At 42.6% G+C, this 144,179-nt stretch overlaps 5 protein-coding genes and 1 long non-coding RNA gene across 13 annotated transcripts; 5 read left to right on the plus strand and 1 right to left on the minus strand.

Moving 5' to 3' along the window:
- The first annotated feature begins 12,502 nt into the window (after positions 1-12,502).
- Positions 12,503-20,624, plus strand: LOC146719241 (ras association domain-containing protein 8-like). 4 transcript variants are annotated; one of them, XM_085462149.1, is made up of 5 exons: positions 12,503-12,971; positions 17,233-17,361; positions 17,612-18,253; positions 18,346-18,608; positions 19,729-20,624. In XM_085462149.1, the coding sequence occupies exons 2-5, from the start codon at positions 17,259-17,261 to the stop codon at positions 19,879-19,881; spliced, it is 1,161 nt and encodes a 386-aa protein (XP_085318275.1). In that variant the 5' UTR covers positions 12,503-12,971; positions 17,233-17,258; the 3' UTR covers positions 19,882-20,624. The 4 variants fall into 4 exon arrangements, with proteins under 4 accessions (XP_085318275.1, XP_085318281.1, XP_085318289.1 ...); XM_085462155.1 differs by having other exon boundaries at positions 18,346-18,602; XM_085462163.1 differs by having other exon boundaries at positions 19,734-19,824.
- A 1,692-nt stretch (positions 20,625-22,316) lies between these two features.
- LOC146719242 (retinol dehydrogenase 14-like) lies at positions 22,317-25,544 on the plus strand. The gene is made up of 2 exons (XM_085462183.1): positions 22,317-22,657; positions 23,566-25,544. Exons 1-2 carry the CDS (start codon positions 22,415-22,417, stop codon positions 24,181-24,183), a joined length of 861 nt encoding a protein of 286 aa, XP_085318309.1. The 5' UTR covers positions 22,317-22,414; the 3' UTR covers positions 24,184-25,544.
- A 1,041-nt stretch (positions 25,545-26,585) lies between these two features.
- On the plus strand, positions 26,586-28,393 carry LOC146719243 (retinal cone rhodopsin-sensitive cGMP 3',5'-cyclic phosphodiesterase subunit gamma-like). Of its 2 annotated transcripts, XM_085462205.1 has the most exons (4): positions 26,586-27,215; positions 27,992-28,104; positions 28,184-28,221; positions 28,303-28,393. In XM_085462205.1, exons 2-4 carry the CDS (start codon positions 27,992-27,994, stop codon positions 28,377-28,379), a joined length of 228 nt encoding a protein of 75 aa, XP_085318331.1. In that variant the 5' UTR covers positions 26,586-27,215; the 3' UTR covers positions 28,380-28,393. The 2 variants fall into 2 exon arrangements, with proteins under 2 accessions (XP_085318331.1, XP_085318322.1); XM_085462196.1 differs by having other exon boundaries at positions 26,586-28,104.
- A 1,833-nt stretch (positions 28,394-30,226) lies between these two features.
- On the plus strand, positions 30,227-35,254 carry guca1g (guanylate cyclase activator 1g). Its single transcript, XM_085462093.1, is given in 4 exon segments — positions 30,227-32,122; positions 32,205-32,354; positions 33,111-33,207; positions 34,455-35,254. Coding segments are annotated over 4 exon segments (573 nt in total). The 5' UTR covers positions 30,227-31,927; the 3' UTR covers positions 34,586-35,254.
- Positions 35,255-40,700: 5,446 nt separating this feature from the next.
- On the plus strand, positions 40,701-79,287 carry LOC146719245 (uncharacterized). 4 transcript variants are annotated; one of them, XM_085462116.1, is made up of 30 exons: positions 40,701-40,823; positions 42,895-42,953; positions 43,647-43,802; positions 46,783-46,917; positions 47,109-47,222; positions 48,430-48,585; positions 48,770-48,946; positions 49,031-49,153; positions 49,237-49,350; positions 49,693-49,996; positions 50,166-50,281; positions 51,619-51,736; positions 51,823-51,914; positions 52,012-52,162; positions 56,584-56,690; positions 57,578-57,701; positions 59,648-59,781; positions 60,315-60,424; positions 62,670-62,838; positions 62,919-63,023; positions 63,126-74,507; positions 74,765-74,847; positions 75,079-75,112; positions 75,762-75,890; positions 76,185-76,301; positions 76,422-76,519; positions 76,647-76,739; positions 76,827-76,941; positions 77,877-78,074; positions 78,295-79,287. In XM_085462116.1, exons 2-29 carry the CDS (start codon positions 42,909-42,911, stop codon positions 78,033-78,035), a joined length of 14,760 nt encoding a protein of 4,919 aa, XP_085318242.1. In that variant the 5' UTR covers positions 40,701-40,823; positions 42,895-42,908; the 3' UTR covers positions 78,036-78,074; positions 78,295-79,287. The 4 variants fall into 4 exon arrangements, with proteins under 4 accessions (XP_085318242.1, XP_085318232.1, XP_085318252.1 ...); XM_085462106.1 differs by having other exon boundaries at positions 77,877-79,287; XM_085462126.1 differs by having other exon boundaries at positions 63,126-67,487; positions 77,877-79,287.
- A 44,804-nt stretch (positions 79,288-124,091) lies between these two features.
- Positions 124,092-127,403, minus strand: LOC146719246 (uncharacterized). The gene is made up of 5 exons (XR_014921221.1): positions 127,256-127,403; positions 126,649-126,714; positions 126,143-126,298; positions 125,598-125,690; positions 124,092-125,300 (listed from the first exon to the last, which is right to left on the minus strand). It is a non-coding gene; the product is annotated as an uncharacterized LOC146719246 (long non-coding RNA).
- Positions 127,404-144,179: the final 16,776 nt, after the last annotated feature.

Raw genomic sequence — 144,179 nt, forward strand, 5'->3', positions numbered from 1 at the left:
TTAGAAAACAGAGCAGACATTTTCATTGCTATGCAGATGATACCCGGCTTTATTTATCTATTTATGAAGCCAGATCATACAAACCAAAATCCATGCATGTCTTAAAGGCATAAAAGCCTGGATGGTCTCGAATTTCCAACTTCTAAATTCAGGCAAAATTGAGGTTACTGTACTTGGCCCTTAAAATCTTAGCAATATGGTATCTAACCAGATACTTACTTGAGATGGCATTGCCTTGTCCTCCAGTAACACTGTGAAGAGTCTCAGAGTCGCCGTTGATCAGGACATGTCCTTCAAATATGCAGAGTGGCTTCATTCATTTGCATAATATTGTTAAAATGAGAAACAGTCTATTTTTAGATCGATGCTGAAAAGCTAATTCAAGCAATTATTGCCTCTAGACGGTACTGTTGTATTCATTATTGTCAGGTCACTCTAAAAGCTGTGTGACAAGCATCCAGAATGCTTTCTCCCATATCGGCTTCTTAATTGGCTCCTCGTTTAATTCTGAATTTAAAATCATTCTCCTCACATACAAAATCCTGAATCAGGCCTCATCGTAGATGTGATAGTGCCTCATTATTATCCTAACAGCTATCAGGCTCCTCTGATGTGGAACCAACTCCTGGTTGATAATCATGAGAGCGACACAGTCTCAGCTTTTAGGTTTCAAACTTTCCTTTTTTGGTGAAGCTCAGTGTTAGGCCTGATCAGGTGACCTGAACCCTCCTGTAATTACGCTGTAATAGGCCCAGACTCTCGTGAGTGCTTCTGCTCTTTTCACACTCGGTGTTTATTCACCACTACTGCATTTCATTCTTCTTATTGTTATTACTAGTAATAGTAATGAAGTTGATACATATTACAAAAAGGGAAACAACTATTAGTGTAATGGGTCAGTGCAATATCAGGACAATGAGGGCATGTGTAATATTTGTTCAATATAATTGAATATTGTCCTCTGTTGTCTACTCTTCTTGTCATTGTTTGTTCTAATATGATGTGATCACTGTTTTTGTCTCTATCTACATGGGCTGTAAATAGTGTCTCTGTATGTTTTTACTAACATACGCTGCATGTTAGTAAAAACATACAGCAACCTGCCAGAGGGTGTACAGATGGAAATTAGCCTAATGGCATATTTACATTTGTTACAAATATTCATTAATATGAATTGTCCCTCTTTCTAAATAAAAAAAATAAAAAAATTAAATTGAATTCATAGTTTTATTACTCGGTGTTATCACTCCAATTCTCTTGTTTTCCAGTTATTCCTGTGTTGAATGCTCCCTGCAGGACCCACGTCTGGCACAATACTCACCTCTCTGACTTACCTGCTTGTCCGTGGTGCTGACTTGCCAAAGAAACCTTAACCAGAGGTTCTCGCTGTTGTGTTCCTCTTGCGACCTCCTTACCAGTTTCCCAGTGGCTGCCCAGTTGACAGGTTTCCCTTGCCATTATCGAATCTGTGTCAATAAAACCTTTGAACTATAACCAGTTAAGTCTTGGCTCGTGCTTTTGCAGTCCTAAAACTGGTATTGTCTTTGCCAGTCCATGCATACAAACACTGTTAATCGCGATTTTGCACATTTGCATATTTGGAAGATAGACAAGCCGTTCCTGTCAGTTTAAACTGACTCGTTTGTAGTTCAATGCAAATCAGCTTGTTTTTCTGAAGCATTTTTGATACCACCAAATTGGAAAACACACATTTCCCCAGAAATCATAAAACAAAACTTCACAGAGAAAATTAGCAGGGAGTTACAGTTTATTGCTGTTGTCAGCACATTAAATATTCAGGCAGAAATCTCAGCCATTGTGTTGATTACAAGTGTAGACTGTGCTCCCCTCTATACATTTAAATGAGCTGTTTTATGTATTTAGTGTTCAGCTCTATAATAAACGAGTAATAAAAGTGCAGGAAGTGAAGGAAAACATGGCAATAATCAAAGAAAAAGTTCTGCTTCGTGCCTTCACCATGACTTCCTACTTCATGGGTCCTCTGTAAGTGTGTGTGCTCTTCTGCATTTGCAGCATGTTGCATAGATTTGGGCACTCTTCCTTTTGTTAATGTCCTAATCTTAATTTCATTAGCAATGCCCCGTGATCCACCCCACACGCCAACACACTGCTTCCTCTACTCTTCCACTCTTTAACGGTGGTGCCTATGCACAGTTTGCAGCACTGTTGTGTTTCATAGAGAAAGAAACAGGACGTCTCAGTGAGGATGAAAGCCAACTGAGAGCAGGCCAAACCAGTTCCTGGGTCTTCTGAGTCAGTGTATGGTCAACTGGGTCAAACACTGCAGTCAGTCAGGAAAATGAAAACAGCGTTAAATTGAAATTGGATTAAAAAGGAGCAGTTGAACAGATTCCTATTTAAAATACTTAAAATAGTCTGAACAAGGCCAGATTTAAGAAACTCAAAAGGACTCTGAAAACACCAAACTGAATGCAGGACATCTACAGAACATTTTATAACTTTGGATGGACCATAAAGTCTAGAACACATCCAGATCCCTGGGGATGATATGGGTAATGGATCTAACAATGTGATGGAGAGTCATTTATAACATATTTTCCATCTTTTCAACAAAATATTTCAGGAACTTCAAACATTCTTCAGGACAGGACGCAAAAACAGGTGCTGGCACATGGTTTGCTGTTGATGTTTTGAGCTCAGAAAGTGAGAGTCTCTCAGTTAAATAAAGACTCTTTAATATGGAGGCGACGAACTGTTCAGACTTTTTCAGCTCCTTTACATCCTGTTTTAAGCTGTTCGTGAACATCAGTGGTTTTAAGTTGCTAATTGCCAGCCTCAGCTTAGTTGCTTTGTTAGTTTTGCATGTTGCAGTTCATCGAGGACAGCTCCCACCCTGGGTTTGACCTGTTCAACCTGCTTCCCTCAGGGCAGCACTACAGGTGCATCAGCACAAAGACCAAGAGGCTCAAGAACAGTTTCTTCCCCAAAGCCAAGACCACCCTGAACTCACACATGCACTAATAACACAGTCCCCCCCCCCCCTCTATAAACCACCACTGTGCAATACTTAATTCCATATGCAATGACCCAAACTGTAAATACATAACACTATTTATTTAAGTATTTATTTCCTTTTTTTGACATTTGTACATTTTATATAAATATATTTTTTCTTGTTTTTCTAAATAGTGTTCATGCATATATATTGTTGCAGAAACTGTGCAGTCCCCCCTTTCTTCTCCCACATGTTTGCACTGAGTTGGCAATGCTCTGTATCTCATTGTGCATCTGTATAGTGACAATGAAGGTATTCTATTCTATTCTATTCTATTCTATTCTATTCTATTTAGTTTCTCGTGTCTGTGTTTGGCTTGTCTTTGAATGGCACTTGATTCATGTAAAGTCATTTAATTAAGTTCCTCATTGAGGTAAAAACTTAGTGAACTCTGTTCATGCATCGATGATGATAATCCTCTTTCAGTTCACATTTAGCCTGATCAGCACAAGTGTTAATAATATCACCAATCAATAAAATTATATAAATTTAAAAATGCAATGAAAACAGTGAAGTTTGAGATTAAATAAAAAAAATGTCTTTCTTTTTTTTTAAACCCCAATATTTCTAATTCATGTTTAAAAGTCCCATCTGTTGATTCAGAAACTTTAAAACCATTCAGGAGTGCACAAAGACTCAGAGGTGATAACAACATGTTGCAGGTTAGCAGCAAAAATGCAACCAGCTAGAAGATTCAAGTATGTTAAAAAAGAAACGAGGGAGATCTTAAGACCTTTTAATCATCCGGTGCTGACTCCACAGGTGACATGAACGGTAGCTTCCTGACAAACAGAACAGCTGGCAGTCTTTTCTTGGTGTCTCGTCACAGCTGAAAAATGAACCGGCTTTAATTTTGTTGTTTTGTTTCCAAAACTATTTTTATGACCACACAGAAAACACTTCCACTGCCACTTCCCTCACAGTCTGCAGAGTGCCTTACAACCTCAGTGCCTGCTGTGATCACCAGTGACAGTGTTTGGTGGAACGATAAGAAAGGCCATCTGAAACGCATGGAAAACAAAGGCTGTTGTTCTAATTACTTCTTGCTTAAAAATAGCTTTTCCAGAGACAAATTGTTAGTAATTAAGTGGGGGATAGAGAGACATGCACGCAGCTCAGTAGTAATTATAAAACTGCTAATTTAGACCATTGCTCTGTAAACCCATTTAGATTACAGTGCTGCAATTAAATTGGCAAAAGACTATAATTACCAACAGCACTTACAATGTGCAGGCTTACATATTATTTAGTTTTTCTGTTTATTTGTCACGGCCAGTTTGTTCTACTCACAGATCTTTCTGTGGCTGTATATGTGCCATTGATTGACAGCTAACAGACTGACACAGGGCCAAATCTTCACTCACTACCACCTCTGAGCCTGTATAAGTCTATGTGTCTGTGTGTTCCTTCATCCGTGAGGCGGAACAAGTGCAATGCAGTATAAATACACTCTCAATAAACCTCGAACGCAGAAACCAGTTTGGCTCGTTGCATGCTTGATCACAGCTTTAAGACTGGTTTTTATGTTACAGCTGCTAAGCTGAGATATGAGCACAGATAAATCTTCCCCCCGTAGAGGTATTGTTTTAGTGTCAAACAATACATAGTAATATAAAAAAAAGGTACACCTCATGAAAATTATGAGATGTAGTAGACTGAACGAGCAAACATCTGATCCTTTTCTGTTCATGTTTCCTTTCACCGGCTTCTTATCCAAAACTCACTCGGGCGCTCATACACGTCTCAACATCAGCTCCACTGTTCAAAAAACAAATAGACAGAAAACCAAAACCATACAAGAGTTATTAAAAGTTCCTTTTCAGACTGAAATGAAATAGTATCACTAAGTGGGATGAGAATTTTATGATTTATTTTCTGCAGTCTACAATGTTTTTTGCAGTAAATAATTTTTACTGACAGCTGTTTTTGGCACAACTTAAGATGACATTTCAAAAATGAATAAAATATAATAGCCAAGATAAATGTTTCCTCTGTGTGAATCAGCTTGTTAGAGAGAAACACTGATGCACACTCTGTGTGCAGACACTGCCATCCAGTGGTGACTGGCTGACAGAGACCTCTTGTGGACATTTTGGAATTCCACTTTGTGGCGGTGCGTGGTTTGCGATGCCTGCAGGGGAGATGGACACACCTGCACGGCATCAGCAATTACACCTCGCCGACATAAGGCGCGGTGCTGTCTGGTTGTTGTTGGTGGAGTGAGTAGCTGTGGGCTGAAAAAAAGCTGCAGCCAGTGTGTAAACAAGCAACTGTGAGAGAGTTGGAAAGCATGAACGTGGACGGGTCTGCCGTGCCCCATCCTGGGTTTCGGCGCCACTGTAATAACTCCACGGCAGACCCGTCCACGTTCATGCTTTCCAGCACTTTATTCAGCCCACAGCTACACACTCCAACAACAACAATAACCAGAGAGCACAGAGGTGTGTCCATCTCCCCTGCAGCTGCATCGCAAACCACTTAGACCTAAATAACTTCTAAGAGCCTGCGACATTCCTATGTCACGCCATGAAGCAGACGCAGGACTCACTGCAGAGATTATATCTCTTGGCTGGTTTGGTAACACGTTGGTGTGCCTGTGGATAAGGTGACCATAGAGAGCGAGGCCTGGGCGGAGGCTTCACTGCTTAGACTGCCGGCACCACAGTGAGATCTGGGAGTGAAAATGGATGGATGGGTATAACTAAAGCTTTACATTTTATGACAGGAGGCAGTATATGTTCCTTTATTCCTGTGTGAATTGTGGTGAATTAAACTGTTACATCACTGCAGTTATTTCAATTCAATTCAGTTCAATATTATTTATATAGCACCAAATCACAACAAAAGTCGTCTCAAGGCGCTTCATAGATACAGAGAAAAACCCAACAATCATATGACTCCCTATGAGCAGCACTTTGGCGACAGTGGGAAGGAAAAACTCCCTTTTAACAGGAAGAAACCTCCGGCAGAACCAGGCTAAGGGAGGGGCGGGGCCATCTGCTGCGATTGGTTGGGGTGAGAGAAGGAAGACAGGATAAAGACATGCTGTGGAAGAGAGACAGAGATTAATAACAGATATGATTCAGTGCAGAGAGGTCTGTTAACACATAGTGAGCGAGAAAGGTGACTGGAAAGGAAAAACTCAGTGCATCATGGGAATCCCCGGCAACCTATGTCTATTGCAGCATAACTAAGGGAGGATTCAGGGTCACCTGGTCCAGCCCTAACTATATGCTTTAGCAAAAAGGAAAGTTTGAAGCCTAATCTTAAAAGTAGAGATAGTGTCTGTCTCCTGAATCCAAACTGGAAGCTGGTTCCACAGAAGAGGGGCCTGAAAACTGAAGGCTCTGCCTCCCATTCTACTTTTAAATACTCTAGGAACAACAACTGTCATGTCAACATCAGCATCACACCATAAAAAGTCAGTTAAATTTGATGATTTTGATCCATCACAGGAAAATACTGTGCTTCATTTTTAATGTTGAAGGCCAGCATTGCATTGCTTACAATCACCCTGTTGGTATTAAGTGATTTAATGACCATTTTTTCTTTGTTTTTTTGGTCTTTCCCGATACAATAAACATTAAAAGAGTGACAGTTTAAGTTTAGCAGTTCTGTATTTATTTTCAGTTGTTACACAAAGCTCTTGTTCATGATCCACATTACTCAGTGTGTTTGCTTTAATCTTGTCACTTTGCCAACGTCAGCTACTGTGTTAAACACAGTGACTGTACATGTATGACCTGTAGTCCCTTCAACCCACGTGAACCATAATTTCCTGTTTGTGGGAGATGCTATCCTGCATTTTAGGCAGAGTCTGCACAATAGTGGTTCGGGGTAAAGTTGCTGGATCAAACTCCTGACCACACACCCACTCAGAGTATCCTGCCTCCACCATGGCACGCACAAGCGCTGGACGCAGTACTAAATGTTTCAGGTTTCAGAGTGCAGATGGGATCTGATCAATTATAATCACGAATGCCATCATAAGACAGTTTTTATTCTTTCAGCTGCAGGTCCAATGATGTTTGATGGTCTGAGAACAAGTAAAGAATGAAAACAAAACCAGTTTAAATGACTTAGTCTGTGGGTAACTGAAATAAAGCCACAAATACTGATTTTGATGTATTTATTATTTAATGCTTATAGAAAAGGTTGTACAATAGTTTGAAGATTAAAAAAAAAACATCTAATCATTCAACACAAAGACTTCCGACCCTCCTGCTATCAGGACACGGAGATCTGAGGAGTCTTCCAGGAATGGTGATATTCTGGAGACTTGTTTGGTCAGTGACTTCACGCTTGCTGATCTCTAAAATTGAACATAATCTCCTTCAGAACAGCTTAAATTCACAGCACAATTTATTGTGGCAATCTAACCAAGTAAGAAGTGACCCACCTTCACCTTCTTAATGACTAGTACTGTTTGTGTTGTTACTGGAAGTCAGTAACCTGCTGGCCTGGCCGTGCTGAACACCTGTTGGGACTACTTTAACTGGTTTCTGTCTAAAAAGCCCAGTGCCCTCAATGGGACATAAGCAAGGGCAAACATAGATGCATAAAAATGTTTTTTTAAAGAAAAAATAAAACACAAAGCAGGCGCTGCAGCGCTGCAGAAGGTGTTAATATGATTTACTGCTGTAAAGCTTTATTTCATATCAGTAACAACAGTAGTAAATATAATGTAATTGTTAACATCACTGAGTTACAAAGAAATTCTGATTCTTACTGTTTTAGAATTTGTGTTTTAATAATATTTTAATAATATTCTAATATTAAGTAATGATAGTAATGATCTAACAATATACCCAGTGTTTCTAAATCCAAATCCAAATCCAAATTTTATTTGTCACACACACACAACCATACACAGTATGACATGAGGTGAAATGCTTGTAGCTGTACAATGCCCGACCATTAAATGACAGAAAAAAGTTTTACAGTATTTACAATTTACAGGTTACTACAAATTTTACAAATTAACTTAGAAATTTACAGTAAAAAATGTACAAATAGCAGAAAGAGATTATAAAGATTATAAATTATAGGAAATGTGTGGTGGTGCATGTGGTGATGTGTGTGAGTCCAGTCTTATAGTGACGTGTGTGAGAGTCCAGTCTTATAGTGACGTGTTTGGTAGAGTCCAGTCCTACACCTGGTTCAGGGCCCGAATAGCCTGGGGGAAGAAGCTCCTCCTCATTCTCTCTGTTTTGGCCTTAAGGGAGCGGAAGCACTTCCCAGACCTCAACAGTGAGAAGAGTCCATTGTTGGGATGGGAGAGGTCCATCATAATCTTCCTAGCTTTGGACTTGCACCGCTTGGTGTAGATGGACAGCAGGTCAGGGAGCTCTGATTGAATGATGCGTTCGGCTGAGCGCACCACCCTTTGCAGATCTCATCTGTCCTGCTTGGTGCTGTTCCCAAACCAGGTGCAGATGTTTGCCGTCAGGACGCTCTCGATGGTGCAGGAGTAGAAGTTCTTGAGCACCTTCAGTGGCAGATGGAAGTCTCTAAGTCTTCTGAGGAAGAAGAGACGCTGACGGGCTTTCTTAACCAGGGTGTTCTATGGTCACGTATGCAATTATTAAATATTTGTTTGTCCATATTAACACACATTATTATAAATCTGAACAAATACAGACAGACACATTCATGTCGTATTAGTCTCATAGAATAAACGTGTAAATTTCTCTCTTGTCATTAGATAATCAAATTTAATGTTTTAAGTTTGTTTGAGCCAGTCTGACTTGTGGCCTTCTGCTGTGCCCTCGCTCTCAGCCCACTTTCCTGTCTGTCCTCCAATAAAACAAAAAGAAATACTCTTTTAAAAAAACTGCTGAAAGTTCATGAAAGTATTATCTTAATAGATGAAGTCGACAGTAATTCCTTTGTCTTTCCATTTTGTCAAACTGAATGTGCTCTTATTGATTATAAGGTTTGGCTTGTTCCAGAATGGAACAATGGGATGGTGAAACCGGAGCTGGTGGTTGGAAGTGTCTTTATTCAAGCTGTCAGAATCCCAGCTATTGATATGATTTTGAAATATTGAGAATATCTGATAAACTAGCAGGTAAAATTAGATTGAGAGCAGCTGAGCAAGAAACAGAATGAATAGTTTGGAGCTTTTAATCGTGTCATGTAGAACGCTGTGGCAGGCAGGATGAGCACCCAAACGCACGACTCGAAACAAAAGGGTAAACCGAAGGAGGCAGCTTTATCATGCTGTGACGCAACTCAAACACCAGAAATAAGAAAGCAGGGGCTGGGTCTGTGACCGTTTTAAGTTTATTACGTTACGTTTGTGATAGTAAGTTCTTGTGTTTTTGTTTCATCTCTCCTTGTTATGTGTCATGTTTCCTGTCCAGCCCGTCATGTGCGTCATGTCTGCGTCTCTCCACGTTTCCTGTTTTACTTTGAAGACTCTGGTGTTTCCATGTTGCGTGTGTTTAGTTTTACTTCTCCTTATGGTGTCATGTTCATTGGTGTCAGCTGTGTCTCCCCGGGTGCTTACCCTCAATGCCCTCCTGTGGAATTAAGTCCTCTGTCAGGTCGTCTTTTGTCGTCATGTCGAGTCTCGTCAGGTTCATGCTCATGTTTCCCCTCATTGTTTTGCATGCTCCAGTCCAGGTTCTTGTTCATGTTTTTGTCACACTTTTCATATTTGATCTTAGTTTTTTATGATATTCAGCCACAATAAAAGCTCGCCTAGTGTTAAACCTTAGTTTTGTTCTCCCGTGTCGGCTTTTGGGTCCGTTCCATAAATACACTGGCGTTCCCCGCAGTGACAATGTAGCCTAAAACTGAAAACCAGGAACCTGGAATCTAGAAGCTAGGAACTGGTGACCGCGAATGAAACCAAAGAATACACAACATATGGGACAACGCGACAACGACCAGAGGAAAACACAGGGCTTAAATACACAAAGAAATAACGAGGGAGAAACAAGAAGGAAACACAGCTGGGACTAATCTGACAAAATGAGACGGGGAGGAAACAAAACTGAAATCACTGAACACGAGACTGTCAAAGTAAAACAGGAACCATGAGACACAGGGATATGACTGACTGGGGAGGCAGAGGAGATGAACATAGAGACAAGGGTGACTCGACGTGAAACGAGGAACACCGAGTAACACGGGGCTGAGACTAAACACAGGCTAAGATAAACACTAAGATCAAGAACCAGAGAACCAAGAACCACAAATAACAATAATCAAAGAATATTAAATCAAAAACACAAACACTAGCTCACCAAACCCAGCACCAGGACACCTGCTTGAGATTGAGGTTTTTCTACTGTGGATACATGATGGACTTTAGGTAAGCGTGACATTTTTATTACTGCAGTTTGTTTATAAAGGGAGGCAGGAAGGTTGGAGCAGTGACTGAAATCATCTTGTACTATTCGGCATGATGGAGTGAGATTGTAAGCTTGTAGGAAATGTTCATCCTGATATATTTAATATTAACCTCGTGAGAGAAACTAGGGCTGCAAAATCATGTTTGTCTAAATGGAGTCATAAAACAAATATGCGTTGTGTAATGATTGTTTGAACACGTTTGATATTTCCATCTTATCTCACTCCTGCTGCTGCTGCTAGTGAAAAAGGTCCCACTGTGAAGAATGAGATTGTATGAATGTTATCAACTAACTGATGGTGACGGTGGTCACTGAGGAAATACAAAGAGCCCTGATTCAGCTAATAAATGATTCCCCAAATGTTTGCAGTGTTGCAAAAAGACATTTCCAGTGAACCCTGTTGAATGCTTTTTCTACATGATAACGTTACAGTGATTTACTAATGTGGGACAGCTGCATTAAAGTGTTGGGTTTGCAAGCACTGATAGATAGTCAGCCTTTAATAAAACCTGTCTGGTCAGGGTGAATGAGAGGGCAAATTTAATCACTTTATCTAATCTGGATGCTGAGCCCTTACTTGGAATTTTAATGTCTGCATTTATAGGAGACGGTGTCTAGTAATCAGCTGAGTGGAGCTACATTCTGAAGTCGTTCTTATAAATAGAAGGGAAAAAGTTATTAGAAATGTTTGCAGAGCTCAGCAGGGAAACCATCCGGTCCACGTGATTTCAAACTGACAAAATCATTCGTCTTGAGATGAAGTTTTTCAAAGATATTGAATTGATCATAAGAAAAATGGGGGAGGGTTATGGATTTAAGGAACTCATAGGTGTAGAATTATGAAAAGGCAGATGAATGATACTGGTGTATGATACAGTATCATGCACCAGTATCATAGAAGATCAAGTATCATTGATATTCTATGATACTGGTGTTTGATGAGTTCTGGACTTGGCAGGTTACTAAGGCATTTCTCAGTAACACAAACATCAAAAATGGGATTGGCCAAGAGATCTCGAGGCACAAAAAATTTAATTTGGGGAAATAAATAAATGGTTCATCAATTTCACACAACATTAGCAAGATTTCATTGTCCTGTTTTTTTCTGCAACTGTGGATTAACCGGACCTTGAGTAAAATGAGCCACTGAACATGTTTGTGGTACAGTGCTGCTTCACTGCTGAAGAGCAGCTCTGTCCATCCATAAAAAGGAATATTTCCAGTTCATCTTTCTACCAGTCGAGGGAGATGTCAAGATGTTAATTCACATGAATAACTGGCCTCTGTGTTTGAGCACAGTCTTCAATGGGACCTGACTACAAACCAGTTTGTGTTTGTCCTGATGAGAGATTGAAAGACTTTTACTTGGTTTCCTCCCATTGTCAACATTTCCAGTCTAACTGAATGAGATCTTTAGACCTAATTCACAAAGTCAGTGTATAAATGGTATACAGTAGAGCCACACAAAAGAATAACTTCAGTAAAAGAAACGTTACATGGAAGCACGACTTCAGCTTCATTTATCTTCATCCTGATGCTGATGTTTGCTGTTGGTTTGGTGCTGTAACCAGCTGCATTGAAAGGACGCATACAAAACCATTTCAACCTGTAAATACTCCTGTCCAAACTTGTAAATACCAACTGGTCTTAAATTCTCTAATATTTATTACTTTTTTCTCTCCTTTTCTCATTTTCATTGTTATTATTATCATTATTATTACAACTGCTAAATTCTGTTATTTTCTTCGTAATATAACTGCACTCTCTATATGCTCATGTAAGGCTGAGGAGCACGAGAAAATGCATTATGGATAAACGTGGCTACACTGTTTATCTGTACATGACAATAAAACTTGAAACACACTGAAACACAGAGTAGGAAACAGAGCAAAGGACAAAAGGAGAAAAGGAGAGACTAATACCTCGAAGTGGAATGTTGGAAATGTGCAGCAAGAACAAGTTGGTGGGAGGAGCCACTCCTCTCTGTTTTTATCTCCTATTTAGTTTGGGAGGAGCCCAGTTTCAGCGTCACAGTGACATCACTGCTTGGAGCCACAGGCTGGAGTAAAAGCACTGAAACTTTTTCTCTGCAACAGAGGATCACACCAGTGCAACTCAAAGCTGTGGGTTTAACATGACTTTGTTAAAATCAGGCAGATGCAGGCTGTAGAATTTAGGGAAAAAGTGAATAATGAGTAAGCACAGGTGGACCTGTCTGGTGGGAACTTGTAGTGGTGGTTTGAGGCATTTTCACGAAGGACTGAAAAGAAAAAGATAACAAGCTCAGAACAAAAGCCGGTGATTTCCTGCAGGATGATTGTGGCACAAAAAAATCCGCTACAGTAAATGCACTTTACTTCTTCCGAGTACTTTCACAGTGACATCACATTACACGCAGCACACCCAGAAGAGCTGCATTCCACAGCTGCACTCCTCTTTCTCCTCCTCCTCCTCCTCAGCTGAGTCCGTAGGTGTGTTTGAGTCACAGCCGTTCAGCTGCTCAGCAGGCCGACCACGAAACAGACTGACAGCCGCGGGACCTTCAGTGAAACAGAGAGAAACTGAAATAGAAGGTAAGTGTACAACATTTGTCTCTGCTTATCTCTCAGTTTTGAATTATTAAAAAGCATTACACATAAAGTGTTTTAGATTACCCATACAGAAATGACTAACAATGAAGTGAAACACAGATGAGAGACAAACTAACAGAAAAGCTCACTGAGCGGTTTGATGAGGAGAAAACTGCTGGGAATCATTTGGCATGTCCTTTATAGTGTGTAGCTCTCGACCCAAATTGAACACCTGTGGGAGATTTATAGTTAGACAGTGCTGTCCAGCACCACCATCAAAACAGCTAATGGGGTAATATCTGTGAAAGGACGATGTTCCATCATTTCAGCAGGATTACAGACTCGAGGAGAGTGCCAACAGGCTCTGAAATCATCACCTCACTCAGCTACTAAATGTTTTTCCTTTATTTAACTGTATCCGTGGATTAGAAATTGTTTTGCATAAAATGTCCTGTCATGTTTATCAAATCAAAGACAAAGCTGTGATTTGGTTAACTTAAGCAAAATAGCTTGAAAAGACCCCCAAAATAATCCTATATCAAGAACAAAATCTTCGGATGTGGACTAAAATTTAATGTCAATCATTACAAAAAAAGGTAAAAAGGTAACACAGAGGCTGATACTTTAGGCAAAAATTTATTTGTGACCCATCAAGACCCAACAGGTCTTATAAAAGTGAAAATCAGCATTTTCCACATAAAGAAAATCAGTTTCATGGTATTTTTAAGGGCGTGATAGCACCTACTGTTTTCTTAATGATGGTGACACTGAAACTGATGCTGGGCAGTGGAATTTAGTAAACAGAGACTGGAGTATGTGTGGGAGGAGTCTGACTCTTTCAGGAATGTCAACATGTTCTGCTTCATTCCTGCTCAGTGAGGCCGCGCGTCTTTCCCAGCAAACACATGACACAAACACAAACCTCCCCACACTTCAAACACCTGTTTGAAATGTAAGTATGCACATATGTTAAACTGCTCACTCTGAGGGTTCCCCTAAAATATGACAAGAATAGAGTCGTTTAAAAAAACTCTCCCTCTGGCTCCAGTATGGATTACACTTCAGTTTATCACACTTGTCTTAAGTAAGGAACTCAATTTTGTATCAATCACCAGTCATGTATATTTGCAACGTTACAGGAATCTTAGCCAGGAAAAACCCTCTAATGTTCACTGAATGTGCCGGGAAGCACCACTGTTGGCTGCAAGGCTGGTCTTTGTCTAATTAACTGACCTGTGACAGAATATCGGTGATGATGATGGATTAACAATCCTAAATCAGCCCATTTTCACCAAAAATATTTGTTGTCACTCCAGAAACCCCCTGAAGATTTTTCGGTCTCATTACAATCCCAACACAAAAGGCTTTACTGACATTAACTTTTTATGGATTTCCTGGCTGAACTGACACTAATGGCATGTAATGTTACAGTAATATGCAGTTCGTCAAGAACTGATGGAAACTAGATATTCCCACATCAGTCAAACAACAGCTTCTGTTGAGGTACAGCAACACACTACTTTGACAAACCACCCGAAAACCACCCAGTACATCTTTTTACTCGGACCAGGAATGTCTAAGGAGCTTGGAAAGAAAAGCGTCTGGACTTCTTTAAGTTTCCTTGAAGACGTTTCACCTCTCATCCAAGAAGCTTCTTCAGTTCTAAGAACAATTGGTGGAGAGTCCCAAAACCTTTGCTGATTGTGACCTACACCCGTTTTTTTTTTCATATCTTGGCTCGTGTGATTGGGTAGAGGTTCAATAGGGGGTCCATTTCCCCCTTGGGGACACCCCAATAGGGCTTAAAATCTGGGACTCCTCACCAGTTGCTCTTAGACCTGAAGAAGCTTCTCGGATGAGAGGTGAAACGTCTTCAAAAAAGTCCAGACGTTTTTCTTTCTAAGCTTCTTAGACTTCTTAGACCTGGATGACTGAGAACCTTCACAGACATAGGAGCAGGAATATTAATCATTTGGTAGTTTGCCTGGATAGATCTCCAGTCCACTGCTGGGCTAACGCACAGAGACAGATGACCAGTCATAATTTAGATGTTTTTTTCTATACATAATTAAAAAACCATTGCACCTGTTTATACAAGGTCCCAGAATTTACATTGTGCATCAGATCAAAGACTGAGCTCTGAGTGTTTGCAGAGCAGTGTGGTAAACAAGTCTGGAACAGGCAGTCTTAAAAACATTGGCCGCCTAGACCAACTGGATAACCAAGCAAGTAGGATGGAGAGGTGAAAGAAAGGTTACAGAACAGTACGTCTTTGAGCAACCTGCATGGAGGAGGACTGACGCAAAAAGCTACGAGGCAAAAGATTCCCTGATCTGATTAGATAAAAACAAACAGTTTGAGTAGAATTCCATCAACTGTAACTGGGAGTAAGTTTACATACACACATCGTGGAGATAAATGTCATGGTAACTTTGGGCTTTTAATGATGTCTTTGAATTGTTCTCCAGGATTGTACAGCAAACAGAAAGCGCTGAGTGCACAAGTTTGATGTTTTTTTCTCCGATCCACAGAGGATTAGAGAAAATACAGTGTATACACTCAGCAGTGGGACAGCGTTGATCACCACTTGTATAATATCAACATGAAAGAGTGCACTTTTAACAATTGCATTTCAAACGAGTTGCTTTCAGGAAAGAATCTGGGTAAGCTTACAGTGTCTGTGTAGATCTTATTGATGACGGATTTTTAAATGAATGATTTAAAATGTTAATATTCAGGTGGGTTCGGGGGTGGCTAGAGCACAGAGCTGGTCATCTGCTAATCGAAAGGTGGTTGGTTGTTGCTCCTGCATGGGTTAGAGCAAGATACTCAGGTCGAGTAGAAAAAGTGCTATATACGAACACATCCATTTACCAGGTGATAGGAAGTGAAAGCAACATGTGTTCTAATGGTCTGTATTTCCTACATTTGTCTTAGAGCATAAGAGGAATGTCTCATTAGGGTGTAAACTGGCCTTTTCAGTGTCAGTGGAAATACAGAGAATTATTTGCTATATAAGTCAGATACCTTTAAACAGGCTACTCTTCTTCTGGCTGCTCTTCTACAAAGCCTTTGTTGTTGTTATTGTTCTTGCAAAAAAATTGCAGAGTGTGTGAGAAAACCCGAGCGCTGGTATCAGTTTGTCCATGTGAAATTGGTTCCAGCTCCCAGCCAAGATTTCAGGAGGAACAGTCGTCCTGTTTCTCCTCCTGCAGCCCGCTGACACAAACCTGCCTGCCCACTCTCCACAGACTCCTGCACTCCACCTCAGAGTCTCAGACCCCTCTAGTTACCTCCAGTGCTGGCTTATAAAATTCAACATCATTTTTCTGAGAATTGTTGTTTGTGACTTGGGACTACCTACAACTTCCAAACAGGACAAAATTGGTATCATTTCCAACAGTTTTGTAAGACTGGCAGCAAAGTTTTGCAATAGGAAAAGTCCATCAAGTTCAACTATTCATAGTGAAACGTACTGGTAATAATAAGTAATTTTACAACTTTAAATAAAACCATAAGAAAATAAATATGTAACAATGAATATTAATCTGTCTTAAGCCACTTGTATGTTATTTCATATACTTCAAAAAGTAGTGTTTTAATTGTCCATCAGAGAGAAAAATAGATCTTGCCTACAATTATTTTATTAAATCCCAACATTTCAGTCAAACAGACCTTCAGCAGGTACAAAAACAAAGCACCAAACACATACAACATGTTGTATACATGAATAGATACATACAAATAAATTTGTGCTCTAAAGATTATAGGAGAAGGCAGATTTGCTATTTTTATTGGTTACATGTGTTCCTTATAAAATATAAATAGAACTACAATTAGATTAGTGTAACTGCAATTTAACAAATATATAGTGCAAAAATATATTTATACATAAAAATATAGAAAAATATTGCAATATTTTGAATAGGCAGTTAAGCAGGTGGATGGATGGGAGCATGCCTGATGGATTAATCATTCTGCTGGAAGTATCTTTATGAACAGTTTTGAATGTAGAACACAATGTAGAAAATTGTTCTGTTGATATTTGTACTTATTAGACTCTAAGCACAATAAAACACAAACTCAGTGTTTGCAACTTTGCCTTATGAGCAGATGTAGCAAATAAAGGTCAAAGCTACCGTATGTATTTCTGACAGCAGACTTTACTTTCTGACATTACTGCCAAACTGCAACTGTTTATTTTTATAATGTATTGACTGTTTATTGGTGTAGTTTACAGATGTGTTTATGTGTCACCCTGTAGGTAAAAGTTGGTGTTGCGTGTGAACAATGGAGCTGAAGGTGTGGGTGGAGGGTGTGGTCAGAGTTGTTAGTGGCCTATCACTAAACACTTCCTGTCAGGATGTCGTCATAGCTCTCGCACAAGCAATCGGTAAGTCTCTCAGTCTGACTAACAATGAAAATTCTCATTTTACGCTCACCGAATTACTTTGTTATCAGAATGGTGTTAGTTTGGTGTTTGCAGTTGTGAACACCAAACTACAAACATTACATACAGACATTTTAGGAGGACTAAAAAATGTAAATTACACTCTGCACCACATTCAGCTGATATTTGCATTTCATGTTATTAGCAATATGTTGATCAGTTAAAAACTAAGCCTTTATGTATCCCTGCTCAGGTCAGACAGGTCGTTACATTCTCATTTTGAAGTTACGAGGGAATGAGAGACACTTGGTTGCTGATGATTGTCCACTGCAGCACCTGGCTCAGCTGGGACAGTTGGCCACAGAGGTCCAGTTCGTTCTGCGGAGGACCGGCCCGAGCCTCAGCGAGGGTCCAGACACCCCCGCCAACGAGAGACGTCTTCCACTTTCCAGACCCTCAGAACCAGAGCCCCTCAAACGCAGAGAGCCACAAAAGGCTCTGACATTTAGTCTGGGTCCCTCAACACTTCCCAAAAGGAATAAACCAAAGAAGGACTGGTCTCGATCTCCCAGATCCTCACCAGAACTGAGGGCCTCACCGGTATCTTTCCTAGACCCTGTGAACTCCATGAAGACAAATCCTTCTTACCCCAAAGACGAGGTGTTTAGGGATATTCTGCAGCAACAGAGAAGACTACAGGATCTGGAGATTCAGCTTCAAGATCTGGAAAGAGAGACTGAGTTATGGGAGCAGAAGTGGTCATCTCCTGAAGTAACTCTGGCTTTTGCTGAAGAACTGGAGGAACTGCAGTGGAGAGTGAGACAGAATGAGGTAGAGCTGATGCAGACGGAAGACTGGGAGAAAGCATTACAGGCAGAGATGGAAAGAGAACAAGGTATGTGCTCATATCTGTTTACATTCCCAACATTTTTGGTGCATTCCAGATTGCATTTCTAAAACAAAAACCATTAACACTGTTATCAACAGGTATGCACAGGCGCCTGGATCAGATTCATTCATCCATAAACGATCAAAGTTACGAAATCACTACACTCCAAACCCGTTCTGCACATCTAGAAGAGGACCTGCAAGTCAGAGTCCAAACGCAAAGTTCTCTGACAGCACAGCAAGATGAGTCCCTGAAGTCCCTGAAGCAGGAGCTCCACAACCGCCTGCAGCTAGGAGAAGAACTCGATGTAAGACTGGCTGAGTTACAGCAGGAGATGGAAACGGCTGAGGAAAGGGTAAAGGTATAATTCTTCAATCATTTCTACCTAAACTGAAGGGTTGATCTCACAAAAACTACTGTAAGACTTGTTTCAGCAGCACATCAGGGTTCATATTAGCTAGATCCATTATAGAGCTAATATGAGATGATGAAATGAAAGAAAAGTATGATACATAATGCTGCGTAATATTATAGCTGACATGAGAAAAATTGGCCACTGCACACTTGAAACTTTCCAGACACGCCCAACTGGCAAAAGACGCTGTAAATGGGAAAGTGCAGGCTAAAGCTGACAGACAGGTTTTTGTTGGTCTTTGCATTAATCCTCCGTCCTCCTGCTTTTTTCTGAATGCATGAATAATAGCCTGAAAAGGATCACACTTTTCCAATAATCCTCACCACACCCGGTAACAAGGTGAGATCAGACACACACAGAAACTGAAACAGTGGAAATGAGAGCACTGAAATAATACTTTTAAGCAGTAATTAACACATTTGCAAAGTAGTTGGTGTTAACCAAAAAACAAAAGGGTTAATCTGCAAATTCAATGTGGGCATGTGTTTTTACACCACATTCCCTCTCTGACACAACTCTCCCAGGAATTTGTTTGTATGTTGGTCGAATGTATTAAGAAGTACTCTGTGGAGCCACTGATAACAAAAACTAAGGACTTTAATTAACTCAAATGAAGGAAAAGTCTTAATTGATCAGTATAATGTTAAGAAACTGACTGTTGAGCTGAAAGTTTTAGTTATTAAACCAGTGATGTTACTGCAGACTGTAAAAGTTGCATAAGAGCCATGTGGATTTTGGATGTTTGAGTTGATTCCAAACAGCGTTTTAGGAAAGAAGCTGGTGACGACTGTAGTGCCTGCTGAGGGCAGCAGGTCAAACAGGTCTTGGATAATGCTTCTGGCTCTGGGATGGTACTGAGCATTTGCAATGCCTTCCAGGGAGGGAGGAGGACAGGTCATCACTCCATTCTTTTGAAATGTGTCTCATTTGGTGCAAAGGTGTGACTAAAGAAGCACTGCTGTATTTTTAGTAGCGGAGGCAACGATGCAGCCCTGAAGAACAGTAAGATATATCAGCTCGTGGATACAATGTTCTCCGGTAATATAATACCTGTTGTGTCTTCTAGGACAGACTGGAGATTATTGAGGAGCTGAACAAAGAGCTGAGGCAATGTAACTTGCAGCAGTTCATCCAGCAGACCGGTGTGACCTCACAGACGGAGCAGACAAACCTACCAGTCAACGATGTTTACCTTAATAACGCTGGCATTAGGGAGTAGAAACAGAGGGGGAGCTGTTCACTCCAGCGACTGCAACAAAATGAAGAAGAAGACGAGACATTACATCTTTTGTCTACAATACCATTTTATGTTTGTGCCATATTTAATGTAAATTTATTGCCACGATGTTGGATTTTATTAGGACTTTTATATGTTATTTATTTCCTGTTTTATTTTAAAAGTATTTCCTTCCACACCTGGTACCTCATCTCACTCCTTTCGATCTGCAACTCGTTCCCACCCTGAGTGTATTTTCAGTCAGTTTGTCACACATCATCACATCTCTCCAGCCAGGCCTTTGTTCCTGTCTTTGAGATTTGACTTTTATTAAAGCTCATTCTAATCAAAAATGTAACACTTAAGCTGTCACATGACTGCTGGAGTCAAATGTACCACATTTCCTCTAAAATGTGGTAGAAAAACACCTTATATATCCACCAATATAGCTGATATCTGACCCTGGTATTTCACTTTCATCTGCAAGACATAGACTGTAAGAAATACATGACCTCAAAAATGTCACTCGTATGCCTCTGTATGTGTAACTGCCAATATTTACACTCGTGGCTCCACAGTGTAAATATGTGGAGGAGACACAAGTCCCTCGGGCGTCCTGTCAGAAAGGCGTAAAAGTCTGCCAAGTCAAATATGTGGCGTGATTACTTGTGTATAAGGAAGGAGACATAAGTAGCTTTCTTTCTGACTGCCAGTGTCTGAAATAAAGCTGATACCACTGATTATAACTACTGTTTGTATTCAATCACATGACTCTAATTACGTTATTAATACGTGTTTCTTCATCATCTCGTGTCACTGTTTGCCTTTGCTCCACCAGAGGGCCCCAAAGGCTCATCCATGAACAGATCTTCAACCCCAACAGCCACGGCTGCGCTCACTCGGAAAGCAAAGCACATGCATTTGTAATTAGTGTTCATACAGGAATGGATCATCACAGACTGTAGGAACTGCCACAGGCTATTACACAACTGTGCTCAGCCGAGCCTATAAATAAAAAGTATCCCCTTTCTTAAAGATTGCAGGGGTAGACCCTGAACAGGCCGTCAGTTAGATAGAATATGGGCAGTGATGAACTGAATGGCTCTTGCTGAGTATATAGTAGTTTACAAAATACTGAAAAGCACAAAAAATGTAACATTGACATCATTAGAAATATAAGATATTGCAACACTGATAACGACCCTTACCTTATATTAAGGTTAAATTAATGTAGGTATAGAAATTCAGGAAGAAATGTTGCACAGAGCACGAATTGAATTTTGGTGGAGCAGTTTAAGCAAGACTTGGTGTGAAGAACTTCTTAGGGAGAATATAAGTGTGGAGGTTTTTAACAAAAAGCTTGAAAAGGATACAGGCTGCAGAAAAAACAATTACAAGGAGGGGGGGCAGGGTTCAAAGGAGTGCTTGGTGGAATGAGCAGTGTAGCAAGGTAAGAGCAGACATAGTAAAAGCACCGCTGAATAGAAACAATTATTAATTACAAAAGAGCACAAGCTAAGCTTAAGAGGTATACTGTTCAAGTGGGGTTAGATTTTCTGTTTGGAGAACAATAGGAATCATCAGCCAAATAGTACACAGACAGGGGAGCACTTGGGATCTCCATAAGACCAATTTTATAAAAAAGAAAATGCAGACAACAAAAAACCATTAAGCAAAGGTGGAAGTTTGCAACGCTCACGTTCAAAGAATTATAAGCAGCCAGATCCAACAAATGTGGCAGAAGAAGGGATGTCAACGACACAAGAAGGGATCTATACAATATTCAAAAACATGTTTGTGATGGAACGCACAAATACAAGAAATAACATCTTTCATCTCAGAAAAAGCACACAAACAAACAGCTGTCCAACATGTAGTGTTGGGCCTGTGATCAGGAAAGAAGGCATTAATAGGAACTTTACAATAATAATAATAATAATAATAATAATAATGGATTGTATTTATATAGCGGTTTTCTAGACACTCAAAGCGCTTTACAATTCCACTATTCATTCACACACTGGTGGAGGCAAACCACAGTTGCAGCCACAGCTGCCCTGGGGCAGACTGAGAGAAGCGAGGCAGTCATATTGCACCATCGGCCCCTCTGGCCAACACCAGTAAGCGGTGGGGTGAAGTGTCTTGTCCAAGGACACAACGACCAGGACAGACAGAGCTGGGGATTGAACCGGCGACCTTCCTTGTTACTAGATAAATTAGCTTAAGACTCCTTTTACTTTCGTAGCCTTTCTTAGAAAGCTAATGTCACAGGATTATGAACAACTGATGATATCTGTGAGCGCGACAGGTTTAATAAAGAAAGAATTTAAATGCTTGTTTTTCTTTCCTTCCTGTAGGCGCACGCCACACTCCAGTCCAGTAGGTGGTGCTGACGCACCTTTTAGCTGGTTTGCCAACCGCAAAAATCCCCCCAAAAGAAGCCGTCATGTTGTTAGTTTGAGGCTTCTGCTGGTTTGGGGGATGCAGTGGTTGGTTAGTTGAACTCTGGAGTCCTGTACCAACTTAAATCCGCAGAATGATGAAGGGAAAGACGGTTATTGTGACCGGTGCTAACAGCGGGATAGGAAAGGCCACAGCAGCCGGCATTGTGAAGCTCCAGGGTCGTGTAATAATGGCCTGCCGAGACTTGGACAAGGCTGAGGAGGCAGCTCGGGACATCCAGCAAGGCACCGGTGCAGAAAGTACACAGCTGGTGGTCAAACAGCTGGACCTCGCTTCACTGACATCTGTACGCGCATTCTGTGAAGACATAATCAAGGTAGCGATATAGTTGTTTTTGTTACTTGTGTCATCGCCAGAGCCCCAAACCTGGGATTACACGCCACCCGCGTTTTATTTGACATGTACTAAATGGACAAAAGTGTTGGGCCATGTACACATAACACATAAACGAGCCTTTCTGACTTTCCATATAAAATCCCAAGACGTTAATATGGAGCTGCTCTACCCTTTGCAGCTCAAACAGCCTCCACTCTTCTGGAAAAGGCTTTCTTTAGGCTTTATCAAGGTTCTGTGTGGACCAGTCACGTTCATCCACACCAGTCATGCCTTTATAGACCTTGGGCGCTGGTGCAGACTCATGCTGGAACAGAAAGAGGCTACCAGCCAGTGGCCCTGAGAGGTCAAACCCACTGCAACTCAAGAAAACTCAACAGCAAAAACCCACAAAACGCAACAGAAGTTGAATTAAAGAAATCTTATGGAACACAGTGGACCAGCTGTGGAAGTGAAAGAGTCCAAAACATGCAAAGGACTGAACTGAGACACGCTGAAAAGACTCAGATGGAGAAAACCTTCAGCATTGCTGAATATCCATACAGTGTGTCACCCGACTGGCTGGACAGTCCACAGTACTGGGTTACATACCACTGAATGCTTGTTAATTAACAATATTTATATTTCTTCCTGGTGGAAAAATATTTGGCAGGTGGCGGCATCCTAAAATTGGGAGCAGCTCTGCAGTGTGGGAATAAGTCACTGGTTTTCTAAGTATGTAGCGGCTGTCGTCTGAGCTGGTCCTGAATGAGCTCACCCACTCTTTGGAGGAAGCTCATTTATGCTGCAGTGTGCACATGCGCCACAGACCTGTTTTATATCTAGTGTGTTTCTAGTAGTAAAAGTAAACCGTGTACGAAATAATCTGTTCTCCTCTTTGCTGTTAAACAGGAGGAACCTCGGCTAGATGTGCTGATCAACAATGCCGGTATCTACCAGTGTCCTTACACCAGGACAGAGGATGGCTTTGAGATGCAGTTTGGAGTCAACCACCTGGGACATTTCCTGCTCACCCATTTGTTGCTGGACCTTCTGAAACGATCAGCTCCTAGCCGCATAGTGGTGGTCTCTTCCAAGCTCTATAAACACGGTTACATAAATTTCGAGGACCTAAGCAGCGAGAAGTCGTATGACAAAGCTTTTGCCTACAGTCGCAGCAAACTAGCCAACCTTTTGTTCACCTGTGAGCTTGCCCGTCGCCTGGAGGGCAGCGGAGTGACAGCGAATGCTGTAACTCCGGGCATAGTGAGGACTAATCTGGGGAGGCACGTTCACATCGCTGTGTTTGTTAGGCCGCTTTTTGACCTGCTGTCCCGAAGCTTGTTTAGGAGCCCCGAAGAAGGAGCTCAGACATCCGTCTATGTAGCTTCTAGCCCGGATGTTGACAATGTGCAAGGAAAGTGCTTTGCAGATTGTCAGCCTCAGGTTCTTTTGGACAAAGCCACGGATCAGGAACTGGCCGCTAAATTGTGGGACATTAGTGAAGTCATGGTGGGGATAATCACATGAGATCAGCGTGAATTTTGAGACTTAAAAATCAATTATCTAATAACCATTTATTAACCAAAGTCTTTCTAGAGAGCACAAAGTTAAACAGGGCAGAGCAAATCCAAAGCCATGTTTTCCAGAATTAAGACTTTTGTTTGTCCTAAGTGTCATATGTTCAAGTCTCATGGTACCATACTTTCCCAGTAGAGCACGTTGCTCTCAGACTGCTTTACTTGTGTCTCTTAGAAATGTCAAAAGTAGAACGGGAGCAGAGCGTTCGTGTCTGTGGAACCTGCTCCCAGTCTCGGAGCGGTTAAATTTTTAGTTAATGCTTGTAATGAGGGCTGCGGCAGAACCGTCCCTCAGTTTTGCTGATGTAGAGCTGAAAGTGAAACTGTGGGTTCAGGATTCTTTGGAACTTCCCATGAACTCAACATTTCTCATTTACGCTCCTCGTTGTTTTGCTCCTGATGTAAATGAATGTGGAACACATGCAGTAAACGTGCAGTAAAAATGTCATTAACCTGTTCAGGGATGTAAAGTCATTGTCATAATGTGATGCGGTTGTCTTCTCTCATAAAATTGAAGTGAATCGATATTGTTTCCTCTTGAAAATCATACTCTGGCACATGAAGTGGATTTTTACAGTAAGTTTTGTATTTAACTAGGAAGTGAAAGTCTTGGGCTGTTTTGCGACAGTCGGCCCTGCTGTAGCGTGTTTTTGATGGCAGGAGAAACCTGAGAAAGCACGAGGAGAACATCTAAACCACACACAGAGGAGCCCTGCTGCTTAAACCCAGGATGCTTTTGCTGTGAGGCAGTGCTGACTACTGAGGCACAAGTCTTTTTGAACTGAATGCACTAATACTTGTTGCAGTGGAATTATACCACAGACAGTCGTCCAAAATAAGAGAGTTTGTTATACTTACACTATAATTTATAGCTGCTTCTTTAGCTGAGGCCTGTGTGTTTGTGTAAATCGGCTCAAGCATGCACAGTGTGTTGTATTGTGGCCCTTTTCAACGTCAGTGTTTTATGGACTCAAACTTGAATAATATTGAGTCGTCCATGTGTACAAATGCAGTACAAAATGAAAATGATCTAGATTCTCCTTGGTTTTATTCAAACAAATCTCTGAAAAGTTTTCCTTGTAACTCTTGTCAATAAACATCCACAAAACCTCTCAAGAAATGGTCCCAGTTTCTGCTGTCAGCAGGAAAGCCTGCCACTCGTATCCTCCTGAACACAGACTCTCCTTACAGCTTTTATACGTTTCCATCCACGGTCCGTTGTAGAATGATCGTTTCAGAGTTCAGCTCAGCTCAGTTCATGAATTCATTTTCCATTTGACCTGAATTTCACTCATTGTTGGATGCAGTGGTGCAAAGCATGTCACCACTGGACTGTAGAGCAGTGGAGGCGTGTTCTCTGGAGTGACGAATCACACGTCTCTATCTGGCAGTCCATTGGAGGAGTTTGAAGGTTTCCAGGAGAGCGGTACTAGTCTGACCGAGTGTAAAGGTTGGTGGAGGGGGGGTTATGGTGTGCGGGTGTTTTTCAGGACTCGGTTCCTTGGTTCTACTGAAAGGAACTCTTAATGCTTCTGCATACTGAGACATTTTGGACAATTTCAGCTCCCAGCTTTGTGGGAGTAGTTTGGGGATGGCCCCTTCCTGTACCGACATGACTGCACACCGGTGCACGAGGCAACGTCCATAAAGACATCATATTAAACCCTGCAGACTGTGAAAGCAATGTCACTCAGGTTCATATCCGTGTGAAGGCAGATGAGTGAATACATTTGGCAGTGTAGGTATGATCCTTCATATCATGAGTCTAAAGGTAAAAATAGGTAAGAGTCCAGCTTCAAAAATTCATTTTATTCTGTCTGCGATCTTTAAACTGACTGACACACGTTTATTTTCTCAGCCTCCTGGATTAAAATGGAGCTTCTGCTCTTTATTTACCTGTTGCTGAGGTGAATGTAGTCGATGGCCGAGAGCTTGCTTGGTGACAGTTTTCTTTGTCTTTCATCAACATGTATAATGATTACTCAGACTTTTGGTGTAACAACCTGCTGTCAGGCTTGTAAATGCAGCTATTTTACTTCACTTCCTAATTAGACCTCATTACATGGATCATAGCGTTGGGTTATTTCTCCGGCCTGTTTTTAAGCTGATTATGTAAAGAAAGGAAACAAATAATGCTTTGTTGCTGTGGATAATTTTTTAAATTCTATTCAAATTATTTATAAAGAACCAAATTCAGGGGATTAAGAGTAATCCACTTTAACACTTACCAGCTCCCTCCATATGCTGCAAGTGTCCCTGCAGTCCTCACATGGCCCTGCTGCCTGAGGACCCTCGATGGGCTTCTGAAAAACAAACAACACAAAAGAAATTGGAGGTTTTTGGTTGAAAATAACGAGTGAGCTAAACGGCTCTGAAATATCTCATTTGTGTTACGTAATGTTCAAGTATTTAGGGTTATGATGATGCATCCTAGTGTGATTTCAGTTTTCAATGAGGTTTGCAGAACAGAGTCGGACTCGCTTCATTAACAGAATAATTGATCGTCACAGACCCTCTGGGAATGGAGGCTAACCCGATTTTGTTTTCAGGTGTTAGCTCAGTGTATTCTTACATTTTTGCTTTCTCTGAGCATTTCAGTCTAATGATGATAAGCAGCACACTGATTAAGAGTGAATGTTTTGCCCTGTGGCCCCATGCCTTAAACAGATGTGTTGTTCTTTGGGTTTATTTATCCAGCATCCTGTGCAGATTTGTCCTCCTTCCACAAACACAACCGATGAGCCCTTAGTTCATGATGACCCGAAATGCTTCCTGTTTAGTGAACACCCACAGAAGGTTTTGGCATGGACAGTGGGCATTGCAGCACAGGTACACACGGCTCAGGATTATGAGATTATCCTTCAAAAAAACCATCGCAGCTCTATTTACAGCTTTGTTATGACCACAGCCAGTATATAAATGCTGTGAGGAGAGTGGCTGCATGACTGAGACCGCACTTCTTTCTTCTTCTTCTGAAACAGGGTAAGAGCTGGCAGCAAACATGAGCACGCACTGTAGCAAAAACCTTTCTATGAAAGTACTTTTTAACATCTTGAAAGCTTTTCCTGGTTTAACTGTGTGTAGAAGAGTGTGCGTTTATTCTTTTAGATGTGTTAAAATGTAACTTCAGATTACACTCATAAATCCTCACGTTGATGTAAAATAACTCTTGAAAGTGTTAAAAATTCAGAACAAGACTTCATGCAACGACTTAAAGAACAGTGAATGATAGTCCAGTTATACTCTACACATCGTTGTATAAATATCTGAGAGGCAGTGCAGCAGCATTGCTGATACTGACATGCTGTGGCTGGAGCAGTGTCGGTGACTGAAGAATAATACAAGTCACAGATTTACTGAACGGTGGAGGGACCTGCTATGGTGTTTGATTTGGAGATATCATTAGGCTGGAAAGTGCTCTGTCGTCCAAGCTGGTCACTGCCAGTAGGTACAGAAGGTTCCTCGTGAAATAAATGACTGATGTGAGGGTGGAAAACAATCCTCTGTATTTATTGTGCCATTTACGTAAGTATGAGGGAGCGATGAGGCCTGATCAGGAGCTAAATGTGCTCAGTCTCACCTTTGAAAATTGAAACAGGTTTTACTTGATGGCACGTTTTGATCCCTGGGTGCTGCATGCTGATTCACGATCATGGGTCATAGCTGACCTTTGACTTTAGTTTTGGAATAGAGACTATTAGCATACAGAAGTCGTAAAAAAAGAGATAAAACTATTTTCGTGTTTGAACCTTTTAAAGATGAATGCAACAGCAGCCGAGCCAGCGGAGGGCTCCAAGCCTGCTCCTCCTAAGTTCAAGCAGAAGGGATCTCGGCAGTTTAAGAGCAAAGCTCCCAAACCTGGACAGAAGGGGTGAGTTGAGTAATTATTTACACTTATACATCAGTTTCTTGTACTTTCTTTGAATACTTTCCATCTGCCTTTCCAATAGCTTTGACAATGATGTCCCAGGGATGGAGGAGCCTGGAGGTGAGTGTGATTATTATGTTTATTATGAAGCTGTTTTATGTTTAAATCTTATGCTTGGCTTTTATTTTTCTTACCTTGCAGACTCTGCAGTGGTCTGTCCCTGGGAGGCCTTTGGTGACATGGAGCTGAGCGACCTGGCTCAGTTTGGCGTCGTCTAAACCCACCAGCAGACATGTGTGAATGTTTGGAACATCTCTGTGGTTCCTAATGTAGAGGATGAGGAGCATCCTCTGAGCTTGGCAGTCTCAGGGTCATATGGAGCCTCTGTAACTCTACTGTAAATGGAGAAAGGAAACAGTGGAACCTTAGATCTGTAAACTATCAAAACAAAATCAAGCAAACTTGCACTGAATTTAAAGGACCCTATTTAACATTTAACAGCCTACTGCTAATAAATCCACAGATTTGTCTTTGCTGAGGACTTTGTGTAGATTAGTGTGAAGAAAAACAACTGAATCCATGTTAAGATTTGTGAAATAAGACATGTTAGGCTTAAGTGTATAACAGCCGATAACTAATCCCTGCTACACATGGGTCGCAAACATTTTGCCACTAAACCTGTTGCCCATGGCAACGAACCCGAGCATCCTGCCAGTGGCGAACCAATCTGATCTCAGCTTCATAGAGCCAGTGAGAGATCACACGAAGAGACTGAAGAGGCTGACAAGAAGAAAAGTTCTTCAAGATGTTGAACAGCCTAACTGCCACTCATCAAAAACTATTTGCAAGTGTGCTGAGGAGACCTGGTATTTGAGTGTATTTCATAAAATGTTTGAGAATTAAAAACTATTTATGGCATTTTTTTTGATATTATGTTTTTATGACCAGAAGCTTTCCCTTGACCTCAGAGGAATCTATCTATCTATCTATCTATCTATCTATCTATCTATCTATCTATCTATCTATCTATCTATCTATCTATCTATCTATCTATCTATCTATCTATCTATCTATCTATCTATCTATCTATCTATCTATCTATCTATCTATCTATCTATCTATCTATCTATCTATCTATCTATCTATCTATGCTGTTCATACATGCAAGTAAAAAATGTTTATAAACAGAATTTATGACAGCAGAATAATAATCACAGCTTGCTGAAGGTTTAACTGAATGTTGAAAGTTAATGTAAATGTCTTCATAATAAATGGATTGGACTAGTTTTTACGCAGTGCTTTTTTATTCTACTGGAGCACTCAAACTGCTTTAAAGCACATATTAGCCAGTCCCAGAAGAACACTGGCATATGTAATAATCCAGTTATGATTACATGTTCTTATATGTTTTTTTCAGGCATGTTTATTTTGTCAGTAGAGAACGTAGACACTCAAAAGCTTTTAGTCTGTGTAGACGAGCACTCCCCTGGGAAATCAAAACTGAACTGAGAGGTCTGTGCCTGTCAGGTAAGCCTAATATTTTGGCACTGGCCTGTGAGTTGACATGTCCAGTTTATTTGTATTAAACATGCATTGGTTGTAAATAATAAATTGACATAAATGTGTAGAAGTGAGAAAAATGACAAAAGAGGTCATCTTTTCATAAATATTTCAGGGTAGCCTCATCATGTTCCACCATCTTTAGTCCATTTGACTACATGGTAGCGTCAAAGCCCTTCAAGAAGTAAGTCTTGCTGAGATGTAGCCATGAGAGGAGAACAATAACTTTTGTTTGAGTGCTCAAAAGGACATTATTGTCACATTATTGTGTTGGTGGAGTGAGGAGCAAACAACACTATTTCTAGAAATGGTAAATGGACTCATTCTTATATAATGCTGCTCTACTTCAGTGTCCTCTATACAACATGTCTCATTCACACACAGTCATGCGAACACTTTTTTCTAAGCCCTCTAAATGACATTCACACTCTGACAAACACATCAGCAGCCGGTCGGTGTTCAGTATCTTGCCCAAGGATACTGTCAGAGGACATTATAACCTTTTACTCACTACTTGATTAGTCTTTTCACCAAGTACTTTTTTACTCTTATTTGAGTAACTTTTTTGAAGACTAATATTTTAATGTAATGCTACTCTTACTTGAGTACAATTTTTGGATACTCGACCAACCTCTGGATACTGTGGCATACAGACTGGAGCAGCCAGCGATCGAACCATCATCATTGTTATTAGTAGATGACCTCCTGCCACAACCACCGCAAAGAAACCCATCATCTATAGGTCTTATAGCATCAGCTGGACTTGAGACATGACGTATCAGGGAAACTGGATATGTGAAATCATTGAAAGTGCCTTAAACGTATTATTTATAATGTGCAGCGGGGACATCGATGTACATGTAGATGTCACAGTCAAGGTAACAGCCTTCATGTAACATTACAAAACACGCGAACAAGATACAGAAGTTCATTTAGCAACGAAAAGAAGAAAACAATGCAACACAAAATAAAGTTAATACATTTCAACATTTCCCAATTGCTAGCCTCGGCAGCCGGGGATCAGTCCACCAGGGCCTCCGCTCCTGGCCGCGCTCGGCACACAATGCACCTGACCCCTATGGCGCCTCCTGCGGGTGGTGGGCCTACAGGAGGATGGGCCCATGTACCTTTTTTGGGCTGCGCCCAGCCGGACCCCATGGACTTAGGCCCGGCCACCAGACTGTTGCCCTCGGGCACCCTCCCTGGGCCTGGCTCCAGGCTGGCGCTCCGGTAACCATATCCCAGGCAGGGTGAACTTAGCCTTTCACTCAGAGGGGTCTTCTGAATCGCTCTTTGTCATGAGCAATGTCTTTGCCATGGGAGAACCTACCAAGGGGCAAAAGCCCCCGGACAACATAGCCCCTGGGATCCCTGGGACACAGAAAACCCTCCACCACAATAAGGTAAGGTAAGAGATAGGGATAGGGTGAGGAGTTTAGCAATCCAGGAGGGGCTCAGAGTAGAGCCGCTGCTCCTCCACATCAAAAGGAGCCAGTTGAGGTGGTCAGGGCATGTGATAAGGATGCCTCCTGGGTGAGCTATTCCAGGCATGTCCCACCAGGAGGAGGCACAGGACATGCTTGAGAGATTATATCTCTTGGCTGGCCTAGGAACGCCTTGGTGTTCCCCCTGGACAAGCTGGACAAAGTGGCTGGGGAGAGGGAGGTCTGGGCTTCTCTGCTTAGGCTGCTGCCCCCGCGACCCGGCCCCAGAGAAGTGGTCAAGAAGAAGATGGATGGATGGATGGGCATTCGAACATTACTTCACCTGTTCAGATTCAGTTACATATGGAAAAGGAGTGGGAAGAAGTGACACTTATTTAACCCCACCCCTTCACCATGAGTTATCTCCCTGCTGTTACAGAATTTCTATTTACAGTTCTTTGAGTGCCATGTTTCTTTCTGCTGCAGCACATATCTAATGACAGACAGGCTGCTAATATCAAAGAGAGCTGGTTTAATTAACCACCTAAGTTACCATTAAGTAGACACCACAGTATTCACTGCTGTTGGCACATTGATGACATGCAATGCCAAACTTTCAGACGTGTTATAACAAGATGTTGCTGATTAAAAGTCAAGAGATTAGCAAATTAAAAGATTAACGTGTCACTAACCTGCCACGCCCTGTCAGGTTAGTGAGAGCGAGGCTAAGCAGCAGTCCAAAGCTCTTCAGTTTGACTGTGCAAGCAGACGCCTTGCAGTCATTTCTGCAGAACTTCCATACAAACACACTTGGGGTTTTTTCCTTCAAGCTGGCAGAGGCCATGGGACAAGAAGAAAGTCACAATGAGGAGATGGACTTGGCAAGGATTCATGAGCTGTGTGTCATTTTCATGAAGGAGTGTCCGAGCGGTGCCCTGCACCTGCATGAGTTCTAGAAGCTCTTTGGAGTTCCAAGCAGCTCTGTAGAGGAGTCCCTTTTCATAGAAACAATATTCAACTCGTTCGACACAAACAAGGTAAAAAGACAGAACAATTTGTCTTTGTAAAAATAAATGTACAACTTCACTGTAAATGTACCTTTTTGTTATTTTTAAACAGGATAACACACTGGATTTCCTCGAGTATGTGGCAGCACTTCACTTGATCTTACGAGGTAATCTTGAAGATCGGCTCAAGTGGTCCTTCAAGATGTATGACAGTGATGGAAACGCCAGGCTGGACAGGACGGAGGTGAAACGGCTTGTCAGGGTAAGATAAACTGTGTGATTCAAAGTTTTCTTTTCATTTTGAACAGTATGTTAAGAGTGAAGATTTGTAGAAAAGGAGGATCATCTGTGTGTAATCTGTCTTAACTGTGAGAAGTTACCTGGTTTCATAACACAGATCTTTTCAAGACAGCTTAAAGTACTACTCCTGTGCACCAGATTAGGCCCAGGGGTCATGTAATGCAGCCTCACGGGACATTAGATGAACACATAATGAGGCCATTCTGGGAGGCTGCTGTTGTAATTTACTAGAAGCTTCTAAATTTGGAGACATAAATGCTGGTCATTTATGGTAAAAGAAAACTTTAAACACTTTTTATTGTTTTCTTCTTGAAATAACAAATCTTAGTAATTCTAAGTCATTAGTTTGTTAACTGATGTTAAAACAATCTTATTTGTGAGCAAACAGACCAAGTGTGTATACAGCTAGCCTTTTTTAGTGTTTGTGTGCGTGTGTGCGTGTGTGTGTGTGTGTGTGTGTGTGTGTGTGTGTGTGTGTGTGTGTGTGTGTGTGTGTGTCAGACCACAACACAATATGCTATCTGCACCTGGATCTTTTTTCAGCTATGCATCATATTTAGCAAATCACAAAGAAACAAAACTTTGGCAGAGTCGACCCTGTCAGAACAGAATAAACTTTCCTGTCAGCATATTGGAGGACAACACACTGTATATTTAGGAGATTAGATCTAAATTGAATGTGAGTGTGCTTGATCATCATTTCATGTGTCTCATGCAGATTCTTTACAAAATCAAACTCCACAAGACTCACATAAGCATGACTCCATCCCAAATCTGTGACCGAATCTTCCAGCTGGTTGACCAGAATAATGATGGTGAGTGTAAACCACTGCACTATGTTGTGAATATGCTGTGATTGTTCTGAATATCTTAGACATGAGACGTAACATGTCTCATGGTCTCATGTCACTGTAGTTTGTTCCTATACTGACTTCATATATGTTCTGTTTTCATTTCAATGCATCCAAAATAGTAAATCACCACAACCTAATACGAGTTTATCGTTAACTACCCACTTTTAGTTTTAAGTATTTAGATGTTCCAGTTGTCTCTTCTAAGGAGGAAGCAGGTGTAGTAAAATATGAATCTAATCATAAACTCTGAGGTGATGGAGTCTTGGAGCTTCTTCTGAGAGCCTCTTTAATCATCTCTGAGTATATCGTCATCACTGGAGCTCTGATACTTGGATTCACTGTGGCAAAAAGAGCAGAGCTTCAATCTTCATGCAGTGGACTGTGTAATATGAATGCATCATTGTGGGCCATATAAAGCAAGGATTTTTAAATGAGCTTTGTTCACTCTGTCACTGTCATAGACAGAATAAAGATCTGATTAAAAAATATGTACATTTCTTTATACTGCCATAATTTATATTAGATATTGAAATCTGAGTATTCAGCTCTAACCTGACAGGACAAACTGTAGGTGACAGACACTGAACATTAGCAACGAGAGAACATGGCTCGCTGATGGATCTGTGGTGGTGACTCAGACAGTAATAGAGTCTGACGTGGATCCACCCTTAATAAGCTTGTTTTTAGTAACTAAAATCTGTTTTTATGTCAGAACATTTTATTGTTTCAGCAGTTGTTGTGAAGTTGTTCTTCTTAACTAGAAATAATTCTGCCATCGTGCACTCTCCTTGCCCTCTTTCAGTTTTTATTCCTGAGCTGTGCACTCATTCTTATAAATTCAAATAAAATACAGATTTTACTTTTTGATTCAACTTCAGATATCATGTCTGCTTCATTTGTCATTAAATAGCAAGGAGGCAGACCGTACCTGGTCATGAAAGTGGTTGTCGGTCAATTGTCCCATTCATTTTGAGCCTTTAAACTGGGGCACTGTTTCTAGAAAAAGCTGTAATTCTTAAACATTTAATGAAAAAAAATAAAATAAAATAAGACCCCTTGAATTAAAGCTGCAACTCAGTTACATTTAGATTATTTAATGTAAAATTGCCTGTAATGGTGTAACACTGCAAAAATGTGACTTTTCCCCAAACATCATAGAAGCCGTGGTATAAAGTCAACAGTGTGGATCGTGTTTTTGTGCCCAACAGGTGAGATAACCTTGTTGGAGTTCATGGAGGGAGCTCAGAAGGACGAATGGGTCATGGACCTACTGAAGCTTGATGTCAACGCCACCGGCTGGGTCATTCAGAACTGCGGCAGACTGGAATCAGCCACATGATGTATTTGGAGGCCGACAGAGTGGTGCTATCTACATACCTGAGCTTTAAAAGTTTGCCTTTGTCTCCACGTTCATCTCCCTGAGGCTGTATACTCTTGATTTGGACATTATACATGAACCTCTTCTGTTGGTAGTGTTCAATCATCAGAGTAATGTAATGAAAGATACTTACAGTCATGTGAAAAAGACATTTCTGATAGGACTCTGTAGAGTTATAGAGTCATTGTTAGCCTGCGGGTCTTCTTTTCTTTTTTTTCCCGCCCGCTCATATGTAGTGTTGCTGTGTGCTGTTCTAAAGTGCATTTAAAACACAGGAGAGCATGGTTCCTGCTTCCTATCAGAGAGCAGCACGGCTCCTCCCAAAAACCCTCAGTGTCTATATGCATTTAAAATTGAGGGTAGGGCACCAGCGCCAGAGGTGGGTTGGAATACACCGACCATCCTCTGGATGCTGTAAAATGTGCCCACCCCCAAGGCCCTATATGTATGTGTTATGTGAGAGTGTGAGTAATGTGGATGTCTAGGTTGCAGAATAAAATTGAGGCACAGGCGGGTCTTCTTTTCACAGCAATAACTTCAAGGAATTATTCACTGTGTGAATTTATCAATCTATCCATTCTCTGTTGAGGGATTTTGACCAACACTTCTTTACAATAGTGTTGATTGAGGTTTGCAAGTAAATAATTTATGCACAGCAGTTCACTCAGACTGAGGTCTGAATTTTAACTGTGCTGAGTCAAAACTTTGACACCTTCTTTTTTAGCCTTTATGTGCTGGTGTGCTTGGATCCGTGTTCTGTTGTATGACCCAGTTTTAGCCAAGCTTTAGCTCTTGGATAGATGGCCTCACATTTGACACTAGAACACTTTGGAACACAGAGTTTTCCATGACTGCAAGTGATCCAAGCCCAAATCATCACCCCTCCACCACTGTGTGCTTGACAGTTGGTATAGACTGTTTCTGCTGTGCTGTTTCTTCTTCGGTGAGGTATGTTATGGTTAAACTTGTCCACTTTAGTGTCATATATGTAAAGGACATTCTGGAAGTCTTCTAGTTTGTTCAGATGCAACTTTTCCCACCTAAGAGTGCTGCCAGAAAGTCTAAGAACATTATTAAAGAAAAGACAATAACAGATAACAATAACACTGTATTATGTCATGCAGGAGTGTGCCAAAGGAGGCAGCGTAACACTGAATGTGAGCATGACTTTTGTTTCTTTGTTGCACTTGGAATCTTTGTCACGTGTAATAATGTATCCATTTAAACTTATTACAACAACTTCTTTTGCCCTTTTACAGCAAAATAAAACATATTTTGTTCACAGCAAGTTGTATTTCTGCCATTTTATCATTTGGCAAGAGAGACTAAAAGAAACTTTCTGATGAAACCAGGCAATACGGTAAAAAACTAACCAAAACAAGGAGCTGAGAGATACTAAAACTGGTATAATTATCTGTGGATTTGTCACTTTATGTACAAATTACACTACATACTGTACATGTGGGAGGACATAGGACAGGACAGGAGATTATTTTGCACCTGGTGCCATCAAACTATATATATATATATATATAGCAGCTGGATAGCGTAGTGGTTAGACTACACGCCTTTGGAACAGAGGATCGCAAGTTCGATTCCTGCCTGGGGCGTCTGTATCCAGTAAGGGTCCTAAGGCTAGACCCCCTATGCTAAGCAAGCCTACCGCAGACATGAGCGAGACAGATAAATATGAAGGCATGCCGGCTCGGACGTCGCCCGGATCAACAAGGTCCGCGTCAGGTGTTGAGGAACCAGGGCACCCTGACGAAAAGTGGGCTACTGGAACAAGAAGGCATCGGTGGGCAAGAGACGAAAACAGGGCATTGTTGGAATGCTACTACGCAAGTAACCCTGGCGGAAGGGGCTACATGAATAGGATGAGGGACCTATGGATTCTTCGATACCCAACATCCACAATGACGGCGAAACAACTAGTAGCTCAGTGTTCCAACATTCGAAAGAAGGGACTGCTCTCACAGCTAGAGATTGACGAGGTACAACACAAATGCTACGGCAAGGAGGAGTCAGGACGCCAGGGCAGGGGGGAGATATCATCACCCGAGATTGGGTACATAGCCCCAAGTGCGATAGGAGAAGGATCGTTGAGTGCGAGAGGATCGTTGAGTGCGAGAGGAACTGACCTGAAAAATAGGATCATGGCCAAGCTTGAAACCTGGATCCCCCGTAGCCGGTTACCAAGATTACGTGAAGTACCCTCAGAAGGTCTGCTAGATGATGTTAATGCAGCACTACGGGCAATACCTACAACCACGATTACCGACACTAACAAGCTCATCTACAATACGGCAACAGTGATCAGTGAGATGCTTGGCTACAAGTTGAACAGCGACAAGGGGCAGTACCCTCCATGGAGAAGGAGGCTAGAGGGCAAGATCAAAGTAGCACGGAGGGAGGTTAGCCAACTAACGGAGTTGCAGAAAGGTGCGACAAATAAGGTGCCTAAGAAATACAGCAAGCTGTCCATACCTGAGGCCTTGGAAACTGCCAAGCAAAGACTCACAGCCTTGGCCAGCCGCTTGAGGAGGTGCACCAGAGAGATAGAAGGCAGGAGAATAAACCAGCTGTTCTCCACAGAACCAGCAAAGGTGTACTCTCAGTGGCAAGGGAACAATAAGAGAACAGCACCACCAAGGCTGGAGACGGAGCAATACTGGAAGAGCATATGGGAGAAGGATGCAACCCATAACGGCAATGCTCAGTGGCTAGAGGATCTGAGGGCAGACCACAGCGACCTCCCTGAACAGGGTCCAGTAACCATCACAGTGGCAGATATCCAAGAAAGGGTCTCCAGTATGAAGAGTTGGACAGCACCAGGGCCCGACATGGTTCACGCCTACTGGCTGAAGAAGCTGACTGCACTCCACGAGCGTCTGGCAGCACAAATGAACCAGCTGCTAGTTAACGAGAGACACCCGGAATGGCTAACTGAAGGCCGGACGGTCCTGATCCCCAAGGACCCCAAGAAGGGACCGGTCCCCTCCAACTACCGACCAATAACCTGCCTCAGTACTACATGGAAGCTCCTGTCAGGCATCATATCGGCTAAGATGAACAGGCACATGGGTCAATACATGAGCGGGACACAGAAAGGAATTGGCAAGAATACCAGCTACTGGTAGACAGAACAATCAGCCGAGACTGCAAGACCAGACTGACCAACCTGTGCACTGCCTGGATTGATTACAAGAAGGCCTATGACTCAATGCCCCACAGCTGGATACTGGAATGCCTAGAATTGTACAAGATCAATGGGACCCTAAGAGCCTTCATCAGGAACTCAATGGGGATGTGGCGTACAACACTAGAGGCCAACTCCAAGCCCATAGCACAAGTCACCATCAAGTGCGGGATCTACCAAGGAGATGCTCTGTCCCCACTGCTGTTCTGCATAGGCCTGAACCCCCTCAGTGAGATCATTAACAAGACTGGCTACGGATACCGACTACGGAACGGAGCAGTTGTCAGCCACCTCCTGTACATGGATGACATCAAGCTGTATGCCAAGAGTGAACGAGACATCGATTCACTGATCCACACTACCAGGCTATACAGCAATGACATTGGAATGTCGTTCGGACTGGAGAAGTGTAGTCGGATGGTAACAAAGAGAGGGAAGGTAGTCAGAACTGAGGGGATTGAACTACCAGAAGGCAACATTGCAGACATAGAGGACAGTTACAAGTACTTGGGGATCCCACAGGCGAATGGGAACCATGAAGAGGCCGCTAGAAAAGCTGCAACCACCAAGTACCTGCAGAGGGTCAGGCAAGTCCTGAGGAGTCAGCTGAATGGTAAGAACAAGATCCGGGCCATCAACACGTACGCCCTGCCCGTGATCAGGTACCCTGCTGGGGTAATAGGCTGGCCAAAGGAGGAGATAGAAGCCACTGACATAAAGACAAGAAAGCTCCTTACCATGCATGGAGGGTTTCACCCCAAATCCAGCACCCTGAGGCTGTACGCTAAGCGGAAGGAAGGGGGCCGGGGACTGGTGAGTGTCAGCACCACAGTCCAGGATGAGACAACGAACATCCAAGAATACATTGGGAAGATGGCCCCAACTGACCGAGTGCTCAGTGAATACCTCAGGCAGCAGAAACCCAAGAAAGAGGAGGGAGACGAGGAACCATCATGGAAGGACAGGCCCCTGCACGGTATGTACCACCGGCAGATAGAGGAGGTGGCTGATATCCAGAAATCCTACCAGTGGCTGGACAAAGCTGGACTGAAAGACAGCACAGAAGCACTAATCATGGCAGCACAAGAACAAGCTCTGAGCACAAGATCCATAGAGGCTGGGGTCTATCACACCAGGCAAGACCCCAGGTGCAGGCTGTGTAAAGATGCCCCAGAGACAATCCAGCACATAACAGCAGGGTGCAAGATGCTAGCAGGCAAGGCATACATGGAACGCCATAACCAAGTGGCCGGCATAGTGTACAGGAACATCTGTGCCGAGTATAACCTAGAAGTCCCGAGGTCAAAATGGGAGATGCCCCCAAGGGTGGTGGAGAATGACCGAGCTAAGATCCTGTGGGACTTCCAGATACAGACGGACAAAATGGTGGTGGCTAACCAACCGGACATAGTGGTGGTAGACAAACAGAAGAAGACGGCCGTAGTGATCGATGTAGCGGTTCCGAATGACAGCAATATCAGGAAGAAGGAACACGAGAAGCTGGAGAAATACCAAGGGCTCAGAGAAGAGCTCGAGAGGATGTGGAGGGTGAAGGTAACGGTGGTCCCCGTGGTAATCGGAGCACTAGGTGCGGTGACTCCCAAGCTAGGCGAGTGGCTCCAGCAGATCCCGGGAATAACATCGGAGATCTCTGTCCAGAAGAGCGCAGTCCTGGGAACAGCTAAGATACTGCGCAGGACCCTCAAGCTCCCAGGCCTCTGGTAGAGGACCCGAGCTTGAAGGATAAACCGCCCGCAGGGGCGTGCTGGGTGTTTATATATATATATATATATTTTTTTTACATCATGTTGCATTTTCTTCGTTTTTCATACTGTACTAGTTACTCACTCAGGTCAGCAGTTTGTACACATGTACACATCTACGCTGTGTACATGTGTGTGTTTGTACTCAATTTGTAACCAATGGTTAATAGCCAAAAGAGTTTTACTGATAAATGCAGAGTTAAGCAGATTAAAAAGGTTGCACACCTCTGTGGTCATTTTTAAAATAGCCAGTTGTATGTAGCATTGGATACGTTACAGCATACTGCCTACATTATATGTATGTTTATATGTAATGTAAACGTATTGTTCTTACTGTTAGTCGCAAAAAACCAAAAAATGATTATTAACAACACGCTCCCTTTAAGGGTTGCCATAGTGGATATCCTGCCAACATATCCTGTCCCTCCTCTTTTGTCATACCAAACCTCTGCATGTCCTTCTTTGCTATATCCATGAATCTTCTCTTTGGTCTTCCTTATTTCTTCTTAACTAGTTGCGCCATCCTTTGTCCAGTATGTCCACTATTACTCCTCTGCACCAAACCACCCTAACCTTACCTCTCTTGCTTTTTCTCCAAACCACGTGAATACCAAGGTTGAGCGGTTGGGGGGAGAAAGGCAAGGTGATGACAATTTGAATTTTGTTGTTTTGATTTCTTGAAATACAGAAAGAAATCTGTTGAAATACTTAGAGAAAGCAAAGAGTCATTTTAGTTTTTATCGTTTAAAAAAGGAGAAAAAAAGAAATATCAGATTGAAAGTGGTGCTTGATAAAACTATTGTGGTGACACACTGTTTGCCAACAAAATTAGGGTTCAGCAAAGGGCCGTTTAAACGAAAGCGGAAATGGTATGACGATTATTCTCTTGGTCGCTGGTTTCTCTTTGATAAGGATTGGAGAGTACAGCATGCCTATTCCAGTGTTTAAATTTAAATGTTTAGCTAATGGAAGACTTAACTCCTTTATTGTGGACAAATACATTATTTTTATATGCAATGTGTAACTCGTTAATAATTATACACAGATGGGTACCCTCCGGACTCCCGCAAAGATAACAGAAATGCGCATGCGCATTGTCATCCCAATTGTCTATTGACAAACGTGAGCAATCTGTCCCGTTTCACTTTAGTCGTCAAGAAGAATAAAAATGTAATATTGCAGGATTTGTTTAACGTGGCGATCTTTGAAGTGGATTCTTCATGACTTTGTGAACCCGGTGAGCTGTTGAAAGTAATGTTTTACCGGGTATAAGACGCATGACATAGCGAATTTCTCGTGCGGCCAAGATGAAATTCAGAGCTAACTATGTTAGCATGTAGCTGCATAGCTGACAAGATTAAGTTAGCTGGTTGGATTAGCGTTAGCTATAACTGGTCATTTAAAAAAAAAAACCCGACCGACCTGCACGGGGCAGCCCCTAAAGACCTGCTGCTGAACGAAGTGCGAAGCGTTATGAGGTCGGATGACTTGTGGTACGGGACGGTCAGTTGTAAGAATTGCTGATCCCGGTTGCTAACTCAAGCTCGGCTAATGTCGAGCAAACGTTAGAGACGCTACATTTCTTATTTTTCCTCCTGTAACATGGCGATTCTATTATGAATTTAGTGTGTGTATAATTACCATATAAACGCGAGCTTGTGTTTCAACAATGTTTGCCTGCAGTAGCTTAAACCGTGCTCCTAATTTCCATATATTAGGCACACTAGGAGGATTTAAGGATAAAATACCACACATTCCCAGTCTGACCGGGAATGATTCTGCGTTATAGACTTCATGCAGACTTCAGTTGTTCTTCTTGCTTGTGGCTCATTGTTGCTTGAAACTTGTGTTTGTAGGTATAATTCGCAGAAACCTAAAAAAGTCCTGAAATTCATGAAAAGCTACACTGGCATGAATCGGAAAACCAGTTTGACCTGATATTTCCACCTTGCGTCACGTGGGTTGGACGGTTCAGCGAGCTGAATGAATTTGGCTGATCATGCACCCTGTTGGTGCCCTATGTGAAGCACAGGGCCTCGAGTCGTGGTCAGTTTAAGCCTACATTTAGTCTTGCAGTGGTTTGAGTGGAAGATCAACACCTGTCGGTCTGGGTTTAAGGAAGGACATGCCTTTTGTTGCTCCAAATCAGCTGATGGCCTTTTGGAAAGTTAGAAAGTCTTTACAGTTATATTTAAATCTATCCTTGGTCACCATCCAAACAGCCCCTTGTCTGACTTGGCATAGCTTTATCCTGTTAGCTCAGGTGACCTGAAAACCTTCCTGCACTCCTCAGTCAATCTGATATTCTAGAGTGCTAGTAAATATTTTAAGAGCGGACATTGCGAGCACAGTCTTGTGTTGCCTGTAATGCTGTGACCGCTGACCTTCTAATTCATTTACATTATTATAGGCTTTTGTTGTCAATTATAAACATTTTTTTAGAGAACTTTAGGCTCAGATTAAATGGCGTTTCTGACATAAAGCCCGTTTCATAAGGGCAACCATCTCCACACCCTAGGCAGCAGCTGACTCACTTGCATCACCACAAGGCTTTAATAGTTCTTCTGAAGGTTTACTTAGTGAAATCTTATGACTTGTACTTCTTCCACGTAGTCCTTCCTGAACAAAGGCTGACTTTGAGTCACCCTGGCTCATCCTGAACTAAACAAAAGTGAGTCTGAAGAGGCAAAAGTGCACCACTGTAAGAGAGGTGACGAGTGAATGCAAAGAAATGGTTTTATCCTCATTAGACTGTTTTGTTTTGAGAGTTGTTGGATGCCAAAATCCTTGCTGATATGAAAGAAATGAGATAATTAGCCCAGCATATTGCTTTGGATGATTCACAGTTCCATCTAAGCATTATTTAGCTTCTGCTGAGCCTTAATGCAGGCCCTCATTTTATCCTATCTGAAACAAGATATACTGCTCCTTCCCGTTCACCCCTTCTTCTTCTACTCTTTGTAAACAGAAGTTTGAACAGCAGGTGGGTGGGGCTTTTAGGCTCACCATCAGAGCGGTGTGCCCGAGGTGACCATGGTACAAATGTCTGTTCATTGCCGTTATACAGAACCAAGATAAAAAAACAAAACAAAACTGCCTCTTGGGAGTATTTGTACTTACACTGAGCAAATTGTTGAATATGAATATTCACCATAGCAGTGAAAAAAGATGGGATGGGATGTAGAGGTGTGTGCCGTAAGATGTGATGAATAATACATGCAGATTTTCTTCTTGTAACACACTGAAGAGAACTGAAAGAGGACACATTGTTACTCCGTGAATATTTACTTTTTGTGTTGATGTTTCAGGTCCAAGAGTAACCATGCTTAAATGGTTTTCTGGTGAAGAGGGAGAGCCCGGCTCTGGAGTAAGTACACATGTGCTCGTTTCCCATTCCTCGAAGGCTCAGTAATCACTGATTATCACCGATAACAAACTATATTCTGAAAGATTACACAAGCATTAAGCCCTTAAAGTGCTAGACTTTGGCACACTGGAACACTGGACTGTTTCCAGATTTTGCCTCCATCACCTTTTCAAAACCACAGCTGCTACAGAGTAACCTTTCTATGTACCTGACAGCATTTTTCACACTGTGATGAATCATTTCATGTCATTTCACGTGGTGTCATTATTATATAAAAGGCATTAAATTAGCTGAAAGGAAACCTGGTGTAAGCTATGCAGTGGGACTGCTGGCTTTGACTTGGCTGCCTGTGAGGGCGCGGAGTCACTGTTAAAGCTTAAAGCTCCTCACATCTGGATCCTCTTTGCTTTATAGCTCATATGTTGACATTCGGATTAGTTCTGACTAACTGATGTAATCAGTGTCAATTTGCAAATCATATTGTACATTTTCTGCACTCTATTATAATATTACAGTACTATTACTGCATTATCATTCTAATACTTCTCACTCATATATATGTTCAGTCTCTGCATACTCTACACAGTTTCTAAACAAAGCAGCATTTTGTGTTGCAAATAAACATGAGGGCGCTCACTGCAACATTATCAGTGTTCCTTTCACTGACTCACCACCTCGTCCGTCTCTTCTCAGGGCTCGGGCTCTCCACCCAGCCATGCTGGTGGCGGAGAGATTCCTGTGGAAGAAATGGCAGAGAGGCTGACCCAGACTGAGCAGCTTGTCACTCAGCTGAAGGAGATGATTCGTGAAAAAGATGCAGCTCTTTGCTCCAAAGATGACCAGCTGAAGGTGGGGACAATTTCTTCTACAATATTAGTCCAATAAAGAGCTGTGCATCTGGTAGGACAGTGTTGTCCAGTTGTGCCAAACTGGGATCATATTTCTCTGATTAAACCATGAAAAACATGTGCTAGCTTTTGTTATCATACAGTCAGGTCCATTAGTATTTTGATAATTATATATTTCTTGAAATTTTGCCTAACATCATCAGAGTGGAATTTAAATTAAACCATCAATATATGATTGGAGTGCAAACTTTCAGCTTTATTCAAGGGTTTAACAAAAGTATTGCATTACTGTAGCAGTTATAGCTATTTAGTTATTTTTATACACATACATACATCCTCCATTTCACAGGTTTAAAAGTAATTGGACAATCTTATAAAATTTTTAATGCAAGGATTGCTTTTAATAGTTGGATTCACTCTGCCCAAGACCGAGTTACTGGGTTCCCAACCTGTTAGGCAGGCCTCAGCCTGTGGTGCCTGGATGAATATAGCCTAACCCCCTTGAACTTGTGCGTGAGGTTTAGCAATACCAGCTAGATATAGTTGGGGTCTCCCCAGCACATGGCTTGGAAACAGTCTTTCGGACGAGAGAGTCATTTCCTTACGTATTCAGGTCAGAGAACGGATCCTGACTGTCCTTTATGCTTATGCACCGAATTACACTGTTAGACAGTTGGGTGAAGAGAGGAGCTGAACTGTCGCCTGTTCACCACCTGGGGGTGATTTGGCAGAAGGTGCTGAAAAGGCTAGACACACCCAAACACATAGTGAGGGTGTACTGGGAGTAGAGCAGGGCGATATGACCAAAAATATTTATCACGATATACATTTGAAAACGATATAACTGACGATATAACTGACACTAGACAAAATACTTTACGACTCCACAACTTTATTAGTGCAAAAAACCCCATCAATGTATTTTCACTTAAACAAGCAGCTGTTTTTTTATGTCCATTAAAGTTATATAAAAATGTAACAGTGCAAATTCCTCGCTGACAGTTTAACCAAAAGGCATTTCCAGTGGAAACTGGCCGACACATCCTCAGCATAACCATGTATAATATCCACAAAACTTAAAAAGAGGTTATACACACACAATACGGTAATATCATGTTGAGGTGCAGTACGTCTACGCCTACGATAGCATAATGCTCCAACAATCCATCGAGCGCTGCGGCTTCGTAGCTCAGCAAAGTCGCACTAAAACATTTGACAGATTTTCGAGCGCCGTGTACATAAAATCGTTTCGAGGTCAGTAAACACAACCAGAGTTCATACATAAGGCACACGGGATTATAAGGGGCTCTGTCGACTTTCAGAAAAATCAAAGGATGATTTTAAGTGCGCCGTATTTTCCATACAACACGGTAATAACGACGGCCCGCTAGCATGCGCTACCAAAAATAGTGCTTTGTTGTGTATCTGACGGACGAAAGCTAAACCAGTTCCACTTTCACCCTTCTCATTCTCCGTCGCCGCCATGCTCTTTCCGCCATGTGTAAACAAAGGCATGTGCGTTTTACCCATATTCTATCGCGGTATTTCATTTTCTTATCGTTGCCCAACGTTATACCGGTATTACCGTGAACGGTATGATATGGCCCAGCCCTAGCTGGGAGCATGTTGCAGTGGCCTGGGTCCACATGAAGTTTAATTCCCACCTCCAGCAGAACTTTGACATCATTCTGAAGAAGGCTGGGCAGACAGGTGCCTGCTCAAATCTGCTGCTGCAAGGTAAGTGTGAAGCGTAGAGCTGCTATTCCTCTATATTGAGAGGTGGTTTGGGCATCTGACCTGATGCTTTCTGGGTGAGGTGTTTTGTACATGTTCTACTTGGAGGAGGCCCTCAGGTCAACCCCGTACACAGTGGAGAGATTCTCAGCCGGCCTGAAAAAGTCTGTGTTCCTCTGGATAGGCTAGTGGACATGTCTGGGCTTTGATGGATTGGCTGAATGTACCAGTTTATCGATTTAGTTTTTGCTTTCTCTTATTGAATCTTTACAATACAAGTTCAACCTTAGTGCTCAGTTCACTCAATTTCATATCTTTTATCTACTTACTTTCTCGTGGAATGATGAGGGAACAGATGTCTGTAAATCCTAAACTGTTGATACAAGACTTTGGTTAAACACCTCGAGTTGAAGCTGAAAATCTTGAGTTTCATCTTGGTTGTTTGATTAAAAATCCCCTGTGCACACAGAGGCAAATTTGCCATTGTCCAAACACTCAACTGTAACTGTATTAGAATCAGATTAGAAGCAAATTCTGAATGAATGTTTGCAAATTCCACCTCTAAAGGTACAATTGTTAGTTTTAAATAGAGACTGACACGTGCTATTTATAAATGGTGGCCTCAGCTGGGCTGTCAGTGTGTTCTTGAGTAGCGTGCAGATATAGCTAAAAATGTAAACATTGTTCAGTTTTTGATAGAAAATCAAGCAAAAAAAGGGGATGTGGGTACACAGATGGATACATTTTTCAAAGATTAAGTCTATGAGTAAGTTTTTCCAGTGTGCAGGACTCTGCATGGTGTTCCTTGATTTATAAGGACTGTGCTTAAATTATTCAATCCTATGAGTCATCACATAGATTGGGAAATGGAATATTGAGGCAGGCACAATTGGTCAAAACTGTTTTTAAAGCTGCTCTCTGACTTGGATCTTTCAGTGAGAAACATCAACTGTGTTAAATATTAAACAGTCAAGCCTTTCAATCCACAGTAAAGACAGGAATGTGTTTGATTTAGCAACCGCGCTACAGGAGAGTGCAAGCATTTCCTGCATTGTAAACCTTTGCTGTGCTTACACACACACACACACACACACACACACACACACACACACACACACACACACACATCTAAAGCTGCCAAAGTTCACTTTTTATTAACGTGTCCTAAAATATTACAGTTAAACCATCTGGTCTGATGACGTAACGAAGCACTAAACTGGAGTTAAAGTTCTTCTTTGTGTTTTCAGGCTGAGAAGGAGGCCTGTGAAGCCAAACTGTCCAAACTGCGTCTGCAGAACAAGGCCAAGGTGACGTCTCTGACGGCACAGCTCGAGGAGCTGAAGAAGCAGCAGGGGCCGAGCACACCAACACACGGCAAAAAGGTGGAGATGTGCACACACATCCAGAACTGAAGGGTTAAACGTAGAAATGAATAAATACTAAACGTTTTCCAGCGATTCAGTGCACCATTGGCTTTATAAGCTCAGACACAGTCATGCCATGTGGATCCCATTTGAATCATGTTTCTGCTCTGTTTCCATTGGGGTTGTTAAAGTGCTTTCTTCATGTTTAGGGTTCATCAGAAGGAGGAGAGCAAGCCAGTCGAGGCAAGATTGTCCTGCTGAAGAAGAAGGTTGATGAACTAGAACAGCAGCTTGGACAAAGAGATGTGGAACTGGAAACCAAAGTAAAGCATACTTTGATTCTGATGCCTACCAGATAAAGGGAAATGAGATATTTCCCACTGATGTTACTTGGAGTATTGTTGGAACACACATATGTGCTAGTCTTGGCCTAACTAGCCTTACCCTGTGTCCCCACCACGTCCACTTAATTATTTGAAGTTATTTTTTTATAATTACATTTATCTTTCTTAATTTGAATTATAATCACAACAGAAGAACAGCAACGGCAGCTAATTTCAGCAGAGAACAAAGAAATGGCCGCAGGAAACGCAGCTCGTATCGACAGAGATGAATCCAGTACATTTATGGAAAAATGAATCCAGTTTACTCTACTTTTCCTGGCTCCATATTTTTTTCTTCATTTCTTCTTGTAGTTACAGAATAATCATCCTCTCCATGAATATGCGCACCCACAATGGTGCCACTGAGCAAACGGATGTATTCATTTCTTTTTCTGTTGTGACATATCCTGAGGTGTACGTAGGGCTGTGCGATATGACCAAAACCTCATATCCCGATATAAGAATTCTATCGTCCGATAACGATATAAATCACAAAAATGTAACATTTTCTGTAAATTCTGTGAATCTCGACTTGTGTGAAGTGTTTCCAGCTGCGCGTCATGTAGCTGGAGTCCAGTGTTTTAACCAATGCATGAAACAATACATTTTTAGATATAAGTTGTAACAGCGCCGTTTTCTTTGTGAGTATTTATTACACTGCGTGCTGCGGGGAAAAGCCTGTTCTAATGTTTGAGTCTAAGGTTTATTTTTTAGCACCTGGCGGCTCTTTGTTTACTTCTCATCCGTAAATAATCTGCTCTTTCACGTGACTCAGTTTATTTTGAAAAGTCTCAACAGGATCTTGAGCTTTATTCTGAAAGGTTTATGTGGAACATAAACAAGCGGACACGCGGTGGTTTTACCGTCGTTGTTGCTAACGACAACGCATAAAAACAAACGCTTGTCCGTCCGTAGTGTGGTGATATTAAATATAAGAGAAAGAGAGAACTTTACTACAGTGACATCAGAACCATGAAGAAATATTACCGTAAACAGTTTATTTTGCGACACCACGAAACAAACGATAGCGTAAAATCAAACGACAGACGTTTTTATATCGTCATCCAATATATATCGTTATATCGAACAGCCCTAGGTGTACGCTTACACTTTGAAATCTAATTTTTCTGACCAATACTTTGTGTAGATGAAGGAGTTGGAGTCTCAGCGGCAGCGTGGTGAAGAAATGGACGCTATGCTGACAGAGAAGGACAAGAAACTGGCAGAAAAAGAGGCCTACATTGTCCACCTGCAAACAGCGCTGGCTGGAGATCAGCCCATCACACCTGCACCACCACAGAAGGTCATAAATGCTTTGAGCATGTAGAATCATCTCACTGCTTTTTTCTAAATATTGCACGTGTTAATAATAGGCAGACAAAGTTAGAAAAGTAGAAGAAAATGGATTACAGCTGAGTCACAACAGGCGATGTCTTGCATTTTCTCAGAGATGTGGTCACTGTCACTCATGTGTTCTGTCCCCCCAGGCTGAGGACGGCGGGGCGATGCAGGAGCTGCAGTTGCTGGTACAGAGCTTGACTAAGAAAGTGGGGGAAGCAGAGGAGCGCTACAGTTTGCTGCAGGAGCAGACAGACAGCCTCAAAGACCTGCTGGCTACAGAGAAGGAGCAGTACAGCCAAAAGGAGAGCATGTACAAGCAGAATGTAGGTTTTCAAAGAGGACAATACAGCTTCTTTTGTAGAATTTAGCTGTCTCGGGTTCACAATGAGTCGTGTGCTTGTTTATAGATCCAGACATTCAAAGACATCATCATTCAGAAGGACAGCCAGCTGATGGAGATCAACCAGATGCATGAACAGGAGCTCTTCAAGCTAGCAGCCAAGTCAGATGCCAGTGCAGACTTGGAGCAGGTAACACAGACAGTCAGGAGTTCATGCAACTAAAAGAAGTTGGAATTTTTGTGTTGTTTGTGAATCTGTGCTTTCCTTTTCAGCTTCTGAAGGCTCTAAAACAGAAGCTTCACGAGAAAGAGGAAGTGCTGCTGGGTAAAACTCAGGTCATTGATGTTCTCCAGGGAGAGGTGGACGGGAGAGATCAGCAGATAAAGGTTAGCAGACTCGCCGCTCCTGTTTGCGTCTCAATAAAGACGTTGGTGTTTTTCCTTGTTTTCTGTCAAAAAGATCAATTTCCATATTTAATAAATGTCTTTGAGCTTAAACGCAGCTTCAGACTGTTGTAAACACTCGTTTTCAGACCAGAGAAGAAATATCCCTAATGTTGCTTACATGTAGCGAGCTCAGGGGGAGGGGCTAAAACAGCTTGTTTCAGACAGACACTTTTCATTCAGCCTATAGAACATTCTCTATTGTTGTTTCGTAGACATTCTTCAACCTCTCTTGAAATAATGACACCTTGAAACTTATGTGGAACAAATACTTTGTCCACGCAGGAACTCTCAGAGCGGCTGCAGAGGCTACAAGTTGAGCGAGAGAGCCTTGAATCCAAAATGGAGGCAGAGAAGCATGTGATGCGAGCACAACTCCGTGACCTGATGGAGAAGCAGCAGGCAGAGGTGCAGCGAATGACCGAGCAGCATCAAGCACAGCTGGATCAAACCCAACAGGATCTCATGAGGCAGCTGGAGGACCTGAGGAGAGCCCAGGCAGCAGCACCACCTGCCAGTCAGGAGGCATCAGGAAGTGGAAATGTGCTCACAGATTCAGCTTCCATCCAGAGGATAGCTGAGCTGGAAGGTTGGTTCTTCATTTTGATGATTTATCTGAACTCCTTCAGAGGTCAGTTTGTGTCGTTTTCCCATGTACATCCTGGGAATTTTTAGTTCGTTCACAAAATGCAGCAGAACATGAGGACATTTTCAAATTCTTTCAGTGCTTCAAACCTTTTCTTTTGTTATTTTTGCAGCACAAGCAAAGCAGAAAACAGATGAAGCCAGCAGATCAGAGGCCAAGTTCCTAAAAATGAAAGCTTGGTCTAAAAGTCGAATCAGACAGCTGGAGGAGGAACTGAAGAGAAGCCAGGTGAGGGTTTCAAGTTGTCCAAGTCGGATGAACAAAGCATTTTGTGCTTTTGTGCTGTGCTTATGGCAAAGATCCCAAATTCACTGCCAGTGCAGTAAAAGGGGAAAAAAAACCCCAGTGGAAGACCGTCATGGCGTGACCTTCACAGAACAAGAAAAGTGAGGTCAGGCTGTATTGAATAAAGATGTCCAGATATCAGGTTTCAGGCTTGTACAACTCTGTTTTGGTCAAACATACATGAAACATAAAGACATAAGGGCTGTTCAAAACGTTTGCACAGCACTGCTGAAGAAAATAACTCCTGCAGTCAAGAGAAGCCACTAATTGTTGAGCTATGAATGATAAAACCAGCAGTTATTCAAGTATAAATGTTACAATTGTATGCAATCTTTATCAATAAAACATAGAAATGTAGATGTTTATGGTGTACTATACTACAGCGCTCCCTCGTTTAGCGCGGGAGTTACGTTCTAAAAATAACCCGCGACAGGTAAAATACGCAAAGTAGCCAACTTTATGTTTTTTACAATTATTATAGCTGTTTTAAACCCCTCACTACACACTTTATACGCTTTTCTCAGACAGGCATGAACATTTTCACACTTTTCTCTCTTGTTTAAACACAAACTTCAAACCTTCATAGAAAAATAAGTCCAGTGTTATAGAACGAAACCAACAGCAGCTGCCTTTGACGGTCCAAAGCGTTTCGTCGAGATTGTTTTTGTTGGGGAGAAAACTTACAAACAAAAAGTCCAGCACTTCAGAGCCACACTGCTGGCGATCAGAGATTTATGTAGATTTGACAAACTGAACGCGTTCTGTAAAGTACAGGAGACACAGCACGGAGGAGAGTGATTGACAGTGGTCTACAGCCAATCAGGACGCAGAACATAAAGCGCTGTAAAAAATAAATAAATAAATAAATTAAAAACCATGGAAAATTGCACAAAAAAATCCGGGAAACAGCGAGGCCGCGACGAGGGACCACTGTTTGTAGATTTAGAGTTCATTTCATAGTGTTAAATCATGTAACACTGTGTCTTACAGGATATGACACTGTTCTGAGTTGTAGGGAGAGAGATCGCTTTCTCTTTGGCGTTGTTAAAACGATACCTGTTTTTAGATTTGAGCTCGTTACTGCTCGCGCTGCTCGTCATGACCATAAAGCTGATGCAGCATCCGTCACGTTATCTGTTTTCCTTTTATATCAGCCGATCGTCTGCAGGACGCCGTTTTCAGTTTGTTATCCAGAGTGAAAATCGAAAACGCGTCAAAATGCTGAAAGTCCTTTGGTAAGCAAAGCTGCCAAGTAAACAGACACGTTTGACTCTATTTAGGCTGGAGTTGCTCCCCCAGACCTGACTGCCCTGCGGAGTCGCATCACTGCACTCGAGGAGGAGAGAGAAGAAAACCTCTGGAAGGTGGAGCAATACGAGGAGGTTAAAGCAAAAAACGGTAATAAAATTAAACTTTCTGGAAAATGCTTTAGGGAAATCCTCAGTTCAAAAATGAACATTATTTTTGTTCGATGTTATCGTTAGAAATGCTGGAGGCAAAGTTGGTGGTGTATGAGGAGCAACAGAGGACACTACAGGCAGACTTGGAGCAGTTCACCAAGAGGGCTGCCTCTCAGGTCCAGCACCCAAACGCTTTCTTAAACCTGCTGCTTTTGTTTTACATTTAATACTCACGGATGGTCTCTTATCCCTTTTTGCACCTGCTGAACGTAGGCAAGTGAATCAGGCAGCGCTGATGACACTCAGAGCCAGGTGCTGGAGTGGCAGGAGATGGTAGCTGAGGTGGTCAGTGCCAGAGACCGGGCCAGGGAGGAGAAGGCTGCCTTGTCCCTCCGTATCAGCCACATGGAGGAGGAAAGAGAGGGTAAGACTTTTACTGGAGGATGAGTCAAACTCATTTAGATCAAACTAGCTAATGATGGTGGGATCAGTTATAGCTAGGAGGTAGAAGCAGGGTGAACATCAGAGTCACAGTTAATCTGCTCATAAATCCTCAGCCAGTGTGAAATAACGACACACGTCTGCTGACATTCATATATGTGAGGAACCTAAAAACAAAACTTTTTCATAAATGCAAGAAAAGACTCGCAGTACTTAATACGACAGTAGTAAAACCTGTTCTTTAATACTTTAAAGTTGTTCTGTATTTCTGTTCCTCAAAATTCGACTTTAATTATTTAGTCATTCTTAAACCCGTTAGTATATCAGAGTACACATCCTCTGTTAGCATCTAAAAAGGAACTTAGTGTTACTATAAAACACAAACTCTGATGTCTACATTTTTGGCATTTTGTTTGTTAACACAAATGTGGATCACGGGGTTCTGTCAGAGTCAAGTTACCTTAGTGGTAGCTGTGGTTTTGGGGAAACTTTAGTTCAGTTCAGATGCAGCGACCCACAGTCTCCATTTCCACTTGGGTCGAAAGTGCAGACTTAGAACTATACACCAGTTTTTAAATTGTGGTGATAGGGCACGTAAAACCAGAGTTAAGATAAAAACTACAGTGGTGTTTACTGTGGGAAAGAACGGTAAAAATGTCATTTTCTAAGGAGAGCGCTAGCAAACACTCTCTGCTTGCGAGCAAAATTAAAAAAAAAAAAAAGTAAAAACACCCCTTTTCTATTGGTGTTAAAGTGTACCATGTTGACCAATCAAAAAAACTTATATGGCAACATGTGGCACTTGGTTGTTTAGGAAGAGGGGGAAGTTTTAGGAGAGAGAGCGAGGTTTCACATGTGAGAGATTTGTGATGTTTAGCGTGTTCGGAGGCTATAGTTAGTGTGTACTTAGTGTGTAGTGTAGTCGTTGTTTTGTTTTGTGTGTCAGTTCTACTAGTGAATGTCACAGTTGCTCCAAAAAAGCCTCCAAAGGTAGATTGCTGAAAAGAATGATGCCAAACAGGCAAGATAAACCGTGTTTAAAGGTGAAATATAGACGTAAAATCAAAAGTAGTCAAAAACAGCCAGTTATACCCTGGACCCCAGAGGGTTAATGTTTGATCAACTCTGAGTCAACTTCAGTCTGGAGAGGACTGGACTAATTGGAATTATTTCAAATATATTTCACACACTTTGTTTTTCTCATAGAGCTAGCTTGTTTTACCATTTTCGTCATGTGTTGTTTGACTGAACACTACTTTGTTTTCTTCATTTTTCCCCATCCTCACTGTTGTCATTGGCGAGATTTGGTTTACTCTGTGCTGCCTCCCATCTCATGGACCTCCACCCCCTCCCCACTCTCCCTGTCCAGCCCCTGCTCCAGGGATGGGAGCAGCCACCCAGAACAGTTTCCCATCAGTTTTGTGCATGCAGGCTCCTCCAAACCTCCAGTGCAGCTCGTGCACACTGTACTGCCTGGAGTTTCCCTGAATTTTGCATTTGCTGGTGGAAACGACAGGCAGTACAGTGTCATGCTGCACGTTCGAGTCTGCTGTTTAGTTTAGTCTCTTCCTTTCTCTGTCCCGTGTTGTTCTTTTCCATTCTTTACCCTTTTGTTTTCTTCTGTCTTTCTGTTTCTTCTTGTCAACTTTTGATTTCTGGTGTGCTAAGATATCTGAAATCACCAACAATAATGAACTGGTCTCAAATATAATTAAAGAAAATTGCTGCTCTATTGTGGTGGGATGGTAGGTTTGCACTAACCCTATTAAAAAGACTAATGCATATAACCTCATCAGAGCTACAAGGCTGACACCAGAGCCTATCCTCCATACAGACAGACACACCTGGCTTAGTAGAGCTATGCACAAGTGCCCTCAGATACTCGGTCATTGTGTAGGTATTTGTGCTTTTCAATTTGGGGATTTGGATATTTGTTTTGTTTTTGTTTTCTGTTTGTTTGTTGTTGTTTTTAAATGTGAAAATATGCATGCCACCTCTGCTTCAGATGGCACATTTCATACTCAGAAATGTGAAACATCTGTGAAACATCTGTATTACTGCTCAGCAACATAGTCCCACTCAGCTTGTCAGAGACAGACATAGCAGGTATTATCTTTAAGTGAGTGATCCTAAAATGTTAGTTAGCTTTTAAAATATGCACAAGCCTCATTATTACAGGCTGGATTTTTGTCAGCAATAAGAATCAAGCTTCAGTTAAGCTCATTATTGTAAATCTGGAAACGTTTATTACAAAACGTATCAGGTTTTTTTTTTTGGTTTTAACACGGGAGTATATATTTTTTAATGCAGTTTTATCACATGATACTGCTGTTATAAAATCCAAAGCGCTGCTTGAATAATCTAGAATGTTATCACAGTGGTAAACATGCAAATGAGAGTCTTCTTTAATCCTAGTTAGATGAAGCCAACATCATACTCAAAGAAAAATGGCTGATGGTCTCTTACGTACTAATTGTTCCTCCTGATTTTGATTAGTGGTGTCACAGCGTATTAGTTTCATGAATCAATCAAGTGTAGTTGACAATAATGACGTGATCTCAAATAATAAGGGTCAACCTCATAAATCAATAAAAACCCTGCATAAAAGGTAATTTGAGTTTTGTCGAGCCGCATGTTCCACTTCACTGACATTTCATCCATGTGTGACAGAAAACCAAAATCAATTTTAGGAAAACAATTTGTGCTTTTTCATACTGAGTTTAAAGAGAGTTCATCTGAGTCTTGCTCACTGGTGTAATGTTGGTCATTTTATTCAGATAAAGTTACTATTGAAGCATGCGCTCTAACTCATGATGAGCTGCAAATACTCCTTTGTCAGCGGGTCTTCTGTGATTTGCTGTGATGTTGGTTTCATATTCATGTATTTGAATTAAGACGTATCAAACTTGATGCTTATTAGCGGCTACAGGGTGAGATCGTTAAGTTCCATGAATTAACTCATTAATGTGAAAAGGTCTTACCAGATTTCAAATTGGCCAATCTCCCATTAAAGACGATCTGCAAGTTGATTTTCTATATACTTGCACATATCAGCTCACCAGTGCAGATTAAAGTCTGCTGCAGACGTTAGTCAGTACTGTGTGGGTCAATGATGCTGTTAAAACGTTGGATTATGATGCACAATGATTTTGACAGCAAAGAGGTCTTTGCTGTGAAATATTAGGGAGTTAAGTTCACTTTTTAAAAAATCCTACCTAGCATATTCACATCGATAGCTCTCTGTGTAGATGACTACTTAACATTATGGATTAAATGATGAATTTGATGTTTTTCACAGCTTTTCACTAGAAACAAAGCCGACCTGAGACCAGCTGATTTTTAGTAATAAGACTTCACAGCACTTTTTTGACTTGATGCATAATCATGCATAATGCTCACGTTTCTGCTGAACTTGCATGTGCTTTACTGTAATCTGCTCTGCTGTAGTCAGTGTGGGTGAAATGCCCAGCATGTGGCAGACTGGCTCTATTCTGCTGCAGAGGGTCATGATTGTTTTGGCTACGCTGTTAAAATTAGGTTGATACATTTTAGTTTAAATCTGCTTGTGCACTGAACCCACACTGACCGCGGTTAACACACAGAACTCCTTTCCTTTTCCTGCCCCACCCTTTGCTACGAGCTGCCCCCCTTTTTCCTCCCAACGTGTCAAAAATTGGCCTGTCGTCACAAAACAGATGGGAACATGTTTAGTTGTAATCATTTTGACGTTGCCCTTCTTGAATCCTTTGCTGCTAAATGAAAATACAAGTCAAAGCACCATCAGAGTCCCCTCAGATATGCACCTGCCTGGTGTTTCTGTCTGCTCTTCATTTCGAAGACAGAGTGATGAAGCACTCGCTTTGAATGTGACTCATAAAGATGGGTTTTCTCCTTCCTCCCTGTTTCCCACTTGTTTAAATGTGTGTTTCTTTGCTATGCAAATTAGGTGTGCATGGCTCTGACCAGAATGCTGCTTTTGAAGTGTTTCTCAGGTTCACTACCTTATGCAAATACACAAGTGCATAAACACCTGGAGTAACTTTCCATTTCTCCATCCTCAGTTCTTGTCATTGCTGTACTTCTCTTGCAGTCTTACTGTCGCTCCCGTTGCCTATACTATTGGATTAAACTGTTTTTTTGTCACAGAGTATGTTTGTGGTGTTGAAAGTGTCTCACCAAACCACCAGCATCATTCATGCCATCATACTTCTTGTCAACTCTCCATCTCTGTCATCCTGTCTTCAAAAACATTATCCTGTTCCACACTATGATAATTCTGTCTAGTCCACTTTAAACTCACTTCCCATCCGTAAATACACCCTCAATCCAACCCATCATTCCCCTTTCCCTGTGGCACAAAACTGATTGAGGATGACTGGTTCTTTCCTGGCTGCTCCGATCCAGCACTGGTCACTCGGCAGCAGGAGTTGGAGGAGGAGTTGGCTCAAGCTCGGGGGCTCGACCAGCACAGGGCCAAGAAGCTGGCGCTTCCATCCCAGCGAAGTCTGCAGGTAGGCGGCTCTTATTATAGACGTTTCTGTGGCTGTATCATGGTTATACCAGCACAGCCTCAGACATTTGCTGAAGAATGAGCGGGGCTAACTGTACAGCTTAATATCAACCAGTCTGCAGTTATTTTCAGAAGCTGAGTCTTGCAACATTTTCTTTATGAAATAAATCCTGTTCAGATCAAATCCTGCAGCTCAGGGCAGACCTTCTAGAAAAAACGGTTTCACAACAGCCTTTTTAAAATCCTTTTTGCGATTGTTATTTTGAAGTGTTTTTCATGTTAACATTAATACGAGGTTTTACAGGGAGCTGAACACTACATGCATGGAATCATCAGCAAAATGAGCGTTATCCTTTAGAAAGGCAAACAAAAATAATAGTTTTAGTTTATTTAACTGCAATTAAACACCAAAAGATATTCACTGGTCTGAGTTTCATTGAGAATAGCATAATCTCCCCTTTTCACCCAGTTTCTTCACATTTTGCTCTTGATGTCAGTGAGAGCAGGTATCCCTAATGTGAGCAGCACACAGACCTCAGCAATAAGCCGGAGGAGAGGAAAAGGAGCTAAAATAAATAAATGAGGGTAACAAGGTCTGCTGTAAATACGGATCAGTTTTTCAACTATGGATTGTGCTTGACTAGTCTCTACTAGTGTCTAAAAATGTATATATAGTTAAAAAAATGGATGGATGGATACCAGTTTTCTATTTTTGGTTAATAACAGAGAACAAGAAGCTTACTTTATTCAAAGAGGAAGAATAATCTCGCTACCTGCCTGCTTGATCTTGTTTGCCTCGTACACAGTAGACTTGCAAAAACAGTTTGCCTTTTTTTCCTAAATGCTTAAAATCTAATCCCCTGCTACAACAAACTTTTGCACTGGCAGGAGGACTTTGAGCTCCATGGGCAGGCCCCGTTTCAGGATCCTCGAAGTATCTCAGAGAGTACCACTCCAATGGAAGGGGAGAACATGGGAGGTTGGTGGCCCGAGTACAGTACTCCTGACACAGGTGTGAGACCCGCTGGACAGTTTCCACTGGCATGCACACAGTCACCTGCACATTACTTTGGGAGGCCTGAGCTGTCTTTGTGTTTTCACCATGACTTAGTTTATTAAGCACTGGATTGTTGGTGCTGGTTGGTTTATTCTGTTTGTCGTCTAACCTCCGACTGCTGTGACTGTAGGAACAGGGATTAGCTTGCTTTTATTTCTGCTTACACAGAAAGCTACAGTTAAGTTCATTCCCGCCTTATGAAGAAAAACCTGACATTGAGCACCTTCACTTTTATATTTTGCTTCTCATTCATGTGACTCAGTTTCCAGTGTTTTGGGGACATGTGCATGCTGGTTGAGCTGGCTAGTGTTTGTGTCTTAATGAACTGATTGTGACATGATATAAATGTAGGTGGCAAGATGCTTTCCATCTGTGGTAAGTTTTATTTTTATATTTTGGTCGTGTGCATGATCACCTCCTTTTCTTTAATTCTTCTCCATCCTGTCTTCTGCACTGTTGCTGTCATAAAACCAAAAAATACACCAGCATTTGGGGAAAAAAAAGATCACCCAAAAGTAAAAGCACTATAATGAAGATTAAAATTAATGACTGAGGACTTTTGGAAAACTGACTGGTGTCTTTTTTGGTTGTTTGTGGATAGGCACTGAAATTCTATTTGAAATTCTATTTCACACCCTGCAGTAAATGAAGTTGTCAGTGAATTATTCTATACTCTTAGGAGATGCAGTTTTCTTAAATTTTAAATTTTGGATTTCTGGATTCTTCTTTTTTATAAGAAGAAAATCCTCCTTTTTCCAAGGGATGCACCAATCTAACTGTTTCCAGTTCTCACATGGTACGGACCCCTGGGCTGATAGTACTGATCTGATGCCAGTATTTAATGAAGCTGTACTCGTTACTGTTTGTGTAGACCCGTTTAGAGGGTAAGACCGCTGTATTCTGTTGGTCTGAATTACCAACCAAAAGTCGAGTTCTTGGTTTTATTTCTGTTGTCAAAGCCAAACTAAAACCATTTTAGCTAACTTTTAAATACCTTGTTGCCATACATTGCAATCAATCTAAGTCAGTCTGTGCTGATGAGCACAACTCATTGGCGACTCATCTCTTTGTAATAAGAGATTCAATCTGCTGTTTTTCAGCTGGTTGTATATAAAAGCGAGGTCAGTGTGCGCCTGTGCTCTTTTGCAGGAACTTTTTCACTATTTGGAATTTCTCAGCAACAGATTTGTTAACCTTGCATAGACTGGCAACTTGGGGCGACCGTGGCTCAGGGGGTTGGGAAGCGTATCTGTAACTGGAAGGTTGCCGGTTCGATCCCCGGGCTCTCTGTCCTGGTCGTTGTGTCCTCGGGCAAGACACTTTACCTTACTGCCTACTGGTGTTGGCCAGAGGGGCCGATGGCGCGATATGGCAGCCTCGCTTCTGTCAGTCTGCCCCAGGGCAGCTGTGGCTACAACTGTAGCTGCCTTCACCAGTGTGTGAATGTGAGAGTGAATGAATAGTGGCATTGTATTATTATTATTATTATTATTAAGCTGTCAGGGATGCTTCCTGCCTCTGCAATCAGCCCTTTGCTAGAGAGACTCAGTTCAGCTTGATGTTTGGTCAAGATCAGATATATTGGTCTGGGGCATCCCTTCTTTTTCCCAGCTTTCCCACTAAAGCAGAGTTTTTAAATTTAGTTAGCAACGATGGGTTAGGCTTTGAATTGTTTCAAATATTTGATCAGAAATTTAAAAAAGGAAAAAATAAGTGAATGAAAACAGTATTTCTATAAATGTCAAAAATGCATTGATTAAAATATTGCATTTCCTTTTAGAGTTTGCTCTGCTGCTAAAATTAGAGCGGTGGAATTTACCCTGTGAATCATTACAGCTAACTGTACCTTACCAGCCTGTTTTTGTATACCTAGTGTTTATTCTCCCTCCTATTGATTCCAGATGGCCTGCGGTCTGTTGTGGAGGAGCTGGAGCTGGAAAGAAACCAACTACAGGAGCAGATACTGAGCCTGGAGGAGCGCTGCCAGGACCTGGAGGATCGACTGCAGCTGCAGGCCCGTATAGAGGCATTACAGGTAGCTCCATCCAACAACACACCATATGTGCTATCCCAGGGTTAACTGACAGCAGCATTTGTATAACATACCAACTGTTGAGTAAACGATGAGTGAACTGCATGGAATGGGATTTTGTAACAAAACCTTCTAACACAGGTGACGTTTGATGTAGATGAAGATGAGCAGCCAAATTGGGTCTCTCAGGTGTGTTGGGTCACTCGTGTCTGTGTGCGTTAGAGAGCACCTCTGGCGGTGATGGCTAATGGTGTGGTGTGCTTATTTAACCTTGGATACGTTTGTCAAGTAACGTTCAAAGCACAAAGCTCACAGATTGTCTGTATTCACACTGCTGATCTTTTGACATTTACAAAGTTCCTTTGCATCACGTGCGTGGTCCACACAAATAGATGACTGATGATAGCAGTAACAGATTTCATGTTCTGCTGTTTTCAGCAGGTCTGCTGTCATCCACGTTTGTGTGCAGTGCAGATGTCTTCATCCAGTGACGATCTTTGTGTTATTTATTGATGTTTGGTTTTCTGCCGCTGCAGAACGAGTCAGACAAACTGCAGAGCCAACTTGCAAGTGTCAGAAGTCAACAAAGCAGAGAGGCAGAGAAGCATCAGCTGCTGGTTAACAGTCTCAATGAACAGCTCAAAGGGTAAGTTAACTATTCAAACCATAACCCTTCACTGTGATTACAGTGCTACATCGAAATTCTTCATCTGTTCATTGACCAAGAAATGTTTACTTATGTTTATTTGACATGCAAAAGGAACTGAAGTGTTCATCTGACTGTATGTGATATGTGCTGTAATTGTTAGAAGTAAAGTGTTATATAAATTATTTGAGGTCAATGCACGGTAAATTAGGTAGCTGCAGGGTTGCATAACCAATAATTCAAAAATGTAATATCACCAACAAAGTGTATAAACGACATTAAAGCATCCAGAATAACCTGTACTTAGTTTTGGCTGCAATGAGTCGGATAGTAAAACAAGGACTGTTAAACCAACAGGTTCGGTACTCAGTGGGTCATTCAGGCTGCCTACAAACTGAACGCAAATGTGAGTCGAGGCTCACTCGCCCATTTTACCCGTTCTCTGTAAAGACTAAAGATGGTCGTGTGGGTAATATCTGTAAATAAAGGCTGTCTGTCACTTAAATCTCCTTTCTTTCCCATTCCGATGCTCAGGTTGAACTTCAGCAGGTTGTCTTGACCACGCCTACGAAATGTGAAATGTGACTGGCTGATTAGATATTTGCATTATGAGCAGCTGAACAGATAGAACTAATAAAGTAGTAAACAACCGTACATATTTTTGATGTTCATCAAATGATTCAGTAATATTGGTAATTTGCAGTACCCTTAAACTTAGGATTAAATTAATGTAGTGTATTAATTACAAACGCCAGTTGCTGTGCGAGCTCGAGAACTGGGCGAAACAAGTTGTTTTTTGTTTTTTTCTTTCTTCAAGACTGCTTTGCCTTGATATTTCCCGCCTTAGTAATTCCACAAAGGCTACGTTCACACTGCAGGTCTTAATGCTCAGTTCCGATTTTTTGATCAAATCCGATTTTTTTTTTTGTCTGCTCGTTCACACTACAACTAAAATGCGACAGCAAACGCGCTCTAGTGTGAGCGCTCAAAGCGGCCCGCATGCGCAAAAGAAGACGTCACACACAACGCGCTCTGTTTAGACCCAAAGCAAACAATATTGTTTGACCGATGGCCCTTAATATAAAGACTTCGGACTTTACGTTTCCCAATTTTTGCTTTAAGTTATTTTGTTATTTACATAATAATGTAAATAACCAAATAATGATCCTTATTGCTGTTTTAGAGAGGAGCGGTGCTTCAAAGGATAGCTGCAGATTTCTGTCAGAATCTGCAGATTATACAGTACAAATAAAATGTTCACGTTGTCTTCCCAGCAGTTTCACCGTATGGCCAGGAAGCGTTCGCGATGTCTTCTCCGGTGCTGATAATTAGTGTGTCTTCTGTCGGTGACGTAAAAGACGGATTTAATGCGACATGACCATCAAACAGCAGTCGCTTTCTAAAACATCGGATATGTATCGGATTCAGTACCACATACGAAAGTGACCCAGGTCGGATTTGAAAATATCGGATTTGTGCCGTTCACACTGTCATACCATGATCGGATATGGGTCGCATAGGGTCAAAAAAATCGGATTTGATGCGCTTTCGCCTGCAGTGTGAACGTAGCCTAAGTGCTTTGACAAATACTTTTAGTACCACCGTTACAGATGGTGTCCACAGTCAGTTTTAGCCGATAAAGCTCAACCACCAACAAGTGTTTTTAACAAAAGATAGTAAATGTAAAAGGAGGTGTTTCTGGGTTATGTTCAACATTGTTATTCGAGAGGATTTTATTACACCAAACCATTAAGTGGCTACTTGATTAAATTGGGGTCAGATGGTTCAGACAAATTTTGGTCAACAAGCTAGCTCTTACTTCACATCATCTAATTTAGTCTAATTTATGGCTATTAATGAGAGGATTTCACTTTTTAACAATAAGCTAGTGCACTGAATGTTCAAATAGAGTGTAATCCATTTTTGTAGTACATGTTTTGCCATGTCGGCAATCATAAAGTTATTAGTTTGGAAAAGGACTGCTGTGAACATGCACTCACTAAATGATTGTGGAAAACATGGTTGTTTAGACTGGGCGGGTTGTGGGTTGCAGACATCTAAAGAGTCAAGATGAGTGAATGAGTTTTTCATTGGGGTTAAAGACTTGATTTTTATGGTTACGTTTTGGCTAGAGTATGGCTTTGGTCCTTTGTGATGGTTTAGATCACAAGACATTAATATATGAACCGTAAGATTTTAATTATTTTCAAGACTTCCTTCAATCGATTGTCACTTTTTTCTTTAGGCTGACTGACACACAGGAGTGCCTGCAAAGTTCCCTGATTGAGAAGGAGAATACTTTGGCCAAGACATCTGAGAAACTTGAGCTCATCAGCAGCCTTCGACAATCACTGAGTGAAAAAGACATTCAGTGCAAAGAGCTGTCTGACAAGCTCCTTCAGACGGAGCACACTGTAAGAGCTGGGCTCCTTTTTTCGTTGTGTTATGATTTGCCATTTTTCAGTCTTTAAATGTGTTGTTTTGTTTTTTTCAGTTTGAGACCATTTCCATGAAATACGCTACATCAGAGAAACAATGCTCTGAGTTGAAAGCAGAAGTTATGGATCTCACACAAAAGCTGAGTGTGCTGAAAGAGAAGGTATGCTTGAAAAGATAAAGATTTTTTAAGATTTTCGTTGTTTTGCCTGTAAAGATTAAGAAAAAGGTGCCAATGGTGTTTTTCCTCCCTAATTTTCTTTAGATGCAAAAACAAGATGTCACCATTGAAACATTACAAACTGACCTTGATCAGACAAACGAGGAGCTGGACAAACTGAACACCTCGCATTTGGAGGAACGAGCCCAGCTCATTTATGACCTTCAAAGCTGTGAGCGGGAAATCGATAACCTTAAAGATGCTCTGCTGGAAAAGGATAAAGAGATATCAACTCTTGTTGGGAACATGGCTGAGTATGCAGAGCAGGTCACAGCACTGAAACAAGAGATCAAACTCAAAGAGGAGAGCCTGGTACAAGTAGAAAATGCACTGAGTAAGGCAGAGAGGGAGGCTAATATAATGAAAGAATCACAGAGTTCAGACCAGCAGGCCCTTAATAATAAGATCACAGAGCTGGTGGAGAAACTTAAGGAAGCTGAGATGGAGATGGTCAAGGCCGGAGATGAACGAGAGTCTAAAGGAGTTGAGGTGGAACACTTAATCAAGCAGGCTGAAAAGGATAAGACGACTATTCAGGACCTTCGAGGAGAAATCCAGAAGCAGAATGTGAGCCATCATAATCATCTTTCTGAATGTGAAACGCACATCACTTCACTAAAGGAACAGCTGGCAATATCTGCACAGAAACTACAGGAGTCAGAAGGACTTGTTTTGCAGCTTAAGGATAGAAATGCAAGTAATGAGAAACTACAGCAAGAGCTTAATGACAAAGAGCAGACGTATGAAAAGGAGCTCAAGTCTTTCAAGGAAGAACAGAATAAGCTTTTGGCACAGGTGGAGAAGTATAACAATGACTTTCAGACCTTATCAAAGCAATTAGACGAGCAAGTTTTGAGTGAAGAGAATGTCAAGCAAGTAATGCAAGAGAAAGTGGAAAAGATGGCATCACTCGAAAACCAGCTAAAGGACGAGAGGCAGAAATTCAACACTGAAAATGAGAAACTGTGCAATGAACTTCAAAGCAGATCTGAAAATATCTCCAAGCTTGAAAATCTCTTAAAAAGCATGACGACTGAAAAAGAGCAGCTCCAAGAAAACCTGAAGGGGCTGAATGAGGAGCTTGAACTCGAACGTAGGAATTTAAAAGAGCTAAATGAAAAGGTTACATCTGCTCTTGAATTCAACAGCAGTCTGGAGAATCAAGTGCAAGTCCTTACAAAAGAGAGAGACGGGCTTGAATTGGAAGTAACTGAGCATGTCAAAAATATTTCACAGGCTACAGCCGAGATGGATTCCTTGCATGTCAAAATATCTGAATTGGAAATGCAACACTCACAAAGTAACACAATTATTCAAGGGCTACAAAAAGATAAAGAGGAGCTAACTACTCGAACTCTTGAGCTAAATAGAGTTCTTGAGCAAAGCACACATTCAACCTCTGAGATCATGTTGGCAAAAACAAATGAATGTAGTTCGCTCCAGCAGCTACTCAGGGAAAGAGAGGAGACAGTGACCCAGCAGCAGGAAGAGGTGCAAAGCTTGACGTCTAAGATAGACAAAATGCAGCGCGACCTCGCCGAAAAAGAGCAGACTGTCACTGAACTTCAAGCACGAATAGAGGCCCAACAAAATGAGCAAGCACAGCTTATGGAAACTCTGTCTCTGCTTCAGGAACAACAAAGTAGTCTGAAGTCTGGGTTATTGGAGAAGGATGCAATGTATAAACAGAAGCAGGAGGAGTTCCAGAGTTTGCAGAAGGAAACTGAAAACCAGAAAAATATTGCGTCCAGGCTACAAGCTGAGGCGGAATCGCTCATTGAGGAACGCTCACAACTCAGAGAGCAACTGGGAGAGAGAGACGAAATGTTGAAAAAGTCAACTCAGGAATGTCAGAAGCACAAAGATGAACTGAATAACAAAAACACAACTATCAGGTCTCTAAGTGACCGAGTCAGTGTCATGGAGGAAAATGCTAGAAAGCTTGAGTGTGAAGCTGATCAGAGCAAAACAGAATTGGCTAGTTTAAAAAGCCACACCCAAGCTTTGTCCGAGGAGAACCGCCAGCTTCGTGCTGCATGTGAATCCAAAGAAAAGGAGCTTGCACAACGAAGGCAGCTTCTGTCTGACCTTGATGGGCAGCTTAAAGCGACCCTTGACCAGAACTCCAGCTTTAGCATGAAGATTAGCAGTCTAACAGAAAATAATCAAAGACTACAGGAAGAGTTGGCACAGAACATGAAATCAGTTTCCGAACTTACTGCTGAGAGACTTGTTCTCCAAGAAAAAACTTCGGACCTTGAAATTCAGATCTCAGATAGTCAAAAAACAGTTGCTAGCCTGTTGAAGGAGAAAGAGGAGCTCGCTGCAGCAACAGATGAATTAAAAAAGGTCCTCAAGGAAAGCAAACAGGCAATCTCTGTAGGTCTACTCGAGAAAACAAACGAATGTGCTAATCTGTTGAAAAATCTGAGGGAGAAAGAGCAACAGCTTCAGAGTTTACAAGAGCAGGTCGATCAGCTGAGCATGTCCTTGGTTGAAAAAGACCAAACTGTGTCAGAGCAGACTTCACAGATAATGGCCCAGCAGGACCAGCTGCTGCAGCTTCAGGATACTGTATCTATGCTTCAGGAGCAGGGATCAGTTTTAAAGTCAGGACTAATGGAAAAAGATGTCATGCTGCAGCAGAAAGTTGAGGAATGTAGTGTATCTCTGAATGAAGTCAAGCTACAGAAAGAGCTCGCATCACAGATGCAGGTTGAGGTAGAGTTGCTCAGGAAAGAATGTGTGGAGGCCAAACAACAACTACAGCAGAAAGAACAAACACTGAAAGAAGCAACACACGAATTTCAGAACCACAAAGATGAGCTGAATAAACGAAATGAATCTGTCATTTCGCTCAGTGCTCAGCTTGGGGCCATGAATGAGAGCGCTTCAGAGATGGAGGTGGAAATTACTAACCTGAAGGCATCTGTGCAGAAACTCACTGCAGAAAATTGTCAGCTGATCCAGGACGAGGGCCAGAGGAAAGCAGAGGTAACTGATTTTCATGACAACATTCAAGCCCTCAGTGAACAGAATGTTCGATTGAAATCTGAACTTCAGAAAGCAGTGGCAGAGCTGGCCAAAGCAAACGAAGAAGCTGCAAATCTCAACTTGGAAATCCAAGGAATAAATGACGCCCTGAAACAGCAGGAGAATTCGATCCAGCAGCTCAACAGTGAGATTGCTGAGCGGGGGGAGCTGCTGAAAGAGAAAGAAGGCACCATTTTGGAGCTTGAAGATTCTGTGTGTACACTCAGAGGCCAAGTTGACAGTCTGACATCAGAGTCTTCCATACTAAAGAATACTTTGGAGAAAAAGGAGGAGTCAAGTCTTGAATATCAAAGTACTTCTTCCGCTGCCTTTGATAGTCTGACTTCACATCTACAAGCCAAAGAGGCAGAATGTGAGAGCTTGAAAGAAAAGATATCACACCTTGAGGAATCTGTCTCAAAGCTCAACAGCAACCTGGAAGTACAGACATCTGAAGTGACAAACCTCAAAATGGCCTTGGAAGAAAAAGAAGCAGCTCTTTTGGAACAAGCGAAAGCTCTCCAGGACTTCCAGAAAAGAGGAGACGAAGCATTGCTGTTCAAAACTCAGTTCATGGAAAGTACAGAGTTGGCATCACAGCTGCAAAGTCAAATGCAGTTACTGTCCACTGAGTCTGAAAAATGTAGAAAGACAGCAGAAGAAACCCAAAGTGCCTTCAATAACCTGCAGGAGAAATATGCTGCCACCTTAGAAGAGTTACAAGACTCGAGGAAGCAACTCTCTCAAAGGACAGATGAGGTGTCTGAGCTCCGGATGTCATTGCATGATTCTAATAACGAATATCAGACTGCAAAGACCACCGTAGAGACACTGAAAAGTAACTTGCATGTGATCCAGGAGAAACTGGGGAAAGCTGAGGATTTGAACTCCAGTCTTTCAAAGGAAAAAGATGACGCATTTGCTTCGCATCAAGCGAGCGTGTCATTGTTGACTGTCGAAATAGAAAGACTCAAATCACAGCATCTTCAGGTCGTGGCACAGATGAATGCACTGACAGAAAACCTCGAGCAGAGAGAAATGGCTCTCCACGCAATCAATAGTCAGTACAGCGCCCAGGCCAAACATGCATCTCAGCTGGTTTCAGAAATGCAGAAGTTGGAAGAGCAGAATAAGAGCCTGAATGAGGAGATAGGATTGTCAAAGGAAGAGAATCAGAAACTTCACATTGCTCTCAGTAATGAAAACACACATTTGAAAGAGGAATTTAGGAAACTTTTTGCAGAGAAAGAAGAGCTAGAAAGAAGACGTCAACAAACGCTGGCGGAGCTGCAGGTTCAAATGGAGCAGAAATCCAGCAGCGTGAATGAACTCGTGGAGAGAATGACGTCCGAGAAGCAGAGCCTTCAAGCAAAGGTTAGTGCCAAAGATGAAGAAATTTCTCAGTTGAACGAAAACATTCAAAAAATAGAACAAATTCTGCAGGATTCAGAGAAAGAGTGGCTTTTAGTTCTGGATAGAGAAAAGCAGGAAAAGAACCTTCTTGCAGAACAATTGAAAAGTGTTGAAAATGAGATGAAATCTAAAGATGTTAAAGTAAATGCTTTGAAACAGGACATGGACAGCTTGCAGGAGAAACTAGCAGAGGCTTCCTCTGCCATTAGGGAGGGCTCTAATCAACTGAGCACGAAAGAGCTGGAGGCATCCGCATCCAGAATTCAGCTTGAGAATGTGTTAGCATCTATCCAGGAAAAGGAGAACGAGAACCATATTTTGCAGCAGGCTCTCAAAGCTGTGGAAGACGAGTTACAAAGACTGGTAGTGAGAAAAACGGACAAAGTTTCCTCTCTATTGAAATCTTCTGCTTTGAATGACGAAAAAGCCTCTTTGGAGGACATGATAAAATGGTTACAAGAAAGTCATCAAAGTGAGGTAGATGCTTTGCAAACCGAGTTGGCTAAAACTGTTGCAGAATTGGAAAAAACACAGACTGTACTTAATCAGAGAGAGCAGAATAGTTGCGAGAAAGGTCAACAAATAGCTCTTTTGCAAGAGGCTGTGGAGCATTTACAGACTCAGCTTAATGCCGAGTTAGTAAGAGTGAAAGAAGCTACTGTTAAACACTCTTCTTTATATGATGAATTGCAAACAAAAGATGAGCAAATAAGCTGCATGAGCATTCAGATCAGTCAACAGAAGGAATTGCTTGCTGGCCTTACTCAGCAGATAAAGGAAAAAGATGCATCCATTGCCCAGGTCATGGAGTCCGCCTCAAATGAGAGAATGAAACTTGGTGAGGAAAATGACTCGCTCTCGGCACAATTAAAGAGCATGGAGAGAGCACATGAAGAGATTTTGCAACAGTTAGAAGAACAGATTTCGCACAGTTCAAGTGAAACTGAGAAAAATAATTTAGAGAAGCTCATGCTAATTAAGGAAAAGGATGAGCTACAAAGTGAACTCACAAAAGTATCGAAAGAAAAAGATGCAGTGAAGAAGAAGCTGCAAGCTGCGCTTATTGTGAGAAAAGATCTGTTAAGGAGGATTGAAGAATATGAAAACCAAAAAGAAGAGAGCGTAAGCAGTAAAACTGAGGTTTCACTGTTGCATGAACAATTGCAGGAAGCCAAAAGTCAAGCTCAAGCTACAGCAGAATTGCATAAAGAAAATATTTCCCAACTTGAAAAGAAAACTCTCGAGAAAGAGGGAGAATTTCTTAAGTATAACACCGAAAGCAAAACACTTTTGGAACAGCTAGAGTCAGAAAAACAGAGTTTGCAAACCATCTTAAATGATAAAGAAGCTCATTTGTCAAAAACATTACAAATGCTCAGTGAGAAAGACTCACTAGTCGAGCAGCTGCAGTCCAGTGCTGTCGAGAAGGAAGAGATATTTGAGCAGAACAGGAAGGGCTTGATGCAGAAATTAGAAGAGCTTCAAAATGAAATCAAGACATGCAAAGATGAGTTAAAGGACAAGTCTTCCTCTGCTGCTAGTGCTGTTGACTTAGAAAATGAGCTTGCACAGGTAAAGTCAGAAAAGGTGACCTTACAGAAGAAAGCCCAGGCCGCCTTGCTGGCACGCAAAGAATCAATAAAGAAAGCTCAAGAAAATGAAAAGAAATTAACTCAAGAGCTCGCTGAACTAAAAGATGACTACAAGGCGCTCTTGGAGCAACACTGCCAGCAGACGAACGAGCTAAACGCAGTGCAGTTAAGCTTGGATGAGAAGACCAGAGAAACGGAGGAACTCAACAAAACCTCCTTTTGTTATCTGGATGAATTGCAAACTCTGAGACAGCTCGTCGAGGAGAGAGACAAAACTCTTCAAGATTTAAAGATGTCTTTGGCTGAGAAAGAGAGCCAATGCCATTCTCTCTCAAGCCTGCAAACAGAACTTGAAGCTACTAAATCCGGATTAGAGGCTATTTCTCTTGAGATGGCCAATAAAGAAGAGTCTCTCATAGCCATGGAGCAAAGAGCAGATTCTTTGAAATCAAGACTGCACATCGTAGAGAACGAATTAAGAGAGAAAATTGAAGAGGTTGACAAATATCGGGATGCAGTCAGAGTTGCTGAGGTTAAGACCCAACAGGAGAAACAGTCTTTATTTGATAAAAACAAGGCTTTAGAGACTCAACTGTGCATCCTAAAATCATCACTAGAGGAACATATGCATGCAAATGAAGAGAAGCATCAAACCTTATTGAAAGAAAAGGAGGCTGTTTTGGAGCAAAGTAATCAGATGAAAGCAGAACTTGAAACAAAAGCTGATTTAGTTTCGCAGAAATCCTTTGAAGTTTTGACCCTTCAGAAGACATTAGAACAAACAGAGCAGCAGCTCACTGAGGACAACCGATCTTTGGCTAAGGAGCTTAAACATCTGCAGCAGCAGTTTACTGAAACACAGAGGAATATGGATTCGCTGAAGCAGGAAAAAGAACATTTTGTCCAATTATTTAATGAACTGAGGGATGAGGTGACCTCCCTCAGAAAGCAATCGAAGGAGTCAGAGAAGGTAAAAGAGCAGCTGCTGAAGAAGCACGATGCACCCGTTGAACAAGAGGGTCATAACAAAGAAGGGGTCTGTTTTTCTTGCAAATGTGCAGAAATCTTTGAAGCAAAACTAAAGGAGCGAGATGATGCCTTGTTAGTTTCTCAAGCTCAAGTTTCAGAAAAGGAGGAACTAATTGCTGCCCTTGAAATTCAGCTACAACAGCAAAGCAAAATGCTTGAAACCACTACTGAAAAGATGAGAAGAGAGGGTGGTGAGCTTCAGAAATCTCCTGATGAGGGTGCCAGGATGAATGATCCGGATAACCAAAACAAAGTTACCCTTCTAACAAGGAAACTTCAAGCAGCTTTGGTTTCTAGGAAAGAACTCATGAAGGAAAATGCAGCGCTCAAGGAAGAAGTAGAAAATCTGTCAGCCAAACACGAAGCAAAAGAAACAGAGTACTTTGCTCTGCAATCATCTCTTTTAAAGTTCAAACAAGAAAATACGGACCTGGAAAGTTCTGTGTCACGTTTCTCCGAAGAGAAGGACAAAATGAGCACTGAAGTCGACCGCATCCTTAACGAGAATCGCAACCTATCTGCAGCCTGCGAAAGTTTGAAACTAACTATAGAAAGCATCACTCAGCAGAAACAAGCCTTCTCGTGCCAGCTCGAATCGCTCAAAGATTCTCAAACAGAGGAGCTGACCAAGTGGAAGTCGAAACACGCAGAGCTCAAGCAAGAGTACGAGTCGCTTTTGCAAGCGTATGAAAATGTCAGCAGTGAAATGGACAAGATGAGACAGCTTTTGGAGGGAGCTAAAAGAGACAGGCAGGAAGCCCTCCGAAAAGTACACAAGCACGAAAGTGAGATGGAGATCCTGGGGAAGCAAGCCCGAGAGATGGAGGAAGAAAATAAAAGAATGAAAGAAAAAGTGGAGGAAGTTTCCAAAGAGAAAAGGCAGAGAATCGAGGAGCTGGAGGAGCAGAATGAGAAAATCAAGAAACAGGTGATGGAGGTGATGTGTGATCTAAATGATAAAAACCAACAACTGGAGGCAGAGACTGCCCCATTTCAGGACTCATTCGAGGCTCTGAGAGTGAAACTTACTGAGATGGAAGCTGAAAATATCCAGCTAGCAGAAAGGCTGGAAGAAGCTACCTGTTTGCTGGAAAAGAAGAACCTGGAATCCAATACATACACAAGCAACATGCAGAACAAACTTGACGAAGCACTCAGTTTGAATAGTTCACTGACTGCTCAGATTGAAGCTCAGAAAACTGAACTTGCTGCTCAAATGGAAATCAACAACTTGGTGCAGAGGGAGAAGCAGACTCTTTCAGAGAGAATTGAGAACATACAGAATGACTATGAGTCGCAGTTGGGAATAAAAGATGACGCAGTTAAGGACCTCAAAGACATTATCACCAGGCACCGCCAAGAGACTATTAACCTGAATGAGAAGGTGAGAATTTTGGAGGATGACAAGTCACTTCTGCAAGAGGAACTTGAGAACGCTCAAGAGATCTCAGACAAGGTGAAGAGTGAAAACGAATATTTGGAGACTGTAATCCTCAAGAACTCGGAAAGGATCGACGAACTCACCGAGTCCGTCGGTGCCCTGCAGTCCCAAACTGCGCAGCTTTCCACTCAACTTGCAGCTAGCAAGGAGATGAACGATCAGATTCGTCACGAAAAAGAACAGGAGCAGCTCAAGTTGGTCAAAGAGTTTGAGGAGAAACTCAAGACAGTTCAGAGAGGCAACGAGGGTTCGAAGAACGTGAAGAAAGAGCTGCAAGAGCTGCTCAAAGAAAAGCATCAGGAGATAAATCAGCTGCAGCAAAACTGCATCAAATACCAGGAACTGATTTTAGATTTGGAGAGTTCTTTGAAGAGCTCACAATCAACGTGTGAGCACTTGGAGAAAGAACTGAAGAAAAACTTAGAGAAGATTGCAGATTTAGAGGAGAGAGGTAAACAAGCTGAAGCTGAGCTAATTATGCACAAGAGTCATCTCCGGGAAGCCAAAGAAAAGATTGAGAGTGCCGAGTCTGAAAGAGACCAGCTGGCTCTTCAAGTGTCACAGCAAAATAAACAGTCTGAAAATCAGAAATCACATCTGACACCTCAAAATGTAGAAGAAGCAAAAATCAACTCTTACATAGAGAATCAGTTTTTGTTACAGCGGCAGATAGATGATCTCAAGGATTTGAAAGAGAAAGAAAGTCAAACAGTTGATGAGCTGAGGCAGCAGCTAGACTCTCGAGATCTGCAGATAAATACTCTAAAGAGAGCGGCTGAGACTCAAGAAGCAAAGCTGTCTGCGTTAGCTTCCACACCACACGGGGCTAATGCTACCAAACTTTGGAATGATTTGTACCAAAAAACCTTACATGAGAAGGACAATCAGCTCCTTGAGCAAGGTTTCATCATTAAAAGATTCCTGGAAGATATGAGAATGAAAGACAAAGAGGTGAATGAGTTACGGGTGACCAAGTCGAGACTGGAGAGGACGCTGAATGAATACTCTGTAGCTGCCGCTGCGCATCAGAGGCAGCTGTTTGTTATGAGCGCAAGCAATGCTGAACTCAGTGAGAGCGCAGAGCTCATGACTGTGCAGGTGAAGGAGCTCAGCGCTCAGGTGGAAAGAACAGAGCAAGAGAAAAACGCAGTGAAACGACAGCTGGCTGACAAAGAAGACGTGATCTCCCAAATGCAGCTCAGTCTACAGCAAGTGGAGAAGATAAACGCTGACATGGAAGCTCAGATATTCCTTTTGCAGTCTCAAAATGACAAAACTCAAGCTGACTTTGAGAAGCAGGAGGGAATTTGTCTGCAGCTCAAAACGCTCCTTCAGAGCAAAGATGCTGAGATCTCCTCTCTACTGTCCTGCAAAGATGGACAAATGTCAGGCTATCTGGAGCAACTGCAGGCTAACTATCGTAACCAGGTGTCCGTTTATGAGGACAGGCTGACGTCTTCACGATACCAAAAGGAAAAGACAGACAAGGAGTTGAGAGCGCTTGAGGCCAAGGTCCGAAGTCTGCAAATTAAAGTAAACAGATCTATCCAGGAAAAGGAGCAGATGGAAGCAAAGATGGAGTCGTTCAAGAACTCAATGGTGTCTTTGCAGAGCGAACGGGAACGGCTGATGTCAGAATACAGAATACTGGAAGCAAAGAGTCAGTTGGGGTTAAAGGGCAAAGAGGGCTCTCCCGATGGGGAAGGTGGGGCAGCCAAAGGCCTTAAACACGAAATTAGAAAACTGTTACATCAGATGGATGATCTCAATTCTGAGAACGCGATGCTCAGGGCTCAACTGGTCCGATACAGGGAGGATTTAAACCAGGTTTTGTCCCTTAAGGACAACCAGTTGAAAGTATTGCTAAAGAAGCAACAGGAGGTGATCAAAAACCTCGAAACCCAAAAAGCTGCGGCTGAAAAGCAACACAGAGAGGCTCAGCTGGACGTCCAGAAGGAAGAAGAAGCAAGCAATGCATTAAAGGAAGAGAATTCTAAACTTAAAGCTCGTGCGTCCAAGCTGGAGGAGGAACTGTTAACTCTGAGAAAAGACAGTGAGTCAACAAACTGGGGCAAGGTGATTGCTGACTTGCAGGAAGCTGTTACAGCCAAAGCATCTGAATGTAATGACCTTCAACAAAAACTTCTTTCTCAGAAGCTCTCAACTGATGAGCTCCAGGGGAAAATGCAGCAGCTGGAAGATGAAACGGACAAAAAATTATCAGAAGCTGAGGAAAAGTACAACAGTGAGCTGGATGCCTTTGAGCGCGAGGTGGAGCTGATGAGGAATGAGCGAGAAACTGCCGATCAGAGGGTGGCAGAGCTCGCAAAAGACCTACTAGAAATAGAGCAGCAGTTATCAGAGGCTAAATCGCAAAGCAAAGATACCAAGGCTCAGAATGAATCCCTGTGCAAGGCAATGGCTGCTTTGCAGAATGACAGAGACCAGCTCATCGAGGACTTCAAGGTCCTCAGGCAGAGATACGATGAAGAACTCAGAGAGACTCGGGCAGCCTTAAACAAGGTGGAGCGCAGTTTGCAGGACACCACGTCAGATTTGGCCATGTTTGCCAAAGAGAGGGACATCCTTACTCGCAAATTAAAAGCCTTTGAGAGTAAAGACGCACACGCAGAGCTGAACAAGCTGCTGGACGAGCTGACGGAGGTCTTGCCAGAAAAGGAAAGAGAACTAAAAAAAGTCATTTTGGAAAACAACACTTACAGCAGGCAACTGTCAGCATTCTCCAGATCCATGGCCAGTCTCCAAAACGATCGTGAACGGCTGATGGACGAATTGGCCGGGGCTAAAAGAGTGGTTGAGTCCAGGCAAGGGTCGAGCCCAGAGACTGTCGGTACGGCGAGCGTGGAAAAGTCAAAGGGAAGTGGTGTCAGTGCCTTGGAGACTGAGTCAGATGGGCTGGTAAGTCAAGTTTGGCTGTTGCTTGCACTTCCTTTTCTCTGCTGTGGTTCTGTGGTTCAAACAGCATGCAGGGTCAGCTTAGATGTGTTTTTGGTTTCACATCCCATCGGTATGACTTGCATACTTTTTTTTCGTTTTTTTTGTTAAATACTCACGCTGTGGTGTCTGTTTAAAACTTCACTTCAATAACATAAATGTTAAATGCATTGTTTGTCTTTGTGAATGATGCATTTTATTTCTGTTTACTGTCATCGCAGGGGATACATCAGAAGATGGACGAACTGCAACAAATGGCACACAAAGAAGTGAGAAGCCAGCAGGAAGCAACAGTGGATCAGAGGTAAAGGAAGGAAAACGGTTTCCTATTCAAGTTTTAAAAGTATTCCCAAAGCTGCCCGGCTCAAAGGTTTTTCCATACAGCAGAAACAGGAAATGTGTGTTACTGTATTTGCTAGTAAGCTAAGTAAGTTCCTCCATCTATGTGAAGGCTTGAAAGCTTGACTGCAGCACTGTTATGCACACAGCTTAAATTCATTTTACTTCAATTTTTAACACATTTTTTGTTATGTAGATCTGATGCTGAGCCGAAGGACCTGCCAGTTAAAGTAAGTTACACTTCTCAGTCGTCCTCCTTTGTTGGGAGGCTGTGACTCACGGATGCACTTGTGCAGCTTTTGACCTTCACGGTCACAGTGAATTTAATCATAATAATAATAATAATGGATTGCATTAATATAGCGCTTTTCGAGACCCTCAAAGCGCTTTACAATGCCACTATTCATTCACTCTCACATTCACACACTGGTGGAGGCAGCTACAGTTGTAGCCACAGCTGCCCTGGGGCAGACTGACAGAGGCGAGGCTGCCATATCGCGCCATCGGCCCCTCTGGCCAACACCAGTAGGCGGTAGGTGAAGTGTCTTGCCCAAGGACACAACGACCGAGACTAATCATAAACAGATATCTGCATATGAATATGTAGAATCTGTAGACATTGCTCTTTATTCACGAGTCATATTTAAGCTTTAGTAGAGAGGAGAGCAAAGCAGGGAAAACTCTTGGCTAATGTCTGACTGTGATTTGACTTTGTATGTTTTGAAAAATGTATCTGCATATGTAAACAAACAATAACCAGCACACAGAACAGGAAATCCTACCTAAGTTAAACTGTTTAGATATCCTGGTTGATAAACCAGTTTTTCTCTCTTTGGTAGTTGTGACACCAAACGATCCCATTTCTTCCTTCCGACACAGCAGGAAAGCGGTCTGGAGGAGGTGGTGAGTCGATTGGATGCAGAGAGGAGGCAGCTTCACAGAGATCTGCAGCGCTGTATGTATGAGATTCAGCAGCGAGACCAGTACTTCCAGCAGCTCAACACAAAGGTATGAAAACGCTTCAGGTGACTGTCCTTTAAAGCCAAACCCATCAGAGTTCAGCTAGCCCTTTGTAAGCAGGCAAAAACGTCCTGAGGATACAGACAGTGTAGGCAAGCTGTCTAATTAAACCACACTACAATAAACTTCAAATGTTCAAGGTTTGATTTCATGATTTTTTGTTTCCCATTTCCTACAAAATAATATACAAATATAAAAGCAACTGAATGCTGAATAACTCTAAATGTACAAAACAGTCAAACAGCCATCTGCCCCTCCTCTTTGGGTTATCAATACTCACAGTTGCAGGAGGCAGTGGAGGAGAAAGCTGCTGTTACAGCTCAGCTAAGGGCTGTTTCCCAGACTCTGAGGGACACCCAGAATCGATGTCATTGGCTGGAAAGCCAAGGCCGGGTGCAGGTAAAGCTCTATATACATGTGCTTTAAAAACTCAAATCCGAGCTGCCACTGAATCCAGTTGCGTTGTCTCTGTATGCTCTTTCGTGTTTATACCTGTAATCCTGCACTCGTTCCTACCAGGGTTTACTTCACACTGAAGTTGCACCAGGGGCTCCACAGGAGAAGAGCAACGACTCCATGTTAAGTGAAAGTGCTGAAGCCAGTCAGCTGAGAGAAAGGTGAAAAAAACAAACAGCCTTCAGTTTGGATCCCTGCAAAAATCTCCACATTGTCCTGGAGAGATCCGTACGGTCGGTTGAAGTCGTAGACATGCTAACATTATCCCTGGGTGTGGTTGTCTTTAAGGCTGCTGGAGGTGGAGCTGAGTCTGGCAGATGAGAGAGCCAGGAGAGAGACGGCCGAGGAGGCTCTGCGTCTTGCTGAGGACAGAGTAAAGAGGTTGGAGCCAGATGCAGTCACTCAGCCGTACACCTGACTCTTATTCGTCAACACAGCAGATCTTTAATGAGTTTTTTTGTTGTGCAGTGCTGCCTCCAGTCTGTCCAGGGACAGTCACAGAGACTTCAGCATCGAGATGGAAGCTGAAGAGGAGTGGGAAGCTCTAACTCTCAACCCAAACCAGCCTCTCATAACTCGAAAGGTACTCGGTACACTTTATTTTCCTTTGATTTGCTTACTGTACAGATCCAGCGTGAATCTATGACACAGCTTTTTCGAGTTGGCTTTTGCAGAACGGTGTGTTTGACAGCGTAACCTTACTGCTGTCGTGGAGTAGTCATATAAATCGATGACGTGAGAAAACAAGTTCATAGTGGCTGTTTAGGTCTGTGCAGCGATAATGAAACACAAAGATCAGTGAAAAGTGAGCCTGACAGGTGTGAGTGTGACAGACTTTTTATTATGAAAGAAAAGTATGGAAACTTATTTGTATGTAGCTATGTAATGTATGGATGTGCTGTGGAAAATATGAATCCCATTCCCGGTTGCTTAGTTTTAATGTTAGACAAAGATAACCTGAGTAAATACAAAATGCAGTTTTTAAAAGGTGATTACATTTATTATCCTACCCGACCCTGTGAACTCGTACCCACCATAAAACTAATAAAAAAAGTAACCAGAGTTATAGTTTTGAAGTGGCCTGCTTAAAGTCCGGACTCAAATTCAGTTGGGATGTTTTGCCGTGACCATAAACCGGCCATTATGCTCCGAACTCTCCAGTGTGGTTTGAGGATGAGTACAAATTCCTCCACAGCGATGTGAAAACTGTCACTTATTGCACATGCAAAACAAATAAGAAAATGGAGTACATATGGATCAAACTGTCTGAGACTGAGAATCTTTAGAACGTCATTGAGATCAAATAAAGAGTTTTAGATACATTTTTCTTTGCTCTACTTTGCCTACAGTGGCCCATTACAGAAAAGGCTTAATGACGAGGACTCTTGCCCCCAATAAGTCTTGTTAGTCTTTTAATTAGGGTCACCATATATTCGGGCCAGTGCACTAAAGCCGTGTTTGGAGCTTCTCCAGTGCAAATGTAAGCATTTCTTTGATTGCTTCTGTTTCTCCTCGCAGATGAAAGGAGGGATGGTGGCGTGTCGACGGTGGCTCCGAGGCCGGAGCCTTTACTTCTCCAGGCTGCTGACGAGTCGCACTCGCTCTCGATATTTCTTTCTGGCTTACTTGTTCACCGTACATGTGCTCGTTCTCATGTGCCTCACTGGAACCCTGTAGGCAAAGTCGTTCCTGGACTAAACACAAACTGGCTGAAGGGTACATATGAAAGCTAACAGAGATTTCAGTGAATAACTTTGTGCATACACAGTAAAACCTGAAACTGACACGTTGTTCTCTTTTAAATGTAATGGTAATGGGGGGGCGGGGACGACAGTTTGTTTGCATCTGATTTAAGTTTTCTTATGTTTGTAAGTAGACCAAGCCTTAAAGCCGTTGGTTTTGCTTGCCTTCAATTTCTTTTCTTTCATTTTTTAAGAGCCACACTGGACAGGAGACGAGAAAAGAGTTTGTTTGATGTGACCCTCGGGGAAAAGCTGCACAGTTTGCAGAAAGCCATATACACCCGTACTTAACACTAAGAAATCTCCTGCACACACCAGCTGCTGCTTTTCTTGTTTGCCTGAGTTCGTGTGTTGCACATGATCACATAATCAAAATGCTGAGTTTAAACTATGCACTGAAACTCCAAATGTGTATGTAATCATTTTGTGGAAGCTCCGAAGCACTACACCTCTCCCACTCTGTTCCCTTTAAACTGTAAAGCCAAAGGTGTCTGTATTGTTACTTTGGCGAGCACCCTCATGCCTGTAAAAGCTAGTGGGAGACATAATATTCTCGAGTTAACGCCAGTATCATGGTGTGCCATTGAAATTGTACTGCAACGCAGTAGCAGGTACGAGTTGTTTGTATTTAAGTGTATTTATGTCTGCATCCACACATGCACGCTGTACAGTATGTCACATTTCTGTACATATGATTTTTATCCTGTCTGCTTGATGTTTATTGACTGTGAATTTCTTCTTGATTGTTCAGAGGTTAAAAACAGGTTGGTAAGAATTTTTTTTTCTAAAATAACTTCGACTAACAAGCCAGAATTCTCTTTGTGTAGGTTCAACTAAAAAAACACAAACAGTGCAAATGAGCGTCAGGATCTGTTTTCTGGCTTGTTAGTTGATGCATTTTTGTTGAAAAATGCAGTTCTGCACATGTTTGTGTTATAAGTATCTGTATATAAAGGGTTCAATCAACGAACAGTGACCGAAATCTATTTATAAAAAGGTAAACTACTGAAAAATGTTCAGATGGCATATTTTCTCTACTGCCTCTATTTTTAAACGTTAGCAAAGCAGTTGGCCTTGAGGCTCATGAGGCTTGACGTCATGCAATACTGTGTCGGGGAGAACCTTTTCTGATCGCCTTTCACCATCTAGAACGGACTTTAATAAAGCTCATTGAAGTTTTCTGCCCACATGAATTGTTTTTTACTAAATCTGTGGTGATTTGACCACTGCAATAACAAAAGGTGGAGTTAACAATCAAGACAGAGTAATAAACGCCAAAGCCCTCACTGCATGCGTCCTCTTAACAATAGCAGAAGTATCAATTCTAACATTTCCAGTCAGTGCTGTTGTTTGAGTGTTGAGTACTGTACATGTCAAAGTCCACTTTGTAGCCTGTATATCTTCTGGTTTCACATTAGAGGCTCTCCTGCGTCTTTAAGGACTCACTAAATCAGCCCAAAGACTGTATATGAAAGATGGACATGGCCACTGACACCATCCAAATTAAGGATAGTCGAACGTCAAAGAGCAAAACATTCAAATTGTGGCAGTCTTGAGAACAGATCCCACTTTGCTTTGAAGTAGCAAGATGCAGTCTGAGCACTGCCTCTGGTCTTTGGTGTTGTTTTGGACCCTAATGTGACATTTCAACATTTTATTGAAATAAACAGAGTAAAGGCACGCTGTCTTCTAACAGGTAAGGAGTAAAATATCTAATAATATTTATGATGTGCAGTCTTTACCATTTCCTCTACAAAGAAACATGACAGTACCAGTCTTACAGTACGACTCTGGATACTGTAGCTCCGGTGAAAACTAAGGCCTCAAATCAGAAGTACCTGACTCCGTGGTATAATTCTCAAACACGTACCCTAAAGCAGATGACTCGTAATCTGGAGAGGAAATGGCGTGTCACAAATTTAGAGGATCATCATTTAGCCTGGAGAAATAGTTTGCTGCTTTATAAGAAAGCCCTCCGCAAAGCCAGAACATCTTACTATTCATCACTGATTGAAGAAAATAAGAACAACCCCAGGTTTTTCTTCAGCTCTGTAGCCAGGCTGACAAACAGTCAGAGCTCTGTTGAGCCAACCATCCCTTTAACGTTAACTAGTAATGACTTCATGAACTTCTTCACAAATAAAATTTTTATCATTAGAGAAAAAATTACCAATAACCATCCCACAGATGTAATATTATCTACAGCTACTCTTAGTACCATTGATGTTAAGTTAGACTCTTTTTCTCCAATTGATCTTTCTGAGTTAACTTCAATAATTACTTCCTCCAAACCATCAACGTGTCTTTTAGACCCCATTCCTACAAAACTGCTCAAAGAAGTCCTGCCATTAATTAATGCTTCGATCTTAAATATGATCAACCTATCTCTAATAATCGGCTATGTACCACAGGCCTTCAAGCTGGCTGTAGTTAAACCTTTACTCAAAAAGCATCTCTAGACCCAGCAGTCTTAGCTAATTATAGGCCAATCTCCAACCTTCCTTTCATATCAAACATCCTTGAAAGAGTAGTTGTCAAACAGCTAACAGATCATCTGCAGAGGCTTATTTGAAGAGTTTCAGTCAGGTTTCAGAGCTCATCACAGCACAGAAACAGCTTTAGTGAAGGTTACAAATGATCTTCTTATGGCCTCTGACAGTGGACTCATCTCTGTGCTTGTCCTGCTAGACCTCAGTGCAGCATTCGATACTGTTGACCATAATATCCTATTAGAGCGATTAGAACATGTTGTAGGTATTACAGGTACTGTGCTGCAGTGGTTTGTATCATATCTATCTAATAGACTCCAGTTTGTGCATGTAAATGGAGAGTCCTCTTCACACACTGAGGTTAATTATGGAGTTCCACAGGGTTCAGTGCTAGGACCAATTCTGTTTACATTATACATGCTTCCCCTAGGCAGCATCATTAGAAGACATAGCATACATTTACACTGCTATGCTGATGACACCCAGCTCTATCTGTCCATGAAGCCAGATAACACACACCAATGAGTTAAACTGCAGGAATGTCTTAAAGACATCAAGACTTGGATGGCCGCTAACTTTCTGCTTCTTAATTCAGATCAAACTGAGGTTATTGTACTCGGCCCTGAAAAGCCTAGAAATATGGTATCTAACCAGATTCTTACTCTGGATGGCATTACCTTGGCCTCCAGTAACACTGTGAGGAACCTTGGAGTCATTTTTGACCAGGACATGTCGTTCAACGCACATATTAAACAAATATGTAAGACTGCGTTCTTCCATTTGTGCAACATCTCTAAAATTAGAAATATCCTGTCTCAGAGTGACGCTGAAAAACTAGTTCATGCATTTATTACTTCCAGGCTGGACGACTATTCATTATTATCAGGATGTCCAAAAAACTCACTGAAAAGCCTTCAGCTAATCCAAAATGCTGCAGCAAGAGTCCTGACAGGGACTAGAAAGAGAGAGCATATGTCTCCTGTTTTGGCTTCCCTTCATTGGCTTCCTGTTAAGTCCAGAATTGAATTCAAAATCCTGCTCCTCACATACAAGGTCTTAAATAATCAGGCCCCATCTTATCTTAATGACCTTGTAGTACCATATCACCCTATTAGAGCACTTCGCTCTCGCTCTGCAGGCCTACTTGTTGTTCCTAGAGTATTTAAAAGTAGAATGGGAGGCAGAGCCTTCAGTTTTCAGGCCCCTCTTCTGTGGAACCAGCTTCCAGTTTGGATTCAGGAGAGAGACACTATCTCTACTTTCAAGATTAGGCTTCAAACTTTCCTTTTTGCTAAAGCATATAGTTAGGGCTGGACCAGGTGACCCTGAATCCTCCCTTAGTTATGCTGCAATAGACGTAGGCTGCCGGGGGATTCCCATGATGCATTGGGTTTTTCCTTTCCAGTCACCTTTCTCACTCACTATGTATTAACAGACCTCTCTGCATCGAATCATATCTGTTATTAACCTCTGTCTCTCTTCCACAGCATGTCTTTATCCTGTCTTCCTTCTCTCACCCCAACCGGTCGCAGCAGATGGCCGCCCCTCCCTGAGCCTGGTTCTGCCGGAGGTTTCTTCCTGTTAAAAGGGAGTTTTTCCTTCCCACTGTCGCCAAAGTGCTTGCTCATAGGGGGTCATATGATTGTTGGGTTTTTCTCTGTATCTATGAAGCGCCTTGAGGCGACTTTTGTTGTGATTTGGCGCCATATAAATAAAATTGAATTGAATTGAATTACAGATCCTATACTCAGTTACTGTATAGGCTGGTAATGTATGCTAGGTGCAAGCCTCTGCTGGCCAACCAGGAACAATGCTTCACTGAAACTTAATTCACTGCTGATAAGGAGCAGATCCACAGTCTGAGAGTAGGAATAATTTAAAGGCAGCATCTTACTGCACAGAGCAGGCTGCCAGTCTACTACTGCTACTAAAACAACTAAGTGACACTGTTTAGAATTACTTGCCATACTTTATCTAATCCATGCTTTTTACATGCTAGAGGATCAAAATCGGCCATAATAGCTCATGTAATGTCTTATCACATGCTAGATTTTCTAAAGCCTGGGAACAAAGTCAAGAAGTGGAGGGGTCAATATATTTAAAGGTTAAAATCTTTTAACTATCAGGCTTCTCTTGTCTGGAACCACCACCTGCTTTGGGTTCAGGAGGCAGAGTCCCTCTCTTCTAATGAGGGTTGGCTCATGGATGAAATTTCGAGTTAATAAGTCGAAATTTCGAGAAAATAACTCGAAATTTCGAGTTATGGATACTAGCTTTTTTGTTTTTATTTAGTGGCGGAAACAGGCTTCCACAGAAAGACGACTGCTGTGAAGCCCACCGACTGGTTTTTGAATGCACATTTTGAAACCTTATTTGCCCCCCATGTTAGGTTTTCAGTCAGATGTGACAATGTTTGGCTAAGAGTGGAGTGCCGCGTTATCATCCACCACTAGCTAACTTGATTAACCAGCTGCACTGATAAAACGTGCACGCAGTTGAAGCACAGGCTTCTTGAGGCTGCTGAGGCTTAGCACACACCAGCTGGCTACAGCTGCCTGTGTTAGGATTCCTGTAACGGGCCACACTGGGTTTGTTCATGTAGACATTTAACATGGAGTCCATGGGGACTTTTGGAGCCAGCTCGAAGGGGCCAAACTGCAAGTTTTGGCACTTCAGTGTTGAATTTGTTTTTCAACTCTGGAGGTTGGTATTACTCACTGTTGCCAAATGCTTGCTCACGGTATCACCTGATTGCTGTGGTTATGTCTCTAACATTGTACTGTGTGCAATGAAATGACTGTGGCTGTGGGGCTATAAAAAAAAGTCATTTGAAATTATCTCAAAGTAAACTGATTACTATAGTTGTTTATTAATTAGTTCATTTAACCAAAACACATAAAATAAAATAACTGAAAATATGTCTAAAAGAATTGAAAACTATTCAGACTCTTTATGTAACCTGTTCAACTGCTCATGAAAACAAATCAGCCAATCACACAGCAGTAACTCAGTGCATCCTGACAAGTAGACATGGTTAAAAGTTCAGACTGAGCATCAGTGTGAGGAAGAAATGGTATTTAAATGGTTGTTCAGACATGGTTTGGTCCCACGTGTTGGTCTGAGTACTTGAAGCTGCTCATCTGTTGGGATTTTCCCACACAACTATCTGTAGGGTTTACAGAGAATGGGCTGAAAACCAGACAGTAACTCAAACAGCCACTCATTATTCCCAAGGTACCATACTGATGAGCTACAGCAGCAGCAGCAGAGCTCTCTGTGCGGCTCTCCTGCAGGATGCTGAGGTACAGTTCACGTGGACCCAGCAACACTGGACAGCAGAAGTTTGGGGAAATATTACCTGGTCTGAGTCTTGATTCCCGCAGTGACAGAGAGATGGCTGGATCAGAACTTGGTGTGAACATGAAAGCAAATATTCATTCTATCTCACACTGCATTAGCAGTCAGGCTGCTGACAATAAAGAATTCAAGCAGTTCTTGAAGAAAAAGACTTAACAGTAGTACTAGCAAGATGTACCTGATAAGGTGGATGGTGAATGTAACATTTAACAGCAATGGCTTGCAGGCTTCTTCATTTACGTTTTTGATGTTTGATGTAATGTGAACATAAGGCCACTAGATGGCAAAGTCTGTTAAGGTGCGGAACAACCCTTTTATGTAACTGCGCTGTACTTTGGTATTATCTGAGATAACCACGAAGGGACGGATGAGAGAGGTGGGTTCTGTATCTTGTCCTTATATGTGCCATTGTTCATGAATTTGGCCCATTTTCCTCATTCTATTGGAGTTATTTCAGCTGTGGAATACAATACTGTGGCTAATTTATTGCCTGGAAGGCCTGTCCAGTCTCATAAATATTCATGGAGAATTCTCCCTTTCTTCCCTTTTGTGACAGGATCTCATCTTTTAAACTGCGGTGTCCTGTTTAAGTCACGGGGCCAGATATGTGATTGGGTGGACCACACTGAGAACCAAGTTTTCTCAGTGCGACATCAATCTACGACCGCTATTGTGCTCTTCTATACAACACTGATCACAGAGGGATTACACTGAAGAGACACATTTCTTAGTAATACTACGTTTGTCTTTTTATGTGAAATGTGGCCCGTCTGAGGTAGACGTTTCATTTTGATACTGATGACGATGACTCATTCATTTCCACGTTTAAAGACTGGACGGTGAAATTTCACAGTCAGACTGACACAAAGTCAGCTCGGTTTGAATCTCGTGGCTTCTGGAGGAAACCGCTCCGACCATGTTCTAATAAAAGAAGGAAATCTGCATCTCGGTTTTGCTCCTGCAGCCTTCTCCTCCCTATCTCTGTCTTTCTCAGCCAGAGTGAAAACAGTCCTCCAGTTGCCGGTGACCCACTTGCCTACAGCACCAGAGGAAGAGAACCGGAGGAGTAGGAGAAAAGGGGCGGGGAGGAGGTAGAGGTGAAAACATGTGGGAGACTGCTATGATTAATGTGCTTTCAGAGCTGGAGTGAGTGAGAGAGTTAGAAAGCGCAAGAGAAAGAGTGAGAGAGAGAGAGCAGAACAAGGGCACCTGTGATACGTGGTGATGGTGGAGAGAGAACAAGTAGGCTTTGGTGAGGTACGCTCAACAAATAAATGATCCTATCTTCATTTTAATGCATCCATGTGAAACTGTGAAGCATAAAAGTAATTCAAGGTTCTTTATTCGTCACATGCATAGTTATACAGGTATAACACACAGTGAAATGAAACCTGACACCATTATATATAATATATAGATTAGGTGAATGTGCAGTAGTGGCATGTATGCAGCAAGCAGGTGAATTCTGTACATTAAGTGAATTAAATAACAATAAACAATCTGACCATTTTACAGAATAGACAATATTACAACCAAATTCCCCCTTGTGGGACAATTAAAGGATTATTCTATTCTATTCTATTCTATATGAACATATTTATAATTAAAGGAATTTGAAATGTACATTGTGCCTCTGAGTTTAGAGTGTCTGGAAGAGAGTCCTGAGTCCTGTCTCAGTTACTTATGGATGTGAGAGGGCGGGTGTGTGTGTTTAGGGCATGGATGGCTTGGGGATAGAAGCTCCTCTTGAGTCTCTCTGTCCTTGCCCGGATGATGTGGAACCTTCTACCAGATTGCAGAAGTTGGAACAGTTTGTTGCCAGGATGGGACGGGTCCTTCAGTATCTGCGCTGCTCTAGTCCGGCATCTCCTGGTGTAGGTGTCCTGAAGCGGGGGGAGAGCAATCCTGCAGCAGCGTTCTGCTGTACGGATCACTCTCTGGAGAGCTTTTTGGTCCTTAACACAACTGTTCCCAAACCACGATGTCATGTTCTGTGTGAGGATGCTCTCCACAGCGCCTGTATACAAAGTCCTGAGGATCTTTGGAGAGACCCTGAACTTCCTCAGTTGTCAGAGGTGATACAGGCACTGCCTAGCCTTTTTGGTCTGGACCTGAATGTGGGCAGCCCATGTCAGGTCTGAGCAGATGTGGACACTGAGATACTTGAAGGACTGCACCCTCTCCACTAGAGCTCCATTGATGATAATGGGCTTGTAGTCTCTGTGCTGACTCCTTCTGAAGTCCACCAACGTTCAGCTGGAGATGGTTATCCTGGCACCATGATGCCAGATTCTTCACTTCATGTAGGCCGCCTCATCATTGTTGGAGATGGCGCCCAACACCACTGTGTCGTCAGCAAACTTCACAATGGTGTTGGAGCCGTGAGTGGTGACACAGTCTGAAGTGCAGAGGGAGTAGAGCAGTGGTGAGAGGACACACCCCTGTGGTGCTCCTGTGTTGATGGTGATGCTGTTACCTCACCAATTCAGCAGGAATTATACCTGCAAAGTCAGAGTGATAGCTTAACATCAGGTGATTTTCTTTCTTGGATAAGAACTCCACTTTGCCTGTTTTCCCTGTGTGTTTTCTGATGACCATTAAGGCAGAAATGTGAATGCCCCAATGACTCTACAGGTACGACAGTGATTTATAATATACCCTGGTTTTATCCTCTTGATACCAGAAGATCAATGGCACCACAAAGAAAGGGGTCGATTCAATTCTGATTCTTCCAAATGTTAATAAAACCTTTGACGAACAGTACGCTAACCTGGAGCATCACTTCTTCAGAGACTTCAAATTTAAAGCTTCGCAGTGGTTCCATATTCAATTCACTTCATTTTGTATATATATATAATTACAACAACAGTTGCCTCAAAGCACTTTAGTAAGGTAGACCCTACAGTAATTCAGAGAGAACAGAGAAAACTGCAACAATCATTTGACCCCCGATGAGCAAGTGATTTGGCGACAGTGGGAAGGAAAAACTCCTTTTTAACAGGAAGAAACCTCTTCTAGAACCAGGCTCAGGGAGGGGCGGCCAAAGATACGTGGTGTAAGAGAGCCAAAAATGAACATTAACTAATGATTAATCACCATGATTAATCACTTAGGGTGTGAATGTGTATAAACACATTCTACTTTTAAATAGGAACAACAAGTAAGCCTGCAGTGCGAGAGCGAAGTGCTCTGATAGATGGGCCGGATTATTTAAGACCTTGTATGTGAGGAGCAGGATTTAAAATACAATTCAATAAACTGTGCTCTCTGTTTCTAGTCACCATCAGTATCCTTGCTGCAGAATTTTGGATCAACTGATCAATTGCTGTTTGGATTTAGAGGCCATGAAAATAACTGTGACATGGTGAATGGCTTTGGATAATTACTGGATCCTGACCCTACTACTGTCTGTCTGAGCTGTTAGACTCCTCATTGCACCACATTTGGGTTTGGGCTATTAAGCTTTTCACTTTTTTGTATTTCTGTTTAACCGAGCTCCTTCTTTTGTCTAACTGAATTTTTAAAAATAAATTCTTAAAGTTTAAATTAAATTAAATCAAAGATTTAAAAATCATGTTTATTCTATTGTACAAGTAAGTTGTGTTTTTCTGTACTGGGGCGATCGTGGCTCAAGAGTTGGGAGTTCGCCTTGTAATTGGAAGGTTGCCGGTTCGAGCCCCGGCTTGGACAGTCTTGGTCGTTGTGTCCTTGGGCAAGACACTTCACCCGTTACCTACTGGTGGTGGTCAGAGGGCCCGGTGGCGCCAGTGTTCGGCAGCCTCGCCTCTGTCAGTGCGCCCCAGGGTGGCTGTGGCTACAATGTAGCTGCCATCACGTGTGTGTGGATGACTGGCTATCTAAAGCGCTTTGGGGTCCTTAGGGACTAGTAAAGCGCTATAAATACAGGCCATTTACCATTTACTGTTGAGTGTGCTACAGCAACACGATTTGAAGAGTTTACACAGAAGGAAAGTGTCCCGTGTAGATGTCTGGACATATGTTTTCAGGATGTCTTTTGTGTCACCTGAGATGACTTTTCATCTTTGCCTTTTTAACCAAATCTCAATGATGTTAAGATGTCTAGGGAAATCTTTTTCAGTATGTTTCTGCTGTGAGTCATCATCGTCCACTACTTTTATTTCCTGGCTAAATAAACAGTTGCTGTAGCCTTTATGTTTTGAGGATTGAGTGATCTTTGAAGCTTACAACAAAGAAAAAACTTGTGCCTCAGAATCCTCGGTTCATGCTGACAATTCAACCAGGATAAGCTTATGGAACAGTTTTAATGATTTACGTTAAATAACTGCTCCTCTGACCAACATCGTTAAAGTGTTCTACAGTTTGAAGACGGTTTTGTCAAATGGATTCGAAGTGATCCAGACCAGGGTCAATTCAAGATTCAAAGCATTTATTGTCATGCAAAGAAAAAACATTTCTCTGTACAATGAAATACTTTCTCTGCTGTCCGCACACAGAAGCCGGTTAATATGTACAAATAGATTAAATGTGGAAACAGTACAAACTCATACAACAACTTTCATTATTTTATTCAATATTACACCAAATATTTTTCACAAATCAAATCCGCGTTGTAAATGTAGCATCTGCCAGAGAAACAGTCGATTCAGCACCTTTAGCTATATTCATAAAATAACCGAGTGAAAATGTCATTTAAACTTTATCATCATTATTATTCCTTTATATATACAAAAATGGATTTTTCTAAATGTCATTAATATCTCCTTCAAAATGTTTTATTTTTTTTAGAATTTCAACATTTTCAACAGAATAGATAATAGATGATTTGAATAGTTTTAATGATTTTATTACCTATTAAGTTGTTTCCGTTCTAAATTGTTTACTTTCATTGACCTTTAGTCGGGTGTTGTCAGGTTTGTTGAGTTTAAAAAGTCAAGATTAACTGTGGACCATTTCACAGCTCGAGTCATCTGACTGTAACACTTGATCTAGGCTAGCAGTACTGTGTTAACACTACAGTGAAGTGTACTGGTGACAGGTCTTTCTGGTATGCCGTGTAAGCCCACTATAATAATTAGCACATGACAATAATCTCCTCCTAGTTTTCTATTTGATTTTTGTAAATGAAATAAATATAAATGATCAAAAAGTATCAGGATAGAAAACCATCGGATAAAAAATCCAGCATAAAAAGTTCAGTTTCACTGCAGCAGTTCAGACACTGCTGGGTGGTTTGGTAACTTAGATGTAGCAAATCTTAAGGTTCAAACCACCCAAGGAGAAGATTAAAGCTTGGAGACTCCTCACCAGTCAGAACTGAAGGAGCCTATTGGAGAAAAGGTAAGGTGAAGGATCTCGAATAACCTCGAGCGAGTCCAGTTTCTTTTATTTAGGATTTGGACACGCTGTGACGTGGAAGACGACTCCAAAGTCATGTTTTGTCTTCAAACCATGAGCACTATAAGTGTTTGTAATGCTTTCCTTTTTTCTTTTCCTCATTAGTGTATTGGTGACTGGAGGGGTCTTTCAAAAAATCTACTCTCTCTCTACATAATGCATCATCGTTTTATGAGTACGATTACACCGTTATAATCGTTGTCATGTTTTGTCAGTTATTACAAGCTAAATTTGAAAGCCAAGCTTTTAAACATCAACTAACCTTTTTTAAATAGATTTTTAAAAAACTATAATTTATGCTCCTAGAGAAGAATCCCACACACGACTCCTGTGATGTAAGCAGATCAGTCATCAGTGTAATTCAGACAATAATGTCCCTGCGGGGGAAACTTAATTCGCAGGCAGTCAATCAAAGCAATCAACCACATATCAAGCTGGAAAAAACAACAACAACAGGAGTAATAGGACATCCTCTGTCTAATGAACAAATGAGACCTGCATATTAACTAATAATGAAATGATAATGCAGAAATACCAGGCTGATTTTTACTAGTTTTGAAGTAACACATTAATGCAATTTATGAACCAATCAGTCAGGATAAAGGGAGTTTTAAATGTGCATCTGATAGGTTTGCTGGCACAGACCTATTGCTGGAACGACCAAGACAATTCTACTACAACAGCAAAAGCATTAGACACCAGGCTGAACTCTTTGGGTAATCTCGTGCACGAGGGAGAGAACTGACGAGCGCTGTTCCTGACGCTTGAACCCCAGTCACTCTCAGTATGCTCCCCCATAGCACTGCTCTTTATTGTGGTTGCATGAATATGCATGAGTATATTAACATATGACATCTTACACAGGCATGCATATAAAGTACCAGTCTGTATGTACGTGTAGGTGTGTGTGCGTGTGTGTGTGTGTGTGTGTGTGTCACAGATGTGACCCTGTGAAGACTCCCCAGACCTGCTGTCTCCAGGGAGTCCAGCAGTTCACTTACACTCAAACAGATATAGGCGTGTTTGCTATACCACATATCAAAAGAGAAGATACAACCTCTCTCATGACCCTAGGAAGCGTGTGATCCTCTGAAGAGGAGTGAACGTACTCCCCTCTTCACGGTACACAGGGTTGTTGCAGACCTCCTAGGATGAGACATTCTTTCCATCTACAAATGATTATATACTTCAAAGCATAAATGAGTATATGTTTCCAAGCATAAATGACAATCCAACAATATAACCCTAACAGCATCATATTTGATGATAATGGTAATGACAGTGATGCTGACACCATGGAGCACCTTTGGGCCCACGCTGTAAATGTCAGGGGTGAGTGAGAGTGCTTGTGTTGTTTGGACTCTGTAGGACTGTACCGCACCGCTCCCGCTTGCCTCCTATTCTCTTTTTAGCCCAACATTTTTTCCAGTGTGCCCTATATAATGTCCCACTTTGCAATTAGGTCTGCTTCTGCTGTACAGAGAGGAACAGCTAGATGGAGATTTCGTCTGTGCTGCAGATTGTCGTGCGTGTGTGTGTCTGTCAGGTCATCTGTGATCCAGCCTCGCGCTGTTCTAAACTTTCAGACTGCCTTTAGTTGCATGTGAAATTGGGTTCGCTTGCAGACATGTCCTGACAGACACCCCACCTGCCATTCTCTCGAGAGCTGGTCATGCCTCTCTCAACTCTTCCTCTTTCTCTTCTGCTTCCCTTTGTGTACCTCCTCTACTACAAGTCACCAGTCCCATTATACACAGAAACCTGTGATCCAGTCATCTAAATAACTCTCCATTCTGACCTTGGTTTTCTATTACGTCCTGTATAAGAAGCTGTGCTCCTCTAACAGTTGGTTTATTACAAATACTGAAATGGCCCACTAAAGCATCTTAACAGAGATCTAATGCTACATGCATGACCTCCCTCTCAGTGTGGTTAATTAGTTACCATAGCAACATGGTCTTCTCTGGCTATGAGCTCAAGACCCCCAACTCATCCAACCGTACATCATATAGCATGTCCAGATGTCTGCTCTTTGTCCTCGGTGCTTGAAGAAATTTATACACAGATGAAAACGTAAACGTGCTGACAGCAGTGATTTTAGAGATAAGATCTGAGAAAAGCAGGACTATTATACACTGCTTTATATCTTTGCAGCACAGTTGCTTGCTCCCAAGGTATTTCAAACATACAGTGATTAATCTTATGCCAGAAAAAAGCAGAGATTTTTGCATATTTTCTCAAAGAAATTGTTTTTTACATAAATCCTAGGCTGGGTAGTAGGTTAGAGCAATAACACAAGGGGACGCAAATACAATTTAGGTTCAGGTGGGGCAAACTGGGGACGACACTTTGTAGAATAATTACACACAGGCACTGTGACATTCCTATGATTTTGTCAACTGGTTTGAAGCCTCAAATTTGCTAATTTGTCCATCCACACAACAACACTCACCAGTCACTCAATGCAACACTTATAATAATGCAAAATGTTTTGCATTAATACAGTTTAAATGAGTGAATGATAAACAAATTCATCCCTGTGCAGTTTGCAGTTATAAAAATTAGAAATCAGCCATACACATGAAAAAGGTTTTGGTGCATTGGACATTTAAACATGAAAGTCTAACTATATTTCCTAAATAATAATAATAATAATTTTAATAACAATAACAAAAGAGTCAGTTCTTTGGCTGTTGCAATGAAAAACATGTCTTAGGACATTGGGTAGACTGTTCTACTTGAAGAGGTGAGGTGAAGTACTTTACACATGGTATGATTATTAATCCAGGTAAAGAACTCCAACAGTGGCCTCTGTGAAAATCGCTTTTATTAAATGCCAAAGTTGTAAGGCGTTAGAGAGCACAGTCAAGCTTAAAACTCAATGAGCTCTGCAACAGTTTTTTTAAAATGTGTGTGTGAGAGAGAGCTAGTGTGAGACGCTGGGGCAAACAAAAGCTTACTTGACCTAGGAAATGAAGCACAATGTAAATGCATGGGCAATTTCCATTGTGCGAAGAGAAGGCAAGGAGAAGGAAAAGGTGCAGCCGATAAGAGACTAATGAGAAAAAGGAAACAATGAATAGAAAGGACAGAAGCAAAAATGTTGAAAGGCACATGAAGAACGAAGCTTCAAAATAAAGTACGAAGAAAAAGGAAAGAGGAACAAAGAAGAAACTCAAACAAACAGCCGGGGGTGTTACAAGAAGCCAATGAAAAGGGAAAACGCTCGTTAAACAACAAGAAGGAAATACGACGAAATCCAAGAATGAATATCCAAAATCACAGAGACTAGAAAACAGATTTATAACTGAAACAATGGATTACAAAGACCATATCAGAACGTGGCATCAGCCATCTTACCTACAGTACCTTCTTCCATCTTTCATCAGCAGAAAAGTTGTTTGAAAGAGAATTTAAGCATCCCTACATTTTTTAAATTCATAGTTTTATTCTCATCTCGTGGTTATAGTACAAAGAGTTGTTGTACAACGTTCTGCAAACACTACAATACATGTACTTTAACTGCACTCATACAAAATGAGTGCGTCTGATGACTAAACCCAACTGTAGTGACACATAAGCACTTTTACTTAAGTACTTGGCAGTTAATTATACAGCATATTTAAAACTTTGCTTTCAGTTGTATATCAGAGTCATCTGAAGAGTGAGCTGCCTGCATGCACCACACAGAGCTGGTGGTGACCCTGTAGAGCCTGCACTGGTGTGAAAACACACAGAACACGAAGCAAACGAAGGCCACAGGCTGGAAACTGAGATATAAAGTTGATCTTTATGTCACAAGTGTTGCTGGAGCTTCCACACCTGTGCACTGTTCTGACATCAGCTGCTGTAAACTGGGCCGACTGGATGAATTTCAAAAGTATCCACAGCTGGAGAGCCAGTCAGAGGCAATTCCCGCAATTATTTTTTCCTTGACTGTTTATGTGCACAAAGGAAATTTGAAAAAGCTGAACCTGTAATGAAATATTGCTTCCTGAAATTGTAATTCAGCTTTTGGCTTGTGTTCAGTAAAGCAATGCAAATGTAAAAAGGAGGAAATCTGAACTCTGCAGTTATCAGCTGGTGTTCGGTAGCAATCAGACAATGCATGAGATCGGCTGATCTGCTGCATTTCTGGCAGTGCTTTATTCAGGTGTCTGAAAGAACTAATAATTTGCTCAATTATTTCTTTATGTGTCACAAAAATATCTGCTATTGTCAGAAAAGGTCATTTTAGTCTATGTTGTGAACATTTTACTGACATGCAGTGTCTTCAAAGTGACTTGTTAGATGCCATAATTAACTTTGGATTTGCTTCCTTTGAAGTGGAATCACTTTTCCAAATGACCTGTTATTACCACAATTTCTCAGACTCATTGCTGCCATGTGCACTGTAATGTCCTCTACTTAGAATAACAACTATAAAGTGGCATAATGGGCAGCACTGCTGGCTCACAGCAAGACGATCCCTAATTTCTGGCAAGGAGCCTGCTGTGTGAAGTTTGCATGTGCCTGTCTGAGCGTCCTCACACAATTCAACAACACGCACGTTGGATTAATGCGTGGTTCTAAATTAGCCGCAGGTCCGGTTGTTGTGCAATTATAGGAGATCAAAGCAAAAGAAAATACCTGGATGGACAGAGCTGGACAGTCAGCACATGCACACAGACTGCCAAGTAATCTAACCTGACAAACAAAAAGAAGCTGTCAGCTAGGAAATCAAATCACTGTTCTGACCTGCACATCATTTGTTTAATCTATGTAAGAAACACCAAGCAAGGTAAAGAAAGGCAGAACAGAATAGCAAACATCAGATCAGCAGGAGTTATCCAATTAGACCATTGGTAAACAGCAACATAACTACTGACGTTTTTGGAGAGGATTCTCCTCTCTGTATTGATCAGTGTTGGAGGTGTCACTGCTGAGCAGCTGATTGGCTATGGCACAAACAGCAAATTTGATGGCAATGTTCTCTGTAAGTGTAGATGGATATCTACTACATATGTATTTTATTAATTAAAAAAAAATCTTTATGCTTGATTCTGACAAGGCAAAACATCGTAAGGGATAACATCAATTAAATTCAATTTTATTTATATAGTGCCAAATCACAGCAACAGTCACCTCAAGGCGACTCACATAGTGAGTGAGAAAAGTGACTAGAAAGGAAAAACTCAATGCATCATGGGAATCCCCGGCAGCCTACGTCTATTGCAGCATAACTAAGGGAGGATTCAGGGTCACCTGGTCCAGCCCTAACTATATGCTTTAGCAAAAAGCAAAGTTTGAAGCCTAATCTTAAAAGTAGAGATAGTGTCTGTCTCCTGAATCCAAACTGGAAGCTAAAATGACTCCAAGGTTCCTCACAGTGTTACTGGAGGCCAAGGTAATGCTCTGAAAACAGTATTTCTTATAAATCAGCAGTATAATAATTAGATAGATAATAGACTCCAATTATCTATCTAATAGATACTGCGCTGTAGGTATTACAGCACAGTACCTGTAATACCTACAGCGTGCTCTAATCACTCTAATAGGATATTATGGTCGACAGTATCGAATGCTGCACTGAGGTCTAGCAGGACCTTAGTGCATCGTAACATCTTAATTGCAGCAAAACTAAAGGAGGATTCAGGGTCACCTGTTCCAGCCCCAACTATATGCTTTATCAAAAAGGAAAGTTTGAAGCTTAATCTTGAAAGCAAAGATGGCGTCTGTCCAAACTGGGAGCTGGTTCCACAGAAGAGGAACCTGAAAGCTTTGTCTCCCATTCTACTTCTAAATATCCCATCCACTGTCCTTTTGTACAGGGAGTGCAGAATTATTAGGCAAATGAGTATTTTGTCCACATCATCCTCTTCATGCATGTTGTCTTACTCCAAGCTGTATAGGCTCGAAAGCCTACTACCAATTAAGCATATTAGGTGATGTGCATCTCTGTAATGAGAAGGGGTGTGGTCTAATGACATCAACACCCTATATCAGGTGTGCATAATTATTAGGCAACGTCCTTTCCTTTGGCAAAATGGGTCAAAAGAAGGACTTGACAGGCTCAGAAAAGTCAAAAATAGTGAGATTGTCATGGTCCCTGTGCCTGCCCAGCCGGCCTCACAAGGCTACACTTGTGTTTTTGCTTTTTCTCTCTCTCCCCTACCTCTCTGCCTGGGCGGAGCTCACAGCTGGCTCCCACCCTTGGCTCACACAGCTGTTGGCGATCAGCTGATGGCGATCAGCTGATTACCGGTCTACTATTTGAGGCTGGGTCACAGATCCTCTCATCGCTGGATGATTGAGCTACTGACGTTAGTCTTTCTTTTGGTCTTATACCTACCTTCGTGATTTGTGAGTGATTTCTCCCTTCCCTATTCCAGTTTATCTTCCCGGACCTGTGACCTCCCCGCGGTACGGACGTGTGTGAGTCGGATGTAAGGACGTGAGCGAGCGTGAGAGAGAGAGAGCCTTCCCTGGAACCCTGACCTTTCCCCCGTCACTGTATATAGTATTGCACTGGTGTGTAAATAAATCGTGTTCTGATACGTCAACCTGCTCTGCGCTTGAGTCCCTGCTTTCAGTTTGTGACAGAGATATCTTGCAGAGGGATGCAGCAGTCTCAAAATTGCAAAGCTTCTGAAGCGTGATCATCGAACAATCAAGCTTTTCATTCAAAATAGTCAACAGGGTCGCAAGAAGCGTGTGGAAAAACCAAGGCGCAAAATAACTGCCCATGAACTGAGAAAAGTCAAGCGTGCAGCTGCCAAGATGCCACTTGCCACCAGTTTGGCCATATTTCAGAGCTGCAACATCACTGGAGAGCCCAAAAGCACAAGGTGTGCAATACTCAGAGACATGGCCAAGGTAAGAAAGGCTGAAAGACGACCACCACTGAACAAGACACACAAGCTGAAACGTCAAGACTGGGCCAAGAAATATCTCAAGACTGGTTTTTCTAAGGTTTTATGGACTGATGAAATGAGAGTGAGTCTTGATGGGCCAGATGTAAGATGGCGCGGCCACGTCCAGACGCCTTCCTGACCGCTCCGCTCCGACTATCCACTTTTCTTGTTTTTTACTTATTTTTTGCTCTGGTTTACATCCCAAAATCCTCTAGTCTTATAGTATACGACAGCGGATCACGTGTAAACATCGGTGCCAAGGTTGCACATCTAATCTTGGACACTTTTAAACCTGACCCTTCCTGGCCGCCAGAGATTCTACGCGGCGCGGAGAACAACAAAGGACGGGCCGCTCATCCGAGGCGCAGAACAAAGAAGCGCCGGGGAAAACGCGCTGGTATTAGGAACAGACTGAGACAGCAGGCGCATCGCGCACCACTGCCCAGTATCCTACTGGCCAATGTACAATCCATGGAGAACAAGCTCGATGACCTAAGAGCAAGGGTCACCTTCCAACGTGACATGAGGGACTGCAACATTCTGTGCTTCACGGAGACATGGCTGACCCCCACCGTGCCGGACCAGGCCGTAACTCCGTCGGACTCATTCTTTGTGCTCCGCGCGGACAGAACGGCAGAGTCGAACAAAACCAAAGGTGGAGGAGTGTGTTTCATGGTAAACAGAAAGTGGTGTGATGCCAGGAGCATTTCTACTCTCTCCAGCGGCTGCTCGCCACATCTGGAGTTCCTGAGTATTAAGTGCCGCCCTTTCTATCTGCCCCGTGAGTTCACCTCGGTCATCGCCACGGTGGTCTACATCCCACCCCAAGCGGACACAGGTATGGCTTTGTCCGAATTACATGATGTGCTGAGCTTGCTTCAAAACAAGGACCCGGGCGCAGCCCTCATTGTAGCAGGAGACTTTAACAAAGCGAACCTCAGACAAGTCATGCCAAACTTTTACCAGCATGTCTCGTGTCCAACGAGAGGGGATCGGATTTTGGATCACTGCTACACGCCATACAAGCAGGGCTACAAAGCTGTCTCACACCCGGCTTTTGGGAAGTCTGACCACAACGCCATCTTCCTCATTCCCCAGTATAAACAAAGCATACGGAGGGAAGACGTGACCACGAGGGAAGTAAAATGGTGGACTGCCCAATCAGAAGCTACGCTACAGGACGCACTCAACGACGTAGACTGGGACATGTTCAGAGCATGCGCAGTCGACATCAACGAGTTTACGGAAGTAGCAGTATGCTTCGTCAATATGCTAGCGGAGGAGATTATCCCCACTGCGAGAGCCACCACATTCCTGTCACGGTCTGGCTGGCAGACCGTGGGGATGTGTGGGGAAGGAGGACCCAGGCGCGGTACTCTGTGTATAAACAGTGCGTTTATTTACAGTGATGGAAACAATAACAGTAAATCCCCGTGCTCTCCCGTGACTCCCGTGTCGTGTCTTCCCAAAAGTCCGTGCTCCGTGTTCTCCACTGCCGTGTGTCCACACACACCCCGTGCCTGCTGCCCTCCGAGGTTCCACGCTCCTCCTGAGGGGAAAATGACAGAGGCAGCCGTCAAGACACTTAATTCCAGTAGGCATACACTCAGACTTTAGCTAAGCAGAAGACTAACGTGGAGTCTCATGGAATGATCCCGCGTCGGTGGGAGCTCCAAGACTCTCCTAAGTAGCTCCCCCGACGAGCCCTGATCAGCGGCAGGTGTGTGGCTTCGGGTGTGGCCAGTCCTTCCGCAGGGCCACACCCCTCAGGCCTGCAGGTGGCTGAGCTCCATCCTCCAAGCATCCCCGCAGACATAAACACACACACTCACATCTACAATCATGGAGGAGAGCAGCAGCAATACCAAAATAATAATCATAATAATAATAATATGATACATGACTGCTCAGGGATCCTGGGTCGCCCAGTCCCAGGACCCTGACAATTCCCAAACCAGAAACCGTGGATGGACAGATCGATCCGCACTGCAGTAAACGCCAGGACCGCCTCCTACAACGCGGGTCTCGCCACTGGCGATATGAGCGCCTACAAAGCGGCCTCATACGGCGTGCGGCGCGCGGTGAGAGATGCCAAGCACCGGTACCGGGAACGTGTGGAGTCCCGCTTCCACCAGGGCGACACACGGAGTATGTGGCACGGACTACGCACCATTACGGACTACAAAGCCAGGGACACTGCGCCGATCAACGCCGACTCTGCATTCACCAACGAGCTGAATCGGTTCTACACCCGTTTCGAGGTTAGCCAGACAGCTAATGCTATCTACCGCCTGACTACCGAGGACAGTGACGTCATCAGCGAGAGACCGGTGACCAGCATCGCGGAGCATGACGTCCGAGCGGCACTGAGGAGAGTGAACACAAGGAAAGCGGCGGGGCCAGACGGCATCACCGGCCGTCTGCTGCGCTGCTGTGCTGACCAGCTAGCAGGTGTGTTCACTTACATCTTCAACGAGTCCCTGGCGAAGTCTGTGGTCCCCACATGCTTCAAAAGATCCACCATCATCCCTGTGCCCAAGAACAGCAAACCCTCATCCCTGAACGATTACCGGCCAGTTGCACTGACCTCGGTAGTAATGAAATGGTAAATGGTAAATGGCCTGTATTTATATAGCGCTTTACTAGTCCCTAAGGACCCCAAAGCGCTTTACATATCCAGTCATCCACCCATTCACACACACATTCACACACTGGTGATGGCAAGCTACATTGTAGCCACAGCCACCCTGGGGCGCACTGACAGAGGCGAGGCTGCCGGACACTGGCGCCACCGGGCCCTCTGACCACCACCAGTAGGCAACGGGTAAAGTGTCTTGCCCAAGGACACAACGACCGAGACTGTCCAAGCCGGGGCTCGAACTGGCAACCTTCCGATTACAATGAAGGTGTTTGAGAGGCTGCTGAAGAACATCATCTCCTCCTCCATCCCAGACACCACAGATCCGCTGCAGTTCGCCTACAGATCCAACAGATCCACAGAGGATGCCATCGCCCACGTCCTACACACCACTCTCAGCCACGTGGACAAGAAACAGGGTAACTATGTGCGAATGCTGTTTGTTGATTACAGTTCAGCGTTTAACACAATAGTGCCCTGCAGACTGTTCACAAAGCTGAGGGATCTGGGTCTTAACAGCCGTCTGTGTGCATGGGTGTTGGACTTCCTCACTGGCAGAACTCAGGTGGTGAGGGTGGTCAGGTCCTTCTCCAACAGCATCACCATCAACACAGGAGCACCTCAGGGATGTGTCCTCTCGCCACTGCTCTACTCCCTCTACACTTCAGACTGTGTGGCCACCCATGGCTCCAACACAATTGTGAAGTTTGCTGACGACACAGTGGTGTTGGGTGCCATCTCCAACAACGATGAGGCGGCCTACATGGATGAAGTGAAGAATCTGGCATCGTGGTGCCAGGACAACCACCTCCAGCTGAACGTCAGCAAGACCAAGGAGCTGGTGGTGGACTTCAGAAGGGGTCAGCACAGAGACTACAAGCCCATTATCATCAATGGAGCTCCAGTGGAGAGGGTGCAGTCCTTCAAGTATCTTGGTGTCCACATCTCCTCAGACCTGACATGGGCTGCCCACATTCAGGTCCAGACCAAAAAGGCTAGGCAGCGCCTGTATCACCTACGACAACTGAGGAAGTTCAGGGTCTCTCCAAAGATCCTCAGGATTTTCTATACAGGCGCTGTGGAGAGCATCCTCACACAGAACATGACATCGTGGTTCGGGAACAGCTGTGTGAAGGACCAAAAAGCTCTCCAGAGAGTGATCCGTACAGCAGAACGCTGCTGCAGGATTCATTTCATTTCATTTCATTCATTTCATTTATTTATTCATTTTCAGGCACAACAAATACCTATATTGAACATAAAATACACAAAACAAAAAACAAAACTTGCCTGAAAAAGGAGTGGGACGAAGAAAACTTATTAAATCCCACCCCTATACTCACTCATCAACAAAAAAAAAACAATAAACTTCCCGCAGCTACGCCCATCATTGCATACAGACCCATCAACAGCCCCGGGCAGATACAAGCATCTAAGCGGCAGCTCGCAACCAACAATTAGAGCCTTCATAACTGAATACAGAATATATAAATTATAAATTGCATTACCACAGGTAACAGGCAGTAATAACTACAAGTAACAGACACACATACATATACATACATATATATCTACACACACAAGTACATATATGCACATACATACGCACACTTTATTTTTTATTTTTTATTTTGGAATCCATACCAGCAATGGTAAGAGGACAGACATTACAGAGCACACTAAAACCCATCATTGAGTATACTGTGACCAGACCAACTGTTTGTAGAGAAATTTAAATCTATGAATATTTTTGCATTGTTTCAATTGTAAACTCAGACTGTTCCAGATTTTCACACCACATACAGACACACAAAAGCCTTTACGGGTTGTTCGAGTTCTGGGTAATTTGAATTCTCCAAAGCCTCTCACATTATAAACCTTTTCTCGAATTTCAAATCTAGTTTGTAAATTTGCCGGTAAAAGTTTAGTAAAAGCTTTATACAAAATTATGGATGTATTGTAATTAACCAGATCCTGGAATTTAAGTAACTTTGCCTGAAGAAAGAATTTGTGAGTATGATCTAGATAACCAGCCTTGTGAATAATACGCAGTGCTCGTTTCTGTACTGTGACTAATGCTCTCCCCCCGCTTCAGAACACCTACACCAGGAGATGCCGGACTAGAGCAGCGCAGATACTGAAGGACCCGTCCCATCCTGGCAACAAACTGTTCCAACTTCTGCAATCTGGTAGAAGGTTCCGCATCATCCGGGCAAGGACAGAGAGACTCAAGAGGAGCTTGAAACCTGGATCCCCCGTAGCCGGTTACCAAGATTACGTGAAGTACCCTCAGAAGGTCTGCTAGATGATGTTAATGCAGCACTACGGGCAATACCTACAACCACGATTACCGACACTAACAAGCTGATCTACAATACGGCAGCAGTGATCAGTGAGATGCTTGGCTACAAGTTGAACACCGACAAGGGGCAGTACCCTCCATGGAGAAGGAGGCTAGAGGGCAAGATCAAAGTAGCACGGAGGGAGGTTAGACAACTAAAGGAGTTGCAGAAAGGTGCGACAAATAAGGTGCCGAAGAAATACAGCAAGCTGTCCATACCTGAGGCCTTGGAAACTGCCAAGCAAAGACTCACAGCCTTGGCCAGCCGCTTGAGGAGGTACACCAGAGAGATAGAAGGCAGGAGAATAAACCAGCTGTTCTCCACAGAACCAGCAAAGGTGTACTCTCAGTGGCAAGGGAACAATAAGAGAACAGCACCACCAAGGCTGGAGACGGAGCAATACTGGAAGAGCATATGGGAGAAGGATGCAACCCATAACGGCAATGCTCAGTGGCTAGAGGATCTGAGGGCAGACCACAGCGACCTCCCTGAACAGGGTCCAGTAACCATCACAGTGGCAGATATCCAAGAAAGGGTCTCCAGTATGAAGAGTTGGACAGCACCAGGGCCCGACATGGTTCACGCCTACTGGCTGAAGAAGCTGACTGCACTCCACGAGCGTCTGGCAGCACAAATGAACCAGCTGCTAGTTAACGAGAGACACCCGGAATGGCTAACTGAAGGCCGGACGGTCCTGATCCCCAAGGACCCCAAGAAGGGACCGGTCCCTCCAACTACCGACCAATAACCTGCCTCAGTACTACATGGAAGCTCCTGTCAGGCATCATATCGGCTAAGATGAACAGGCACATGGGTCAATACATGAGTGGGACACAGAAAGGAATTGGCAAGAATACCAGAGGCGCAAAACACCAGCTACTGGTAGACAGAACAATCAGCCGAGACTGCAAGACCAGACTGACCAACCTGTGCACTGCCTGGATTGATTACAAGAAGGCCTATGACTCAATGCCCCACAGCTGGATACTGGAATGCCTAGAATTGTACAAGATCAATGGGACCCTAAGAGCCTTCATCAGGAACTCAATGGGGATGTGGCGTACAACACTAGAGGCCAACTCCAAGCCCATAGCACAAGTCACCATCAAGTGCGGGATCTACCAAGGAGATGCTCTGTCCCCACTGCTGTTCTGCATAGGCCTGAACCCCCTCAGTGAGATCATTAACAAGACTGGCTACGGATACCGACTACGGAACGGAGCAGTTGTCAGCCACCTCCTGTACATGGATGACATCAAGCTGTATGCCAAGAGTGAACGAGACATCGATTCACTGATCCACACTACCAGGCTATACAGCAATGACATTGGAATGTCGTTCGGACTGGAGAAGTGTAGTCGGATGGTATCAAAGAGAGGGAAGGTAGTCAGAACTGAGGGGATTGAACTACCAGAAGGCAACATTGCAGACATAGAGGACAGTTACAAGTACCTGGGGATCCCGCAGGCAAATGGGAACCATGAAGAGGCCGCTAGAAAAGCTGCAACCACCAAGTACCTGCAGAGGGTCAGGCAAGTCCTGAGGAGTCAGCTGAATGGTAAGAACAAGATCCGGGCCATCAACACGTACGCCCTGCCCATGATCAGGTACCCTGCTGGGGTAATAGGCTGGCCAAAGGAGGAGATAGAAGCCACTGACATAAAGACAAGAAAGCTCCTTACCATGCATGGAGGGTTTCACCCCAAGTCCAGCACCCTGAGGCTGTACGCTAAGCGGAAGGAAGGGGGCCGGGGACTGGTGAGTGTCAGCACCACAGTCCAGGATGAGACAAGGAACATCCAAGAATACATTGGGAAGATGGCCCCAACTGACCGAGTGCTCAGTGAATACCTCAGGCAGCAGAAACCCAAGAAAGAGGAGGGAGACGAGGAACCATCATGGAAGGAAAGGCCCCTACACGGTATGTACCACCGGCAGATAGAGGAGGTGGCTGATATCCAGAAATCCTACCAGTGGCTGGACAAAGCTGGACTGAAAGACAGCACAGAGGCACTAATCATGGCAGCACAAGAACAAGCTCTGAGTACAAGATCCATAGAGGCTGGGGTCTATCACACCAGGCAAGACCCCAGGTGCAGGCTGTGTAAAGATGCCCCAGAGACAATCCAGCACATAACAGCAGGGTGCAAGATGCTAGCAGGCAAGGCATACATGGAACGCCATAACCAAGTGGCCGGCATAGTGTACAGGAACATCTGTGCCAAGTATAACCTGGAAGTCCCGAGGTCAAAATGGGAGATGCCCCCAAGGGTGGTGGAGAATGACCGAGTTAAGATCCTGTGGGACTTCCAGATACAGACGGACAAAATGGTAATCGTGGTAATCGGAGCACTAGGTGCGGTGACTCCCAACCTAGGCGAGTGGCTTCAGCAGATCCCGGGAATAACATCGGAGATCTCTGTCCAGAAGAGCGCAGTCCTGGGAACAGCTAAGATACTGCGCAGGACCCTCAAGCTCCCAGGCCTCTGGTAGAGGACCCGAGCTTGAAGGATAAACCGCCCGCAGGGGCGTGCTGGGTGTTTTTATATATATATATATATATATATATATATATAATGTTCTTCCTCTACACCCCCCCAATTTTTGCACATGTCGAAGAGCGTGTCAGGCTACATTTCACTGATTTCACTGTGTGTTATACTTGTATAACTATGCATGTGACAAATAAAGAACCTTGAACCTTGAGATGGATGGGCCCGTGGCTGGATTGGTAAAGGGCAGAGAGCTCCAGTCCGACTCAGACGCCAGCAAGGTGGAGGTGGAGTACTGGTTTGGGCTGGTATCATCAAAGATGAGTTTGTGGGGCCTTTTCGGGTTGAGGATGGAGTCAAGCTCAACTCCCAGTCCTACTGCCAGTTTCTGGAAGACACCTTCTTCAAGCAGTGGTACAGGAAGAAGTCTGCTTCCTTCAAGAAAAACATGATTTTCATGCAGGACAATGCTCCATCACACGCGTCCAAGTACTCCACAGCGTGGCTGGCAAGAAAGGGTATAAAAGAAGGAAAACTAATGACATGGCCTCCTTGTTCACCTGATCTGAACCCCATTGAGAGCCTGTGGTCCATCATCAAATGTGAGATTTACAAGGAGGGAAAACAGTACACCTCTCTGAACAGTGTCTGGGAGGCTGTGGTTGCTGCTGCACGCAATGTTGATGGTGAACAGATCAAAACACGGACAGAATCCATGGATGGCAGGCTTTTGAGTGTCCTTGCAAAGAAAGGTGGCTATATTGGTCGCTGATTTGTTTTTGTTTTGTTTTTGAATGTCAGAAATGTATATTTGTGAATGTGGAGATGTTATATTGGTTTCACTGGTAAAAATAAATCATTGAAATGGGTATATATTTGTTTTTTGTTAAGTTGCCTAATAATTATGCACAGTAATAGTCACCTGCACACACAGATATCCCCCTAAAATAGCTAAAACTGAAAACAAACTAAAAACTACTTCCAAAAACATTCAGCTTTGATATTAATGAGTTTTTTGGGTTCATTGAGAACATGGTTGTTGTTCAATAATAAAATTATTCCTCAAAAATACAACTTGCCTAATAATTCTGCACTCCCTTTATTTCTATTGGTCAAGTGAATGTATGTCACACCCCAGTGCAGTTCAACCATCTGGTCTTTAAGTCTGTCATCATTAGCCGTGTCCGGGTCCAAAGTCCGCTGCAGGTCCCAAATTCAAACGAACACTGTGGCACACTGAGAGTTAAAAACTGTCCTAATTCTTTCATCTTTAATAAAATGATCAGTGTTGCTGCTTTACCAGGTGGAACAATTGAGTTTAACATCCAGGCATTCGGCAATAAGTTGGACTCGTTCCTGGTGGGTGATGGGCTCCGCCAGGGCTGCCCTTTGTCACTGATTCTGTTCATAATTTTTATGGTCAGGATTTGTAGGCACAGCCAAGTGGCGGAGAGCTTTCACTTCGGTGGCTCTCATCTCTGCTTTTTGCGGATGATGTGGTTCTGTTGGCTTAGATTAGATTAGATTAGATTAGATAGAACTTTATTAATCCCTCGGGTGGGTTCCTCTGGGAAATTCGATTTCCAAAAAAGCACATTTTTCATCAGATGATCGCCTCCAGCTCGCACTGGAGCGGTTCGCAGCCAAGTGTGAAGCATGAGAATGAGGATCAGCACCTCCAAATCTGAGGCCATGGTTCTCAGCCGGAAAAGGATGGAGTGACCACTCCGGGTCGGGGATGAGTTCCTGCCCCAAGTGGAGGAGTTCAAGTATCTTGGGGTTTTGTTCACGAATGACGGGACAAGGGAGCCGGAGATCGACAGACGGATTGGTGCTGCACTGGTCCGTCGTGGTGAAGAGGGATCTGAGTGTAAAAGCGAAGCTCTCAATTTACCGTTTGATCTACGTCCCTACTCTCACCTATGGCCACGAGCTGTGGGTAGTGACCGAAAGAACAAGATCACGGATACAAGCGGTGGAAATGAGCTTCCTCCGAAGGGTGGCTGGCCTCTCCCTTAGAGATAGGGTGAGAAGTTCGGCCATCCGGGAGGGGCTCAGAGTAGAGCAGCTGCTCCTCCACATCGAAAGGAGCCAGCTGAGGTGGTTCGGGCATCTGACAAGGATGCCCCCTGGGCGCCTCCTGGGTGAGGTGTTCCGGGCATGTCCCACTGGGAGGAGGCCCCGGGGCAGACCCAGGACACGCTGGAGAGATTATATCTCTCAGCTGGCCTGGGAATGCCTTGGTGTTTCCCCGGATAAGCTGGAGGAGGTGGCTGGGGAGAGGGGGTCAGGGCTTCTCTGCTTAGGCTGCTGCCCCCATGACCCGGCTAAAGCGGAAGAAGATGGATGGATGGATGGATGGATCCAGGCATCCATGAAAACAGGATTTATTAAATGTAACAGAGTTAGAGGTTAGCAGGAAGTTAGGTCACTAGTTTCCACCTAAACATGATATAGCATGTTCTGACTGAGAGATTTCTGAAAAATTCAAACGTACAGCTCTGCTATCACTTCCAACATAAATGAAGACAGAAAACTAAACAGCAGTGACGTTTGTAGGGTTACTGAAGTTGGGCTAGCTGGTATATAATGATGTGCAACGCGATCGCTAGCTACACAGCTATGTTAGCATAACATAAACACAGTGAAGCTGGAGGATGAACGCTAACTTTTTTCCACTCATGAAAGTTAACGTAACTCCATGAGTTCAAGATGCTGAGGTGTCACCCCTTGTTCACCATGCTTGAAATTTGGTAGTGGACAGTTGTGCTGACATGGCACTGTGTATTATAGCCAAAACTCTCCACTTTGGGGAGATCGTGGCTCAAGTGTTGGCAGTTTGTCTTGTAATTGGAAGGTTGCCGGTTTGAGCCCCAGCTCGGACAGTCTCAGTCGTTGTGTCCTTGGGCAAGACACTTCACCTACTTGTGATGGCCAGAGGGGCCGATGGTGCGATATGTCAATCTGCCCCAGGGCAGCTGTGGTTACAACTGTAGCTTGCTTCCACCAGTGTGTGAATGAATAGTGGAATTGTAAAGTGCTTTGAGGGTCTTGAAAAGTGCTATATAAATGCAATCCATTATTATTATTTGATCTCAGTGTTTCAAAAATCTTGTTGTTTGTTAAGATGCAACTCTAACATGGCAACTGAAGCCGTTAGAGTCTCAGATGAGGTTATTACTAACAACTGATTTATAGATCACAGTACATATATATCTATATATATCTACATATATATATGTGTGTGTGTATGTATAAAATTACAAGTGAACATAATCCATATTAAGCTGCTACAGCCTCCAGTAGAATTTGTTGTGTTCCTTTTAGCCCCCAGTTTCTGGTACTCGAACAGTGTTCAATGTGTGTCTGCAGCTGTGGTAAAATACGAGCTACACTCAGATTTGCTGTGAGGTATTTTGATTGAAATTCATTGCTAAATTAAGTTAGCACAGATCCATTAACACCCAATGGACCTACAGCTCTGTGGCCCGAGGCAGTTGCTTGGTGAGAGGTAGATTACTGTACAGAAATGGTGTGAAACATTATTTTGCATGTTTGGACTTGATGTCTTGCTGTGCTGGGTTTTCTGCAGCCATTGTGACTGCTGTGAATTTCAATATGGGTACCGCTGCTCTTCTCCATGACAAAAAAAAGCCACAAACATACAATGTAGATTAATGTTTCTGACATATGCTTTTAAAACACAGTTTGAGTAGTTATTTCCCTGTAAACGGTCAGAATGTTTCAGATTTTCTACGACAGGGTGGAGTTTTCGTCCCCTCCTCTTCCCTCATATTTTATCAGGGATCAAAATTCCTAATATCCAACCAGATTGATTGACATGGACAAGCAAAGTTTTCTACTGATGCAGTTTTCATGATGGCCGTGCCTCAGCAATGTTCTAAGCAAACGGCTTCACCCACTTCATGACATACATTACATTTCACAGACTCAGAAGAGGAAAAATAACAATAAAGAGAAGGACACCGCTTCAGCTTCAGTATCGTCTCATTCTTATGTATCCCTTTCACTGCCTTCAGCTTTGTCTGCTGTATTTATGGATATCCATATGCTTTGTAAATGTGCAGATTCATTGCCCAGATGGTAATAATCATCCTTAACACAACACCCTGCCTGTGTCATTTCATGTTAGCATCTAAACACCAGCTTTCTGCTTCAGTGCGTCTGTTATTTTCAACATGTCATAAAAAATGCTTAGAAAAGACCCTTTGCGTCACATTTAAATGCACTGGTTCAGCATCTTTTTTCAAAGGGTGCATTTTAACCAAAACTGCATTTTTTTTCTAAGCCTAACCCAAGAGTTTTCAGCCCCTCAGCCTAATCAAGGAGTTTTTAGTGCTTCTTGCAGGTAACAGTAAAAGGGAACTCTCCAATCCATCTATTTGTCACGGTCTGGCTAGGGCAGACCGTATGTTGCAGGGAAGGACTCAAGCGCAGACCGAAATGAGGTATGAATAACAAAACAAGCCGTTTATTAATTCCTTTGCAACTCCAATCTGGAAAGTTTATCATATTATTGTTTTGTAATATGTCCAGATTGTTCCAGATAGGTGTACGTTTGCATGGGATTAATTAAGACTCTGTCATTTTTAGAAACTCCCACCATGCTATCAGAGAAGAGCTGATATTGATGCTTTTAAAGCATTCATGTCGTTTGATGTTTGAGCTGATAAATGGTAGGTCTGAAATTTCTAGGTTATTACATAGTGCCTGTTCTACATCTATCCAAGGTTCATCTAAGAGGGTATGTTTTAACCATCTAGAGATGAACTGAAGCCTGTTGGCTAAAAAATAGTGATTAAAGTTAGGCAGATCTAATCCTCCTTTATCCTTGGTCCTTTGTAGTGTTTTTAAGCTGATACGTGGGGGGTTATCTTTCCAAAGGAATTTGGACATGTACGAATCTAGAGATCTGAACCAATCTTGTGATGGCTCATTTGGGATCATTGAAAATAAATAGTTTATTTTTGGCAAGACCATCATTTTTATAGCGGCAACCCTTCCCATGAGTGATATGGGTAAAGATTTCCATCTAGCCAGGTCGCCTTCTACTGTCTTTAAAAGTGGGATGTGGTTTAATTTAGTTAATTCTGAAAGTTTAGGAGAGACATTAATACCTAAATATTTTATATTTCCAGATTGCAGTGGGGAAGGAGAAGAATTATGGAAAGAGCAATTAATTGGAAGAACTGTTGATTTTGACCAGTTAATTGAATAATTTGAGACACTTGAGAAAGAATTTATCAATGCGATTACCCCAGAGAGATTGTTTTGTGAATTTTGGAGAAAAAGTAACACATCATCCGCATAAAGGCTGATTTTATGTTCTACATTCTTACATTTTATGCCCTTAATTGTTGTAGCCTGTCTAATTGCTGCTGCTAGTGGCTCAATAAAAATTGCAAACAGTGAAGGGGAGAGTGGGCATCCCTGTCTGGTGCCCCTCAGAAGAGAGAAGCTGGAGGATGTTTGGTCATTTGTTCTGACACAAGCTGTTGGGGAATTATATAATTTTTTTAACCAGTTTATGAAAGAGTTTCCAAAACCAAATTTGTGTAAAGTTGCAAATAGAAATTTCCAGTTAACTCTGTCAAATGCTTTTTCCGCATCTAAAGAAAATATTATGGTTTCAATGTTTTTACTGCATGAGTAGTCTATTAAATTAAGTAATCTACATGTATTTGTTGATGAGTGTCTACCTTTTATGAAACCAGTTTGGTCAGGATGAATTAAGAGGGGGGTTATTTTCTCTAATCTCTTTGAGAGAGCTTTGCAGATTATTTTAAGGTCTACATTAATGAGGGATATTGGACGATAGCTTGAAGGAAATACAGGGTCTTTGCCTGGTTTTTGTAAGAGACTGATATTTGCAGAGTTCATATTTGGTGGTAGTCTACCATTTTCTTTGATTTCCTGCAACATCCTATGAAAAACTGGTGCCAGAATCGTCCAGAATTCTTTGTAAAAATCTGTTGGAAAACCGTCTGGACCTGGAGCCTTATTATTGGGCATACTTATCAGAGCTTCCTGGAGTTCACCTGGCATCAGTGGCATATCCAGTGCCATTGCTTGGGTGTCTAATAATTTTGGAAGAGTTACGTTGTCGAGAAATTGATCAATTTCATTTTTAGATGGGTTTATTTGTGGTGTATATAAAGTTTCATAGAAATCCCTAAAAAATTTGTTTATTTTTTTAAGATCATATATTGTATTCCCAGATAAATCTTTAACAACGGGGGGCCTCCCGGCCGCCTGGATGGCCGCCTCGATCTCCCAGGTGATGACCCCAATAGTACAGGTTGCCTGCAGGATGGAATCCGGATCCGCCTTTTCGTCAGCAGCAGAAAACTGACGGGAGAGAGCGTCCGGCTTGACATTTCGGGAACCGGGTCTGTAGGTGATTGAGAAGTGAAAACGGGTGAAAAACAGGGCCCATCTGGCCTGTCGAGCGTTGAGACGTTTCGCCGTTTCGCCGTTTGAAGGTAGGCCAGGTTTTTGTGATCGGTCCAGACCACGAAGGGTTGAGTGGTGCCCTCCAGCCAATGCCGCCATTCTTCCAGGGCGAGCTTAATCGCCAAGAGCTCCCGATCGCCCACGTCGTAGTTACGTTCTGCAGGGGTGAGACGACGGGAAAAATAGGCACAAGGGTGCATCTTACCTTCCCTCTGTTGGGAAAGGACGGCCCCCACCCCTGAGTCGGATGCGTCGACCTCTACCACGAACTGAAGAGTGGTATCAGGTTGGACCAGGATGGGCGCTGAAGCAAACCGTTTCTTGAGCTCCTGAAAGGCTGATTGGACAGCGTCACTCCACTGAAAAGCAAGCTTGGGAGAGGTTAACTGGGTTAATGGTAAGGCAATCCTGCTGAAGTCCCGTATGAATCTCCTGTAGAAGTTAGCAAAGCCAAGGAAGCGTTGCAACTGGCGACGGTTGTTTGGTTCTGGCCAGTTCACAACAGCCTTGACTTTCACAGGGTCGGGTCGAAGATCTCCCCGCTCGATTATGTACCCTAGGAAGGCAACCGAGGGCACATGAAACTCACATTTCTCGCTTTTGACGAACAGCCGGTTCTCCAGAAGGCGTTGCAGCACCAGCCGGACCTGGGTCTCGTGTTCAGCCTGGGAGGAAGAGAAGATCAGAATGTCGTCTAGATAGACAAACACAAATCGGTTAATAAAGTCCCTTAGAACATCATTGACCAGAGCCTGGAATACTGCAGGTGCGTTAGTGAGGCTGAACGGCATGACCAGATACTCGAAATGTCCAAGGTGGGTATTAAACGCCGTCTTCCATTCATCGCCATCCCGAAACCGGACCAGGTGGTAAGCGTTTCTCAAGTCCAGCTTGCTGAATATGACGGCGCCCTGGAGAAGTTCGAAAGCGGAGGTGAGCAGGGGCAGTGGATATTTATTCTTGACCGTAATGTTATTGAGTCCCCGAAAGTCAATACAGGGTCGGAGGGTCTTATCCTTCTTTTCCACAAAGAAGAAACCAGCTGCGACGGGTGAGGAAGAGGCACGGATAATGCCGGCAGCGAGAGATTCAGTTATATATTTCTCCATAGCCTCCCGTTCCGGCAGCGAGAGGCTATAGAGGCGGCTGGTCGGTAAGGGAGCTCCCGGCAGCAGGTCTATGGCGCAGTCATAGGGCTGATGGGGTGGCAGCAACTGGGCTCGGTCCTTCCGAAACACCTCAGCGAGATCATGGTAAGCAGACGGCACATCTGCTAAGTCGGAAGACCGCGGTGGCTCTGGGCCGGTGACAGATTTGTTAAGAGGTACGGCAGCCTTAAGGCAAGTCATATGACACTCCTCTCCCCAGCCCGTAATGCCTCCTTTCTGCCAATTAATCGTGGGGTTGTGTTGCTGGAGCCAGGGATGACCGAGAACTAACGGCGTCTGAGTGGAGTGAAAAACAAAAAAGCTAATCTCCTCCGAATGATTGCCAGACAGTGTGAGGGTGAGCGGTTCAGTGATGTGTGTGATGTCGGGGAGGCGCTGCCCTGATAAAGCCGTGACGCGTAAGGCGTGGGGTAGTGACTCCACAGTCACACAGAGTCGTTTAGCTAGTTCAGAGTCAATGAAATTTTGTTCTGCTCCAGAATCAATAAGCACAGAAAGTGAATGACACTCGGAGTGGACCAGAAGCTTAGCCGGCAGGGCTAAACGTGGAGGAGATTTATCCTGATTCAAACCGCCCACCAGTACTCCTACCATCACTGGCGGGCACGGCCTTTTGCTCGCGACGGACAGGAGGCAATCATGTGTCCCTTATTACCACAATACAGGCACTCACCGGCCGTGATGCGTCGCTGACGTTCTGCAGCAGTTAGGTGAGAGCTGCCGATTTGCATGGGCTGTACCTCTCCGTCGGCGCCCCCTGATGTCCGGGAGGACCGGTAATTGGCCGAAGCCTCCGCCCCTCGCGGCCCTGCGGCCTCCTGGGAACTGGAGTTCCGTGCTTGCCGACTAGCTCGTAGCCGCTCATCCACCTTAATACATAACGACATCAATTCGTCAAAAGCAGTGGGTAGGTCCCGCATAATCAATTCATCTTTCAGATCTTCCCGGATGTTATTTAACAATGTGCTCCTGAGCGCATCCGGTCCCCAGCCGGTTTCTTCTGCCAAAATCCAAAAGTCGATTGAATAATCTGCCATACTCCGCTTACCTTGCTTAAAGTTAAGGAGGCGGAGCGCCGCAGCCTCGACTCCAGAGCCCTGATTAAACACAGTCTTAAAGTTAATCACAAACCTCTCAAAAGAGATCTCCGGGTTGGAGTTTAACACGACCTGGGCCCATTTCAAAGCCCGGTCACGAAGCATCTGTACCAAAAACGCAATCTTTGCCCCGTCATTGTTATGAAAACGCCGCTGTTCGCGGAAAATCAATGAACACTGGGCCAGAAAGCCAGGGCACTTCTCTGTCTCCCCCGAAAAGGGCTCAGGCGAAGGTAGAGGACCGTCAGAGGATGGGGTGGCTGCCGATGAGGGACCGGCCGTAGCCGCCGCGAGTGTCTCCTGCGGGGCAGGGCGAGCCGGCTGGGAGGTCGCTGGCTGTACTCCCCCTGGCGTAGTCAAACCGGAAACAGCTTGAGTTAGTGCAGCGATCTCACCTCGCAGCTGATGTAACATTTGTTCGTGGCGAGTCAGCGCCGCTTCTTGGGCAGCCAGTGCCTGACCGATGGTATTCTGATCTGCTGAGTCCATGTTGTGGCTGGATCGTTCTGTCAAGTTTCGTAGATCGGACTCACGCGCAGACCACTAGTGTCTTCAAAAGGTGCATTTATTTACAGTGTTTCCTACAGTGGAATTCATATATACACATAATGGTGTCAACGGAAAAAAGGGGCCGGGGTTCCAGGGTCCAGGAGTGAAAGAGGCAGGAGTCCAGGAAGGGAAGGTTTCCATTCAGTCCTAGCACATCTCCTCTCCTTTCCTCTATCTCTCTTGCTCCCGTTCAGTCGCCAGGCACAGGGGAAGAATAAGTCCAGAGGCAATCTATGCACAGGCAGAAAAAAAACATTAGTCTCCTGGTTTAGACATGCTCACAAACTGACTTTACAAAATACAGGACGACTGACGCTGATGGCTCAACGATCCAGCGACGAGTAGAGCAGACTCGCCCTCTTAAGAAGGGTTCCAATCTTTCATGATCAGCGACAGATGTGCTGATCACCTCCAGGTGCGTAGGCCAGGGGCAGGAGCCCATACTGAGCTCCGCCCCGGCAGGAGAAAGAGAGAATGGAAGAGGGCGAGAGAGAAAGGGAGAGCACAGGTGAGAGAGAAAGGTAAACAAAAACAAAGCACCTGACGGCTGTCAGCTGACGAGGAGCGGAGACCATGACAAACAGCACATATTGTCATGGTCGGCTGTGTGGCAGGCAGGCAGGAGTGGTGGACCCAAAATGCAGGATTCTCAGGACACGAGGTTTAGACAGAAAATGCAGCTTTATTGCTGGAGCAGAACATCAAGATAAAATAAAACTCACAAAAGCAAACAAAACTCTAAACAGAGATGCAGGAGGACTGGAAATCCTAAACACGCAGCAAGTGAGGGTGAACAGACGTTAACGATGCGACACCGAGTAGGGGAAGACACAGACACTAAATACAAGAGGTGAACGGAGCAAAGAGGAAACAGCTGGGAGACACGGCTGACGTTGATTACACTGACGAGACAGGGAGAGCACAAAGCTGAACGCACTGACAAAGGACACAGACCTACAAAATAAGACAGGAAGCACACGCCAGACAGAGACAGACTCGTAAACAGGCATAATGACGTCATGGACAAACAGAGGGACATACGGGCAGAGAAGACCAAGCACAGGCAACCTAAACCAAACATAAGGGCAAGATAACAAAACCTAAACCAGACATAATCATCATCGTCATCAACATCATCATCAGATAACTAAAGAATCAGAATATAATTGTAATCAAAACAGTATCACCAGAGAATAACCAATCCATAATGCAAAAATAAACCAAAACATAAGAAACTCAAAATGCTGGGTCGACCCGACCCAGGACCGTGACAGTACCCCCCCCCTCAAGGGCGGGCTCCAGACCGCCCAACAGAAGCACAAAAAACAGCCAAAAACAGAAAACAACCCAACCAGGGTGGGCGGCGGGGGACCAGGAAGGAGGGACAGAGCCCAGAAAGACCCAGAAGGTCAAGTTCAGGGGGCCGACCCGGAGGCCGACAGCGCAGGAGGCCAAAACAGTTCAGTTCCGGGGGCCGACCGTGTGGACGGCAACTGCGGCGACGGGCAAACAGTTCCGGGTGCCGGCCACGCGGAAGGCAGTGGCGGCGTTCAGGAGGGTGTTCAGGAGGGTGTCCACGGTGGCGGAGATGCCCAACAAGCGGCCTGGCAGATGACCGACGATGTGGAGGCGGTAGTAGGGGACCTGAAGGCTGCGTGGCCCCTGCAGCCCCAGACGAGGATGCAGAGGCTGGACCAGACGAGGATGCAGAGGCTGGACCGGATGAAGCCAAAGCAGACGCTGGACCAGGCGACGAGGATGAAGCCAAAGCAGATGCTGAAACCGGACCAGGCGAGGCCGAAGACTCTGAGGCCGCAGCAGGCGAGGGTGATGAGACTGCAGCTGGTGATGAGACTGCAGCTGGTGATGAGACTGCAGCTGATGGCTGGACGGGCTCCTCGGGCCCCCCAGCTGACGAGGCAGAAGGCTGGACGGGCTCCTCGGGCCCCCCAGCAAAAACAGTCTCAGACCCAGTGGGCACTGGAGCCCCTGGCACACACAGAACAGAACCAGCAGGCACACGGGCCTCTGGCAGGAACGCAACAGAACCAGCAGGCACACGGGCCTCTGGCAGGAACGCAACAGGACCAGCAGGCACACGGGCCTCTGGCAGGGACAGAACAGGACCAGCAGGCACACGGGCCTCTGGCAGCGTTGATGCTGACTGGGGCTGAGCAACACATAGGTTAGGCTCAGGAGGCAACAGTTGGGTGCAGTCATCGGCTGACTCCTTAGCCCCCAGGGGTCCAGAGTCAACTGCGGGTTGAAACTCGGACTCTGGGGAGGCCCTGGAGGTAGTAAATGTCTCTAATCGGGCCAGCTTTCGAGGAACGAAAACAGTCCTGTTGAGCATGTTTTCCTGCTTAATACGAGTGAGAAAAGATGGCTGCTCAGCAGGAGACTGGGTTGAGAAAGACTGAAGTGACCGTTGTGGGGAGAATGAAACTAGTGAAGGAGCAGATGATTGAGCTGCGGGTAACGGAGTGGCTAACTGGGCAGCTGACTGCGCTGAGGGCAGCTGAACAGCTAGCTGGGCTGCTGAACGGGCTAACGGTTGAGGAGGTGTTTGTAGTGAGCGTGATGCAGGGGGTGGTATAGGCTCCCCTGAGCCTCTAGGGCTCGGTTTAACTAGCTGAACGAGTTCAGAAGAAACAGTTCTGCTTAGGCTTCTCTGCTCTAAGAGAACAGGGCAGAAACAGCCCGTTAAGTCCCCCTCCCCATTCTTGGGTTGCGAACCCACAGCGCCATTCATAGATTCAGCAGTACATGTCAAAACTGAATTCAAACTGTCCGGGGTTAACTCTGTATCGACAGAAAAGTTCTTAGCAGGCTCCAACAGAGGGTGCACAATCAGAGTTTTGCCCATACATTCTGATTCTTCAGCGGAAAAAGCATCAACATAATGAGTCAGGGAGTCTTTTCTTTCTACTGGGCCGGGGTGAACGTCCATGGAACAAACCGCCTTCACCTCACTACTCTTAGCCGTGAGAAGAAAACAGTTCCCATTACTATTTGCAGGTGAAGCAATAGGGGTACAGTCAACATCACTCACCATTGCCTGCTGTTCTGACGAGTGATTGGGCTCCGGTTGTAGTGAGGAATGACGGCGGTGGCGCCGCTTCCTCCTGGCGGCAGGGGCTGAGGCGACAGGAGAAACTGGTGACGATGGAGAAAAGACGTCCTCGTCCTCCGACCACATCGCCGCCAAGCAGGAGGCAGGTGAATTAAGCCCTGAGCGGCAAGAAGTGGAGCTCTGTGGCCGCGGTGCGGAAACGCCTTTCCCCTGTTGCAATTGCTGCTGTACGGCGGCCGACTCCGCGGAGAGCTCCTTGTGTTGCGGCTGCTGCCGATGCGACGGCTTCGGCGAAGAATACTGGGCGCGGACAAAGGCTGCAAGCTCCCGAGCCTGTAGCACCTCCTGGGCTTCATGCAGCTGGTCTATGAAGCCCATAAATCCCTTTAGTGTGCGCAAATGAGGATTCCCCTCCAGGATCGCTTCTATAGCGTTAATCCCAACTGCCATAGTCTTAGCGTCCTTAGTGTGGGAGACCCGCTCGATCAGGCGGTGGATGCGGGAGAGGTCATGTTCCCGGGATGAATCCGCTGGGTCCAGGAAATGGTCGCATCGTTCTGTCATGGTCGGCTGTGTGGCAGGCAGGCAGGAGTGGTGGACCCAAAATGCAGGATTCTCAGGACACGAGGTTTAGACAGAAAATGCAGCTTTATTGCTGGAGCAGAACATCAAGATAAAATAAAACTCACAAAAGCAAACAAAACTCTAAACAGAGATGCAGGAGGACTGGAAATCCTAAACACGCAGCAAGTGAGGGTGAACAGACGTTAACGATGCGACACCGAGTAGGGGAAGACACAGACACTAAATACAAGAGGTGAACGGAGCAAAGAGGAAACAGCTGGGAGACACGGCTGACGTTGATTACACTGACGAGACAGGGAGAGCACAAAGCTGAACGCACTGACAAAGGACACAGACCTACAAAATAAGACAGGAAGCACACGCCAGACAGAGACAGACTCGTAAACAGGCATAATGACGTCATGGACAAACAGAGGGACATACGGGCAGAGAAGACCAAGCACAGGCAACCTAAACCAAACATAAGGGCAAGATAACAAAACCTAAACCAGACATAATCATCATCGTCATCAACATCATCATCAGATAACTAAAGAATCAGAATATAATTGTAATCAAAACAGTATCACCAGAGAATAACCAATCCATAATGCAAAAATAAACCAAAACATAAGAAACTCAAAATGCTGGGTCGACCCGACCCAGGACCGTGACACATATAGTTGTTTTTTCTTTATTGATTTTTAACTGGTTAGCAAGAAATTGTCCGGATTTGTTACCGTGTTCATAATTTTGCAGGCGAAGTCTTTGTACTAAGAATTTAGTCTTTAGTCAACTGAAAAAAAAATAAATTCATACTTATAATAAAGGTCAATCAAATGGACTAATATGGCAAGGCCATGATGATCCACTTGGTAAAATAAATCCGCTTGACATCTTTCTTGGCCTTAAGACAACAATTCTGATGGCTAAAGATCCAAACGGGACACAAAAAAAAGAAAAAAAGAAAAAAAGAATTTAGTCTTTTTATTAATAATTTCATTTAATTCTAGTTTTGTCTTGCGTATTTTGATTAATATTTCTTGATATTGGTGTGACACATAGGCTTTTTCTAAGAATTTGATGTTTTTTTCTAGTTCCTGAATATTTTTGTTTTCTTCTTTCTTCTTATGTGATGAGAAAGAGATTATTTTACCTCTCATCACGGCTTTCCCTGCTTCCCAGAGGACAGATGCTGATGTTCCAGGAATGTCATTAAAGCCTAAATATAGAGTCCATTCTTTAGTATTTGTTAAACTCTTCGTCTTTGAGCAGTGATGTATTAAATCTCCAGTTTTTACTTGGTGTAGTATTATTTTTCTGTATTAGTGTTAAAGATACAGGAGCATGATCGCTGACAGCTATAGGATGAATCTCAGTGTCTGAAATGTTACTCAGCAGTGAGCTGCTGACCAGAAAATAATCCAGACGGGAGTAGGAGTGATGAACATGTGAGAAGAAAGAATATTCCTTACTGTTGGGGTGAAGGGAGCAAAATGCAAAATGCAAAATATCATTTTGCATTGGGGGGCTTGAGGGGCTTCTAGATGTTTGGGGCCGGCATCTCCTCCATGCCTGCTTCATGTCCCGGGGGGCAGGGCTATGGCTCCCCACACCCTCTATCAGATAGTTATACGGAGAAGCCTTTTGAATACAAGCGTGTTCATGTACACAGGCGTTCACACAGGTGTGCACAGACACAAACTATATCTTCCTTAGCTGCTGCCTCAAAGCATACCGTGCATTGTTGGTCTTGCGTGCTGCTCAGTAACATCAATAATTATTATTTACTGTTACTTATAGTTATCTAGGTTGTTGCTGTGGTCTCCCTACTGTGATGTTCTCTTTTTTCCCAGCAGGTGATCCAGTGGACTTTTTAATGTCTTTTCTCACTGTCCCTCTTCCCCTCTGTTTTTCTTGAGCTTCTCTTGTCTATTTGTCTTTCCCCTTTCCTGTCCCCCAGTCATGTCTAAAAAGATCAATCAAGTGGACCAATAATGATCCACCTGGAAAAATAAATCCGTTGGGCATTTTTCTTGGCCTTCAGACGGTAACTCTGATTGCTACAGTGGGAATGGGACAGGCAAAAAAAAAAGGTTAAAAAATCTCCAAAAAACAAACTATTCCTGGTAGTTCCTGGTAACCCTTTTATAATTAGCTTATGTCACATTGAGCTTCATTCAGAAAACAGATGGATGTTTTTAAAAACATAAACATGTGTACATACACTACACGTGCTACTGTCCACTGATGAACTTGATTACAGTGTTTCTGGGTGCAGTGAAATGTCAAGCCAGAGAAATGCTGATGAATGAAAAACCAGTAACTCTACCAAGAGGACGCATCAGTTCATGCGAGGTTCCCTCGTTTCACATTCCAGAGCTCAATGGTTTATTTACATCGCTGTGAAGCCATCCACAAAAACATGATCAGCTGGTTCAAAGAGAGAATGCAGGGCAGAGACTCACTGTTAATTGCTGCATTTCACCATCAGATTAAGTAAGTCACTATTTACTGCCCTCTATACAAAACAATGATATTCAAACTATAAATAAATAAATGAATAAAATGAGAAAGAAGAGGATTATATCCATGATTGACTTTAAGAATGATGAAAGGTTATTGGTGTAAAATTATAGTTCTTAACAACTGATCGTTGGACCACCCCTCAATCTAAGGTTTACACACAGCAATTTAATGATAATGCGCCAAATCACTACAACAGCGGCTCAAGGCAATGCCTACCAGAGTAGGGATCTTGTTAGACAACTCACCTGACAAATTTTCATCCGAGATAAAACAGCACTATCATACCGTATTCTGGGAGACAGGTTCAGAACAACTTCTCGGTAACCTGCAGACAATAACGTGTTCATTCTGTTTATCACCCTGGTATGTATTTTGGTTTTTGGGTGTGAATTTATACAACAGGAATTACTTTTATAGATTCAGGAGAAAATTTATTTAATGGTGCTTTTAGACACTGATCTGAAATAAAAAGCGTGTTAGAAGTAGCTTTTGCTAGATTTGTTCCAGGGAGGGTTATACAGAATTTTAAGTTGTTTTCTTGTGTGATTGCACAGCGTCCCATCACAGGCCCTCCTTTTAAAATGTACAGCAGAAGTTTCAATTCACTTTTATTTCTACATACCAAATTACAACAACAGTCACCTGCTAGTGAGACTGTTAGTCACACACATGGTGGACAGAAAGTAATTTTGAATTTAGAAAAATAAAAAGACTCAATTAATATTTACGGCTGTATTTATTATTATTACCCCTTTTTCTGTGCTCTTACATCTATGACAATGTATGTATGGACTGTATGGGGGGCCGTACCTTAACTGTTAAGCTCACCTTTTCCTTTTTCTTTTTTTTTTCCAATATCATATGTTGTCTGTGTGCATTACAGACATAATATCGGCATGGCAAGGAGTATATGGCTTCTGTGTTTTCTCAAAGAAAAGACAGAAAACTTCACAATATGTGAAGTGACAGCACAGCTTCTCCAAACGCTTCTTTTTCAGTCGGGGTGTCTTTAGAGCACCTACACTAGCGCATGTATGCAGTAAGTGTACGTTAACATTTGAGATTCCGAACAACTCTTGCATAGTTGATGTGAACTATTTCATGTACATTTTTTTTTTGTATTATGCATCAAAGTTATGCAAAGCAATTGTAATTTATTTGAACAAATCTAGGGAGACGCATCTCCTTTTTAGCTTCAGGGACACATATACTTCATGCTTTAAAGCTCATTATGTATCTAAGACATCCAAACAGTTTAACCAATAAAAGGGGTTATCATCTGCATAGCAGTGAAAATGTATGCTATGCCTTCTAAAGCATGTATAATGTAAACAGAACTGTCTTGGCACAGAAGCCCGTGGAGCTTCATAATTAACATCAGTGTGTGTGAAGACGACTCTCCATTTAATACAGTGGGGCAAAAAAGTATTTAGTCAGCCACTGATTGTGCAAGTTCCCCCACCTAAAATGATGACAGAGGTCAGTAATTTGCACCAGAGGTACACTTCAACTGTGAGAGACAGAATGTGAAAAAAAAATCCATGAATCCACATGGTAGGATTTGTAAAGAATTTATTTGTAAATCAGGGTGGAAAATAAGTATTTGGTCAATAACAAAAATACAACTCAATACTTTGTAACATAACCTTTGTTGGCAATAACAGAGGTCAAACGTTTACTATAGGTCTTTACCAGGTTTGCACACACAGTAGCTGGTATTTTGGCCCATTCCTCCATGCAGATCTTCTCGAGAGCAGTGATGTTTTGGGGCTGTCGCCGAGCAACACGGACTTTCAACTCCCGCCACAGATTTTCTATGGGGTTGAGGTCTGGAGACTGGCTAGGCCACTCCAGGACTTTCAAATGCTTCTTACGGAGCCACTCCTTTGTTGCCCGGGCGGTGTGTTTTGGATCATTGTCATGTTGGAAGACCCAGCCTCGTTTCATCTTCAAAGTTCTCACTGATGGAAGGAGGTTTTGGCTCAAAATCTCACGATACATGGCCCCATTCATTCTGTCCTTAACACGGATCAATCGTCCTGTCCCCTTGGCAGAAAAACAGCCCCATAGCATGATGTTTCCACCCCCATGCTTCACAGTAGGTATGGTGTTCTTGGGATGCAACTCAGTATTCTTCTTCCTCCAAACACGACGAGTTGAGTTTATACCAAAAAGTTCTACTTTGGTTTCATCTGACCACATGACATTCTCCCAATCCTCTGCTGTATCATCCATGTGCTCTCTGGCAAACTTCAGACGGGCCTGGACATGCACTGGCTTCAGCAGCGGAACACGTCTGGCACTGCGGGATTTGATTCCCTGCCGTTGTAGTGTGTTACTGATGGTGACCTTTGTTACTTTGGTCCCAGCTCTCTGCAGGTCATTCACCAGGTCCCCCCGTGTGGTTCTGGGATCTTTGCTCACCGTTCTCATGATCATTTTGACCCCACGGGATGAGATCTTGCGTGGAGCCCCAGATCGAGGGAGATTATCAGTGGTCTTGTATGTCTTCCATTTTCTGATGATTGCTCCCACAGTTGATTTTTTCACACCAAGCTGCTTGCCTATTGTAGATTCACTCTTCCCAGTCTGGTGCAGGTCTACAATACTTTTCCTGGTGTCCTTCCAAAGCTCTTTGGTCTTGGCCATGGCGGAGTTTGGAGTCTGACTGTTTGAGGCTGTGGACAGGTGTCTTTTATACAGATGATGAGTTCAAACAGGTGCCATTCATACAGGTAACGAGTGGGGGACAGAAAAGCTTCTTACAGAAGACGTTACAGGTCTGTGAGAGCCAGAGATTTTCCATGTTTGAGGTGACCAAATACTTATTTTCCACCCTGATTTACGAATAAATTCTTTACAAATCCTACCATGTGGATTCATGGATTTTTCTTTCACATTCTGTCTCTCACAGTTGAAGTGTACCTCTGGTGCAAATTACTGACCTCTGTCATCATTTTAGGTGGGGGAACTTGCACAATCGGTGGCTGACTAAATACTTTTTTGCCCCACTGTAATAGCTGTAATAAAATGTTATGCTCAGTGGTATCAAGTGAAGATTTCAACATTTCAATATGAATGAAGCCTGAAACTGATTAGATTAATTTCTGATGATCTTTTCTGTGATTCTTCAAATTTGTAACATCGAACATATTAAAAGATGATTTAAGGCTGATTGGGGCTTAAGGGTCACAGGAACAGTTTAATTAGCCAGCTGTTTACTATTTTTCTTTATATTCTAGCTTTCATCACTTGCCTGTTCAATATGACAACTATATCAGATGAGAAAATAAATCCCTGTGTAGTTTAAAAAACTTTAATTTAATCAAGTGATATATGTAAAATATGAAAACAACAAAACTTAAGACGTTAAAGATGGCCTGATGAATATTTGTAAATATCTAGATTGTTGGTGTTTCCATCTGAGAGTCTGCAGGGCATATGCCATACCTGTGTTTTAGAAATACGCGATGGTAACATGAGCGTGTTAACTTTAAGAACATTAACATCTAGTTTAAGGTGTGTGAAGTATATGTGTCCCTGAAGCTAAAAAGGAGATATGTCTCCCTAGATTTGTTCAAATAAATTACAAATGTTATTTGCGACCATCCACTGTGTTAAAAAACTAGCTGGCTTCGTCTCCCTCTTAGTTCAACATTCCAAAATCTCTATTTTTAAATAAAAGGATCGCATCACCCCGTGAAAGAAACCCCAGTAGATGCGTAAGAACTAGTTAAATTAAAACTAGTGGTTTGATTAAATGAAATGCTTGTGAACAGTCCTGAAGGCTGAAATTACCCGTACAGAAGAAATTCCCATTTGTGCCGTTTTTAAAATAAAAATGCATGCATCATACATGCTGAGACATCAGAATCACAAAATTAGTCTGATTAAAACGCAATTTCTTTGAAAGAATGATACTGACTGCTTGCGGCAAAAGACGAGATCCTGTGCAACGTGTTTTAGAAGTACCACAATAGCGTAAATTTTCTAAAGGGGCGGAATGTTATTTGCGACCATCTGCTGTGTTAAAACTAACAGGCTCTGAAACTATGAAACCCTGTACAGAGGAAATTCCCTTTTGAAACATTTTTAAATAAAATTCTTGCATCACAGCATCCTGAGACATTAGAATCACAAAATTTGTGTCATTGAAACACAATTAGTAACACTTTTGACTAGATGTAAATAAAAAGCAAGTACCGATTCCAGGTTTGTGAAGGTGCACAGTGAAACAAAACGGCTTCCACCCCTCCACACTCAAAAAAATGAAACGTTGACTTTAATTAAAATTATTTTGTCAACAGGTTCCACGAAATTGAATTATGTTAGTTTAAAGCAAAAATCTTTAGTTCATCTAATTTAAAAAAACTACTTAAGATTAACAAGACATATTTAAGACTAACTAAATCAAGTTATGTTGTATGAACAAAGATGATATATTTTCAGGTTAGATAGTTTAGATTAGTTACTTCAACACATTTCTTATTTGTGGCAGTAAAATGTTAAATTTAAGTTAGATTAATTCAAATATTATATTTTCAGCCACCTTGTGCTTTATTAATTAGTTTTACATAAATCTATTTTGTCAACAGGTTCCACACAAATGAATTAAGTACATCCAACTTATTTTTTAAAATTTATTTTATTGCCAACACATTCAGTGAGCATTTGTGTAAACCCAGTCCAAAATAAAACACAACAGCTCATTAGGGTTAGTAATTAACAGTATGTAGACAGATGCAACATCAAGACTTTAAATTAAATGTCTGTATCTACCAGAAATAGAAGAGAAAAAAAACGCATAGAAGATCACATAACACATTGATAAGATGACACTTGAGTTATGCACATGTGATGCTAGTAAGGTCTGTGAGTGTTTTTTTCTTTTAGTGTCTAAAATGGATAGCAAAGTTGCTATTTGCAATGATTGCTTAGGGTCAGTCCAGTAACACAATGCCAATGAAGTGCTTTCCTTTAACAATGCAAAGTGAAGTGTCCACCTCAACAGCCACAATTTAAAAAAAAAAAATGTAACAACAACAACAACAACAACAACAACAATAATAATAATAATAATAATAATAAATAGTCCACTGATATTAACAATCAAAGAAAATTACATCACCATCCCAAATAAAACTTTAACAAAACATGCCAACATTATGGTCTAACAATAAAACAGCTTGTCAGCGTTCAGTTTTTTTGCAACAGCACAGCAGTAACCATTTAACACTCGCCACTGTCAACATTTATTTTACCAGTGTTTGGGCAAAAAACTTCAGATGTAAACATTTTAACATGGAAACAATTGTTCGTCTTTAAAAGTCCACAAAATATACATTCATCCTGCATTCCCAACTTGGATGATCTGATATCCTCGTGTTGGTGTTGTTCCCAGACCATCATGAAAATGTTGTTCCAGGTTCAACATTGCAAGTGACCAATCACATTGTTGTGACGTTATTCTATTCCAAGCCATTCGTGCATTTATGAAATTCCAATGTTGCAAGGACAATATCAATTCTGCTTACTGTTTATTAAAGGGTTACGGTTAGGGTCAGGGTCAGTTGATCGGCGGACAGAGGCGGTTTCACGCAGCTTAAGTACAGTTTTTTGTTTTACGCCGGTTTTTCCCGAAGTCGCAAAAGTATGACGTCACAACATTCTGATTGGTCACTTGCAATGTTGATCCTGGAACAACATTTAGTATGATGATCTGGGAACAACACCAACACGAGGATATCAGATCAACCTCCTAACTTACCCTTATTTTTAGTATGTATTGCAATTACCTTTACAATGCACACAATGTAACACAAACTGAATATGAACATATTTCTACCTCATAACAATATGCCTTGAACGCTAATATACACACCACCCTTCAACATTTCTGGTGCAGTATCATCTCTCAATTAAATCCTTTAAATCTCAATACTTTTGATTGTCTCTTAGCTTTCAGTCTTGAGGTTAACTGAGATTCAGTGCATATATCCCACCCATTAAGAGTGCACATGCAGAGGCCAGGTCTTCCAGGTCATGCAGGACACACTAGATGGTTATACCCACATCGGCTGGAGGAGTGCTGGCATCAGCTCTTTCGATGGTAAAGATAGCAAGGGTAATTTGTTCCAGCTCCCTCTGAACAGCTGTAGCTTAGACACAAAAACATAGAAAAATGGCATCCAGTTTTAAAAAAAGAAAGAAAAAGGGCCAAAGCTACCCTTTAATGACGTAAACACAATATTAGGAACATGCACCCCAGTGCGCCACTATTTTAGACTACAGATTCAACGATAAATATAAATAGTTTGGGTATACAAGAAGATTTCCCAAAACATTTAAACAGGTTCCATGCAAATTACAACAACAACAACATTACAACATGCAACAACATTAGTTATTCAAAATTTGGTTTAATACAGATAAAAAACTAAACTAAAATTACCAACCAATTATTCTTTGAAGAGGATGCTTGGGTCTTCATTCAGGTAAAAAGGTAGTGCCCTGAGGACACACTCCCTCCCCTTTTCAATGGTTTCCTTCTGTAGAGAGTGGCAGAGATACAGGAAGAGAAAACAGATATACTTTAGGATGACAGAAACTCACATTATACGCAAAATGAATGACATATCCACTGCACAGATAGACATGTACACAAGACCAACTAATCATCACATGGACATGAATAGTTAACCTGTTGGGCAGGGTTTCCACCACATTATATATGTCCATAATGGAGGTAAAGACAAACTAATACATCATCTTTTTTGCATTCAAAACATAACATAAAAACATTCACTTCTGGTTTAACCTAAATCAAGGGATCAGATTTTACATATGTTTAGGTAATTTAAATTTTCCAACGTTTTGAGTACCAAACTTTGTCTTGCTTAATATAAATGTAAGTGCACTGTGCAGCTACCATACACTAGCTGTTTAAATTTGAAAATGATCTTATTAGCCATAATATTTTGCTACCAACAGAATAACGCACCTGTGTGGCTGGGGCCAAAGTTTGTCTAATTTTCTTCCCTGCAACGCCTCCTTTTTTCTTGAAGACTTTTATGAGCTGGTCAGTGTATTGGTCAAGTTGTGTAAAAAGCCTTGGAACATGTGCAGCAGTAGTAATCCTCACATATTCTGCTTCCACCTGAAAATATGTCAACAAACACAACATACTGTACTGTAAATATACATATTATATGTACACATATACAAACTAAAACTAATGTAGTAAGACCTCATTAAAGCTATAATTTTAACACAAACATTTACACAAAATGCTAATGGAGCCATTACAGCTTTTATTGTTATTTATCAAGTTCCAAAAAATATTGATCACAGCTGATCTGAAAAGAATTTCATGCCTCAGGCCCTTGAACTGCAACCTTTACCATGGTTCAGATGTGGAGAAGAAATAACAGGGGCATGGGATGGGTCACAAAAGAAAACTTAACTTATAAAACAGTTTTGTTTTTAAAAGTATAACAGTTCACATACCACATACAAGCTCAGCAATACCACATACACCACATCAGTATAGGAGGGAGCAGGTAAAGGCAGGATCTGAGATTTATAAAGAAAAAAATAATTAATTCCTTAATTTCAAGAAGCAAATTATTGTTTGAATTACAACTAAATAAAATACTACTCAGAAGAAAAGCAAGAGATTGACACTGCCATGTGCTAACTTTCTATAGAAGCAATTATCACCAGGTCTGTCGACCTCCATTGTCTGTCCACTCATATGTCTTGAATAATTTTATTAAAAAAATTAAGTGTGTACTTTCACAAACTGTAATTTATAACTACATTGATATGTATAACTCCGCTAGGAAACATGCTGTATTTACAGACCATTTTTACATAATACAGATTACTGATAGAGCAGAACAATGGTGTCACAGTGGCTTTCGCCCTTGACTTTTTGGATTTTAAATGTCACTTTATGCTATCCTTGCTATCCTATTCGATATTTCCGACTCTCGGATTACAGAAAAGGAATCCCAAGAAAGCAAATGGAAAAATAACCCCTTGAAAGAATAACCCCATGAACCCCTGTAGCTAATCCCTTAATAAAACAAAAAACAATAAAAATGTTTCTTACACAGTCCACAAAATAAGCATGTCCAGGACCCAGTAAAACTAATGTAAAACAAGCGCACGCAAACGATATAACATGTCTTGTAAGACAAACGCAAAATATAACCATGCTGGACATATAGATACTACACAACATAGTCAAAGAAAAAAAGTGGTCTTACCTCTCAAAAAACAGCAGCTTGGCGCCAAAACAGCCTTTTTCAGTTAAATTTGAAGTCTTGTGCATGAGCAGGCACAAGCCGTGAAACCTTCTTGTTCCGCGCGGTTTCATTACAACTGTTTTTGCATTACTGCCACCTTGTGGATATACAAGGTATATCGATCCTAATTGACTTAACTTAAATGTTATGCGATCAAGTAACACATTAGTATTATGTACGTTGAATAATAGACACAATTACGTAGACTTGATTAGAAAAACATATGTTAACTTAACAAAAACATATATTTTAAGTAAAATGAAAATAAATAATTAATATACACTGAACAATCCACCTCATTCATTTTTTTGAGTGCACGCAAAACAAAGAATTGCTTTTAAGAACACATATGTCTGCATGTTGAGACATGCCAAAGCGATAAAAATAGTTTAATTAAAAACCCTATGGTTTGACTAAATTAAAACCCAGTTAAAAACACATGAACTCATATAACCAACAGTCGCACTGGAGTGTTTCCACACATGAACAAACATAACCCTGAGCACACCTGAACGCGCATGCGTACACGCACGAAACATGTCAAACAGGCTGTCAAACCGGTTTGACTGGCCGCCATATTGGACTGCCGCATCCATATTACTACTAATTTATTAAGCACAGTAAATCTTCATTTATGGGACAGGTTTCGTTTATTTTCCTTTCTGCTCTTCAAAGACCTTTTTATAAGAGCACAGCTGCCTGTCTGCATTACCGTCACATATCTTCCTGTACATGTGTTTATGTGTTCTTTCACAGTGAAGAGATAAGGGCCCCCCAAACAAAGCACAAGCCAACTATCACCAGAATGTTTCCTGACAGAAAGTGAGTGTAGTTATTCCAAAGAGTGCAGGATAAACCCCTTGAGATGTACCAGTTTGTTTTTGTGGTGGTCCCCGCAAACATTCATACAAAACAATATGGAATAATTCCCCAAAGATAAGATATAAGATAAGATAACCTTTATTAGTCCCACACGTGGGAAATGTGTTTTGTTACAGCAGAAAGTTGACAGTGCAAAGTTACAGGAGCAAAAATTAAGTAAAAACTCTGGAAAAGACACAAATTAAGAAAAGAAACAACAAAAGGTTACAAACAAAATTACAATAATGTACTAATCTATTAGTGAAGAAAAACAAAACAAAACTCTTTAAAAGAAATGAAGACAAAGAGTCTGGAACATGAAAGCTTTTTTATCAGCTTCTTTAGACGCAAAAGGGAAGTTAAAGAGGAACAGATTACAGCTTTGTAGTCAGGAACTTGAAAGAGAAGGAAAAATGTCTTAGATACAGAGAATGTTCAAAATGGATACGTTGAAAGATAAATTGTTACCAGTTATACTGATGTGTTGTGATACTGATGGAAGCCAAATAGTCTGTCAAACATCACATGCTGATGTGTAAAAAGAATGCAAGCATCTTCAATTCTATTTGTCTGTTTGGCAGTAGATTACACAGAGCTGCTAAAAAACACATTTCATCAGTTTATTAGGCAAAACAAGAAACCCTACTGATTATCTAACCTCTCAGTCCATGTGGTGTCAGGGTTAGGGTTACGGGTAGGATATGGATTTGGTAATGTTCACCTTTTTATATAAAATGCTTATGTGTTATTGGAGCTTGGAAAGAAAAGCGTCTGGACCAGGGGCGATTTTAGCCCATTTTTGGGGGTGCTTCAGCAGGGTTAGGGTGCTTCAGCACCCCCAAAAATGAATCAAAGCACCCCCAAAGATTTCTTACTTTTTTTTTTTGACAATATTTGCTGTTTGTGTGACACACTACTAAAAATATAAAAAGCATACAGTACTGTACTTGTTTGAGACGTAACATTTTAACAACAAAAGTATAGATAACCCCCCCTCCCAAAATGGCTTGTTCCAGCTCGCCTCTCCCCTGCTCTGGCTCTAGCGCTCTTGCTTTTTTTTTTTTTTTGCCTGTCCCGTTTGGCTCTTTTGCCATCAGAATTGTTGTCTAAAGGCAAAGAAAGATGCCCATCGGATTTATTTTACCAAATTGACCATCCCAGCCTTGCCATAATGGTCCATTTGATTCACCTTTTATTGTTTATTTTATTTTCACTTACTGAATACGGGACAGACTTGACTGGGGGAAAGAAGGGGAGAAAGAAAGAGCGCTCTTGCTGCCAGAGCGATGGTGTCTGAGACGCAGCAGAGCGGAGGTGGAAGTGCCTGTCTTAAAACAGGACAGCTGCATTTAACCTTCAGTTACTCTTTATATAGTTGGTAGGAGTCAGGCTATGTTTCTTTTTAGCTGAAAAACATTACACCAGGTAACCTGCAGTGTTGAAAACGTGTTTTCCGACGATGTTTGCTACCCTACAATCCGTCCTGCTCTGTAGTAAAATCAGCAACATTTGACCGTCCTGTTGCTCCCATTGAAATGTATACAGCCTATTTAAAATCTAAAACTTTAAATTGTCCGCAGCCTGCTGTTGTTGCCACTGTCCTGTTTGAAATGGATACTAACTAGCTAACTGACTGAATGCCCATTAACCTTATAACTCCTGTTGTGTGTGTGTGTGTGTGTGTGTGTGTGTGTGTGTGTGTGTGTGTGTGTGTGTGTGTGTGTGTACAGAGAGACAGCCAGGTTCATAATGGATATAAGGAAGTTTTTTTCAAAAAAAGGAGCCACATTCAGGTAAAAGTGTAAAATCAAATGATCCATCAATCAAGACTAATGTTGGATCAGTGTTTCAATATTTATATCTTTTATTAGATGTTCATGTGGTTTGGTTATTTGCCTTTTGGTTGAAAGTACACTGAGAGAGGACTTTTTGTTAGTGATCTTAATAGAATTTTTTTCATATTAATGTAATTTTTCATCTAATTGAATCTATTTGTGTATGATTGTCAGTCCAAAGAGGGAGAGAGGAAAGAGGGAACGTGAGGAGAAAGTACAAGGTCAGGAAGAACCAGGTAAGCAAACAGACAGGGAACAGTGACAGGCACAACAGAAACTGTTAAACTGACAAAGAAAAAAAAACCTGATTTTACTCACAGTCTGGAAGTTGTGTCCTCCCTGTATTAAAGCTGCTGTACAGAATCTGCAAAACAAACTGGGTTGAAACATTTTTGACCCTCTTTAACAACATTCCAACATAAAATCAGCCACAACTCTACTAAAACCTCAGCCAGTAATAGGTAGGCCAACTTTTGGACTGTCCAGTTATCTGTATGACTGCTGCAGTACGTACATCACATTTGCACACTATCAGCGCCAAACAGCCCTGGTGGAGTGAGGAGCTGTAAAGAGAAGCAGATGCTCTGTTTATATTCTAAAAATGTTTTAAGCTTGTTTCAAAGATTCTGTACAGCAGCTGTAAATGTTTTCCAATAGCACACATTATCAGTGTTTCTCACACTTTTTACAGTGTGGACCACCTGATAAAAATGTCAAGCTCTCCTAAGTACCACTATGAAAGCATGAAACTCATAAATCTTACAACACAAAATTAGTCTTATTAAATTAGTAAAATTAGCATCTGCAGTAAAGATTTTTTCATACATTGTATACATTCTACCACAGGCAAAGTTGCCTCCATTTTTTATAGTTTTTATTAATATTTTGTAATAATTTATTTGTAATAATTTATTCTGTTTTGGGAGTATTTTTATGTATCTGTATTGTATTATACACACACATTAAAAGTGAATCTCTGTCCAAAAAATGCACTCAGTTTACTTTTCACTCACTATGAGCATCATTCATAATTTCCCCCTAGTAATTAAGGAACTATATGCATTTTTTCTATTCCAATCCATTCTTCTTTTGCAGCATTTAAATAACCTTTATCAGATTTGATGGTTTTGTTACAGACTTTTCAAAAAAGTGTTTTGCTTTTCTTTCACAAATGTGGGATTAAATTGTGTTAAAATGCACAAAACAGTGATGTCATGATTTGTGACGAGGACCCAGGCACAGAGAGACTTGATGAATTTAAGAATCTTATGATTTAATAAAGAAATTTGCAGACTTACGCAGAGATGGTAAAATTATGATGACTGATAACGGAGACGAAGACAACAGACGACAAGGACGGGGAGGTACAGGGGTTTAAATGCACCAAAGTGACAGTCAGAGAGAACTCGGGACAACATTTAAGGATGCAGGAACTGACAGAGACGGGTTTATCTTGCCTGGCTGGGCAGCTCTCTGGGTGCTCAGCACCCCCAAAGCTCTGATCCTAGAATCGCCCCTGGTCTGGACTTCTTTGAGTTGCTTGAAGATGTTTCACCTCTCATCCGAGAAGCTTCTTCAGTCCTAAGGATCAAATGGTGGGGACTCCCAGATTTAAACCCAGTGGGAGTTTCCCCCCAAAGAGAGACAAAAGGACCCCCTGATGATCCTCTACCTAATCACCTGAGCCAAGGTGTGAAACTGGGTGTGGGTCACAATCAGCCAGGGTTTCGGGTGAGCTCATTGTGAAACCTGGCCCCACCCTATCATGTGATTTCCTGAGGTCAGATGGCCCAGGATGTGAGTGGGCGTTAAGGTGTCTGGGAAGGATCTCAAAACTAGATTATAGATGGCGGACAGTTGGTGTCGTAAACCACCGTCTCTGTTCAAAGATGGTTGCTTAGAGGCGGTGGTTTACGACATCAAGCTCTTTGGTATTATATGAACACACACACCTTCACCTGCTTATCCCCCTTTTTTCCCAGCCACTTCTATCGTGGGTGACTCTATTGTTAGAAATATTTGCTTTCTCTAATGCAGTCACACAGTGTTTCCAAGACGCCACTCCCAGTCCCTCTTATCCTGGATGAAGTCCCTGCACTGCTGAAATGCTTTCCATTCATTACTTCTCGAGTGCTAGTCAATGTAGGCTCAAATGATACAGGCCATCAGCAGTTTGAGCTCACAACAAGGGATTTTTGACTTTTTCAACCTCTTAAAAGAGTGTGGGGGTTCTGTTTTTATTAGTAAACTGCTCTCGACACTAAGCCCCAGCACAGGATGTTTTAGTAGACTCCTCAGTCTCAGCACTTAGTTCCAAGTTGTTATTAATCTCCGTCTCTCTTCCACAGCTTGTATTTTTGTGATAATAACCCAAACTTTCATAAGTGTGTCAAAAATGAGCCACATTCATGTCCTATTGAATTTCATGGGAGCATTTGATCCTTATTAACTCTGACTGTCAGAAATATATATTTTGTGGACCACAAAGAGTGCCACTGTTTAAGAAGACCATTTTACACAGCGAGAAATAAGAGACAACCTTCATTCAGCAACCGGACAGCGATTTTTCCCCAATAATTGTGTCACTGTGGACGAACAGCTGGGAGGTTCAGATTTCTACACAGAGGCCAAACAAGCCCGTCAAATATGACCTAAAGATCTTCAGGGTTTGTGATACACACTTCTGCTATGCAATGTATGGACATGACAAAATGATGGATGAAAATATCCAAAAAAGGAAAAAAGCCCAACTGTTGACATTCTACAACAAGACCAAGGCAGGGGGGAAACTATGGACCAGATGGATGGCACTTACTGTACACCTGCAAGTGTAAAACATAGTGATGGCCCATGGTGCTGTGGTACAACTTCACGCCTTGCCACCCTGAATGACGACACCATTTTCAAGGCTCAGCACCCTGAGTACAAGAATGGTATCACCAATACATGACTGCTCTTCCTCACAGAGCTCTCAAAGTGTCACGATGAGTTGTGTGGCTGTCAGTGGCTGGACCCACGTGCAGGACTCGGAGACAAAACATTAGTGATGGCCCGCTTGAAGCTGACGCTCCGGAGCGTGTGTCGAAAAAAACAACACACTGGTTCAGAAGCACTGTGTCGAGGCTTGCTTCGTTTGGCAAAAGTCACGTGACCAGTGACGTCCGAAGCTTCATTACGCACGTAACTGCTTCGGTACCTGATTCAAACGGATATAAGGAAGTGAATCATCCACGGGATTCGTGGAGTGTGTTGATGGTGACAGATAGCGAAGAGGTGATCATTCCACTGACAGATATGGAGCCAGCGAGGAAGAGAGGACGTTCTGGCGTGTGGGAATATTTTGAGTTGATTTTGCTCAATTCATTTTATCTGCCGAAGTGAAAAACTTGAAATGTCCAAAATCATGTTTTCATAATGTAAATATCATTACAGCATATGACTTTAGGAACACTTCCATGTGAATTAAAGCTAATGAAGACTACAACAATGTATTTGACACTATACGTACATTACATTGCTACAGTTTAGAAAATCATCTTGTTTATTGTTTTTAGGTGATAGTCTGCAGGACCCAGGAATACCTGCATATCTACCAGCTTGCAGTGTGGTTCCTGCACTCCACAGCCTCTTCTGTTCCATGCAAGTGGATTTTCTCCAGGGCAGGAGAAACTATTTCTAAGAAAAGAAACAGACTCAGCCAGCGCACAGTAACACTAATCCTCTTTTTAAATGTAAATTACAAAAGGGCTACCTTACATTGATCATGTTTTTACTTTGCAAGTTCTTGATTAGGGGTGGGTTTTGATTATCGCTTTTCTGATTACAATCCATGCTAAATTGAATAAAGTGATATTGATTCATTAAAATCCCGTGTCGATTTGTAAATTAACGTTATTATGCCTGAAACGCCAGCATCTCAGGTTAAACCTTACAACATGTCGTCAAACACCATGCAGCTAAAACAGTAACTGGGAGCAGGTTTACGGATTCTGCATACAAACGTGAACACAGAGCGCGGACCCGACGCGTCAGAGTCAGATTTTGATGTGTCGGCGGGTCCGCGCTGTGTTTGCCTCTTTTTTTTCCGCTGGCTTCTGCAGCTGCAGGTTTCATAACTCTCTGTTTACATCTCTAATTAAGTCTCACATGTGTCAGCTTTCTTTTAATAGATACGAAATTATGGATATATACTGTTAAATGATCAGAATTGTAATATTTCTGACTGAGGCAAAACTTTCCAGATTCCAATCAAATTGAATCGGATCCTGTATCGAATCAAAATGATTCTACAAATCAGTGACGATGCAGCCGTACTCAGCTCCCTAAGCATTTTCCCTTTCCAGTTCACAATCAATCCCACCCCTAGGTCAAAAATATGTATAGGACAATTGGCCTCATCTAATATTTTGTATGAACCTGTCCAGCTTCGAGTAATGAACCGTTTTTCAATACAAGCTTCAGTGCTTCGGAAAACTTCATTTGGCCATCACTACAAAACATTAACTTAAACGACAGCTTTATTTGGTGGAGAGTCACCCTTGGCGATACATAAACAACAACTTAAACTAACTAGACAGGAGATGCTGAAGGTAGACAACAATGGATACACACACAACAAACGTGGAGGACGCAACAACTGGCAGGGAAAAACACAAGGCTTAAATACATACTGAGGTGATTAGGGAATGTGAAACAGGAGGAGAGCACAGCTGGGACTCATCAGACATGACAAGACAAGGGGAGGCAAAACTCAACACATTGACATAGTACACAGACTTTCAAAGTAAAACAGGAAACTGAACAGACGTGGACTAAACTAGGGGATACAGTGACAGAACAAGAGACACACTGACAGAGACGACTGTATACTAACAGAAGTAACACAGAACCACGACCTAAGAAGGAGAACACAAGAAATGCCCAGGACCTAGGGAGTTAGGAATACTAGCGACAGAAATCAAACCCAAGAGAATAAAAACACATCATGAAATCAAAGATAACTAATACAAACAGAAAAACACTGAGTCCACAGACTCAGGCCCGTGACACAAAGGAGCCACAACACATATGAGAATTAAATGGAAGATGACCACAAACTGTGAACCCTGATCACCGAAGCAATGAGAAGGTGAGAGGGAACAAAAGCCACAACCCTGCCACAGAAAGAAAGCAGACGAGGCCAACGAAAGGAAAAGATTTCCCATCCAAGTAATGTAAAGTCAGCAGTCGGTGCAGGAAATGCAGCGTACCTGTGTGCAGGTATCACAGCCAGTAACAGGTGGTTTGTCCAAACCCCAAACAGTGAGGAGACAAAGCAAGAAACTGTCCTGACAGTTACCCAAACATGCATGTACTCTCTATCCTGCACATGTGCACGCACACACAAAACTGATGTTGACATTGTTCTACTGATTTTGTGTCATTTTTTTTAAATTTCCAATTTGTTAAAAAACTAAAAAATTATTAATAATATATTAATATTATTCTTGACCAAAATGACAAAAGTGTCATAAAAACACACTGATTCTAAGACGGGTCATTTTGGACCCTTATGGAAGTGTGTAGTGTCCAGTCAGTCATGCATCTACGGGTCAAGCAGGGACAAGACGGAGAGTGGGCAGAAGGTGAGTATGACTCCGCAGATGGATTCCACAGAGGCAGAAGCTAAGGTAAGTAACTGGAAAACACTTTGCAGAAGTACAGCTAAGCCTGGCGTCGTTGCCCACCTCTCAATGTTAAATACACGTAGACATTGAGGGCTAGCAGGAGGGACTATGTGCTTACCTGCTGCTCTCTGGCAGGTAGCTCCATGCCCTCCTGGGTTTTAAATGCACCTTAGAACACACATGCATCAACACTACAATGAGCGGGTGGAGGGAGGTTTGGAGTCTTCTCTCACCCCCGTTCTCTGCGGCCTGCTGGAGCGGGGGGGCTAGGAGGAGGAGTTGGCCGTCCGACTGCGGTCTGGAGTGTGGGGCCTCCCTGCTGCTGCGGAGTCGGGGCGGTCTGCCTCTCCCCACCGCAGGGAAAAGGGTAACACCACCTGGGTCTGGGTGCAGTTCCCCCTCCAGGGGCAAGGGTACCTAGACCCGGTTTGTAGAGTACGCTTGGGGAGTGTGATCGTGTGTACAGCGTCTCTTTATGTCTGTCTCCACGTTGGTTGAGTGTGGAGTAAGTGCATATGAGAGCATGAGGGTGGGAATGGATGTTTGTATCTGTGTGTGCCTGTATGTCTGTGTCTATATGTCAGGTTGGGTATCAGACGCCACCTCTCTGGGGACACCTCAGGCCCTCCAAGGTTTGGAGGCCTATCTCCACCCACCACCACTTCCCCTGCCAGTGGCGGACTCCCTCAGGTGTCGGTGCGTTGGTGGTTCTTTGTGTCTGGGGGTGGGCGTCCGGGTACACACCGGCTCACTCCTTGGCGGCCGCTTATCGGGGCCTGGAGCCTGGGGCTCACTCGGGCCACTTCGGAGGTGGGGTGCCCCCGGCCTCTCGGCCTGGGGCTCGGTCACTCAGGCACAGCTGGCTGCCGGTGGAGCTCACGGGCGCGTCACTGCAACTCCCCCTGGCTTCTGCTCGGTGGCTGCTGAGTGAGCCCTCATCTGGGACTCTCCTCAGCTCTTTCTGGGACAGTGGCGCGTACACACAGGTGTACACACGGGTATTCACAGACGCGGACTACACCTTTCTTGGCTGCTGCCTCAAAGCACATTGTGCGCTGTCTATCTTGCGTGCTGCACAATATCGTTTATTATTTAGTATCTACTGATATCTACTGCTAGCTAGTTTATTGTGATGGTGCTGTTTTTTTTATTATGTTGCTCTTTGTTGTTTGCTTTCTCTTCTGTTTTTTTCCTCCATACAGGTGACCCAGGTGTTTTGTTTGTTTGGTTTTTTTCTTTCTTCCCCCCCTTCTCACCGTCTCTTCCCCCCTTTGGTTTTCTTTCTCTCCCTCTCTTTCTTTCATTCTTTCTCCCTGTCCTATCCCCCAGTCATGTCTGTCCCGTTTGTAGCAACTGAAAATAAAATAAATTCATAATTATAATAAAGGTCAATCAAATGGACCAATATGGCACAGCCATGATGATCCACTTGGTAAAATAAATCCACTTGGCATCTTTCTTGGCCTTAAGACAACAATTCTGATGGCTAAAGATCCAAACGGGACACAAAAAAAGAAAAAAAAAAAGAAAAAAAAAAGAAGTACAGCTAAGCCTGAGCTAAGTACTATTTAGCTGGCAGCAAGTGAGTGAAAAGCACATCCTGTTATGTGTGAGTATGAGTGGTTAAGGATACATTATACATTATAAGGGACACCACCTCACACACATTCACATCAGAAAAGAGTGAATGAGAGAAAGAAAAGAGGGAGCAGGCAGAGGCCCTGGGGACCACGACAACCAGAAGCAGGGTGGGTCAAAAGGGCTTTTGGACTCTAACCCTCTCAGTTATACCACCATTGTGCTATTTGTCAGCACTCACTTCAGTCTTGTTCATTTTGTTTTGTCTAGAAGAATAAAGGTTTATCTATTTCTATTATATTGCTGTTTTAATTTTGGTTATAGGTTATTAAAATAGCTGTTTTTATAGATGTAGTTCTATGTCCAGAGAACAGTCTTCTACCAAATTCAGACAATTTTTACAGATTTTTAATTTTATTTATACACAAATCACATCAATAGTCTCCTCAAGGTATTTTATGTCGTAAGGTCGACCCTACAATAATACATACTTGTATTGTCTTATTGTAGGATCAAACACTATTTGTGAATGTTTTAGCACTTACAAAGATTTTGTCTCTGAAACTATTGTGTTGTGTTCATTGTTTTTCTTCTTTGAGCCCTAATGGTAAAAGGCCAGTGCAAAATAGTTTTGCCATAGCTGAACCATGTTTAAATGGTGAGTGCTACTGTGATTATTGATCCGATTATACCAGGGGTCGGCAACCTTTAACACCCAAAGAGCCATTTGGACCCGGTTTCCACAAAAACCCCGCACTGGGAGCCGCAAACACTTTCTGACATCTAAAATGAAGATAACACTGTAAATACTGTACATACACTATAAACAACTATAGTGTGTTGCTTATGAAATCCATGAAGTGCTAGAGAGAAAATTCTATTTTATTTATGTAATGAACACATTTTCAACATTTTGTACTCTGAAAAGAATAATAACAAAAAAGAAGCACAATTAAAAAGCTGAACTTAAATGATCCATGTAGCAAACCAAAAATGTCGTGAGCCATCATCCTTATATCACCTTTGGGCTTTCGGAACGTGTAGCAGAGCCTTGGCCTGAATTTTCATCTATGCAGGACTGTCAGCTTTTGTCTGTGAGGCGCGAGCGGTTTTTAGAATAGAATAGAATAGAATAGAATTCAACTTTATTGTCATTGCACATGCACAGGTACAGGGCAACGAAATGCAGTTTGCATCCATCCAGAAGTGCTTTAGTGATATAGATATATTACAATATATATTAGCAATAATATAGATATGTGAGTATATTACAGAAATGGGTCTATTATGGTATGTTATAATGTACACGGTATGAAGTATGTTGTGAATATTCTATAACTATAAGTATGTACAGGCTGTAGTGAGTACAAGCTATGTACAGGATATAAATATGAAAAACTATACAGAATATGAAATAAATAACTTTACAGAATCTGAGATATACAGCTATACAGAAATGGGAACTATGCAAGTTGTAAACAGTTGTAGGATTAAAGATTATCGAATGTACAGAATGATTATTTACACAGAGCTATACAGTAGTGCAGTTAAGATAAGTGAGGGTGTAGATAGTTTCTACAGAGGCTATATAAAGTGCTAGTGGTTGTGAGTGGTGGTTCAGTCCATGTTATTATTGTGTGTTTGAGGGTACAGTTGTCCATTGTGGGTGTGTGTATGTTCAGTCCATGAGTTTAATGTGGGTCAGATGTCAGGAGGCAGAGTTCAGGAGTCTGACAGCTGTGGGGAAGAAGCTGTTCCGGTACCTGGTGGTCTTAGTCCGGAGGCTCCTGTGGCGCCTCCCAGAGGGCAGGAGGGTGAAGAGTCCATGTGATGGGTGACTGGGGTCTTTGATGATTTTCCCAGCCCTTTTCAGACACCGCTTCCTGTAGATGTCTTTTATGGCAGGAAGTGGTGCTCCGGCGATGCGCTGGGCAGTTTTCACGACCCTCTGCAACGCCTTCCGGTCCGAGGCAGAGCAGTTCCCGTACCAGACTGTTATACAGTTGGTCAGGATGCTCTCGATGGTGCAGCGATAGAAGTTCACCAGGATGTCTGAGGACAGGTGGTTCTTCCTCAGAGTCCTCAAGAAGAAGAGGCGCTGGTGAGCCTTCTTGACCAGCTTGGAGCAGTTGGTCGTCCAGGTGAGATCCTCGGAGATGTGGACTCCCAGGAACTTGAAGCTGCTCACACGCTCCACAGCCGTCCCCTTAATGTAGATGGGTGGATGTGGGTCAGCATTCCTCCTGTAGTCCACGATGAGCTCCTTGGTCTTCTCGGTGTTAAGCAGCAGGTTGTTTGTGTCGCACCACTCAGCCAGACGATCCACCTCCTCCCTGTAGGCGGCCTCATCGTTGTCACTGATGAGGCCAATCACCGTGGTGTCATCTGCAAACTTAATGATGGTGTTGGAACCATCAGCAGGTCTGCAGTCGTGGGTGAAGAGGGAGTAGAGGAAAGGGCTCATCACACAGCCTTGTGGTACACCGGTGTTCATTGTGATGGTAGATGAGCAGCGGTTATCCAGCCGGACATGTTGGGGGCGGTTGGTCAGGAAGTCCAGTAACCATTTGCAGATGAGGGAACTGATACCCAGGTCTGTCAGTTTCCTGATGAGTTGTGAGGGGTGGATTGTATTGAATGCTGAACTGAAGTCTATAAACAGCATTCTGGCGTAGGTGTTGTTGTTGTCCAGGTGTGAGAGGACAGAGTGCAGTGCGATGGAGACTGCATCCTCTGTGCTCCTGTTCCGGCGGTATGCGAATTGGTGGGGGTCCAGGGTGGGGGGGGAGACAGGATTTGAAGTGTGCTAGGACCAGTCGCTCTAAGCACTTAGTGATGATGGGGGTGAGTGCTACTGGGCGGTAATCATTGAGGCAAGATGGGTTGGAGTTTTTGGGTATCGGGACGATGGAGGTGGATTTGAAGCAGGCCGGTACCTGTTTGTTTTTTTACATAGTTTATGGTAAAGAATAGCTGCTTATATGTGGATCTGAAGATCGGCGTGTCTCCAAATACATATTTCTTCATGTTTATGTGTTGGGATGGCATTCCATGTTTCAAACACGAGTTTGTCCGGTCTTGGAAGGTTCTCAGTATCCCTCCACGTGATTCTGAACCACAGTGGCCTTCTGATGTGAAGTGTGACGCTTAGTTTGAGCGACGAAAGATAATAAAAAAATTTTTTTTTAAATATTTCAAGATCACAATAATCTTCCAATTTAAAACTACAATAAAAAAAATAACACAAATCAAATACACTCTGGAGCTGCGGGTTGCCGACCCCTGAGCATACTGTTATATATGCTTCTTCTGAGAGTCATGTCCTCTGAGCTGTAGCTCAGGAGGTAAGAGCTCATCTGCTGAGCAGAAAGTTGGTGGTTCAATTCCGAGCTGCCCCAATCTGCATGCCAAAATCCTTATGCAAGATATTATCCCCAAGTTGCGTTCTGGTGCATCCATCCCAGTATGAATGTGTCTGATTGCAAATAGAAAGCACTTAAGAATAGAAGAAAGTGCTGTATGAATGAGTGAATAAGGCGTGCTGTGAGTGCTCCAGAAAAGAACTATACAAGAACCAGTCGAGTCATGAACTTTGATGAAGCCTGAATATATAGAAAATGATTCTACCCAAGATGTACAGCCCTTGAACAAGGAGTAAGAGTCCACACATTTTCAGGATCAGCTATTTGCTGCAAAGAGAAAACAGGTGTACATCTGATAGCATTTTCTAAAATGGAGGGTTGATGATTGGGTGGATCAGCATGAGCCCGGCATTCATTCGTTCGACACATTTATTTCTGATGAAGAACTCATTGATGACTATAGAAAGAGGGCACAAGATTAGACCCTGCCAAGATGCACAGGAACCAATCAGGGGGGAATTGTAATAAAGTGCTCCTGTCGTCACCGTGGGGCTGGTGCTCCATGAGGAGTTATATACCATCATATCATCACAGATTCACACAGCTGATGTTTAGGGATCAATACGAAGTGCAAAAGTTTTGTTGCATCTCTGATGATGTTGCTATGGTGCAGTGTCGTCATGCTGACGGCAGAGGGTCCTGCGTGAAGGATGTCTTTGTGGGTGCCATGACTACGCCTTATGCAAGGCTCGGGTTGTGTGATTTGATAGACAAACCACACAAGTGTGTTTTGTATTGGGATCCAAACAATGTTATTTTCACCTCTCAACCCGGTGAGTGGGTCCCTGCCTTGGGTCCCTACCTCAGCGAGCGGGTTGATGAGATGAATGGACAGTTGCCATGGAGAGGGAGGGGAGGATTACATCACAGAGTCTGTCTCTGGGTTTCCAAAATGCTACGCTTACCACACAATGACAGAAGGCAGACAAAGCTCAGTGATCCACTGGTTCAATTTCAATGTCATCAGAAATGTAATAACTCACAGGAAATCTACACGTCATCTTTTTTCCACTTCGGACATAAACAATCACCATTGCAAATGATTTTGGAAAAACTGTCCAGATCTCAGGGCATCTAAATTCAGTACTTCACATACTTCATACAATTCATTCAGAACAATAAGCTTAGCTAATTCCATGTCTCATTATGTGGATTAAGATTTTCTGAAGCATTAGATGGTAATGTGACATATCAGCTCTTCCTAAATGCTTCTTTGAAGGGAAATAATTCATCCGTTTGTAACTCTTTCTAAACAAACCTCACAGTTTTGATATTCGTACCGTATCACCCACATTACATTTAAAAGTCATCATCTTCCTGGGTTTCATGTTTCATCTTTTCTCATTGTTTGTTCACCATAGTGGGAGTCACTTTGATCTATCATAAGACTTGTTACAGGCTTGTCCAGGAGCTTAGATCATGAGTTTTCATGTTTTCACAAGAGGCTTTAAAAGCTTCTGTTAAAACTTTCTACAGTGGTGGATTTATATCAGCCCGAAACTGTTATTTTCATGATCACTGTGAGACACAAGATGACTGGACTGTACTGTTAACATACCTTTTATTGAATTCAAATTACACATGAAAATACTGAGCTTTGTACAATAAGACTGGAAGGCCCTAACCATTAAATCTTCTGCTTTCTCTCTAGTAATTCCCAACTGATTCCCAGTCATACGTCCCAGTCATCATCATCTACCAAGGAATTGTAAGTCTCATAGGAGGCATTTGCAATGTTCATTGATGGCAGGGATGTTCATCTGCCATCCATAGTCTTTTAATAATTTCAACAGTAGCCTGTGTAGAAAACCTCGGGAACCGGCGTTCACAAACGAAACATGACTTTTTTGTGATACTTCTCCAAAGCAGGTGAAAAGTGGTTACTTTGATGTTGTTCACAGTTTCTTCAAGTAGCTCCAGGGGTCCAGATGTGCCCTGCAAGTCACACAGAGGTGGAGATGGACGAGATGTCTGAATTCACAGTGCTGGGGGGAGACTCAGGGGGGTCTCACAATGCACTGGTGCTGTTGGCTTGGACAAGTTTAAAAAATATAGCATCTCTCCCAATCTGCACACAGAAAAACGCAAAAAGGAGCCAGTTACTACTGCCATAATCTGCCAACTCAAACGTGTGGATAACAACCCCTTGTGAATAAGGGAGCAGCTGAAAATAGCTACTTTTTAAAAAAATTTAAGTTGTAGAGATTCAGCAGAACTGTACCACTAAATTCAGAGTTACATGTTGACTCGTACCCTCGGCATTAGCCCACATTAGCGAAATCTCTCTGCCAACCTTGAAACGCACTTTTATCTGCCCTTCAGACTTCATTCTCAAAGCTGCGTTCTAGATGGTCGATCCAGATATTGTAGCCGCATTTAACTGTTCACTGGAATTTTCCCCTCCGGGTTTAAACATGCCACTGTTTACTGTCTGTTGAAGAAACGCTCTCTATATTGTGAACAACAATGAAAAATTAAAAGTTTGGATGTGGAGTATTCACTCCTGTGTCACGATATAAACAATGGTGGGCTGAGCTCAGCAACTGTTGAATGCATTTACTTGGTCAATCATCTGAAGAAGTCTATAATTTGGGATTTATTATATTTCACATGGGCAGTTCTCTGTGATGCCTAAACATGTCTTCACCTTTTTCTATGCGGGTGTCTCAGTGGTCTGTACTCATGTTACAGGTGGGGGTTTGATTTCTACCTGGGAAAATTGTATGCACACTATTCAGATGCATGCAATTTCATGCATCTATTAAACCTGGTTTCACCAGTGCATTCTAAATTATGTCCAACTGAAAACACAGATGTCTAATAGTTTCCTGCCTCGTTGAAGAAGGAGTCATTGTGGCCCTAGAACAAGCGACAATATTAGTCTCCACATCTGGGTATCTGGGCCTGGAATTTGTCATTTTTAGCTCAGAAATCAGGCACGGGGTCATTACAGGGAGGTCACAAGTCCCCACAGATCAGTTGGTCTCAGTGGCTCTGTGATGGCACTTTGCTGCTGCTCTCCATACCTTTCTTTCCATAATTTTCCATGTATGACATGAAGGGGTGAGGAGTTCTCAAACCTTTACAGCCTATAATAAAATACTGGGATTGTGGTTCTGACTGAACTGTCCCTGTATGCTCATGCAAAGGGTTCTACAGTCCTTTGAGATATCTAACCAAGATCGGGCCATTTCTTTCTGCTGACTCAGAAAAGGTTATCAATCCCTTTATCTCTTCCAGACTCTTGGAACAGATTTTACTGCAATAAATTCATTTTTAAAGATTAAAAAACAAAACAAAAAAACCCCCAATTACTTAAAATTGTAATTGTTTTTGTAATAAGACTTGTGACTTGACATTTAATTT

This window comes from Copadichromis virginalis, linkage group LG1 (genome assembly GCF_057382275.1).
Source record: "Copadichromis virginalis isolate Kocher_CV1m ecotype Utaka linkage group LG1, C_Virginalis_male_GT1.1, whole genome shotgun sequence".
NCBI lineage: Eukaryota > Metazoa > Chordata > Actinopteri > Cichliformes > Cichlidae > Copadichromis > Copadichromis virginalis.

What these genes read in the sequence shown, in the direction of transcription:
- LOC146719245 (XM_085462106.1), top strand. Translation starts at nt 42,909, where the DNA reads ATGCTTAAATGGTTTTCTGGTGAAGAGGGAGAGCCCGGCTCTGGA. An exon ending in CACCAACACACGGCAAAAAG is followed by an intron (nt 46,918 to 47,108) that starts GTGGAGATGTGC and finishes CTTCATGTTTAG; the next exon opens with GGTTCATCAGAAGGAGGAGA. An exon ending in GAAGCAACAGTGGATCAGAG is followed by an intron (nt 74,848 to 75,078) that starts GTAAAGGAAGGA and finishes TTTGTTATGTAG; the next exon opens with ATCTGATGCTGAGCCGAAGG.
- LOC146719241 (XM_085462149.1), top strand. Translation starts at nt 17,259, where the DNA reads ATGGAGCTGAAGGTGTGGGTGGAGGGTGTGGTCAGAGTTGTTAGTGGC. An exon ending in AGAGATGGAAAGAGAACAAG is followed by an intron (nt 18,254 to 18,345) that starts GTATGTGCTCAT and finishes TGTTATCAACAG; the next exon opens with GTATGCACAGGCGCCTGGAT. An exon ending in CGGCTGAGGAAAGGGTAAAG is followed by an intron (nt 18,609 to 19,728) that starts GTATAATTCTTC and finishes TGTGTCTTCTAG; the next exon opens with GACAGACTGGAGATTATTGA.
- LOC146719242 (XM_085462183.1), top strand. Translation starts at nt 22,415, where the DNA reads ATGATGAAGGGAAAGACGGTTATTGTGACCGGTGCTAACAGCGGGATA. An exon ending in TCTGTGAAGACATAATCAAG is followed by an intron (nt 22,658 to 23,565) that starts GTAGCGATATAG and finishes GCTGTTAAACAG; the next exon opens with GAGGAACCTCGGCTAGATGT.
- LOC146719243 (XM_085462196.1), top strand. Translation starts at nt 27,992, where the DNA reads ATGAATGCAACAGCAGCCGAGCCAGCGGAGGGCTCCAAGCCTGCTCCT. An exon ending in CCCAAACCTGGACAGAAGGG is followed by an intron (nt 28,105 to 28,183) that starts GTGAGTTGAGTA and finishes CCTTTCCAATAG; the next exon opens with CTTTGACAATGATGTCCCAG. An exon ending in AGGGATGGAGGAGCCTGGAG is followed by an intron (nt 28,222 to 28,302) that starts GTGAGTGTGATT and finishes CTTACCTTGCAG; the next exon opens with ACTCTGCAGTGGTCTGTCCC.